The sequence below is a fragment of the Condylostylus longicornis genome, unplaced genomic scaffold, assembly GCF_029603195.1.
Source record: "Condylostylus longicornis isolate FDR11 unplaced genomic scaffold, ASM2960319v2 ptg000022l, whole genome shotgun sequence".
NCBI lineage: Eukaryota > Metazoa > Arthropoda > Insecta > Diptera > Dolichopodidae > Condylostylus > Condylostylus longicornis.
In genome coordinates, this window is record NW_026577991.1 from 6,021,028 (window position 1) to 6,165,206 (window position 144,179).

At 25.0% G+C, this 144,179-nt stretch overlaps 4 protein-coding genes across 11 annotated transcripts; 2 read left to right on the forward strand and 2 right to left on the reverse strand.

The window, feature by feature from the left end:
* The first annotated feature begins 255 nt into the window (after positions 1 to 255).
* LOC129606779 (collagen alpha-1(I) chain-like) lies at positions 256 to 58,743 on the forward strand. 3 transcript variants are annotated; one of them, XM_055517327.1, is made up of 9 exons: positions 536 to 597; positions 1,008 to 1,274; positions 53,429 to 53,549; positions 54,210 to 55,169; positions 55,228 to 55,509; positions 55,576 to 55,593; positions 55,688 to 55,726; positions 55,937 to 56,374; positions 56,441 to 58,743. In XM_055517327.1, exons 2-9 carry the CDS (start codon positions 1,248 to 1,250, stop codon positions 57,859 to 57,861), a joined length of 3,306 nt encoding a protein of 1,101 aa, XP_055373302.1. In that variant the 5' UTR covers positions 536 to 597; positions 1,008 to 1,247; the 3' UTR covers positions 57,862 to 58,743. The 3 variants fall into 3 exon arrangements, with proteins under 3 accessions (XP_055373301.1, XP_055373302.1, XP_055373300.1); XM_055517326.1 differs by lacking the exon at positions 536 to 597 and adding an exon at positions 256 to 325 and having other exon boundaries at positions 55,937 to 58,743; XM_055517325.1 differs by having other exon boundaries at positions 55,937 to 58,743.
* A 1,070-nt stretch (positions 58,744 to 59,813) lies between these two features.
* On the reverse strand, positions 59,814 to 78,875 carry LOC129606845 (sialin-like). The gene is made up of 8 exons (XM_055517432.1): positions 78,794 to 78,875; positions 61,949 to 62,137; positions 61,537 to 61,840; positions 61,346 to 61,459; positions 60,842 to 61,268; positions 60,506 to 60,782; positions 60,312 to 60,432; positions 59,814 to 60,247 (listed from the first exon to the last, which is right to left on the reverse strand). The coding sequence occupies exons 2-8, from the start codon at positions 62,005 to 62,007 to the stop codon at positions 60,041 to 60,043; spliced, it is 1,509 nt and encodes a 502-aa protein (XP_055373407.1). The 5' UTR covers positions 62,008 to 62,137; positions 78,794 to 78,875; the 3' UTR covers positions 59,814 to 60,040.
* Positions 63,344 to 79,699, reverse strand: LOC129606844 (sialin-like). 3 transcript variants are annotated; one of them, XM_055517428.1, is made up of 9 exons: positions 79,639 to 79,699; positions 78,794 to 78,875; positions 66,417 to 66,583; positions 65,766 to 66,069; positions 65,566 to 65,679; positions 65,014 to 65,440; positions 64,678 to 64,954; positions 64,483 to 64,603; positions 63,344 to 64,420 (listed from the first exon to the last, which is right to left on the reverse strand). In XM_055517428.1, exons 3-9 carry the CDS (start codon positions 66,473 to 66,475, stop codon positions 64,211 to 64,213), a joined length of 1,512 nt encoding a protein of 503 aa, XP_055373403.1. In that variant the 5' UTR covers positions 66,476 to 66,583; positions 78,794 to 78,875; positions 79,639 to 79,699; the 3' UTR covers positions 63,344 to 64,210. The 3 variants fall into 3 exon arrangements, with proteins under 3 accessions (XP_055373403.1, XP_055373404.1, XP_055373405.1); XM_055517429.1 differs by lacking the exon at positions 79,639 to 79,699 and adding an exon at positions 78,944 to 79,042; XM_055517430.1 differs by lacking the exons at positions 78,794 to 78,875; positions 79,639 to 79,699 and adding an exon at positions 66,964 to 67,243.
* Positions 79,700 to 101,047: 21,348 nt separating this feature from the next.
* LOC129606847 (prisilkin-39) lies at positions 101,048 to 109,641 on the forward strand. Of its 4 annotated transcripts, none has more exons than XM_055517437.1 (4): positions 101,048 to 101,462; positions 102,246 to 102,372; positions 105,835 to 106,269; positions 109,397 to 109,641. In XM_055517437.1, the coding sequence occupies exons 1-4, from the start codon at positions 101,436 to 101,438 to the stop codon at positions 109,420 to 109,422; spliced, it is 615 nt and encodes a 204-aa protein (XP_055373412.1). In that variant the 5' UTR covers positions 101,048 to 101,435; the 3' UTR covers positions 109,423 to 109,641. The 4 variants fall into 4 exon arrangements, with proteins under 4 accessions (XP_055373412.1, XP_055373410.1, XP_055373411.1 ...); XM_055517435.1 differs by lacking the exon at positions 109,397 to 109,641 and adding an exon at positions 106,321 to 106,734; XM_055517436.1 differs by lacking the exon at positions 109,397 to 109,641 and adding an exon at positions 106,336 to 106,734.
* The last annotated feature ends 34,538 nt before the right edge of the window (positions 109,642 to 144,179 follow it).

The window sequence follows — 144,179 nt, forward strand, 5'->3', positions numbered from 1 at the left end:
TACTTTTGCTTTTTTTTCGAAAAAAAAAGTTAAATATCACAAGTTATTTTAATTATCAAATAATAGTTAGTGAGATCTCAAACGTTGTAGATCTTCTTCTCAAAAAATAAAAATTCCGTCTTATAAAACGAAAAAGTAAAAAAAAAAGAATAAAAATTAAATAAAATAAATAAAATTATTTTTTTTATATTTGTGTGAATTTTTACAAAAAAAAAAAATTGAATTTAAGAATTTTTTGTATAAATTTGACATAGCATTTTTTGCTGAGTGCGTACACCGCACACCGCAGTATAGTGATTATTCAGATTATTCGCGTAAACAGCTAGTAAGACCGAAATGAATTTGAACGCGATTTTTCTTCAATTCGCTCAATAATTTTGTTTGTTGTTCAGTCTTTTCTTTTTGTTTTTGTACTTATTTTACGATATATAAATTCAATGATTTCATTTGAATCGTCTTCAGTCTATTAAGAACGGCCTAAGAAAACTGATGTTCATTAATTAAAAGGCAAAAAACGAAAAGAATTTTTTTCACATGATTATTTATTTTAATAAACACACACACACTCGATCATAATTGGATTTTTAAATAATTTTTGTATATTTTTTTAATTTATTTTAATTTTGTTTAAGAATTAAAAAAAAATTGTACCCACCGCAATAATTTTAAAATAAAAGAAAGACAATTGTTTTTTATATTTTAATTGTAAAAATTTGAAAAAAAAAAATTGTGATTTTGATCTTTTAAATATTTGAATTTTATAGTGAAAATAAAACTTATTAAAATTTTATAAATAATAATATAATAAATTAATATTATAATTAAAATAAAAAAAAAACACAAATAATCGAAATTAATTAATTTTTTAATGTTAAAATTGAAATTATAATTAAAATAATAAAATTTTTTATTAAATTTTATTATTAATTTTTCAAAATTAAATTATTAATTTTTTTACGATAATGATTAAAATTTATATTATATATATTATATATTTTTTTTTACAGTAAGTGAAATTACGATAAAAGATTTATAAAATAAATACAATTTTTTATTTAACAGTGTTGTCAATATTTTGATTGATATTTTAATTAGATTTTCGATATAAAATAGATTGTTTATTTTTTTTTTTTACAAAATTAATTTTATGGAATAATAAACTTGATAATATAAACATCATATTTAATTATATTAAATTTGAAATTAATCGAAAATAAAACAAATTTTAGAAAAATAAATTAGAAAAAATGAAGTATCGTATATTTTTCATAACGGTAAGTTTATAAAAAAATTTTTATATTTGTTATTTTTAAACTGTTATAAATATTATTTAATATATTAAAATTATGCAATATTATTATATAACATTTACAGTAATAATATTATTTTCTTTAATATATTTATGTAGCATTAAAAAATTTCTGAGAAATTATGAATGTAAATTTCAAAAAAAAAAATATTTCAAAATTTTTGAATATTTTTATTAATATTATAGGTATTTTATTATTTTACGGTTTATATACAATATAATATTATATATATTATTTTTTAATGATAAACACCTACATTTAGGTTTATATAATGTAAAAATATTACATGATTTTATGAATAATAATGATGCGCGTGGAAATTTTGTTATTATTTTTCGTATATATATGTATAAAAATTACAATTAAATATTTATATTCATATATACGAAACATGTTAGAAATAGGTGTAACTGTAAATTTATATACTATGCTAAAATATACATATCCAAATAGTTTAGTAATGGTAAAGATTAATGGTATGAAATGGAATCAAAATGGAATAAAATTTGTGAAACCAAAAAATATTATGCTTAAAAAATTTTATGCAATATTATTGTTTTCCATAATAAATGTTAAAATAAACAATAATATGAAAATATTATAAATAGTGAAACAATATTAGCTACATATTTTCTAGTTCACATTTTAAAATTTCAAAAAAAAAAAAAAATAGTTTTATACATACGCACAAAGTCAATTTTATGTACCAAGCAAATTGATAATGAATTTTTAAATTCACCTACTTTTAAAGTTATTTACAGTAGATTTTTTTTATAGATGTAAACACTGTAAATTTTGAAATATTAATAATGTGAGGAATTTGAGAGATTTTGTATTGTGTAAATTCCAAAAAACGTGAGAGTTTTTTCATCTTTCATTTAAAATTTAATTTAAATTTACTAGCTTGTACAAGTACGCCGTCTAAATGGGAATTAATTTGAAATTTCCGTGCATCAAGAACGGCAACTTCTTCATTTCCGTTATTTAGTGCAAAATTTATAAATAATTCTGTAATAATGGCAAATTTTAATTAATAGTTTATGCTTTGGTGAGGTTTAAATGTTTTTTATTGAAAAAGCATAAGAGTTCAATAAGAACACAAAACTCTGATTCGTAGTTTTTAAATGGTCACACTGGGTCGGGTAAATTTGTTTAGAACTAGAATTTGCCGAAAATGTGATTTTGGGTTTCTGAAAAATCTTCGAATAATTTATAGAATAGAAATACTTATTTAATTTGGATTTGAATTTCAACTAATGCCAATTAATTGAGAAAGATTTGAAAACTCAAATTTAGAGAGAATGAGAGAGTCAAATGGAAAATTTCGAATTTGAATTTTAAATTGAAATTTGAAGTTAAGCAGTTTTTTTTTCTCTGTGAGGAAAAAGTAATTTCTAATAGTTTACGCAGTTCGAATTATTGAAGTTTTATTGTATAAGCATTTGAAATTTATGATTTTTGTTGAAAAATTTTTGTAAAATTTATAATTTAAAATTTAAATTTTAGATAAATAAGACTTGTTGTTTTTTGAATTTGTATATAACATTATGATTTTTTATATAACATTATGATTTATATATGAGTAGTTTATAATTTGGTAATAAACTTTATAAGTTGTAGGGTAACAAATGATTTTAAGCTCATTTCAAAATATTTAAAGAAAAAAAAAAGCAAATAAGATTTTACCGGCTTTTTGTGTGAATTCGTATTTTCTGTATGAATATGAATAATTTATGTGTTAAGGTTAGTAGGATTTTTTATAGAAATAAATTTTATGATAATTTGAATTACATTTAATTTGATTTGAAATCTGGATTATTCACTCAGTAGATTTTCATGTGAATTACAAGATATTTGAATTTTTAAATGAAAAAATTGAGATTTGGTAGGATTTTCTTTGGTTAAGTTTTGATAGGGTCTTCTTTGTAATAAAATGTTGCTGTTATTGCTGTTACGGCTCAATAGCACAAAGTTTAAAATTATTTAATTTCTGAATGAAATTCGGTTACATTCACCACGTCAGTACAACATCATTGAAATTAATTGCGTCATTATTGCCGCATCAAAAATTTCGACGGTGCCAAAAACCTCTTTTGGAATCATTTTGCATATCACACATTAAGCACAAGTTTTTCTCGTTCTATCACAGATAAATTCGGCAAATATTTTCATTTCGCTCATCCTCTTCAGATCAGACCATATATTAAGAGACAATGTTCAGTGAGTAAACTGTTACAAATAATTTGAAGTCTCAACAACCTAAAATGAATTTAAAAAGGGATGAATTAAATTTTATTGTTATAGATACATTATTGATATAGACTTGATATAGAATACAAAAATTCATTTTTAAATACTAAAAATAATTTGAGAACGAAAATGTCATCTATTTAAGAAAGGAATACAATTAAGATTCGTATTACATTTAAATATAATGATCAAGATTCTTTATTCTTAGAAATTAATTTTTTTAAAAAAAGGATGTTAAATTCCTTAATGTTAAATGAATTTGCAATTGTCTACTTGACCTTTCTACAGTCGTAAAGAAAGAGTTTATAAATTTTATTAAATTTATTTAAATATTTAGACTTGCTGACCACATACGTATATACAAAGTGGCTTACACACTTTCAAGGCGAGAATAAACTATAAGAATAACTTCATCGTTATTCATCATAAAATTGTTATAATTTTTTATATAGAAAATATTCAAGTAACGTATTTGCGTTTAGTAAATAATTTTAAAATAGTGATACATAATTACTTATGTATATTTATTTTATTTACTTTATTTATTTAAATAATATACGAAATTTTTTCGTGTTAAAATACACACAAAATCTATAAGTTAAGTAGCAATACACTTATACTATAAGAAGTGCAAATAATATGTTCGAAATTCACAATAGCCTATACAATTTATAATATATTTGTTTTTAATTAGTAAGATAATTTGAGAAATTCGAAATTTTGTTTTTTACTCCATGTGATTTCAAAAAAAATTTAAAACAACTGAAAGTGTTAATAGAATTAAGAAACCTTTTTTTTTCGGTATGTTAGTTAAAATTTGGGTAACCCCAAAAAAATTTTTGTCAATGTCATTGAAAATATCAATTGAGTTATTTATTTAGCACAGTTTTTATTTTTGCAGCGTTTCTTTTTAGTTTGTAAATATAACACTAGTAATTGCAATCAATACAAAATTAACGCTTTATTGTGTTCACATAAAAAATTACGCGAAAGAATTTATTATAGTTTTTTAATTGTAGGCAACACTGTTTTGCGTTCCATTTACGTGTTCAAACTAATCGCATGAGTAGTAACAATTGAACACAACTGCACTATTTCGAACAAATGCGTAGATGTTCTATGCTGTTATGCTATTTTTTTCCGATAAATGGAGGTGGCATTTCTATAATTTACAATAGTGTGTTTTCGGCGTTATTTGGCATATGAACAAAAAATAAATAAATTATATGAAAAAAAATGGTTAAATTAAGTTTATGTTTTACTCGGTTTAATGCGAAAGACCCTTCCGTTTACAAACTTAGCATATACGCCCATGAGTAGTTTAAACACGCAAATGGAACGCAAATACTAAGAACAGTTTTCTTTTTCTTTTAAAATTAAATTTTAAATTTGCTAGGCTTTCGGGAATTATTCGTAGTTCCTTGTATCCTAGAAAGCTTAAATTTTCTTATTCTTTTTAATCTATTAAATGAAATTCCTCTTCATAATTAAATATAAGTATTCAAAGCAAAATCATTTCAATACACCCAAGAAGAAAGAAAAAGTCACAAAAAAATAAAGGTTGCCGTTGACACCTTCTTTTTTTTAATCTTAAAATTAAAAAGCAAACAAAAAAAACAAAGAAAAAGTTTTAATAATTTCACATCAGATGTCACCACATCTTAATTTTTTTTTATGCATATTAATTTTTCATTGATATTTAATTACCGAAAAGAAAAATGAAATATAAAAGAATAATAATAATAAAAAAATCTATAAAAGGTCATATTAAAAATTTTTGGGGCCACAACAAAAAAAAAAAAGGTTCAAAAACCGTATTTTTTACAAAATATCAAATACCGTTATTATAGATTATTTTCTATTGATTTATTTTTATATACTGTCTCGCTACTATTCAGACGACAGTAGCATTAAAGTTTATTTTCATAACAATAAAAATTAATATGGCATTTTGTGCTATTATATACCGACTTAATATCATTGATTGTGATAGTGGACATTGCAAGGAATACCCTTTTATTTTTTTTTTGAATGGATTAAAGAAAATATTTTTATATAAAATTGAAAAGAATAGGAGAAGGTTTATTTATTTTTGAAAATTATTTGTTATTTATTATATAATTTGGTTAAGGTTATTTGTATAAGAAATGTAATTATGTTTATTAAGAGGTCCTTGAACTAAAGCTTAAGGTTTTAATAATTATATGTTTAAATATAATAAATATTTTCTTATTGTAATTAGTTTTTCTTTAATCTACATGTTACAACTGATATCGTTTTGGAAATTGTAAAGAAAGAATGTTATCTATTATTTTCTTAGGCTTTAAAGTAAGTGCAAAAAATCGAAGAAAATATGGCACAATTATAATGAAAACTGGACCCTATATTACACCAACCACTTAACTTCTTTTGAATCAATAAAAATATCAAATTCAAAAAATCAAAAAAACCGAAGTAAAAATTAAAATCGTTTGTGCCCAAATCCTGTCGACAATGAATAACAGTATCGATAATGCCGTGATCGTGATCACTGTTAGGAATCATTGGCCGGTACAGACTTGTGCAGCTAGATTGGATATCTCTTTACATCACTCGTTCAAGAAGCCATGGTGAAAAGGGAAGGAAATAAATTCTAAAAGATAAACTCGACAGTTTCTTTCATTTTTGTTAGAAAATTTGCCGATAATTTTATTTTTTTCTTTCTGACACCAGGAACTCAGGTATACAAACGTTTCAAAAATATCAATAGGCAAAAACATCACAATTCTGAATCACTTTATGTTATAATGTATTATATACAAGTACATTACACATTAACCCTGACGTTCGTTTCATTAACAATCTTAACTGCTATTTAATGCCATTAGAAGTCAATAAAATGATACATACATCTACGAATACTTGTATATGTAGCGGATTTTCAATGAAAAATTAATTTTATTTGATTCTCTAAAATGATATGAAAGGCACGTTTCCCTTTAATTTCTTTGTGATACAACGGAATAAAATCATATAAATATTTATAGATAATCATTATTGTGAATGATATTCACAAAAAATTGTGATATACTTATACAGTAAACGCATTTAAATGTTATACTAATTTCTAAATTATCGTATACACACTATTGTATAAAATTATCACAATAATTTTGATATTTACAAAATTGATATACGAATAAAATGGAAAATTCACGCACGTGAAAGAACTTACAAGGTTTCATTTCTAAAAAAAACCCAAAAAGAGAAGAAGAAATTCAGATAAGATTCTGGCTGATGACTGTGAAAAGTGATAATGTATTGTTAAGTGTATTAAGAAAAGGCATAGTCTGAGACCTATACCCAGTATACAACAATGTACCTAATAATATCGTCTTTTTTTTTGGTCTGATTTCCCAGGTTTAAAAGAAATATTCATTTTCTTTTTGAAAACCAAAATCGTTTCTTTTTTTTTTTCTTCTGTGTTGGTATAAAAGAATTTATTTTGTTATTTAGTAAATTAGTTCGAAATATTAAGAATGGTGCTCATATAAAATTTTATTCTTATAGAAAAAAAAAACAAAAATAGCTACTTCAAAACGTGCTTGAGAGATAAAGAAGGCGAAAAGAAAAGAATTTTATCCTTTGATTGAATTAAAAAAAATTTCTTGTATTTGGAGAAAATTTTTTATAATCATTTTATAAAAACCTTGTAGTGTCATTATTGAAATTTAATTTTGATTATCGGGTTTATTAGATTTTTGGAGTAGTTTTTGAAGATGATTTTGTATAATTATTGTGAATTGTGTTTATTTGTACTGTTGGCATTCATGTTTAAATATGGTACCAATAATGGAAACTATCATTGAAATTAAAATGGAAATCAAATTTTAAATTAAATGAAAATGTTTTAAGTGTAGGTGTACAAACTCCAATCACAATTGCTAACAAATCGAAAATTTTCAAATTGAAAAATTCAAATTTTTAATATTGTGAGAATTTTTCTTTGTATAATATGAAAGTCATTTAAGGTGTAGAGATTACCTTGCCATTATACAGGACGGTCAGGTTCTAATATAAACGTGCTGCAGTGGTGATTCCTTGGAGCTTTTGTGAAAAAAAATCGTATATAGGTTGTGGAAGGGGTGATCGGAAATCGGACGTTTAGGGGTAGTTAAAACCTTCCATGGGTTTAAAAAAAAAAATCGGATTGGAAAAAATCTGTCTGACGAATATCCATTCCACCTTCGAAGCTGTTACAATGAATTGTTCAAAAGCATTTATTCTTATCGTTTTCGAGTTATATTTGTTCAAACATATAATTAAATGGGTTAAAAATCGGAAATTTTTTCAAAACAAAATTAATTATCTCAAAAATGTCCGCTATTTTTTTTTTCTCGATGCGTTACATCCATTCTACAACTTTTGTCATACATAATTTTCGTGCACATTTTATCGGGTAAAGTGTTAATTAGTTATGAAAATAATTTTTTCGATACCTGTAAAAAAGATAAACTATACTAAAGAAAAATCCGAGACTCAAACCTTTATTTGTATTGCTTTTATTGATCGCCTTTCCTTTAAGCTTCTTCCTCTTGAAAAGTTGTTGATATAGGAAAATTTTGTTTCCATCCTGTCATTATCTAATCAAATAGGATCTTGTTGTTCATTATCCTTTAAAATATGTTGAAAATTCCTTACGTTTATAGATGTTTGTATTATAGAATCCGCATATGTCTATAACTTATATAATTTGGTATATAATCCAAACATTTCCTCTATAATCTTATAAACAAGTTCTTAATTTTAAATAAAAAAAAAAATTTAAGGTAAAATAAAGAAAATTACCCAAAAATATATTCCGTTCATGTGGAAAAAATCTAGTAAATAACAAAATTAAATGAATGAAAAAGAAAATTTCTTTTTGTCTTTTATCTTTGGAAAACTTCAAATACGTAGAAAACTTTAATATTTCTGGTTCATTATATTTCCTTGCTTCTCATTTATTAGGTTGTTCCTTTACAATTTCTATATTCACCATGTGTTCCTTATCATAATTTGATAATTCAAAGAATATATTGTATATTGGGTACACATAATATCCTTAATTCGTTTATTGATCAAAATTCGAAGAAAGGGGGAGTGGGGAGGGGTTTCTTTTAATAATTTTTTTTGTTTAAATAAAGAAATATTTTTTAACATGAAATTTAGAATTTTTGTTTCTAAATCTCTTTACTCTGCGTAAGCATAAATTTTCTTAAAAATTTTATTAAAATGTAAATAAAATAAATGACAATGATATTATGATAAAAATTTTATTTTAATTTTTTTTTTCCATTTTCTCGACATAAACGAGAAAATTTAAAAATATATCGTATAAGAACGTAAACAACAAAATTTAGAAATTGAACGCGTAAAAGGACTAAGATTTACGCTGAAATGACATTAAAATTGCCGATGTCTCTGTTTCTAGGCCCTTATTGTTGTTGTAACTCAAAAATAGGTTTGATTTAAAAACTTCAATATTATTTAAATTTAATATTTAGCGCAGTTTTCAATATTAACGGGATATTCTTACAACGATAAAATCTAACATTTTATGTAAATAGTGGTTTGACATAAGATTATATCTGACAGCAAATAATAAAAATTATTCTATATTCTCATCAAACTGTCAAATTTTTCAAAAATAAGATAAAGACAATTTGTGAGAATTTTGTGAGAGCAGTAATCAGCTGATTTTCATTTTGACTGTAACTTTATTAGAAAAAGTAGAAAAATTATTAAATTTCTATTCTATTTTAAATTTTGAGACCTGTCAGAAAATCAGACTGAAATATGAAAACAATTTCTGACTTTGTCGTAATTTTAACCTAAGATTTTGTCATAATTATATAATTATCTACATTGGAAATTATTAAAGAATTTTAATATCGAGCAAATTAATCAAATATTGTAAAAAAAATATACGCAATAAAAATTTCTCATTTCCTATTAAAAATTTTCATTTAACTAGAAAATATTTGTTGATATTTCACAAATTTTTTCAATATTCCATTATGAGTTCATAGTGAAAAATTCAATAGAAAAATTAAATTTTATTCAATAAAAATATTTAATATCGTATATATAAAATTTTAATAAGATTTTTTAAAATGAAATTTTTGGGTTATTAATAAAAAGTGAACAAAATTAAACGGGAAGAATTAATTCTGGAATTTTCATTATTAAAATCTAAATTTAAATCAAAAAAATTATACGAAAATTTTAAGAAATAAATGGAACCGAAGACTTTGAATATGGAATAATTACAGGGTATGTCCTTAAAATAGGTATAGTAATCGTGAATTTGTTTCTGGTGGAATTTAATTAAAAAAATCGAATCACCATCATCCAAACACTGAACCAATTTATGAATAGGGATAACATGGATTAGTGAAAACTATTAGTAACTAATTTTATTTTATTTTACGATATGAGAACTAAAACATCAAAAAGTGGGTTAATTTTAATACCGTAAATTTAATTTTAAATTTTCCCACTATAAATTTTAACTAGCTTAATGATTGTACGGCCAGTATAAGAGCGAAGTTAAGTTTTCTGAATGGAAATAGAAAGGAGATTGTTTTTTTTTTTTTTTTTGTAGGGAAAGTTGTTCTTCATAAAATTTTGAAAAAAAAAAAACAAAAAATAAATCATGTTCCACAAATCAAATAAATTGAAAATATTTTTTTAGACTTTGCTTTTTTGTACTCACTCTTTTTATACCCTTACGAACATATTTACGAAGAATATTATAAATTTGTCACCACAATTTGCCATTTATAACACTGAAAAATAATGGCCTACGATATAAACGCAAGTGTATATTTTAGATCAGTGCCAAATTCTAAGTCGAATTAATTATAGCCGTTCCTCCGTCCGTCCCAGCGATAACTCAAAAACTATATGAAGATAATAACTAAGTTAATTAAATTTTTACAAATAATTTGTTATAGGAAATTACAGAACTCTATTTGAACTGTATGTGATTGTGGAAGTAGTTCGGGTTGGTGCCATGTATAGCTTAAAAAGTTATTTGAACGAATTTGGTAATATGGCAACTATTTTCGGTAAAAACTTTTGAGATTGTTGAATTTTTTTGATAGAAGCAGTGAAACAATCATCACAACTTAAATACCTTAAAATCATTCATTTATAGGGGCGGGTATCACAGAGTTGACACAGTCAACTCTACCTATTCTCATTTTTTATTTATTATTCTCGTTATTTACAATGCAAAGTATACAAAAAATTTTGCTAGTAATTTTAGAGATGAGAACCATTTTTTTTTTAAATTCGATTTTGTATAGGTACTTGAAAATTAGAAAATTTGCTATTCGATAAAATTGATTGAAAAATTATAAAATTTTCAAAATTTTCAAGGTTAAGTTCAGATTTATTTTTTGCTTTTTACTCAATTCTGTTTTTTAATATTCGCATATTTTTGCATAATAAATTTTTTTTTCCCACCAACCCGCTGCAGAGTTGTTATAAAAATCACGTACCATTTTTTTTAACTTTTTTACATTGCAAATTTTTTTTCTTTCTATTTTCTTAAGTTCATATAGCGTAAAATTACATTTATCCTTTACCTGGGTAATAAATAAAATTTGAAAAAATAAATAAAAAGTTGTTATTTTTCTTGAAAGGTAAATTTAAAAAAAAAAAAAGAAGAAAGGAAATTGTATTCATATTGTTTTCTCTTTTGTTTTTTGTTGCTCTGTGTAGAAGAAGTTGCAAAGGATGTTTATGAAGGATAATTCTATATGATTTATAATGAAAATGGCATTCAAAAGAAAAACCTTTGACATCTATGATGATTGTTTTGGCAATTTTTTTGTTTTTTTTTTGATTAAATAGGTGACATAAGTACAAATATTGGGGAAAATAAAGTTCTATATAAGGTTGAATATTGCTGATATCCAGAAAATCACTAGGAATATAAAAAGCATTTATTAAGATTTATTATGTGATCTTTCAAAAAAAAATTTAAAGGAATGGAAAAAGAAATAAATTTTTAATTTTTGTAGCTTAAATTTTCCTTAAAATCTATTGTGAAAGGCGGAAAGAGGGGCATTCTAGTTAAAATAGAAATTATAACACTAGTTGTCAAATGACCTGTCATATTGCACTCAAATTTTGACATTTAAGATCAAACAATTTCTGCAAGACGTCATATTTCAATTTCGGAAAATTTAACATTGTAAAATTTTCCAAATTTATTTTGAATTTTTTCTGAGCCGCTGAATACCAATTTTTATTGTAAAAGCCATTTATTATTGTCTATGAAACCGTTACTGCCTGCGGCACAATGACCGCAACTATCGAAAAACTGTAATCAAAATTTGACGTTTAGTTGATTTCGTGAAATGGGTTGTGTTTGTGTTTATTGCCCTTTAAAGTTGTATAATGTGACTCCTCTTAATTATTTTCTTTGACATTACGTGATGTCATTCATTTGTGGTAACAAAATATCATGTTACGCCTAAAAAAAAAGCAAAATTTGCGTATGTATTAGAGTATGAGATTTAGTTGAAAGCATTCTGCAAATCAGGAAATCAATAAGGGTACGGACTACTTTTTAATACCGTTATTTCATAATTAAACAAAAAATTTCAATGAATTTTTAATTTTTATGTGTAGAGGACATAAGTGTGTGGCCTGTGACCTTTTCAAGATTTGGAAATTTTGTGAAAATTTTGCATTTTTTGTGAAAATTTTCGTTTTTAACTTTTTATTTATTTAAATTTTTATTAATTTTGTTCTTGGTTTCCTTAGGGAATTAATTCAGTCTACAAAAATTTCGTTTTAAATTAAACAAAAAATTATTTTCATGGTCTTTTTCTTTATGAAACATTTTAAAAGTTCTTTGGTTTTAAGAATGTTTATTTCTGTGAAATAATTTATTTATTCTTATAGCGGAGTCACCTACTTTATCAAAACAGGTGACTCCACTATTATTCTTAGTGGAGTCACCTGTTTCGGTTTAATAGTAACATAAAAATTGTTGCAGAGCTTCTGCCTCCTTCGTGAAAAAAATCACAAAAGCCAAAATACTACTAAAAATTAAAAATTTTATAAGTTAATAAAATAAGAAAAAGATTAAAAAGTGATTAGTGTAAAAGGGCCTGGCTCCGTATGCATTAATTAATCAATAGCTGAATACTATGCGAATCAACATATCAAATCTAATTTTTAACAAGGCTTGTATCGTGATGTGGTGTTGGATCATTGGTGCGTAATATGAATAAATGATGATGCGACATATTTCACATTTTCCACAATTCACACAGAATTTTCGTGTGTATGTATATAGTTATAGCACTATATACTTATCATAGTTGATATCAACTATTTTAACCTAGACCTATAATTGCTTATTTTATGGATGAACACAAATTTTAACAGCTTTATTGAGTCATTAATGTGACAAATGATAATAAAATACTGAGACAGCAGAATTAAGAGTCTTCTTTAGTAAAACAAACCAAAGTTTATCTTTCTCTTACATATAGACAATAGAAAATAAACAATAGAAGAATTTTTTAATATACAATAAAAATTTTAAAATTTTACATAACAATCAATACGATTTTTTACTATACCTATGTATGTATAGCTATATGTAGATTTCTTTACTACTCATTTGAATATTCAATTTTATTCGTACAGATTTAGAACAATCTGGCAATTATTTATTAGAGGTTTAATACATTATGATTTACAAGTTCGTTGTCGTATAAAATACCGCATGATATTGAAAAAAAAAATTAAAGAATGAACAATAGAAAAAAAAATTTTCATAATCCGGATTAAAAGTAAAATATGTATGTTTGCTGTTAAAATTTATAATTTTTTAAGTCATTTCGAAGTTATTGGTTTTTAATAAAAGAAAAAAAAATATCTATCAAAAACGTTTGTAATTTCAAAGTTTTCCAAAACAATTTGAGAGAAAAATAAATATTTTTAGAGCAATAAATTAAAAGCAACTAAGACTTACCGTTGTTGGGCTAAAGTCCCAAGCATGAGAGACAAACATTAAAGCAGGATTGGAAAATTTCTTAAAAATCTGTTATACGCAAATCTATATGTTGAATTTTCTCTTTTAGTTCAGAATTAGGAGCATCAAATTTGGATAAATTTATAAAATATCATATTTTAAAGCACAGCCCCATGGAAACCAGTCACATAATTTTAATTTTCTGAAAAATTTCAGGATGCTGGTTCAAATTCTGAATTGAAAAACCAACTCTACCTCATTCGGCAGGGGACTTCCCAGCTTTCATTGAACCGGTGCTATTCAAATAATTACAAAAATTTTTTGGATACTCATATAGGACTCACTTCAAATTATGAAACATTTGAGCCCAATATACGGGTATAAACTTTATTTGTTGTTGTATAAGTTTATTAATCGTATAAACATTCGGACATTAAATCATCGTTTATGCGGCAATCTTCAAAAAAATGTCAAATTTCGGTTTATTTTGTGTTTAATTATAATTATTTCATTGCTATTTTACTTTTATTCCAGTGATGATTAAATATTTGTATAGATTAATAGTGTTGTCGCGTCTTTATTTAATATTTTACTCCACTATCATAAATTAAGCTTGAATATCTGAAAATTTGGTATATTTTGTAATTATTTACATTAAAAATTCAAGTGAATTTATTTTCTTTCAAAATTTTCTTTAGCTTGTTTCTTCTAAATTATATTAAAGAACAATTGCGCCATTAAGTATGCAATTTTTTTCTTTGGTGTATACTGTGAAAAGTTTTATTGTTAAGATTGCTAACTTTTTCTGTCAAGTATTTTTGTTAGTTAATTACCTCTTATAAATTAAAATAAATAATAAATAATCTAAATAAATTTTATTAATTCAATTCAACTTCGGGTAATAATGAATGTAAAGTACATCATAATAGGATAGGTGCATTTTACTTTTCATTTCCTGAAAATGAAAGAGAAGTAATTATTGTACCTATCTAAACCACTCCTATTTGAATAAAACCATTATTTTTATTTCTTTCTTTAAGATATCAACAATAAAATTTATATAGTATATAACAATCAACTGTTATATTAAGTGGTATAACACTTATGTATATAGTATAATGATTATGATAAATTCTTGTTAATGATGTTTTTGCACCATATGGTATCTATATAAATAATTGAAAATTCGAATCGTTTACGGAAAAATATCAAAGTTATAATTTTTTATTATTATTATTTTGAGGTTATAAAATTCCTTTATTTTGATAAATTAAGATGAATTTGACGTTAGTTGAATTTTAATTGCATAATAGTGCTATATAAAAGTAACTTTACTCGAATACCTTTGAATTAAATGATTAAGAAAATTAAAGAATTTAAAGGTTTTAATCATTTTGTATTGAATTTAATCACAAAATTTTTATGAAATATCTTACTAACAATGACAAAGAAATATTGTTAGCGTCGCCATTATTAATTCACACCATTCACACCATTAAACGCAATACTAAAATCGCAAATATGCAGCGCTACCTCATAAATATTCTGAAATACATAAAAAATTAAGACTGTATAATAATAAATTTTTGGAATGATTAAAGTACGTGGCGAGATTTTTCGATTAAAATTTTCTAATTTCAATCCTAGTATTCCACATCTGCGTTCATTGTTCGATTCTTATGGCTATATTTTATGACATTTTAATTCATCATCAATTTAGTATATTAATTTGCTGCAAGATGGCAATACCGTATTATAAACAACAAATTTTTAATTATCATAATTTATAATTTACATTTAATTTTTCATATATTTAAAGATTATTTTGTTTTAAATTGAATTAATTTTGATTAAATTTTCTTGTCACCTAATTGGTACATTTGTATAATATTGTTTTTTTTTTTCTAATTAATATTAATTATTTTAATTATATAAAAATACAATATTTTTAAGAATTTAACTAGACCCTAATTATTTGCAAATATTTATACTTGTAACCAAAATTATGTATGATAATAAAAACTACATATGTGGTCATTAAAATTTAACAAATCTCATGATATACAATGGTATATATACATTATTTTTAGTTTTAATTAAATATTTGTATATACGTAAGTATATAAAAATTTCAAGGTTCAAATATTATAAAAAAAAAAACCAAATTTATCTATACTTACCTATTCTGTTTTTCAAAGTTATACCTTAATTTTTAAATTGATATGGTGGATACTTATCAAGTTCAAAGTGTTTAACAAACAATGTTCCTCTTTACAACTGAATATAAGAGTATATAATATTTAAACTGATATATACAATGTATAACATTTATGCACTATTTTAGATGCTAATTGAATACAATCAAATTTACAAATTTAAATTCACAATAGTATATATATTGCAAACTAGTAACTATAAATTATGCACGGTCGAAGTCATATAGATTATAATAAAATTATGTAGATTTATTTAATTTTTTTTTATATTATTTAGCAAAAAAAAAATAAAACTAGAAAAAAAAAATTAGATTTATTTATTTAGAATTTAAAAAAAAAATGTGTACAGAACATTCACAATAGCATAATTTGTATAACATACACCTTACATAACACAAAATTATTCATGACGAGAATTTTATAGAGTTGTTAAAATTGTTATGCAAGTAAATAAATATTGAGTGATGTGATATGAAAATTTTCAATTTTTTAATGATTTAATTTTATTGATGATGATAAATTCGATTGTTTTCATTAAATTGCTGCATTTATTTTACAGTAAAAATATGACAGTGCAAGCTACTCCAAAATAGTTTTCAGATTCTGTTATATTGAAACAGGAAATTCTGTTATACTGGAGTACAAACTTCTGGTCTGTAAATTTAAATAATGATGCTTTAATGTTTCATATAATTATAATAGTTTGAAGCCATCTATCGGAATAAATAACGTACATGTGTAAAATATTCTTCTTCTTTTGAGTAGGCTGGTTGCTGGTATAGTTTTGAGTGTTACTGCTGTACCTTTAGTACTGTGTTACATGCCCTTAAATGTTTTATATGCCTTATAAGTAAATATTTGTTTATTAGTATTTTAAATTTCAAAATCGAATTCCGCAATACAAATTTCTGTGAATGGAGTCTGTGAATGTGAATGTGTTCAAACTTTAAAGCATCTCCACAAAAGCGTATAACACTTAATAGAATAAGTAAAACGTATTGCAAAATCATTAATACTGACCGCAAAATCGAAATATTTAATTTAAGTCGATTTCATTGTACACTACTGTATGATATGGTTCTAACATGAGCGTACAATTTTATGCTAATTAAAAATATAAGGGAAAAATTTTGCACTCTCGTCTAGTCGCCTCTCGTATATAAATAGCAATTATTTTCTCTGTTATAGCCGTACTCGCTCTCATAACCTTAGTTTTTTTTTTATTTCACTTGTGATATGAAAAGTTTACGTATGTGGTTTTGTGAGAGAGGAAGTCTTGTGTGATGCTTTGATTTTATTATTTTGTATATTTGTATTTTTTTTTGTGACATTTTTATTTACATTTGAAATCTTTATGTAAATTTCTTTATTCAAAACTATTTATTATGTAAATATTAAAAATAAATGAAAAAAAAAATTTTATATATTTTTGCAAAAAATTTAAAAAACAAAATAAAAGTTTTTGAAAGTTTGTTTTTTGTATCTAAATTGATTTTTTTTTTTGAAGGAAATTATTGACAATAAATATTGTTATTAATGGAATCGATATTAAATTTGAGTTTAAATTTAATTTATAAAATATTTTTATATTTGTGCGTTGGTGGATTTAAATTATAATATGTACAGTCATTGCTATTGAACCATGGGTTCTCATGTACCATGAAATATTATCATTTTGTATCATATTATCAAATTGTTGTGAATGTGTATGTGCTGTGTTTAATTAACAAAAATTATTGAGAATTTTGTATTTTTATGTAATATTTTTGAGAAAAGGTGCTAAAAGATAATTTAATTCATTCTTTGTGAAAAACCAAATATGCAATGAGGGAGGATAATTAAATAGACAATAAAAAGAGAGAGAAAGATCTGCTTCTAAAAATCTCTGGATAAAATCTAAAAAAGATCAGGATAAAATATTTCCTTATATATAATAATGTTTTTGAAAGTATGTATGTATCTCGTACACCAAATATTAACCCCATATTAAGGTCAAATTAAAGCTTGAAATATTAGCTCTTTCGTATTGAATCTATAGTATCTTAGAACATAATTTTCTATATATACAAAAGCTAAAATAATACAAATTAATTTTTTGGCTGTTGTCAAATATGATATTTGATACTATTTTGTATATCTCCATCTTTCTCAGAAATTAGTTGCCCGCATAGTGGGTAATTACTCTCACTTGAAAAAAATTGTAAATAGTTTTATCGAGTAATTACTTTTTTTTCGAATATGTGCTCTTTTTAGGGTTGCTCTTTTCGGGTAATTTCTCTTTTCGGGTAATTACTCTGCTATTGGGTAATTACGCTTCAGCGTAGAATCTATTGGTTGACGTTCCAGACAGATATTTAGGAATATTGCAAGAAGAAAATATTTATTAGATATTATTGTTATGCACAAGTTAAAGCTTAATTATTAATAAAATGACTGATATCATTTGAACCAGGAAATTTCGATAATATTTTTATTATAAATAAATAAAAAATGATTTTGTCTAATAAGAATCTTGTTAGATCCGTTTAACCAATTAAAGTAAAACAAACAAACAATACTGTTGTGTATCGTAAATTTTTTTTTTTTCAATACCTAACTATTCTTTTTCATTTCTAAATTTTTCATTAGCACTTTTCTATATATTACTCAGAAAATTTAATTGTACACACGTATATATAAATATTTTCTATATACTTTATAGAATAAATGATTTTTTTTTTATATTTTTCACACTTTACTGTAATAAATGATGCAATAATTTTTTAATTAACAATTTTATTTAAAATACAATAGAGTTGTTTAGTGTTTGTATATTGCACATAATTTTTATAAATTAAAATTTTTCTTTATTATTATTTATTAAATAATATTTTATGACTAATTTATTTATTTATATATAAATTCTTATTAATTTATTAATAAATTCTATTATTAAGTTATTTAATTAATTTTTATTTTTTTCTTATTTACAGGTAAGTGAACCTTATAAATCGTGATTTTAGAGAATGACAATTGAAAATTTAATGAGGGGTAAAAACGTGATCACTGTGGTGAATTTTTATAGTATGGTATGAGAATAACATTAAAATTGTAAAAAAAATTTAGAATAATTTTATAATAGAATTAATTTCTAGATTTTTTTGTAATGAAGCTTTTCGTTTTAGTGAAATTTGTATAGTCAAAATGAAGAACAATTAATATTTGAATAAAATTTGACAATATTATAATAAAAGTCCAGACACGCTTATCTGGACATTTCAACACCTTTCATATTTTTCCCACATGTGATTTTTCTAATCAAGTAGGAAACGTATAAGTGATACGAATACGGATCAATGAACGAAAAATTCTGCCTGAAAGGGTGTACATATGAGTGTGTTCGAATCTATGTATAGGTTAAAATTTGGCTCGTCTCTTCTTTTTCTGAGTTTTTAAGAATTAATTATGTAGTAGAATGTAATGCAATTGATTTGTTAACATTTTTGGAAAATTTCAAGAAGATAAGTTAAAATTAACAATTCCAAATTAATTAATTAAATATTTTCAAAATAAACTAACTAATTAAACCAAAAATCTTTAAAATACTTACATCATTTTTCTTTCATAATTTCATAGACTGTCATTTTTGAAGTATAACTAATTGAGTATGACAATATATGCTCATGTTGTAAAAAATATCGATTTATTTATTTATTAACAATATTCGTTGAGGCAATTAAAATATGCAATTACAAAATATTTAAAATTATTTATTTATAAATTTTGTTCATCTCAAATTATAATTTTAAATATATATAACGATATAAAAAAGACGAAATAAACAAATTTTGCAAGATTGCATTGAAAAATAAAAATTAAACAAACGTAAACTTGTCAAAAATAATGTAACCATCATCTAATTCGATGCATCGAATATTTTTTGTGAAATTCATTTATCTATTCATTTGTTTTTTGTTAAATTCACTTTTAAATCGATAATAATCATTTGTCAAAAATGTATCTAAATTCTTAAAATAATTATTAATGATTACAAAACAAAACAATAAATGAATACATAAACTGATATTTATTCGAACGGAAATTTTTGATAATTATAATTTTTGATAAAAATTTTGATAATTATTTTGAAATAAATGCATTAAAACATAGAGAGGACAGAGAGAGAGTAGCCAAAAAAAAAACGAAATTATTATGAAGGTGCGCTGTGACTTTGACAACAACTATTTGCCTAAATTTATGGAAGAAATGATATTTTGTAATTCTTTTTTAATGAATTTAATTAAGAAAACAAAAATATAATAAAATAGACATAAACATTTTACTCTCGAAAATTTTAATTTTTACTATAAACAAAATGTTATGAAGTCTTACGCACTTATTTGAATAGTATGTCCAAATGCAACGCAAGTACATTTTATGTTATAATGTAGCTATATAGGTACATAAAAGTAATCATATTTAATATTTTTTTGTAACTGTAGTTGAAGGTGATAATTGGCTAACATTATATTTTGAAAATAATTTTTATGACATTAAATAATTATGTTTGCATATATTTTTGCGTAATTACTTAAATAATTTTTAATCAATATTATTCACATTATAGTTATTAAATGTTATTTATTACTAACACTGAACTTCAAAATTTTAAAAAATAGCAAAAAATAAAATTAAAAAATCATTTATTTGCAGTTTATTTTTTTCTAAGATAAATTCACCTTGTATTTAATACTTAATTATTTTTTAATTAAATTAAATTATTATAGTTATTATTAATTGATAATTGATTAATTATTTGCCATATAGTTGATTATAAAATAAATTTGATAAATTTGTAATTTTTGTTTATACGGCTTGTTTAATTATTATGATGTGCAAAGCTAATAAAAAATAATTATTAAAAAAAAATAATTATTAGTATTTAATAAGAAAATTTAATACTTATTGAAGAAATTACCATTTGAAAATAATTTTGATTATTTGTAAGATTTTGTACTTGTCGTTACTGTAACTTTTATTGTAGGTGTACTTATTTTCGAATATTTACTGTAAATGTCATGAAAATTATGGTATCGAAGATATCAAATTTCTTTAATCGAAAATGTCATTTGCAATTTTAATATTTAAAAAGTAAAGCGTAATGTTTAAAAATGTATCTTGTGTAGTATATGTACTATAAATTTTTACAATTTGTAAAACAATATTATTTTTACTTGATCATATGTATTTGTAAACGCCGCCTCCGATTAAATTTCTTTAATTTCAAGATCTATTCAATCGATTCTATTAAGTATATTAGGTATTAAAGGTTTGTGTCCAACATATTTGTTTAATTAAAATCGAAAATTAACCCTGCAAACTAACCCTGGTATATTTAAACATCAGTACATATCACAATTTTTTCTTTTAGTTAAGATAAGTCTATCTTCATATTTTATAAAAAACTATTAAGTTTATTAGCAAAATGTGCAAATTAAAATTTATTTGATGATTCTTTTCTTCCCCAAAAATTTATTCATATACAACTGATTATATAAATTTAATATTGCATAATTATTTGAAACATTAATAGAACATTTTAAATTAACAAAAAAAATATAATGATTGTTTTGAATATTTAAAATTTTAATATGCTCATCTTTCTGTGTAAACATAATGATTTAAATATGTAGGCGTTTTAAATTACCTTAATTTGAATTTACATATGTTATTTTTACACCTTAAAAAAAATATCTTCAAATTCAGAATAATATTAAATTTTTTTTTAAAAACAAATAGAAATAAAATGGCAAAATATATTGCTTAAAAAATGTCAAATTGAAATTTTTTTTTTTGATTATCTGTTATTAATGTTATTATGAGGGTTAATATTTGCGTAAAATGTTAAGAATTTAAATATGCTTGTATCTATTTAATAATTCTGTACTCCATGTAGTGTATATGTTATGCTTTTTTAATAATATTATTCAATTTTGCATATTTTATTATTTTAAGATTTTAGCAATGATTTTGAGAAAAAAATCATATTTTTTACTACAATAAATTAATGGCTGTCAGTTTTTCTAAGGCGAAGTAATAGAAATAATTTGACATATTATGTAAAAGTGCGTGTGTAAATAAGCAAATGCATGTGTATAATGTGTTTAATAAAAAATTTTGTCACATCTCAGTCTCATGAATAGGGAATTTTTTTGAATTTTTAGAATTAGAAAATTTCAAATGTACATATATATTTATTTAGTATGGTTGTGCTTTTAATTAATAATGAAATTTACAATTAACTTGTAACCGGATATTAATTACTTTGTTTTGAATAATTGAATTTTTATCATTACATACGTTATGATAAGTTCGATACAATTATTTTCAATTTAAACTTTAAACAAATTTTTCGATTCATAATTTTTAAATCAAAACATTTCGATACATATTTAAATCAATTTGATTGTTTGAGTTAAATAGTCAGCGCTCTCTATGTGTAAATTTTGGAAATTATTTGTTTAAATTTGTTATTTTTGCAATGAAAAACAGAAATTTTTTGTAGTGGTGATCATATAACCAACTTGTTGAAATGAAGATGTCAATATAAGACGTACTTGAATTATATTACCTTTCTTTAACAGAACATATTTACAACTTAATTAGGGTATTATACACTATTGATAAAAATGATTTATATTAAAAAATGATTTGCAATTTTCAATGTCCTTAACTTTCGATTTATTATTATTATTTTCCGATAAAATGCACAAGTATAGTTGTAGCTATATATACAAAATATACCATCAGTGCAATCTTCTCATAATTATCAACTAAAATTAAATTTATAATTTTGATAATTTTCTTGTATAATATCAAAATATTTTGAATATTTTGCAAATATAATTACATAAATCTAGGTCACATTAATTACATTATTCTTATTGCTATATTGTGTGTATAGTGTTATCGTATATGTGTTGTGAATTTATTTTTAAATGAAGATTTCATGTTTGCATTTTCAATATCTCAAAGTAAATATTAATATTGGCGTATATCTACATGCACATCGGAAATGGCACATGCACATACACTCCACAATTCTATAAAAGTCTGAAATTAAAGCAATTTTTTTTTTCGAATACAATAAAATTGATAATAAAAACAAAATTTATTAGTTATTAATGAAAAAATATTATTACTTTTTATAAAAATAATTGGAAATTGCTGGTACCTGTGCATTTAATTTCAATAACATTAACATTAACAGGTATAAATGTATTTCATATATATATTATGTATACTAATAAACGTTTAAAAGTCAAAGTTACCGCTGACGGCGGCACAAATATTATTTTAATAACTTTCATAACAGCATATTATGTATGTATAACATGCCGTTCGATATTTATGGCATACAGCACATTGTATCGAAGTTTTCTTTTAACATTTTAATTCGATTTTTTTTTTTTAAAATTGAAATGATCAATAAACTTTTCTTGGAGATTAAAAACAAAAATGTAAATGTCACCAAACAAAATAATAATTTGGGATGTGTAGCCGGCGTTTTGAATTTTATGTAATTTATTAAAAGTTGTAATGGTGTTTTTTTTAATGAAATTAAAAAAACCTCTTTGCATGTAATACATTGGAATGCAGAACTTGGATAAAAATTCAATAATCGGTAATAGTATGAATTACTGTTATAGAGATAATTATACTGTATGAGATAAATGTGCAGAATATTAGGATTCATTTGATTCTTGGTTGTAGAATTCCGACATTTTCTCGAAGAGATCCAAATTTGACGGCGGAAGTATGTATAAGACGTGATCATCAAAAGACCGTTACGGTATTATCTCTTAATATTTCAATCGAACACATGCTATATAATTGAGTTGTGTTCTTATGAGTATAAGAATTTTGACAATCAAATATTTCAATGAAACATCAGCGAAATATGCAATTTTGTGTTATTAAAATTCATGGATCTGGTAACCTCACAGTCAAGTATTATTATTAATTCATATGCATATTCATATTAAGTGTGTCGATTCATGTTGATACAAAGTGTAAAGCCCTACATATACAATATTGTTTGTCCAATACATTTTGCTCTTAAAAACTGAATTTACAAATTAAAATATAAATTAACATTAACATAAAAATTTTTTTCTTATTTTTTGAAGATGAGCAAGATACGGAACAAACAAAACAAAAAAAATTGTATAAAAATAAAAGAGAGACCGTTAAGACCAACAACTGTTATACTTATGTAAATTGAAAGTATAATGAAAAAATATAAATTTCGGTAGCTTTAATAAAAAAAAAATGATTTTCATTGAAAATTTCCGAATGATTTTGAATTCGTTTTTTAATATTTATATTATCACCATTAAATATTATAAAATACTTAAGTGATTAATTTTTTTATTATCCTAATTATATAAGATTATATTATACAAGACAAGTTATATAATCGCTTAAAAATTTATTTTAATAATTAATAATAATTCTGATTTAGTTATTTTTGAAACAAGATTTATTCACGACGTTAAAAATAAGAACAAGGAACAAAATAAAATATGAATATGCGAGTATATGAGAAACCAGTTCCTATCTTTTATGTAAATTCATATTATATACATACAATATAATTATAATAATCAATAATTATATAATTGACCTTAAATATATTTCGAATTTTTATAATATTAAATATTGTAAAAGATAATTACGATAAAATTACCTATAATTTTATAAAATCTAAAAATAAGATTTCAGGGAAGTTTTTTTTTGGTTTTGTTTTTGAGGTTAAAAATTGATTTTGAGGTTAAATAAACATTTTATTTTTTTGTTTTTTTTTTTTTGTTGTGTGTGAAGTAAAGGGAAATTATGTACTTTATTGGAAAATAGTCAAACTGGTAAAATTCAGAATAATTGTGTGAATACTGGGTGGATTGATTTAATTTAGATTGATATAATTTCACCCAAGTACTTGTTCTACAAGATCTAATTAATCCTGTGATTTGCCCTTCATGATTGTATGTAATCTTCACTTAGATTATACATAGAGTAAAAACTTTCAAATATTTTTGCCGCTATACTATACTATCACTCTTTGACAGCTGACATTCAATGCTTATAAAAATTAAGTATCGGTATTTGCCAATTCCAATATTTACAAACAGATTCACACATCTTCATTAATAGAGTTGATTCGATTATAATATATTTCTTTTGTTCTTAATATTATTTTTAAATTAGTCCAGTTATTGCAATTAACATATTAAAATAGTTGTTGACACTGCATATGTATGTATGGGAAATACACCCAGTGCATATGTTTTTAAATTAAATAATATTCCGTTTTTATTTAATTTTAATGTTATACTTTGTATTTGTAAAACATTCAAACAATTAAATTCTTTACAAATTAATTATTAATAGGACATTTTATAGGACAAAATATAATGTGTATGATATTGCAATTATAATAAAATTATGAGTTCGAAATAAAAGATAATAGGAAAGAATTAATTAAGTAAATAAGTAATTAAATCGTATATATACAAACATATATGGTACATTTATTTGAAATTAAAATATAACAAATAATATTAAAAATTTAATCGATACGAGCGGAACCATTTAAAAAAAGAAATAAATGAAAAACACATTAAAATTTAATGATTTTCGTTGTTATTGATAAAAGCGAGTCGTTGATCATTACATATTGACAATTTTTATTATAAATAATTAAATAATATTATTGAGAAATCTTTAATTTTAAAATAGTTAACAATTTCAATCAACAGGTGGCTTAAATTTTTATCACTCAATATAAAAGGAGTTTTGAGTGACAGAGGAAATTTTTCAGGAGTGATTTTAATGTCAAAAATATTTAAATGACATATTTCGCAAAAATATTGAGATTTTAAATTTAGTGTTTTTAAATAACATGAATTTCTTCTAAGTGTTACTAGTATATGGTGTTATTTTACTTAAGAAAGCTGCCCCAGTAACAATATCATTTAATCATAATCTTTAATTCTTCATTTTCAAAACAGAATCAGACTAGAATTCAAGTATATCATTGAATATTTTCTTAGTTTTCTTTGGAATAGCAAAAACAACATTGCACATAGTAAATAAAAAAATATTTGCTGTCATATTTACTAAAAATACAAACATACAAATAATGTGTATTTACAAAAATTTCCTGCTGACATCCAGGAAGGCGGCATTTTATTGTACTATTTCCCTGTCTTACACGTAATATTTTTAAATAATAGTTGAAAATTAAATAAAATATATTCGAATAATGAATTGACAATAAGATAAATTTGAAATTTTCTAACTATTTCTTTTTTTTTTTGAATTATAACTTTGTATATTTTATTTTTTTTTTGCAATATTTACCACACCCCATTTATTTTCAATTATTTTTGAAATTTTATTGTGGTGCTCATTATAACGAAAATTTTTCACATTTCAATGTACATTATAAAAATTATTCACTATGTTATAATCCACTAATTAACTGTTAAATAACACTTTTAATTTATTACATAAAAAAATTTGCTAATACCACAATTAGGCATCATCAGTTTTCTTTTTTTTTTTTACCCCAAATGAGTCTAATTTTGTATAAAAAATTAATTTTTTTTTTGTTGTGTTAACCAAAATGTAAAACCTAAAAGAGCATATCATAAATTGAAGTAAACACTATTTTTTCTGTGTTTTAATGGTGAGTTGCTCTTCAAATATGAAGTTGCTTTTGGTTTTTTTTTCAACAATATTTTATTTCACAGATATTTTATAGTTTATTTTTTATTATTCATACTTTAAACAAATTTAGAATAAATTTCATGTTTAATAGAAGAAAAAAAGTCATGTGCCAAAAACTATTACAACCCACGCCTTGTAAATAAAGCACAATACAAATAGGGAAAAAAAAGAGTTGAATAAAAAAAAAGAGTTGAAAAAAAAAGTAGAAATGGAAAGTAAAGAAAGATGATGACATTAGAAAAATGGAATTTTAAAGTATGGTGAGAAAAAATTATTTTGCATATTTGAAAAGTGAAAAAAAAATAGAGTAACCTTGAGTTCCAAAATGTAATCGATTTCAATTCAGCTAAGACATGAAAAAATTCTTAATCAGTATTCATTATCCAAATTTCTTGGTAGCTTGTTTTTTTTTGCATTAATTTTTCTTTTTTTTGTCAATGCCGCTACATCATCTCATCATTTATACACGGTTTTATAAAATCTGTTGTCTATCCTCTTTTCCATTATAATTGTCAAATCCGGAACAGCTCTATGTATAATTTCAGTTAATAAACAATTTAAATTTAATATTGAGTTTTATGCAACAAAAAATATTATAAGAACATAAAATTTTAGAATTTTCTCATTGCATTTGACTTCTTAAATCCTAGTTCATCTGATTGCTCTATAGTCTATATTAAATTAATTTCAAATAAGTGTTGCCGTTAAGTACGTAAATATACGTAAGTGAGTTATAATTATGCACTAAGAAAAATTTTATTGTAATTTTATTAAATTTTCTTTTTTAATAATAATTTTTTTTTCATTTTAATTAAATTCATGATGATTTAATATTTATTTTAAAATCAAATTTTATTGATAAATAATTTTCTTAATAGAAATTTACTAGTTACTTTATATGGAATTTTTGGTAGATCATTTTTTCTTTTTTGATTAGATTATTAGATTATTATATTTTTAATAAAATGGTAATTAAATAATAAAATTTATTTAAAAAAAAAAAACCTTATGAAAATAAATTTTTCCTTTTATCTTTTAAGTAATACACCTGTTTTTTTTTTCTATTAATATTTTATTATTTTTTTGAAGTTATTAATTTATATATGGTGTTGATTAAATTTATTGATGATTTGGAAAAAAAAAACACAAAATTGAAAAAAAAAACTGAAATATTTCCATAAATATCTGAAAAATATTAATAATATTCTTTCACTTAATTTGAAAATTTGTTAATTTTGAAGGTGAACTTCTTCATTTGTTTCAAGAAAAATTAGCAAAATAGAAGAAAAAAGAGTCATTATGGTGATAAATTGTACATTTTTAGATTTTATATTTTTTTTTGATGAAAAAATTCTAGTTTTTCTTTTGTTCAAATTTTATTTTTATTTTAAAAGAAATTTAATTTTTTTTTATTGATTATTATATTAGAAAATAAATTTGTTAATTCAATTTTAATTTATATTATAAAATTTTCAATTAAAACATAATAAATTATATTTTTCATACAATACAATAAGATAAAATTTGACAGTAATTAGTTGTTTGGTGAGAATTTTAAATGCAAAATGTTTAAATACTCTTATACCCGGAAGTATTTTCGAATAATAATTTTGAATTTTATAAAGAACTTTCGGTATTATGCAATTGATTAAAATGAAAAATGCAAACAAATTTTTCATTTAATTTTAGTGAGAAACAGGAAATCATGCAAAAAAATTCTAATAGTAGCTGTCATTAAATTGACATTCACGAATAACTTAAAGAATGATAATGTCAAAAAAATTAATCTTTTTTCAAATTATTCTCTTTAATTTAAATAAATTTGGAATGCAATTAATTTACCAATTATGTCAAATAATTTTAATTAACCTTTACATTAAATAAAAAAATTTTTAATTTGAACAAAACTAAATGTTATTTATGACATTATTTGATGTTTGCAATCAAAAGCAATCAATCAATATTTTTGTTGTAAAATATATAGCCAAAAACTGCGGGATTTTAATAATGTAAAAAATATAATCAATCTATAATTATTAGAAATTTATTATGAAAGTTAATGAAAAAAAAAGTACATTTAATAAAAAGTTGCATACTTTTTCTTGTATGTTTTAATTTTTGTTATTATTATTAAATTAAAGATTTCATAAGACAATTGAAATTTAAATCGGAGAAAAAAAAGTTAATGCATAATAAATGTTTGTAATATTTTAATTAACCCTTGACACAATTGAGTTTTTTTGTTTATTTTGTTTTAAGGGAATTTTGATAAAAAAATAAAACCAAAAACAAAATTTTCTAATTTGATTTTAAAAAAATCGTAAATTATTTGACAGAAAATTGACGCTGACAGCAGTTTCATATACTCATCATAACACCTGGTTTCAAAATTTGCTGTAATATAGGAATTAACGCTCAATTTGGAAATAATTGGTACTAATAAGTTAAATTGTGTGCCTATTACTACAATTTCGTAGTCGGGATAAACCGGGACAACTGACGCAATCCATCAAACACAAAAAACACGTTTACGTAGATTTATAACGACATCTTGCGGAGAGAATCAAGATTTGTTTGACAAATTTAAATCAAATCATAATTTTACATATAATATTCATTTCTGACTAATGACAATTATAAATAAATCTCTTTGAGTTTGTAAAAATATTTTTAAATTTTTAATTTCTGGCACACTTTCTTTAATGTCTTAACAAATATGCCGTTTTTCTTAAATTTTTATCTAATTGGTATTACAATATTATTTAAGATTAACATTGAATTGCAAGTCATATACATTTAACGGTTACTTTAACGGTAAATAAAATTTGGTAAAACAAATTATTTATAATAACTAAGAAAGAGACAATAATTTTTACGCGCTCTCTTATTTGGCGTTTAATTATAAGGTACCAACAATAATGACCAAAAAAAGAAAAAGATTAAATAAAATTAACGAATGAAAGTATAAGGAAAACCGCGTAAAATTGAATGATAGAAAATTAATCAATTAAAATTATCAATATAAAAATTATAAGGTGCACATAAAGTACAACAACAAAACCAAAAAAAAAAATATGTGAAAAAAAACTTGATTACTTAATAACGTAAACAAAAACTTAAAAAAAATCCACATCAACAAAATCAGTTGTTCATTAGAGCACATTTTTCACTTTGACAACTAAATAAACATGAAAAAAATTAGCATTATAGGGCTGTGGTAGTTGTAATGCCTATGAAGTACTAATAAGACTCATTTGTTGATCTTAAACGTAAAAGTGTTGAAGTTCAAACCCTTTTTTTCTACGAGTAATCTTAATTTACCATGGTATATCGTAAATTTTTGATGGAATGTAATATCAATTTGGTGAAGAATCCAATTTGTATTTGCTCAAGTGAGTATTTATTTTCATTGCTTCAAAAACTTCATGAGTAATTGAATACTTTAGCTTATTATTTATTCTTCTGTATTTTTTTTAGAAACGTGCTATAAATTGAAGATTTATATCTATATAGATAAAATAAGAAAAATATATGTTAAAGTAATAAAAATACGATATGTTTTTTTTAATCTTGTAATTTTATATTGTATAATTTGTAAGTGTTTAAAAAATTAACCATAGTTATTTAATGTGGTAACAATTTTCATTATTAAATGTTACGTTTTTTTTATGTATGGTAACTTTTATGTGCGGGTTTTAATGTCATTAGTAACATTTGTTTTTTTTTTATTTTTAACACTGACTTTGTATTGAAATTGATTGATTGAATTATGAGTTTTTTTACAGATATTTTGAACTTTCTGAAATTATGTTATGAGTAGGTACAGTTACAAATGATGTTAACATTATATGTAGATATATAATGTGGTTAAATGTTTAATGGTAAATTCAGGAATTTGAAGATTGAATAGATATTTTATGATAAAACATAACCTTATTTTAAATTTCAAATAGCTTTTGGCATTTGCTACTTTCTTAATTATATTTACGATATGAATTCATAGTCCTGGAAACCTTACATTTTTGACAATGCTGGGTCAGGAGTATTTTACAATATCGAATCAAAAACTAATCTATATGAGCTCAAATATTGATTTGACATTTATTACAATTTATTACGCGCTATACAATTCTGCAATTGCACATGATAACAAATTTGTAATAATTTTGTTTTCAATTAATTTCAATGACACTGTTTCAATAATCGATTAAGAATATTAAAAAATTTTAATTAAATATTAATGTAAAGAATACACTAAAATTTTATTATTAAGTTAATTTAAACTTTACATCTAGTTTTTTAATTTTATTCTATATTTTTTAAAATTTAATCATAATAAATTTTAATAGCATAACTAAATTATTTTTGTTTTTTTAATACTTAATGGAATTCATAAATTATTAATTATGATATAAAATTTTAATTAATTGACTAATTTACTAGACAAATACAGAAAAGACTTTAATTTATTTATAGAAAAACAAGAATGTAGAAATGATAGAAGTGATTGTACATGAGATAAGCTACCTATACTAAATAAATCACTTAACATAAATAAAATATTATGAATTAAAAATAGAATAGTGTCATGTTTTATTCTAAAATTTGCCATTAGTATATTTTTTTTATTTTAACATTTTAATTAAAATTTGCAAATTCTTTGAAATGATGCGTAAAGCTAAACGTTTTGTTTTAAAATTAATTGTGATAATTTTTTTGCTGGTACGTCACAATTCACTTGCGGTAATATTATAAGTATGACATATGTTAATGTGCATGTGAGGCGGGGCTCATTTCACTGCTTTTTACAATAATACAGTGCTTATAGAGACAGTTTTAAGTCCTCATTCAAGTCCTCATTTTCTAAAAAGTTAGTTAGTATCAGTCTCTTCGATTGTGTATATATGATGAATTGAGTGCATTACGAGCATTACGTATCATATGTTAACAAAATTTCTAACCAGATGTCATATTGAAAAATCAAAATTTAATAAATTATGTCAAAATTATATATGTCAAAGAATGTACTGTGTTTAAAACAAAAATCGATAAAATTTGTCAAAATTTAAATTTAAAGTTTCTTCTGTTTGAATGTAATCAAAATGTAAAAGGGAGCAAATATCTATCGAAATTTTGGTAAAATTTTATTTTCTAAAAATCTATACTAGCCAGTCTTCACTTGTAGTCACCAGATTTATGTTTTTAAAATGACACAAATTATAGTTATATCTAACTGTTACAAGTAATAAGTGATTAGCTAAGAAACGATTAGAAGAATTATGTCTAAAGCTGCCTACAAAATGATTTTTATATTTAAAGGCAATTTAATTTTAAAACAAAATTACTAATTATATTTAACAATGGCCGTGCATTAAATTATGAATGTATTCATAAATTCCAGATTTATATGCAGAATATTTTATTTTACTAACACATAATTTTAAATTAAATTTTATTATAAAGAATATTTTCTTCTACATTTTTCATTTAGTTTTTTAAAATTAAATTATAAAATCTGATAATAAATGTTTTTAAGTATTTAAGTTGTAAAAATGTCTCTAATAATATTCAAAAACTTTAAAATTTCAACAAAATAAAAAAAAAAAGCAAAAACAGAAAATAATTAGCAATAAATCATAAAATTAGCAAATCCGTAAAATATAATCGAATGAATCACTTAAAAAACAAAAAGATTTATAAACATAATATGCTACCAAGGTATCATCAATGTTACCTACACATACCTATACCTACCTACACCTACATACAAATGTATACATCCAATGTATATCAGCAAAGTATGTAGTAGCAGACGCATAAAAATAATACTAAAAACGCCTCTCACATTTTTCAGTCTCATTTTTTTTTGCTTAATTTCTTGTTCTTTTTGGTTTTTTTCTAAATCGATTTACTAATACCCAAATAGGATATTTATGCTGATGATGTTTTAAAAATTTAAACATATTTTTTGATTTCATTATTATTATTGTTTTTAAATTATTAAAGTGAATGGAAATTGAAGAAGAAGCTCTTTTTTTGTGTATGAATATAAGTCGACAAACATTTTCAATAAGAACTCTTTTTAAACATTCAGCTATGCAATAATCGATATTTTAAAATTAAAGCTAATAATTAATCTAAAAATAAAATGACCATCAATTATTATTAATCTGAAATATTATCGTAAAGATAATCAAGTCTTAACGTCATATTAAAAATTTAATCGCTTTGCATACTTGTTTAATTTTAATTTTATATGAGTATAATTATAATTTTGACATATCGATTTTATGGAAGATTTCTGAAAATTATACAATCGATAGTAAATATCGATTAATTACTCAAATGCTATCCACCGCTGTGAAAATTGTATTATCTCACAAAATACAATTTTAAAAATTTTAAAACTATTGAAAATTTAAAATCTTTATTTATGGATCAACTGAAGCCAAAAGGAGGCGGAGAAATTCTGTTTAGTAAATATTGTATTGGAAGCAGAACTACACACTTACAATTTCTGAAACACAAAATTATTTTCTGAGTTTTACAGATTTTTGGCAGTATTTACTTTTTCGGTATGGTTGATCCAATTAAGAGTACAACTAATTCTAATTTTTTCTTAATATGTCATTATTAATGCTAATTTTAAAGGAGCATTAAAAGAAAACATAAAAAGTTTTATAGAAAATCGAAAATAATCGATTTTTTAAATAATTAAAAATGAACTCACTTCTCTAATTAACAACATGGTGATAGTAAACTCATTATCTAATCTACTATAAAATTATGTCTACTATTAGAATTAAATGTAAAATTGAATTTAATTAAGCAATAAATGAATATGTTTTACGGTTCATGTATTTTAAGGTGTTTAAACTTTTTAATTAAAAGCATCAATGTTGCCATATTATGCTAACTATTTATCATTATTTAAGAACATTACATGTGTATGTCGAAAATTAATACTCTTAAATTTTTTCGAAAATATACTTTCGAATTTTCGAAATTTCATATGCTATATTAATTATATATTAATGAAATAATTTAAATTGTCAACAATTATTTCTATTAGTTTTGACTTCACTTTCTGTTAATTTGACACTTTTATATGAAAATATGCATGCTTTTGTGGTATTTTATTAGTAATTAAAATTTACTAATAGTAAATTTTAACCCTATTTGGGTCAATTTTCAAATAAGAATATTTTTGTATATTTCTTTAAATATTTGAAAAATTTTTCATTAGAAATACCCCTAATGTACTTAAAATTGTTAAACATGTATAGGTAATTGTTATATAATATATAGGTTGTAGAATAGTAATTGTAAAATTTCATTCATTCTAATAGGTTTATAATTTTGCCATATATATGTACATAAATTGTGCCCAGTAGTACATTTACCTCAGATAAGAAGAGAATTTTTTATAGTATAGAAATTATATAGAATTTATTTTTAAATTAAAAATATAAGAATTTTAGTTATTTTAGTTTATAAATTAAGAAGCTTTGATGTCTACTACATTATTTCTTATTTAATTCTTTACAATACAACTAAACATAAACACATACATGCATATACATACATATTATATAAGTATGTAGTATTTTTAAATTATTCAATAAAAATTTTATATGAAGTCCTTGAAAGGAGAAATTATTATATAAAAAATGAAATAAAGGTCAATTGCTTAGTATCAATTTAATTTTTTAATTGGAAGATATAGTCTTCCATTAGGTACTAAAAAAAAAATTCTAATACCGCACATAATTATTTTTTTTTGAAAAAAATTAAAATTTTAACAAAATTAATATACATACAAGTATAATTATTGTGGCATGTTCACACACTTTTGAATTAATATGTTCATTCTGCCTCTATAAGTCTGTAAATAAGCATAATATGCAGTTCACTTGCGTGTCTTATATAAGATTGTATGTGTACATAATTATTTAAGTGGAAAGAAACTATATATTTATATATGTACATAATTAAGTTATTATATTCTTAAAACAAATTAATTTCGAGATATCGGAATTATAAAAGGATTAATAACCTTTATTTTTACAATCTCTAATGACAATTAATAATCTTTTATTTCATGCTTATTAAAATTGATAATTATGATTAATTTGAGTTCAATAAATTAAAATTTTTCAACTCCAAATTGTAAATTCCAAGAATTCTAAATGAATTCATAATCTGAGTTTTGAACTTTTATTAAACCATAAATATTTTAAAGAACGAGACTAAAACTAATGAAGGAATTAATTACTTTTGCAAATCGTTACTAAATTCACAAATTTTATAAAATCAAAATATTTTGCATATAATATCCAATACACAATGTTAATTCTTTTGTGATAATTCACCAGAAAGTGATATTTACTTTCGAAATCGAAAAATTTTGTTAAAAATTAAAAGTTTTTGACTTTATCTCTTAATATTTATGACGCATTGTTTAAACGCGCTTAAAATAAGGCAGTATGTGTATACTTTTTAATTCAATCATGGCTTGCGTGGAATTGGAAATTAAAACTGAAGCGCGGTTACCGCACGACGATTTTGGGAAGTTTATTATAAAGTTTGGGAAGTAAATTATGAAAATCGCTTGCCGCATGCCAATTTAATTTACAACACTAAATTCATTTTAAAATTTCCTTTTAAATTTATTTCACCGTTGACAATTTGACGTTTCTCTTATATTTAAAGTGTTTCTTCCTGTTATGTTTCTTTTTATTTCTCACGTCATTTCTATAATATCATGTTATGTGTCATCTAAAATAATTTGTTGTGTCATCTATTACTAATTAAAAATTTTCTTTATCGAAATTTTTAAACATCGTTTTTGGTAGACAATTTTATTGAAAAAATTCAAAAATTTAAATTAATTTATAAATTTTATCGTTCAGGATATTAATTAAGTTTAATTTCCTAATAATTTTCTTATCAACATCTTAAAAATCTATTATAATAATGAAAGTAGTCTCCGTAAGCGTTTATGTACATATTAATGAAAGCGAACTAAAAAAAGAAAAAAAAAAACAAATTTACTACATAATTTCTCATAAACGGAAATTATTCCATCATCAGACATTTTTATAAGCTCTCTTTTTTTTTTGCTGATATTTTCATATCTCCTTTTATGAATCAATGATGAGCCATACTTACACATACCTTTGGTCATTTTTAACGAATACTAAAATGAAAAGAAAATAAATTTATTTTTATTGTTTACCATTATAATTTTTCGGTCATTATTTTTTTGGGAAAGATTTATTATTCATGTCAATATAGTAAAAATATTTCTCAAAAAAAAAAAATTTTTATAATACTAAAATATGTGAAGGAATTGATCTTTATAGTTCAGTATCCAAAAAATCTGAGGTGACCTCAGCAAATAATCGACCGCATTGCTAAAATGTTGCATAAAATTATGAAAATTTCCCCAAGTTGATCAAACCGTTTCATTCTGAAAGTAAACTCAGATAATAAATTTTGTTGCAAATCAGTTCAGCCGGCTTGACAAACATACAAACAGAAATCTTTCAAAAAATGGTTTATTTACGCTTTCCCTGCTGAAGTGCGTTTACATCGGAAATTCGACATGTGAAATTTGATGCCGTCACATCACCTCTCTTATTATATGCGATGCAGTCGATAAAAATCTTATGAAATTTTTATGTATGGACAAGAAAATCTCTCTACATAATAAAAAAATGTTTAAGAATATAAAATTTCTTTAATTCTGATTTATTAGCCAAAATATTGTAATAATAAATGAGATTTAGTTATCATCGTTAAAAAAATATGCCTACCTTTTTTATCTACCTTTAAATGTATGTAAAATATTTGACGACAGGCATATTTTCATACGACACATAAATTTTTAAAATTTAATTCACCACAATAAAAAAAAAATGTTTATGACTCAATGACTATACACATGAGACGGAAGGGAGAAATAAATGAGACAAAAACATATGAGACTAGAGGGAAATAATAAAGAAATTATTCATTTTTTCATCACAATTCCGAAAAAAAATAAAACGAGAAAGAAAAAAACGAGATGAAAAAGACATGAAATATGGATCAACTAACCTAACCTATACCACTGACATAATTTTGATTATTCCATAAAATATACTTATGGTGATTTATTTACCAAATTGGAATTCTTTTTAGTGTAAGTACATTAAAAAATTATTAAAAATTTTAAAATATAAAATTTTTGTTTATTTTTATTGTTCCTTTCTTTTGGTTTTGTAATAAATAAACGTGCTTAAATGCTTACATATTTTTTGCATTTTAAATCTTAATTAGCCCAAAACAGTAGTGAACAAAAAATTGCATGTATACAATCCAGAGCGTCATTTGAACACAATTTTTAAAGGTCATGGATTCCAATAAGTACACATTGGTGCTAGCGTCATTAATGAATTTTTTTTTGTATTTTACACATAAATTGCATTTGCGAAAACTAGTTGAAACTAAAAAATGACTGATTTTAATGTAGAAAAGGAAAACAGGTATTCTAACTAACATTTTGAAGAGAAATCTTATACTTAAATAAAAGAGGCGTTTACATTCAATGAAAATTGCAATTATTTAAAAAAAAAAAAGTTAAAAAATTAAGGGAAATAAATAGAGTTAAGAAATGAACAGGTTACAAGAAATGAATGGAAATAAAAAATTTTGATGTTGTCAAATTACTGAAGGATGTATGCGAATTAAATTATTTAAATGAATATAGTCAAATATAAGTAAATTGCATTGAATTGCAATTTTTAATTCTCTTTTATTAATTTTACTGTTTGTTGAACATTAGCTGTTTTTCATTTTTTCAAATTTTTGTTCAAGTTTTTTAATTAAATAATCCAAAAATATAAAAAATTTTAATATAAATATCAAAAATAGCTGTTAATGCTTATTCAATGAATGCAAATTATTCAGTTTTGTTCGTTTACCTACAAATATTTTCGATTGTATCTCGAAAATTCAACAATAAAAGTGTTACAACTTTCCTATACCGGAATCACTTAAAAGATTATTAATCGAAATTTTTAATGTTAATTAAATGCAAAATATAAAATTTAAATAACAATAGAAATTTATTTAGAAAAACAAAACAAAAAATATTTTCATTTCCTTTACTTTGTTAAAAAAAAAACAAATAAAAATGTCATGCAATAATTTTTATGTCATAAAGTGTGAAAAACGTTGACGTTGTTCCAATTTTTTTTTGTTTTTTTCCAATATAATTCGAAATGGGGTAACACGTTGTCTACCATGAAAGTGCCGTTCGTTGTTTTGTAATAATTTTTTTGTTGTTATTAATATTGTTTTTTTTTTTAAACGTTTTGTCCTTTATGTTACCACCGGCTTCCTTTAATAATAATTTTATGAGTTTTAAAGACCATCGGGTATTGTTTTTGTTTTTTGCCATCTTAAAATGTTACTAATATTTAATGATCCTTATGAGATTTAATGGATTTTTTGATTTTCTCAAATTATGCATATGCGAAATATGTTAATTTGTTAATATTACTTGTGTTTCGTTTTATGGTATGGAATATTTGAGAGTAGTTGGGGATATTTTGCAAGTGGAATCTTGTTTTGTATAAATGAAAATCTTATTGAATTGGACTCAAAAGCTAATCTTATAAATTTAAATATTAAGACATTTGACATTTGTTATCAATATAATTAATGTATATGTATGTTTTTCCAAAAGTATTAATACAAAGCCATCTGTAGGAAAAAATATGTACAATTAAACTCCTCTCAACTTAATTTATGAAACGTTGATCACAGTTTGTGTAGCTGTGTAATCATGCATGTAGATTAGCGCTGCTTTAGTTAACAATGTTACACACTTGATTGAGGTGATTTAGGAGTATATAACTCCTAAAATTCAAGAGTACAATATTCTGTAAAATGGAACACAAACATTGTTCACCTCAATTTCTTTCACGGGTATTTGATGATTGGAAATCGTTGTTTGTTACTTTTCAATTGAATTTTATTTTTGTTGTTTTCTTGTTGATTGGGTGGATAGAGTGGTAAGTAAATTTTTTTTTCATCTGGTCGCGCTTTATTTGTTTTGTTTTTCTTTTAGCATTCTTTTTTCATTATTGTGGTTGGTTTGGTATTTAAAAGTCGCGTCATAAAATTGAGAAAAGAAAAAAAAATCGAAAGAAGAGGATGAAAAGAAAAGGAAAACAAAAAAAAAGAAATACCATGTAAAAATTGTTAAAAAAAAGATAAGAAGAGAGAGAAAAAAAAAGTGAGCAAAAAAATACAAATTAAATCAAAAAAATTTAAAAGTATAAAAATTCAATAGAAATCAAAAGTTGTCTGACGACCTTGAAACCATGCGTACATTATTAAAGCTACATAAAAAAAATGTAGTGTAGTGAAGTTATATAGAATAGGATGGAAGATTGGAAGCTGATGAAGCATTAGTAAGTAGCAGACCATTGACAGATATGTGAGAGGGAATGAGAGAAAAGAAAGAAATGTGGAATATAAAAAGAAGAGCAATAAGTAAGGAAAAAAATATGCAAATTTTTTTATTTTGCGGTAATCAAATAAATATGTTGGTTAAAAGGTTTAAAACGGTAATTATGTAGCTATATGTATACATTTTGTATTTAGAGAATCGATATGCATACGTACAGTATAATAAAAAAATCGATAGGAATAAGTGTTTCCAATTTGATCATAGGTATTGATGACACTTTGAAGTAGAAATAGATTTATTAAATGTATATACATATTTACATATACGTATGTACTTATAATATGTACTAATGTACTTATGTATGTACTTATAATATGTACGTATAATATGTACCTAAATATTTTGTTTCAGATGACATTTGCATGGTAATTTGCTTACATAAATGCTGTAATATGAATTGACAAATATAGCAAGGAGTTGACATTTTGTGTTCCAAATAAATATAAAAAGTACGCCAAACTACCCGCTCTCTTTTGTTAAGTTAATCCAATTATAAAGTTTTGTATATACATCCGACGATTATGAGTTTAGACTGTTACATGTTATATACTTTGTGACCCTTACGTTATACGTTATGCTCGTAGTTACGTTGGAGTGTTATTTGCATAAATCAATTAGGAGCAAATAGAATATGGAATAAATATTTGATTATAAATTAAAAACTTCAACAATTTTGAAATATGTAGATTTGAAAAATGATAAAGAGAGCAGAGCAGGACCGAAATATAATCTAAAACTATGAATATAAAGAATGAGTAATCGGATAGTCCGAATAAAATTTCTTAAATAATTTATTAAAATATTTGAATAAAATCAGTAATTTGTTGCCTATACATATATTTTAGGTGTGGAAGTTTTAAATAGGGTATCTAAAAAACAAAAAAGAGGAAAACAAAAACAAAAAGGGAATGCTTTTAAATTTAATCATGGACTTTGTTTAAGCGTAAAAACTGGGTTTTTTTTTTCTACTTTGGTTTTTCTTTTTTTCGAAAATCTCGATGATCAAGCAATTAATTTCGACTTTAATCAAATTAACAATAAATTTATGTAAATTAAAAAGAAGTAGGTTGTTGTTCATAATAAGTGGTGTAATTTATTTTTGGAGCAAAAAAAAAAAAAGGATAATGACTAATTTTTAATGTTTGGGTAACATGAAAAAAGGATATAATAATTATAAAAGCAGAGGGTTTCAATGAAGGTGATAATAAAGAGATTGTTGAAATACAAAAAAAAATTATAGGTACCTACTACAATTAAATTGTGTTGATCTACTTTTGGTTTTTGTTTTAGCAGTGAAAATTTATGTAATTATAAGGCTTAGTAAACGCCATTTTTGCATACTGAAATCATAAAAATAAAAAAAAAAGAAGAAAATTACAGTGGATTTTTTTTAAATTTTTAAAATTGGTTTCACTTTTTGCTTTAAATTTGAAAGGAGAACTTTAAAATTTGTAATTAAATTCAGATTTGATTGTATAGCAAATTTATTACTATGTATTTAATTATTAAGGTCACAAGAGACTGTGCATTATGTATGTATGTATATATGACAGAAAAAACCTTGGATTCCGAATTTAGTATTTGTTGAATTGGTGATTTAAATGCAAGAATTTATAATTTCATAGTTACTGTTTGCATATATAACGACAAAATTTACTAAACCGAAATTAGTGAAAGAAGTTTGTGTAAACAACGGTTGAAATCAAACTTGGCCTGACAGCAAATACCAGAAATTATTCTGTTCTTTAAGAATTACTAGTTACTAGAAATTATTCTGTTATTTAATAATTTACTGTCAGGTTATTTAAAGGTAAAATTTGCGACATTTAAATTTTTGCGGAAGTTTTGAGCAGTCATCTGCAGATTTTTATTTTGGTTATTATTTTCGTAGCAAGTTTGAAATAATATCAGTCTGATGTCTAAACAGTCATCAAACTTTATTGTAGACTTAATTTTAGATTTGGTCTGATATGTGTAAACAGTGCCTTAAGTTTTAAAATCAGAATTTTAAAGAATTTTGAATTCATTTTAAAAATCAAATTATTCGGTACCCATTTTCTCCTCACTTGCAGTGTACTTGTACCTCAAATATATATAAGAAATGAAGAATATTTTATTGAAATTAATAATAATTTTATTCAAAAAGTTTTCAATAAAAATTTTGATTTAAGTTGGTTTAGTATGAAATTTTAAAATTGATTTTGAAAATATTACATAATTTCGGAAGATATTAAAAAATATTTTATGTTGAAATTATTTTGAAAATATTTTTTTTTTTACATAAATTAATTGATAATTTATGTTCATATGTAGATATTTTGTTATTAAAATTAAATTGTTAAAATTAAATTCAAAATTCTGGTTCTAATTTGATTTTATCTACATATGTACATATAATCTTCTTCATTTATTTATTTATTTGACTTTGAAATTAAAAATTTTGTACAAATTGCTTCATTTATAGAACAGGTTACTAAAATTTTATATACAAATTTTTTAATTTAATTCATTGAAAATTTAATTGGTTTATTCACTTTTTATTATATTTTAGGGAAATACAAATTTTTTAAATAATTCCTGAAAATAATGGCAAAATTTGAAATGATGGAAGTGGAATTACTTTTAAATAATATATTCAATAATGTTTCATGATAATTGCTAGCTATTAATGTTCAGAATGGTTTTCATGGTTTGATTTATACGAATTACCAAAAGATTATCGATTTCAATATTAAAATTTACAATATTTTTAGTTCGAAATTGATTGAAGATGTATACGTTACACTCCATTTTTCGCAATTCTTTCAAAATGACGATATCATGTACTGTTCAAGAAATAATTGTTTGCATTCTGTTGAAGGACTTATAATACTGTCAACGTAGTGCTAAGAATATTGTGTGTCTAGGAGTTCTAATGACACCGATTCATGCAAATGAAATATTTGTGGACCAGGAAGGATTAGTTATTCGCATTTATTCTGGTAGATGAATTCGCTTCTCTAAAAGAAAAACCAAATTTCAAGCCTTTGATTTTTAAATAATAGGTTAGATTGTTACTTATGCATAACAGAATTTTCAAGCAAAACCACCATTCTATTTGCCATTCTTTTCGCCCAACTAATCTTTATTTTCAATTCGTAGTTGTATTCAATTTTGCAGTTTGTGCTGGTGTTCCATTTAGTTGAGAATATACCATTAAAAAAAATCATAAATTTTCTGTTTTTCCTTATTAAACTTTCAAAACTATTGGTAGAACCTTTAAATATGTATATATTTGGTAGAGATTTTAAGTGGGTGCTAAAATTTTCAAAATTTATAAAATTTAACTAAGCGAATTGTTTCAATTTTAATTGATTTAATGATACAAAATCAAATATTTTTAAAAGTATATGTACAGAATATATAAAACAATCAATTCTATTGAAATTAACCTTATTAAAAGGATTTACAACCCACATCTTTTTTTTTTAAATGAATATTAAATTTTCATTTTATCCAACTATAAATTATTTCTAACTGTACATATATTTTCGTACTTACTTACTTAATATGCATATGTAGATGTTACCGACTCATGCATAAAATTACCATTTTAAATTTCAGTAGTCCAAAAATTTATATTCATGATATGCAAAACTATTTTAATAATTACACATCCATGGCAAATTATTAATGAAAACAAAAACCGTAATAATAAGAAAAAAAGAAAATTTATTTTCAATAATTTTATTTAATTGGTGCGTTTAAACTTGTGATTCATAAATATATACAGCAATTTTTTTTTTTTTTTTGGTTTTAATAGATTGAAACAAATGAAATAAAATATAGCAACAAAAACATAAGTTTTGTACGTGACAATTATTGAAAATAAATTTTTTCTATTTAGTATTTTAAACTTGATTTTGTTACCACACCACACAATATGTGTGCAATTACGCTTGAAAAATTGACAATTGGTTTAAGTCAAAATTCGCTGAAAGAAGAAAATTGCAGTTACGGTTCTCACTTTCCTGTCATTTTGATTATGGTTCTCATGTTGGTGTCAATGAAGTAACGGTTTTCATTTTAGTGTCAATACAGTTAACCGTTGTTGTTTTTAGTGTCACGGCTCAATATTTTAATTTTGCTATATTTTCATTGGATTCTATTATAGTCGTGTAATTGAATTATTGGCTTACAGGTACTATACGTGACAGAGGTTATTTTTGGCCGATAACTAAAATGTCATATTTCTTCTCCGAAATTAATTCACACTTTAAATTTTCTTATTATAAGAATCGGATTTTCATTGAGAAAATTAAGATAAATTGTGAATTAGTAAAATAGAAAAAATTTGAAAATGACAAATGTAATTTTTGACAAATTATTGGTATGTCATATTTGATGTCCGGATTTCGTTATTATCTACAAAACTCTTGATTAATTAAGAATATTTCATAAAGGTAAATAGTAGATTCGATTGGTTTTTGGAAACCTGTGTATAGAATAGTCAAATTAATTTACAAATTTTCCGATACTATTCCAGATTCCACTCAGATTAATTTAACAAAATGTAATTTTTATTAAATTCCTTAAATATTAAAAGCTTCAATATTGAAAATTTTAATTTTTTGATTTAATTGATTTTTTTTAATAAATTTCTGTACGAAATAATTATTTCAGTAATCAGTTGTTTTTTTTTTTTTATGTTACATAACAAATTGTTAGAGCATCTTTTTTTAAATTTTTAATATCATATGTCACTATACCATACTAAATTTATAGTTCAAGGTGGTTTTCTATACAATAATATTAATGTATATATAGATATTTTAATTTTTAATTGATTGAAAATTAATTGTATTAGAATAGCAAATCATTTTATAATTTTGGTTTTTTTTTTGGGGTTTTTTGACAAAAAATTTTGGAAGTTGATCTCTTAGTTAAAATTAATGATTTGGTTTTTATTTTTTTTTTCTGGTCTAATACGCCCTTCGTAATTAAATCGATCGTATTATAATAACGGTTTTAAAAATATCATAATTATATTATACATGCAAGTAAGAAGAGAAACATAATATAATAATTGAGTTGTTGAAAAAAATGTCACGATAAATTAATTTATAAAAATTCCAATTTTTTGAATACCTTAAGTATGGTTGAACGCACCTATCTATAATCGATTATGTAAATGTATACAATATTCATAAAATCGATTAAATACAAAGTAATAGAAAATATATATTTTTTTAATAAATGCAAGAATTCTCATTTCTAAAATAATAATTTTGTCACACAATAGATATTATAAAGGATTCCATTCACTTTTTGTTTAAAGAAAAATAATTAATAAAGCGGATCTAAGCATTTTTGAAAAATTAGATTTTGAATTTTTAACTTCATTTTAAGCTTTTAAATTTTTTTAATTTTTGTCATTTTATACACAAATTAGTTAAATTTCTGGTTTTATTCAAAGAATACTTCTCTAATACGAAATTTGTTAACAAATTATTCACATTGTTTTACAAATAATTAAATTACTTGTTGCAAGGTACTTCAACAAAAACCATAATGTATTGAGAGAGGATCATAAAACAGATCGTGGAAAAAAAAATTGCTTTTTGATTGAAATCTTGTGATTTTTATTAAATTTTCGCTTAGTTAAAGTTATTTATGAAAATTTATTTTATTAATCTTTCCTTGTCCGTCTCCTTCTCTCTCACTTCCACTACAAGAAATAATTAACATTTTTTCTTGATTTAAGATTAAAATTGAGTGATTAAGAAAAAAAGTGGTAATCTGAACAAAAGCCAAGCCTATAAATGGTTTAAAACAATACCTTTGTTTTAAATTTTTTTCTTAATTTTTTTTTTTAAATTCATGAAGTCATAAATTATGAAGGGATAAATTGTTGTTTAATTTGGGTTTATGTTATTTGTTATGTGTTGTGTTATGTATATATTGTGGTTTAACAGGTGAATTATGATTTTCGGGTAGGTAGATTAAGTTTTGTTTAATAAGTTAATTAAATTGAATTTTTTTTTTTATGATAACAACTTTTATGGGTTTTAGGAATACATAATATTCGATTTATAGTAGAATTTATCTACTTTTTGGAGTTAAATTTATTTAATAAATTATTTTAAAGAACTTGTTTTAAAGAGTATATTTGATTCACTAAAATGTTAGAGGTGTTTTTTTTTTATTTTGATTCAGTATAAAAACCTTTTTTCTTTTCTAGTAAATACCATAAAACGCATTCGTAAATTCTACTGTCCTATTAAGAAAAACATCATTATAGTTTGATTGAAGATTTTAAAAATTCACTCAATAAAGTCCGCAGTTTCTCTAAATTAAGTCGCAATGACAAACTAGAATATTTAATTTTTGAATTCTATGATATAGATTAAGGTGGTTCTCTTTTAATTTAATATTTTTTACATAAATACTTTTAATTTAATTTTTTTAGTTTATTATGCATACATATATGAACCTAGCCTACTATTGAATAATAAATCTTATCATTTAATTAATTTAAACGCCGATTTTAGTAGAATAATATTTTGAATTTAATATCATCACTTAACAGTTTATGCATGCAATAAATAATTCCTTGAATTCTAAATTAATTCTAAGAAAATTTTTAAAATAAGTTTAATATGCATTAAGTTCGGTAATGAAGTTATCAATTTTTAATATTTTATTTTTTAAAATACATACATATGTAAGTAGATTTACATTATAATAATCGATTACAATTTAGTTATCAATCCTTTGTGAATCGATTTATTTCGATACTATTAAACTGCAATAATTTTATGACATATTTTTAAACTGATCGGTAAAATATATTAATTTTATGTCTGCAGAAATTTAAATTGAATTTTGTATTGAAATTGAATTTAAAGAACTATCAGTTTGATTTCTCTCTAAGGAGTACCTATGTTCCGAATTTTTACGTTTTTCGTATAAATATGATGATAGTAAGATTAAAAAAAAACAGATACATATATTATTTCAAATGAAATTTGATTAGAAATAAGCCAGAAATTGCAATATTAATAAATTTATTTAGTTCCCTTCTCATTATGCCATCTATAATCGCGTGTTTCCATTTAATGCACTCATGCGATATAATAAGCAAACACACATTCTTTGGCCTCCTATATAATAATCTTAATTTAATATTATAATGAATTAATGAAAATCTTGAAAGAAGAAAATATGATTGACATTTTATTTTGATAGGTAATTATTGATAAAACAGAATGAATGCTAAACAAACATATAAAAAAAAAAAATCATAATGATTTGGAATGCTGATTGACAACAAAAAAAAAACTGTTAATTTTTCTCTTATATTTTAGGTTAAGTTTATAAGATGTCAAATGCATGAATATTTTATTTTTTTTCAATACAAATATATAAAATTAACTAATCAAAATTCATAAATCACAAAAAATGTAAAAAAATAGAAAAGAGTTTTTCGAATTGCATTCTAGTTGGGTGTCAAATCTGTTAAATTATAACACTTATATGCATTGGTAAAGTTTTCATTATAATGTTATACGATGCGGTAATAGAATTACTAATTTTATAACTAGTTTTCTTTAAACATTTTTTTTAAAAAAGAGATAAAAAAACAAAATGTGTTTGTGACACAATAATTTAATTATATGAAAATGAATTGATGTGCAGGCGTACCGGATACACTGAACTTTGAGAATATTATGTCAGTGTATGTATGTAAAAATGTTATACTGTAAGTTATATGTGCATATATGAAGTTTTAATATGAAGAAAATATTTTTACTATCTTATGGTCCATATTTATTTCACTTTATAATGTTAAAAATAAATAACTTTTAAAAGCTCTTGTTTTTGTTGTATCAATCTATATAGAGAGTTTTTTACACTGATTAGGAAATAATGTTATTTAGATTTGGATTTATGAACTTAAATAATATGCATTTATGGGAAAATTTTGTATATAAATAAAAATGAAATTTGATGATTTTACATGATGGTATATAAAACAAAAACACACCATAATTTGATAAGGGATTTTATAGTGTAAGATGAGGTATTGAAACTGGTTTGTGTGAACAATAGAAATTTCAGATGACATTAGTTTAATTAAGCTTTCTTTTTATTTTCCCAAAAATTAACTGAGAATAATTGTTACACTCGTATCGTATTTCAAGAACCAATCTGTCAAAAATAATGAATTTCAGTTGTTGAAGAAAACTTTAACCACGATATAATATAGAGTATTGGGAGCTTATGAATTCTCAATACACTCAGCTTTAGAAAGACTATGAAAAAAATTTACATTTTGCAGAAATTTGTTAATAAAAGCAAGTAAATTACGAGATACTGTAACATGAGAAAGAAAAAACCTCCACTATCCAAATGTCAATTAAATGCCAGTTGCGGAGATGCTTTTCGATGCCATCTCTATTTGAGGAGAAATCAAAATATCTGACATAATTCTCTTTTTGTTAATTTATATTTAATGCTGCGTGACTGTTTTGTTCCAACGAAACTTAATATTTGTTGATTATTGGAGTTATTGGAGTAGTATGCCTCCAGTTGATTCTAGACCTTTTTAACTTTGGATTATTTTTTCTCCCTTAATTTCTCTTTCCTATTGTTGTGAAACCTTAAATAAATACTTAAAATAATTTAATTATTCAAATTGCATTTAAGCTAGGTACTTATTTTTACAAATTAATTTTCGTAAATTCTTTGTTGGAGGACTTAGACTATATTTAAAACAACTTCCTCTTTCTGCATTTCGTTTTTCGGTGTACATATCTTCAAATATATCATTTGTATATCCTCATTTGATGGTTGATGTTTGTTTGATTTTCAAAAGATTTTTATTTTAGAAAGTAATTCTTCTTATAATAATTCCACAAGTAGTCACGCATTATCTAGCTTACAGCATTTTCTTTGTTCAAATACTTTTAATTTCAATTCTTTATTAGAAGTTTAAATTAACTAAATTAACCTTGTAAAGTGACATATGTATGTATGTACATATCATATTTATAAATATTTCAGTAAATTATTATAATTGTTATATAAAAAAAAAATTAAAATAATAAAGTTAAACAAGTTATTAAAACAAACCGTAATAACTGGTTTAAGTTCAAAAAGAAAAAAACCTCTGAAAAACTTTTATACAAACCTCTACTTATTTTATTTTCATTAATTACAATTATGTCCGCTATAAAATGTCAGTGGTGCTCACAATATTCAATTCAAAAATATCTACAATAAAAGATTCACAATATAGTTATTATCAAATTATAGGTTATAAATTTACAATTCTATTAATCGAGAAAAGAAAAATAAATAAATTAATTAAAATTTTCAAATATACCACAAAAATATAATCACGTTTAAATATATATATGCATACATATGAATGTAGATGGCACTTAATTTTGAAAAAATAACTTTAAGGTTCTTAAAACTCAATAGATTTCGTTTTTCTTTTTTACTTATTTCCGTAATTTTGAGTTCGTAATGGTTATAATAACCCTCATCATTAGATTTAAGAAGAAAAATATAAAATATAATTAATGAATTTTTAATAATATTTTATAGCTTACAACACCTTTATTACAATATTTCCGATATAGGTACATAGATGTAATATAGAAACGCACACTTACTTGATCACTTACACAAACATTGTGAGTTAAAAAAATTGAAATTTCTATTTATTTAATGTGTGTGTTTGATAATTATTTGGTAGGGTATTATAAATTTAGATTTTAGTTTTGAATTTCCTCGAATGTAGATAATTTAAATAAATATTTCATATTGAATGCGCTATTAATTATAAGGCAGAAATGAGGAATGCAGTCTAATTTTCCCTTGAACATAACCTGGGCATTAAGTAAGATACACTAAGTTTTACTACAACATTGAATGAATCAGTGAAAATATGAATTTGTAATAAAATAAAAAATTGTCAAATTTGACTTAAACAGTTATTGCTTCTAACAACACAATTAATATAGTACATAAAAATAAATTCACAATAGATTGAATTATGAAAAATTCTTAATTACATTTTCTCTAGATGACTGGAAATCAATTTCATACATGTTTGTATTTTTATGTGTGGTTGCGTTTTTTTATCAGTATGCACATGAGCCCACCAACATGCGTCGCTCGATTAAACTTGTGCTTTATATTAATTATCTTGACATTGTAATTTATCAAAAAAGAAAGAAAAACAAACGTTTTTTTTGTTGATTTTAATTTTTGCTTTTGAATTTTTAATTTAAAAAAGAAAACAAATAGAATTAGCCAGACAATAAAATAACTAATTTAACTTTGATTTTTTTTTTTGAAATTTTTTACCTTTAAAAATCAAAAATTCACATTGATTTCTTGAACGTCAGACAAATATGACATTAGTATAAAAATGCGACTTTGGCAAAAGCAACCAAAGAAATGAGAATTTTAATACTGTCATACGTTTTTGTTTTGTTTTGCATTTGATATACAAAAAAATAAAAAACAAAAATAGCAATCGTAAAATAATTTTTCGCAACATTTGCCATAAAAACATTTGACATCTTTTATCTATACTTAGTATTGTCATTTTTTTTCTTATTATTTTATAAATAAAAATTTATAGTTTTTCAAAAAAAAAAATTCAAATGTATATAAAAAGAAGAATAATAATATTTTAAATAGTAAAAAAGAAATAAAAATAACACTTAGTGTTTCCCACACCTTAACCTTGTTAAATTAATATTACTAAAGAAAAAAAAATTTACAAAAAAATACTTTTGCATAGAAAATCTATTGACTTATTGATATGTCAAAAAAAAAGAGAAAAAACAGCACAAAAAATAAACAGTTAAGTATCGTGGAAGTGAAGACTTTTTTAAGGAGAGTAACAATCTTAGAACTTAAATATTTTTGCCGTAAAGTGACTACATTACAAGCGAAATTTAAATTAGTTACAAAAACAATACTCATACACAAATATAATGAAATTATTTTAAGATCTATAATAATAAAATCATGAAAACAAAAGTCACAAAAAATTAAAACAATTTATTTACCGTAAGCTTTTAAGGTTATATTCGGTTTGCAGTAATTGGAATATAATATTGCTGCTTAAAACTTTATAATTATACTTATTGTGAATGGTATAAAATTTTGACAGTGAGAATTTTTATGACAATGGTGGAGAAAACACTTTATGATTTTGTTTCTTTATTTCTAATTTTTGATACATAAACTTCTAAAACTGAATATATGCAAAGATATGATACCCCTCAGCAAATTGGTAAATATGGTTTGCTTTGTGGAAGAATATACTTAATTAAGAAATGAGAATTATCAATAAATTGTAAAAGAGAAGAGCGGTATTTTTTGTTCAATAGTAAATTATTATTTGCTCTATTGTGAATGAGAAAAGGCATATGATTTTAGATGTTTGTTTTTGCACGTAAGTTTTAAATATTGCAGGACGACATGTATACATGTACAGTATTATTGCGTGTAGCGAAAGTATTGATAACACACTTAAGTTTTTCTATTCTATACTAGTTCCTTATTACTAACGTGATCAACTTTTAATTCCGTATTATTAAAATAATTTTTGCATGGTAACATGTACGTTTAGGCACTATACTTTCAAGATTATAAATTTCTTTTTTAGTAGCGAGTGAATTTAAAAACTTTTTGTTTATTTTATAATTGTTATGCTAAATTAGTGATCGTATACAAATTTGATTTAGAAATATTTATTTTTAAATATCTGCCCAAAACCATTATATAAATTATAGTGTATAATGATTAAACGAAAAATTATACAAGAGAAAAAAAAAATTAAAACAAAACAAAAATATTTGATTTTCAAATTTTTCATCTCTATAGAATATTGATTAGTATAACAGTGTTTTCAAAAATCAGGCAATAAATTCTACTTTCACATGAAGACTTTAAAAAATGAATTATAGGATGAAGTACAATAATAACGTTAATATACTTATTCAATTAAAGCAAATAAAAAACTGCTTTTCTTATATATATATACATATACCACTTTGTATAACACTCTTATCACTTTCGTTTAAATAAAAGTGAGGTGTTGTTGCTCAAATTTGACCCGACAAATGCCAATGAACAATATGAAATGGACAGTGTAATAATGTCAAATTATTGATATTTTCTATAGATTCTTGATTAATAAGTTTTAATTTCAGTATAACAGAATTGATTTAAAGAAAAGAACACACACTATTTTACATTGTACAATTGATCAAAGTTTGAGGAGTTGTATTTTAATAAAATTGTTTTACTATTATTTTAAGAAAGAAGATTCAATTACATTGTTATACTGTTTAAAAGACTGTATAACATTTGTGTGTATATAAAGAAACTTTGAAAAGCAATAAAGTCATTTTAAATAATAATAATAATAAAAGTTCTTTAAGAAAATCGCTATGTCATTGATGATGTTCATAATATGACACTAAATGAATTTCAAGTATCTACTCGTACCATTCTACTTTTGGTAATTTAAAATTGTGTGTGTATATGGTAAATAAGAATTCTTTGTAGTTCCATTTTAGATTATAAAACTATGTGTAGAAAGAATTGAGTATGTACCGTTTATTTTGTTTGTTTTCTCTCTTTTGTATAAAATTTTATCTTATTAGAATAAATATTATGTATAATAATTGTTAAGAAAATTTTAATAGGATATCTTTGTACTTATACTTTTGGTTCTTTAGCATTTTAAGCTTTAATATAAGAGTTATTATGCTATTTTAATAATATAATAATAATTCATATTATACACATACATATGTACATATTTCAAACACTTTTTTAAAAAGAATTTAAACTAGGAACAGAAAAAAATACTTTGACCTTTGTATTATTATACTATTTAGTACAGTGACATTTTATCCGCGATTTTAGTTTTTGTATTTTGATATAAAGACATCGCATGAATTTTCGCTTTAATAAAACGAAATAACAAAAATATTTAAATTCTAATTAAGTTATGCGTTTCGATTTTTTTTTTTGTTTTTTACAAATTTTTATTAAAAATTTCAATTTTATTTCCGTGATTTGCAAAAATTATTCAGTTATACATTAATATTGTTAGATTAAAATATGCAGTGAGCGTTAAACATCCAAAGAATATGTCAAAAACAAATTCGCTTTTATCAAGTTTATGATTACCTATGTCATATGTATTTCAAATACAAACACATAACATACACGCAAATAGACAGCATAGATATTGAAAAGAAAAATGATAAAAACATAATTCTCATAGCCTTCAGCAAAAAATTTAAATAAAAAAAAAAAGGTTGGTTTTCTATCAGACAAAATGCTGATAATAAAAAATTCGAGAATAAATTAAATTTTATATAATATTTTATGATATGAAAAATATTTGGAAAAGTGAAAGTATATTGCAATGGTAAAATAATTATGTTTGAATTTCTGTCGCATGTACATTGTGTATACTGATGAATATAATATAATAAAATATGATAAATGTCAATAAAACTGTGTCAAACAGAAATGATGGTCACACTTATTTTTAATTTTTAAAATAACTGTTTTAAATTGTTCTGTATTTTTGTTGTTTTATTTTTAATTAACGAAAAAAATTAAATACTGTTTCTGTATTTTTTGAGTACAGTTTTATGAGTATGTCAAACCTAATTAATTTTTACTTGCAAAAGTTTGGATGAATATTAAGAGTTTTGAAAGAATATTAATTTGAAAATCCTGGTATCCGTGCCAAATTCAAGTTATGAGAATTTTGCAAGAGAATTTGGTGCATCAAATCCAATAATATTTTGTTGATACGTTAGAAAAATAATTGCATTACACTGCATGTCAACATTTTAATTGTATTTTGTGAGAAACAATATTTATTCGATACTTCAAAAAACATATTTTTATAATGACAAGCGCGTGACAAATTAATTTAAAAAGAAAAACTCACTTATAATTTTTGTATTTTTTATGATTTTTTCCAAAAACAACATTGTTCTGTTGCCACTGTTTTATTCTTACGACTAAATTTATTGCCACTGAACATTTCATACCATATTAAGCTAAACAAAAATTTAAGCGAAATAAAAAGAATATAATAAAATTGTCCTGCTGTGTAGACAAACCTTGTCTTAATTAAACTACTATAATCAATTAATTTGTACCATAGACATAAATAATAAATAGTTGGTATTATTAAACAAACAAACGAAAAAGAAAATTTCGAAAATTTTTTAAACTATTCAATAATCCCTCTGATATATTTTATTAATTTTTAATTTTATAATTTTTTAAATTGCAGACGATTCTGTCAATACTGAATGTTCCATCACTGATTGCATTAGACGTTAATAATCATGAGTTATTATATCGGATTAATGATGTAAACCAACAACAATATCATGCTTCAAATTTTCGAACAAGTAAGTATTACAAAATTTTTTATTGTGTTTAAGTGATTTAGTCTTTTCTTTTTTTATTTTTATTTTTTTAGATAGATTAAAATAATTTTTTTATCCAAAATCTTAATAGAAGTCGTTTGTTTTTATTCGTTTACCATAAAATGATAGGTTAGGTTAAAGACTGATTAAATGTTAAAAAGATTTTTCAATTATTGACAAGTATGACGTGCACAGTTCATAAATCTTAGATTGTGTGTCATATTTTAACCTTGCAGTTATGATTGTAATTAATTAGATATGAATGCTTCTTGAATTAAATGATAAAAATAAATGAGAATTAAATAGAAAAAAATTTTCTAGATTCAAAAATTTAAATTTAATGCATAATTCACTTTAAATAATTTATTGAGGGCTAAAGAAACATCAAATATTCTTTATGTAACAATCTAGCTAAAACGTAATTTTTATCGATTCCATATCGATACTTTGAATTGAGGTGGTGCCGTTTTATGTTAAAATACTTTTAGGCGGGACAAAACGTTAACTTATACTTTCATTACTTTAAAACTTTCTTTTATTCCATACATAATCTATTGTTAGTGTTATATCGCGTTTCTTAATTCTATGTTAATTCTATGGTACCATACCATTTAAATTATCAATTTTTGATTGTCATTACAGGCGAATACCGTTATGGTTATGATATTGGTGAAACTGGAAATTTTCATCATGAAACCCGTGGTCCAGACGGTGTTACATACGGTTGTCATGGTCATATTGATCCAAATAATAAATTAGTTGTAACACATTATGTAGCAGATTCACATGGTTTTCGAACAATAACATCACAACAACCAGTTGAAGTTTTCCCACCATCTGGTGATACATCATTGCAAACACTTGAAGAAAGGGCACAGCAACGTGGCGAGCTTAGAGAATGGAAAGATTTAACAGAAACTTACTTTCCAATTGGATGTGGTAATTATGAAGGTGGCGTTCGACCAGATATACCTGTAATTAAAACTGCAAGCGGTGGATTTGAAAATCAATTTAATGTCGGACCAGTAAGTGGTTCAGGTCAATTAATTGTTGGCGGAGCTTTTAAACCTGGAAGCGGCTCAGGTACCGGTCAAAGAATATCTGGTGGTTTCGGTGGAAGTATCTCGGGTGGAGGTGGAGGCGGAGGTGGCAAATTCAATGCACATGGTTCAAGTAATTTAGGTGGTGCGAATGGACCTGATGGACCAAATGGACCCGGTGGGCCTAATGGACCTGGTGGACCAAATGGACCAGGTGGACCGAATGGGCCAAGCGGACCGAATGGACCTGGAGGCCCTCCTGGTCCTAGAGGACCTGGAGGTCCTGTTGGGCATGGTTTAGGCTCTCCAACTAACGCCGTAGGAAATCGAGTAAGACCAGGAAGTGGAGATGGAGCCGGAGGTGGAGATAGAGGTGGAAAATATCAGCCCGGAAGTGGAGGTGGAGTTGGTGCAGGTGGAGCCTATAAACCAGGTTCAGGAGGTGGTGTAGGAGGTGGTGGAAGATATGTTCCTGGATCAGGCGGAGGAGTTGGAGGTGGTGCAGGTAGTGGTCCTTATAGAACTGGATCTAGAGGTGGCAGCGGATATAACGGAGATAATGGTATAAGAATTCCATACTTAAGGATTGCGATTTAAAAAACCTATTTTTATTATTGCAGGTGGCCAATATGTACCCGATAATGCAGGAAATTATGTCCATATTGATAATCCTTACGATCACACAGAAGGACCAGATGGAGCCAATGGCCCTGGAGCGGATCCTTATGCTCACGTAGGTGGACCAGGGGGCCCTAGTGGCGGTTATGGAGGAGGTGGTGGATTTGGAGGTGTCGGCTCGGGAGGTGGTTTCGGACCAGGAGGACCAGGAGGCCCAGGTGGACCAGGAGGTCCTGGAGGACCAGGAGGACCTCCCGGACCTCCAGGACCAGGGGGACCTAAAGGTTTGATAACGATTTTAATTTTTTGTTTTTATGAAACATAAAAATGTTTTTTTTTTCAAATATTAGGCCCAGGAGGCCCGCCAGGTATAATATTGAACAAGAAAAATATATTAAAAATTATAAGACATAATTCGGTAAGGTTAGGATTTTAAATATAATTAATATATTTTTTTACTAGGACCACCAGGCCCGCCAGGACCGCCAGGAAATTTCCCAGGTATAGAAAATTATGTTATATTATATTTATTCATTTTTTCAGAAAAAAAATAACCTATTTCTTTTCATATTTTCATTGTAAATATATTAACACATTACATGAATTTTAACACATTCATCATTATGTAACAATTTTATTCATTGTATAAACAACATCCAGAAAATCAAGTAAGTTTCGAAATTCCTAAACCATTTCCATGTATTTATGAAGGATTTCCACCGAGTGTCCCGAGTCCTGGAACACCAGGCAATAGGGGACCACCAGGACCTCAATCACCAGGAACGCCCGGAAATAGAGGTCCACCAGGGCCACCAGCCCCAGGAACACCAGGAAACAGAGGACCACCATCATTAGGACAACCAGGAAAACCTGGAACACCAGGATCTGGTTCCCCTGGAACACCTGGATTAGGTGCACCTGGTGCACCGGGTAGTGGCGGAAGACCAGCACCAGGGGCTCCGGGTGCGCCTGGAGCACCAGGAGCTCCAGGTACGCCTGGAACACCAGGATCTCCAGGAAATCCTCCCATTTACGGAAGTAATTTAAATCCACCAATATTCCCCGAAACCTTATCAAACCGACAAACAGAAGGCTATTTGCCGCCATATCCTTCTAAAAACTCCTATCCAGACAGACCAGACCAATTAGGTATTCCATCCCCTGGTTATTATCCTATTCCTGAACCACCTTTTAATTCTAATCTTCCTAAGCCAGGTACACCAGGCACAACAATAGGTATACAACCGTCTAATAATAATAATCGTCCCAATTATCCTTCACCAATATCATCATTATCTTCACCATCAGAAGTTAGCCAATCTCATAATATTCCAAGTAATTGTAAAGATTCAAATCAATGCAATTATGGTCCACAAATTTCATCACAGCAACATCAACAAAGTTCCCGTCCAAATCCAGGAATTTCAATTAATGTCGAGCATCAGTCAACTGGGCCAACTTTCAAACCTGTATCAATTGGTTCTACTTCAGCAACTATACCAACCGGTGGCAACTCTGGTATTAATGTCGACTTATCACATAAAAATCCAAATTTAAACCCGGATTCCGAAAGCAATATAAATATTCCATCTTTAAGTCAAACAAGTGCTAGTCAATTTCCTAATACACAAATCAATATTAATGGAAAACCTCAACAACCGACACTAAAACCACAACCAGTTACAATACCGCAACCATTACCAAAACCGCAACCTACTCCAAGACCACAACCTACTCCAAGACCACAACCTACTCCAAGACCACAAACACCTCAGCAGACTCAACAACAAACTTCTACCGGCGTTAATATTGGTCTAACACCATCTCAAAAACCATCATTCCCTGCTCCACAAGTACCATCAATCCCTACATCCCAAATTCATACCCAAATTCCTAATAATTGTCCTTGTGCACATCAGCAAGCATCATCTCCTGCATTTTCTTCTTCAACAACCGATTTTAGTGCAGGTAGTGGAATTTTCAATTCTGGCGGTAGTATAAATGGAGGTAATTTAAATTTTAATGGCCAAATTTTAGGACAAAGTATATTTTCAACAATGTTACCATCAAATAATCAACAAATACCAGTATTTCCACCAAAAGATGGCCATCAAGCAAGTTATTCAGTCAATAATTTACCACCAGGTGCTGTTATTGCTTTTATGCCAGTCATATTCTTCCCTTATAGTTCAGATTGTAATATTAATGGTACAAACAATGCTGAACAACCACAAGCAACAGCACAATTTTCATCAGAATATTTACAAAAATTGAATTTATTACCAGTTATACCAGCACCTGGAGTTCCAGTTAAACAAAGTGGTTCAAGACAATGTCAATGTCCATGTCCATGTAGTCAATTCGAAGGAAAAACTTTTATTAATGGTGCTGAATCTAGTTATGATTTATTACCAGATTCAAATCGTAGACCAAGAAGTCCTGAAGAGGAAAATACGAATAATGATAGTAATAGCAGCATTAGTGATAACTCTTCCGAGGAAGTAAAAGTAAATAAAAGTGAAAATGAAAAGAAAATAAATGATGAGGAAGATAAAATCGAAGTTACAACTGAAAAAATTGAAAGTATTGAAAAATTATCAGAAGTTATAGGATTAACAACAGAAAAACCAGAATAGTTTTTAATATAAAGAAAATGAATGATATTTGAAAAAATATTATTTTGATTTATTTATAAATGTAATGTAGTTTTATGTTTAATATTATTTAAAATTAAATTTTGATTTACATTCTTTTTTTACCTTTAAAACAGGCTCCAATTTTTGAATGTCTAATAATGTATGTAGGCAAAAATTATTAAAGAATATTAGGTTTGTTCAATAGTTCTACTGTGGTATTTGTTTTAAAAACATTTGATGATTAATTGTCATTTATTGTAACCGTTAAAAAGTATTGCCATTTATTTACAAAATTTATAATTAAAGAATGTAATTCAATTTTAAAAATAAATAATTAATTTCTTCCTCATTTTTTTCTACTAATCATTTTGCATATAAAATTAGAAATTAACTCATAGTTTATTTATTATACGACATGGAAAATAGATATTTTACATTACAAAAAAAAAAAACGATAAACTTTGACATTAAATAATTGTGATTGAATTCATCTCGTATACGTTATTTTATGTAAAAAAAAAAAAAATTAAAAAAATTAAAAAAAAAAGAGAAGAAACTTTTGTAAGAAATTGATTGAAATTAATTTTTAGGCTAAAATGGCAGGAACAAAATAGAATCAAAAGAAATCATTGCATTTTTTTTTTGAGAAAGTGTGTAGACACTATTATGAATTCATTAAATTAATTTGAGGTTATATGATGCTTGAAGCACTACAATAAATACATGATAAAAGTACAACACAAAAACTACAAATCGTAACGTTTGATTTGTTCTAATACTCACCAAAATTTTGCTAATTTAGTATTTGCCTGCATGCATGACAAATACTTATTTGAGCGATTAATGACACAAAGCTTATTTATTTAATATTTCAAATGTCATTTAACCTCAATTTATGTTATAAAATAATTTGATTATTTTTTTTATAGTTATTAGAAATAAATTTTTTTTTTGAAAGAAAATCTTTATTTGTTTTTTATATTTAAATTTAAAAAAAAAAATTTTTTTTCATTTCAAATTTCAAATATTTCAAAAAAATTAAAAAATATTTTCTTTTGTGATCTTTAATTTAAATTGAAATTAAAATTGTCAATAAAAAAAAAAAATGTTATAAATAAGAAAGAGAAAAATATATTTGTAATAAAAAGAGAAAAATAAATATTTTCAAGAAAACATTTATGAAAATTAATTAAAATACTTTTTATTTTGTATATGCTTGCGTTTTGAAAGGTGTTTGATTTTTGGAAGTTCTGCAAGATCAATATTTCATTAAAGCCGTAAAATTAAGCAAAAGCTAAAACCGACAGTTTCAGTCAAACTTAGAAAATGATATTCCAATAAAATCACTAAATCTTACGAACATCCTGACGCCCAATAAAATAAGGAGCAGTAAGCCTCATTTCGATACATTACTTTACATGTTAATAATTATTGGAGAAATTTATAGGATTAAATTACAACAAATTAAAAAAAAAATAAATCTTTTAATTGAAAATAACAATAAGAATCATTCCTGTATATTTTCTTGAATAGATAATTCTGTCTTGTTCCTGGATTGATTACCAAACTAATTTGCATAAATAATTTCAATAGTACCTGAATTTGAGCTGGGCAAATAAGCCTGCTACTCTTTCACATCAAAGCTCTTTAAAATTGACGTTGACGATTACTGATGTAGAAAATTTTATAACTTACTTATGTTTTGTGCCAATCTGAATTTGTGTAGCCTAAACTTATGCAATTATATTTAATAATTTTTTCAAAAAAAATCGTAATAATTTTTTAGAAAGACTAAAAGTATGCAATTAAATTTACAAAGTTTTCAAAATGAAACATAATTTTTCGTTAAAATGTTTATTAAAATATTGGTTAGTACTAACGTACACTTTAAGCCATAATGCAATATCTGGTAAAAGGATAACAGGACAAAAAACAATTTAATTTTAATTGAATTATCTCTCATATTTTATTGAATTATAATACTTTAATAAGGCAAGTTGCTCCAAAAATATTTACATAATATTCTCATTCTATAAACTCTATGGAAAGCAATACATTATGTAAAATGGAAACAAATACAATTTACTAATTATCACAAATATTTGAAACAGAATATAATTTTAATCATAGAAAACATAATAGTCAAAAGTATAGATTTTTTTTTTTTCAATATAATTGACTATTCTCTCAATTCTATTGCAGTATTATCATAGCCTCTTTTAATTCCAATCGATTTCAATCCATTAGTTTGTTTTTCCAATGAAATTTGTTCAGGTGTTTTAGCCCATTCTTGTAATTCTCCTGATGCCCAGCACCAATAAATTATTGCACCAACAATGTAAACAGAAGCTGATATATAAAATACAATTTTCCATTCTTCTGCATTCTATTAATTGAAAAAGAAAATAAAAATTAATACTATTTATATTAAAAAAATTTTTAAAATTTACTTGATTTTGAACAATGTAACCAGTTATTAAAGGGCTAATAATTCCAGGAATCGTTCCAAATGTATTTGTTATTCCCATTATAATACTAGCATACTGTGGAGCTACATCTAAATGATTCACACTATTAAAAGAAATAAACAAATTTTTGAATTAATTTGCAATTTTCTTGTCTCATTTATTGTATAAATACTTACGCAAAGCCAGACCAAGCAAATGCACCAAGTCCTACAGCTATCGTTATACATAATACAGTCCATACTGGATCTAATAAATATGCGGCTAACGTCATAAATACTGTTTGAGCTAAAAATGCTCCACAATTAAAATATTTTCTAACTTGTGTTGTTGTCAAATATCCTTTAATTTGAGTCCAATCAGCTAAATATCCAGAGATTCCAAGTAGAATTCCCATTGTTAAATATGGTACAGCAGATAAAAATCCCGTTTTATCCAAATTGAAATTAAGAGTATCTGTAAGTATTTAACAATTTTTTAGATTCACCCTATAGGTAGTAGTAAAACTTAATTACCTTTTAAAAATGATGGTAATTGTGTTAACATTGTGTAAAATCCCCAATTTTCAGAAAAATGTGATGCTACAATTGCCCAAACAGCAGTTGATGTAAATAATGATTTCCATGGTGGTTGTAATTTTTCAGAATTTTTATTTCCTATTGTTGTTCTTATATATTCAACTTCATCTTTAGGACAATATTTGTCCAATTCTGGACTGGATTTAACAACAATTTCCCAAATAATAAACCATACACATCCGATTGCACCGAAAACATAAAAAAGACTTTCCCATCCATATCGTGCTGCTAAAAGACCAGATGATGGCATAGCAATTACAGTACCAGCATAATTTCCAGCAAATGCAATTGATGCCATACGTGAACGTTCTAATGGTGGTGCCCATCTAGCCCATACAGCATGTATACAAGGAAATGTTACACCCTAAAATGGAGTAAGATAAATTAATAAACATAAAAGAGCAACTTACTAAGTGTTTCGAATAAAAAGTATAAAGTTACTTCAAAAATGCCTTCAATTATTCTAACAGCTAATAACATTTCTAAACTATGTTTTGCTGCCAATGGTGTTAATAAAGTAAGAATCGCTGTTGTTCCGATACCCACTCCATAAATCTAAAGCCCAATAAAAATATTTTCAAAATTATTAATTTTTTGTTTGTAAAAGATCAATTTCTAAATTTATATCTTACGTGATTTCCACCGAATCTTGTTGCAAGAACTCCACCCAAGAATTGTGTTAAAATGTAACCGTAAAAAAATGAACTTAGAATTATTCCTTTATCTTTTGAGTCCCATTCGAAATCTTGTTTATAACGTTCTATACCATTTTCATCGATGTATGAACGATTCTCTGTCATTGCGACAATGGCAACACTTAAATTAACACGTAATGAATAAACATTGAAAAATCCAAAAAATGCTAACAATACGACAATATAACGTTTCTTTCGCCAAAATCTCCATGTCAACGGTTCAGCTTCTTCAATTTTTTCTCTACAATTAAAAATAAAAATATTGAACGACAGAAGTGTTAATTTGCCGGCATAATGGTGTAATTTATTTGAACTAAACGGAAATCTGCTTTAATAGACTTTCACTTACATTTCCTCATTGTTTTCCAAGTGGTGTCCATTCTCTTTTCCAGCTTCTACAATAGTCATTACCGTGCGATGTTAATCAACAACTGTTTTTAATTCTTTATGTGTGTTGCACGTCAGTGCGCTTATCACTTCGACTATAGTCAACACTTTCAATAAGAATGTGGAGTGCTTTACTTCCTTTTCTCATATGCTGTAAAATTATAAAATAATTGTGAATTAATTAATTTTATTATACAAATTAAATTACTGATTAATTTTAAATTTTTAAATATTTAAATATATTGAGATATTATTAAATTTTTATATTTTAATTATCATTTAATATTATGATAATATTTACAGAGATTTAATTGTCGGACATTATGTGAATTGTAATTTAAAGATTTATTTTAGGGAAGGAATAGAATGAAAAGATTAAAAACGTAAAAAAAGTAAACAATTAAGTATAATAATTTTTTTACATTCGACTTTTTTTGAATAAGGCAACACTATTATATTTGTCAATTTTAAACAAATAACTGACATTTATTGTTCAATTTGTATTTTATTTATTAGACATAAATCATATGACATTTCTGTTAAACTTTCAAATAATACCAAACATGAATATCAAATCAATTGTCCTTCACAAAAAAATATGTCAATTTTCCATTATATGTCAAATGACAATATTTATTTGTTTACGGTGAATTCGAAAATTTAGTAATTGTAATTTGTAAGTATATGTAGAAAGTGTGTTATGTCAAAATTTTAATAATTTAATTTTTAATTTATTACATTAAGTATGTATTTAATAAAATTATTTTATAATTTATTATGCGGCAAAAAATAAGGAAAACAGAATTGTTAGTGTATAAGTGCTAAGGCAATTCATTCAAAATTTATTAGCAGCTGATGTGCATGACAGGTGATCTGCATAAATTTGATTTTTACCCTACTATTATGAACAGTTCTGTTTAATTTTATTTAGTGTAAAATATAGAAGTACATATATTATTATTTTTATAATGGGTCTCAATCCAGTATCGTTCATAAGTGAAGCTTCTTGTCATTCCATTTATGTAAATTACCAAAGTCAAACTGTATAAAATTCTTAAATTCATCAATCGAACAGAATTTAGAAAAAGGATTTTATTTTTTGTAATTAAGCGTTATAACAATTTATTATTTGATTACATTTAAATTTTACCATAAATTAATTTTATTTCGGCGCCCTATAATTGAATTCAGCTTTATTTAACCTTTAAATTGATTTTATTAAATTATTATAATTATGGAAATATTTACTTATGATTTAGCTGTGAATTGGATTAAATATTCAATATTTAATATCTCATTAACAAAAAGTAAATAAGTGCAAATTGTAGGTATAACAATGAGTTTGACATATTGTTTAATAAATGACGTAAGATTAAAAGTTTCAATGGTAAAGTTTGCATGCTTCTGTTGAATTTTTTTTAAAGTCTTACTTATTTCTAAACAAATTTAAGTTTTAACAAATTATATAAACATTTTTTTTAAGATAAGCGTAATTTTATTGTTTTATGTTTTAATATTTCAGAATTAAAGCCTTCGTGGTTATTATTTTTAGATAGATGTCGCTGTGTGTTTAATTAGTTGTGTTTAGTTTTGATTAGTGATTGAATAAAACTAATAGAAACTGCTGCTAAATGTTTGTGCATCGTAATTGTTTTGATTTTAATGATATTTAGAAATCTGGTTTTCAAGTTGGTATGTTAAGCTCTTCTGTTAAATTTTTCATGGATGTAGTGCTTGTTACCTGTATGTGTGCTTTCTGTCATAATTTTTGATTTTGTGGCCAATTTATTATTTTTAATTTACATTTATTTTTAATTTGCTCATTAATATAAAATCTTAAAACTATTAAAAACAAAAATGTACATTTTCTTATAATCAAACACTTGTAAACAAATTGTAAAAAAGGAAATAAAAATTTCTTTTAATTTATTTTGAATAGCTAATTATAATATAAATTGAATGTTAAAATTAAGTACTCTAAGTTATAATATAAATAATTAACGGAGTTTTAAGTAGTCGATATTAAGGCTAATAAAGGTAATCCATATAGAGATCACATGAAATCCATTTATTAGCATATCTTTGCCTATCTTGCATTGTCTGTATATATTTACATTTACTGTAACTAATTATTGTTTTCTAATATGTTTAATATCACATATTTAGAATAAGATTTATTATTTATTCTACAATTAAATATATTTTTTTTTATAAATCTATTAAACTATTCTCTTAATTCTATTGCATTATTATCATAACCCCTCCTTTGTTCAGGATTAGAATTTGTACCATTCATTTTCTTTTCATATGCGATTTGTTCGGGTTTTTTAGCCCATTCTTGTAATTCACCTCTTGCAAAGAACCAATAAATTATTGTACCAATAATATATACAGAAGCTGATATGTAAAATACTATTTTCCATTCCTCAGCTGACTAAAATTAAAAAAAAAAATGTAAGTTAAAAGTATATAATTATTTTTAAAACAATAACTTACTTGATTTTGGACAATATATCCGGTTATTAAAGGACTAATGATTCCAGGAATAGTTCCAAATGTATTTGAAATTCCCATTAAAATACTAGCATATTGTGGTGCAATGTCTAAATGATTTACACTATAATGAAATTGAATTTTAAATAGAATAGAATTTTACATTTTGATTTGTTTTAATATGTAATAAGAACTTACGCAAAACCAGACCAAGCAAATGCACCAAGTCCTACAGCTATCGTTATACATAATACAGTCCATACTGGATCTAATAAATATGCTGCTAATGTCATAAATACTGTTTGAGCTAAAAATGCTGCACAATTAAAATATTTTCTAACTTGTGTTGTTGTCAAATATCCTTTAATTTGAGTCCAATCAGCTAAATATCCAGAAACTCCAAGAAGAAGTCCCATTGTTAAATATGGTACAGCAGATAAAAATCCTGTTTTATCCAAATTGAAATTAAGAGTATCTGTAAATGTTAGAAAATTTGTTAGAGAAATTTTATAGATAGCAGTAGAATTTAATTACCTTTTAAGAATGATGGTAATTGTGTTAACATTGTATAAAAGCCCCAAAGTTCAGCGAATTGAGCTACAACAATTGCCCATACAGCAGGTGAAGTAAATATTGCTTTCCATGGTGGTATTATTTTTTCATTATCTTTATTTCCAGTTGTTTTTCTTATATATTCAGCTTCTTCTTTAGGACAATATTTATCTAGTTCTGGACTAGATTTAACAACAATTTCCCAAAGTATAAACCATACACAACCAATTGCACCAAAAACATAAAAAAGACTTTCCCAACCATAACGTGTTGCTAAAAGACCTGATGCAGGTAAGGCAACTACTGTACCAGCATAATTACCAGCAAATGCTATTGATGCCATACGTGAACGTTCTAATGGTGGTGCCCATCTAGCCCATACAGCATGTATACAAGGAAAAGTTACACCCTAAAATAAAAAACAAAAATTTAATTGGGTTGTCAACATTTCATAGAAAATATTTATATTTGAAAACACAGGATAAATTAATAGAAAGAAAAAGTTCCTTTGTACTTTAAAAATATAGTGCTTACTTCAAAAATTCCTTCTATTATCCTTACGGCTATTAACATTTCTACGCTATGTTTTGCTGCTAATGGTGTTAGTAGAGTAAGAATTGATGTGGTTCCAATACCTACTCCATAAATCTAAAACACATTAAAATGTTTTTTTTTTAAATTATTTTAGATTGTATTTCAAAAATTTCTGATTGTTCTAAATTTATGATTCTTACATGATTACCACCAATTTTTGTTGCAAGAAATCCACCCAAAAATTGTGTTAAAATGTAACCGTAAAAAAATGAACTCAATATTAAACCTTTTTCTTTTGAATTCCAATTAAAATCTTGTGTCCAATGTTCTGTACCGTTTTCATCAATGTGTGAACGATTTTCTGTCATTGCGACAATGGCAACACTTAAATTAACACGTAATGAATAAACATTGAAAAATCCAAAAAATGCTAACAATACGACAATATAACGTTTCTTTCGCCAAAATCTCCATGATAACGGTTCGGCTTCTTCAATTTTTTCCCTAAAATTAGAAGAAACAAATTATACATATGAGTTAGTATAAAATTTCTTAATTTGAGAATAATTTTTTGATGATATTAAAGCTTGCAGAATGTAGTGACATGTAAAAATGAACAAGAAATTTTAATTCCAATATGGATGTATGTATATTTTTATGTGTATAGAATTTATATGTATTCCAATTTGTCAACATAGGAAAAATGCTGATTTCTTTCAACAGCAGTTGTCGTGGAGTGTGATCGATAGTGGTTAATAATTGTGAATTTGCTTAGAAGAAAATAATGTATACTTGTCAAAATTTGACATGCTCGTACAAGCTGCAAGTGTAAAGAATAAAAATTAACTTACATTTGCCAAATGTTCTCCGCATGATGTCCGTTTTCTTTTCCATTTTCAAGAAAAGTCATAACAGCGATGTGCTAATCACTAACTTTGTTTACTTTTTTTTATTTTTTTTATTTTTGTACTTGCCGTGCGTATCACTTCTTCTGAATACTACGATGGTCTAATTCGTTCTAACAAAATAAGATATTGACTGCTTAAACTTCGCATTTCATTACTTGTAAAATTTTAATTATATATTTCTTAATTAATTTATTTAATTATATAGAATTTTCAATTAATTTGATGTTGAGCTATTAAATTTTTTTCCTTTTCTTTCGTAAAAATTAAGAGACTCCAAAAATATGCGACTTACACATATCATAGCAAATCAGTAAAGGTGTCAGAAGTTTTGTTGTCAAATATTTTTATCGTAAGCACTAATTTTCATAAAAGTTCTTAATTTAATTACCATTTCAATTTACATATATATCTTATGTATATTTAGATATATAGACAATTTTATGTATTAATTTGAATTACGATATAAAGTTTGGCACTTGTATCAACTTACATATTTCTATTTCGAATCTGTGAAATGTATTTCAATAATTAATTAAAGCTATATACTGCAAAATTCGTATTTAACCGAAAAGTTTTATTTACTTCTAGTGTCTCCAGCATAAACAGGTTGTCATTGTTGCAATACACATATACGTACATACACAAATCGCTTAAAACCAGAAAATGCTTAATTTTAAAATTCCCAAGTCTTTATAATTAAATAAATTCATTATGTGTTATTGTTTACAGCAAACGAATTTTTTTCTCTCTCTTTTTTCGGCGCTAAAAATATTTCACTTTATGTTACGCTTGAATTATTTTAAAATATTTTTGTGACAAAAATATTAGGTAATAATTAATAATAATTAATTTTGTAGTTTAAAAACAAAAACTCGCAAAATCGAAAAATCATACTTTAAATAAATTAGAATCAAGCTTAAGCTATATAATGTTTGAGCAAATTATGGAATTTTACCGTTATATCCGCAATTTCGGAAATGAAGTTTTGACAGAATATTGCAAAATTATAAAGAAATCAAATTTGAACTATTTCTTGTTGAATGTTATATGTTAATTAAAAGATTTCATTTAAAGTTTAGGTTTAAAAATTATTTTATTTTTTTTTTACATTTTTAAGTTCGAAATTTAGTATGGAGAATTTTAATTTGAAGTATAAAATAAAATGTGATTTAGCCGGTTTTTGCTTTTAGTCGCACAATTTCAGCTTAATCATGTACTAGCATTAATAAGCACGTTGAAAATTTTAACAGAATTTTAGTTGTTAATTTTTGAAAAATTTTCAAAATAAATTTACAAGTATTTTTAATTAGGAGCTTCAAATACATATTGGAACAGAGTGATTAAAAATTTAATTCTAGATAATATATACGTACAGTAATACCCGTTTAGCAGCTTTCCGCTTAACTGCGTTTTCTATTTAAGTACGTCAACTTTTTAGAACCTTTATTTTCTCCATTACATTCAACGTCAAAAAAAGCGTTTTATTGCGTTTCTAATAACTGCGCAAATCGTTTAAGTGCATTAATTTTTTAGGACATTTTTCTCAATTTGTTCAAAAATTAATCACTTTGCTGCCTCAGACACAAACCAAAAAAATACATTTTTGAAGTTTTTGAAAAATTAATGGTTTTTGTCTAATGGCAAATAAAATTCAACAATAATTAAGTCATTTAAACTTTTTTTTTGCGGGTGGTTACCTATATAAAAAACCGGAGAAAATTCTTTGAATTTATATGGGTAAAATTTTAAAACTTTACCCTTGTGGGTAAAATTAAATTATTGAAAATCCACTTAGTTGTTTTGATTTGTGCAGTTAAACGGCTTCGGTTAAAGCCTCTACTCGGATAAGTGCTTATAAAAATTGGATTTGTTTAGACGCACTTAAGCGTGAATTTACGTATTTAATAAATTGATTGTCACGAATTACCATTTGACTTTTAAAAAGTCTGATGAAAATTGAGTAATTTCTATTACATGATGTCAGGCAGTCTGATATTAAACGGTGTTTACATACGCGGCTTTCATTAAATTTTTCAGGCTCAGATTAAATTTTAGATTTTGCCGTATATGTAAAGTTATATCTCAAAAAATTAACAAAAAATAAAGTGAAAAACCAAAAAAGTATAAAAATTATTATAAATATTTTCAAAATTACGAGTTCTCGACACATAATAGTGTTATTATTGCACTAAAACTTCAACTTAATAATTTTTTTACATATTATTTTTTGATCCAATTGCTTTCATAACAATTTATTCTCTGTTTTATATTGAGCCCCAATATAACTTCTAATAACCGTTTATATTTCAATTAATTTGTTTTTACAACCCAATATATTATTTGGGATTAATATTAATAAAAAATCAGCATTCAAATTGTAGATTAACATTCATTTTCTTAATATACATATAGGTATGTTTTTTTTAAAATAACTTTATCATAATTTACCTTGATTATTTTTTAAAAAATGATAATAAAGTGTTAAAATTGACATTTAGTTGTGTATATTATGGTTGTAAAATGGCAATAAAATAATTTCGTAATAATAATTATTAAAAAACAAATACGTAATAATTAAGATATTGTTCTTCAGTAAGTTGCTTTTTATATTATTATGTGAATAGTAAGTATAATTGTAGAAATATTCATAAATAGGCTTGCAAATGTATATATTTATGAATTTAAAAGCTTATTTAAGAACAACATGTAGTCATTTTCAAGTTTTATTTAACAAAACAATTTTAAAAATTTATAGAATTGCAGTAATTTTATAAGATATCTTAAAATACTCAAAATATATGTGTAAAAAATTGGATTCTGCTTAACATTCAAGTATCCAGCAGAGAAATAATCACTTTATAATTTTTCTATAAAGTTGTATATAAGTGTTATACAAACTATAATCCACTGTTTTATTTATCCAGCAAATAATCATTGTAAAAGAATATAATATCAAAGCAAAATCTCTTATACGTGCATATGGAATGAAATTTGTTATCTTATATTGTATTGCATTTATTTTATTATTAAATAATTGCAGTTATTTGAATTTAAGGAATATGTATTAAAACTGTTATATATTTTAAATTTAATCACAAATTATATGAAAAACTTTAAAAAATATATGTAAGAGTCTTATGTAAACAACTTATTTTAAGTTGGACGTCAAAAAATGTCACGTCATATAATTAAAATTTTAAAATAAAATATCAACTGCGTTTATTAAAATGAATGATAACTGAATGTCAAATAGAACTAGCTGCATAGAGAACATGTCGTCGTACATTTCATTAGTGCGAAAAATTTAATTATCAAAGTTTAACAGCGCCATTATTTTAAATGAAATTTTAATTTTTTTTTGCGTTATACATGTAACACGAACCCATAACACAAAGCGTGTCATAGAGCAAACTAGAAAAACATACTCTCTGCTTACTCTCTTTCTCTTTTGTTTACTTTTTGCAATTTTTGTACATATAATGATTTTTTAACAGGGCAAAAACAAGTTGTTGACTTAGTCCACAATCATCGTAAATTCATTTCAAATTGCTTGTAGCAGTACTACCAGCTCTTAAACATCGTAAAAATTCTTAATTCTAATAATCAATTATAGCTGACTTCAATATTTGAACTAACTGTACATCATATTTCATACAATATTTACCTGCATGTACACCTATGTATGGATATGTATTATTAATTCGAATATTGTATGTTGGTCATAAACTTCAAGTTTATCAACACGATTTCTGTACACATGTACTGCTATAATTAACCGTAAAAATTGTAAAAACATACATACATACATACAAACGTATAATTAATTTTTATGAATGAACAATAACATGTGAACATACCTATGTACTTTTACATCTATAAAATCTAATTATTGCTATTTCTAAGCTTTACTAATAAGATAAGATGTAAAAAGAAAGAAAATTAAATAAAAATTTAAATTATATGAAAAAATCTAAAAAAAAAAAAAATCATGACAAATTAAATTGTCATTGAAATTTGACAAGAATTACCATACATTATGAATATTGAAAACGTCATGTTGAAAATATAAGGACAATCTTCAAACTGGCAATTTGTTTTTGTTTTTATTTAGATAGTTGTGAGTTAATGGTAGTTGGCACATATTAATTAAATAATAAATAATAAGCAAGTTCAGTTTTAGAAGTTGCAAATTAAGATGACGAAGAATAGAAGTTGATAATTTCATGCATAGCTATTGCAACAACTAAAAACGATCGAATATAAATTAATTGGTTTCTTAAATTATACATGCGTATGGGATTTCATTTGAACAGGCAGAACTATAGTAAGAAAAAAAAATGGTGTTGTATTCAGCGTGTATGTATTAGAGCACTTGTTGCAAAGTATTAAATTTTCGAGGACCAGTATACATACATATTTAGATTAAATTCATACGGGTGGAAAACAACGAACAACCGGAATTCTACATCCTAAGAAAAATCATATGGTAGTAGACATTTACCCAACATAATAATAAAGATCCATTGCAAAACAAAGTTGGCAGCCTTAATTTCAATAATGCAAATTAAAACCTGATTCTTAATCAATAGTGCGCATCAAACAACAAATGAATCGCCATTTCTTTTTCAGCATGAGATGATCTGAATAATTGATCTGTTAGCTTTCAGAAGTTACTTTCTATTAATTTTTAGATATTCTATCATTTTCCGCCTAAATGGGTTGAAATAAAGAGTTTAAAGCAACATTACTGCAATTCCGACTTCTAGCTATAGTGCATAATAACTTGATAGGTTACAGAGAATTTCAAGAATTTATATGGAGATTACGCTAACTCATAATTTTTAAAGATTTTCAAAATAAATTCAAATTATTTTTTGATTATAGGTAAGTCGAATTTTTCAATCTAGATCTACTTATTCAAAACTTTTTCTTAAATCTACCCCAATTTAGAAAAGTATTTTGAAGATGAAAATTTATAGTGTATCTATTTAAACTCAGAAGATTCATTCATTTCACCACAATAGGATTTTTTTTTTATAATATTACATAAAAAATTCAATATTATATTTTTTCAGAACTCGTGTTTAGTAATTCCCCGGAAATAAAACAAAAACAACAAGAAAAAAAAATTCTATTCATGCGTTTTTCACATTTAGTCAGAAAAAAAGCACGTTGACTTAAAAATTCTAAATGGTTTTTTAAGTAGGTATATTTTATATGAATATGATTTGTATTAAATGTTCGCTGTATATCAGAATATGTTCATATGCATAAATACAATTAATGTCCATTATTGTTCACACATCATTTGGAAGCTTTTTTTTTTATATATTTTAGGAAAAACAAAATGTTTTTCAATGTCAATGCCAAGTAAATATTTTAAACTAAAGTAGTCAATGGAATGTAATCATGTTATTTTCTATATACATATACATATTATATTTTTATTAAAATCTACACCTTGAATTAAAATTTTCAAGTAAAATGCATATTAAATTTAATGCAATATTACACAATTTGCATCGAGTATATTCATATGCAAGAATTACATATTAAAATTAATATGTCAATACGGTTTTTGGATGTACATTTACTAGAATTCTACAATGCCATGTTCTACAAGCTATAAATTTATAGAAAAAAAAATATTATTTAATTAATTATTTTTTATAGAATTAATTGTTTAATTAAAATATAAATTTATATTAATGTTAATTAAAATAAGGAAATACTTTAAATATAGAGAAAAAGAACGTAATAAATTTTGAAAAAACTTGGCTGTCTGGAAATTCAAATTCATCAAATATTATTAAAATAATACGGAATGACATTTAAGAGAAATTTTTTAAAATGTAAAGATTACTTAGTGTTGTTAATTCATTAACGGATTATTAAATTATTGTTTTGTATTACTTATTTAATTATTGCTTTATTTATTCTTAAAACATAGAATTTTAATAAAATATTGTATAAAAGATTGTTTTAAATGGTATTGTTAAATAATATTTTAATTATTTTGCAGATAATGACTGTCATCCTGAGCAATCCAAAAAAAAAACATCCAAAAACTGTACTAAAACTTCATAATCATAGAAATAGGAAAGAATTAAATCAAAGTGATGAACCGAGAACCAGAAAATTAAACTTGAGTGAAAAGTGCTAACATAGAAATTTTTCATATAAGGAGAATATTAATAAGAACAATTTTCAATGTTATATTTTACAATGTTCACCAAGAACCCATTATACACTTATTAAGATAAAATGATGCACAAGCTAAAAATGGAGGAAAAAAATTTTCGGGTAGTTAAGGTTTTAAACTGAATAATTGCATAATATGTATGAAATTGAAACTTTTAATAGAACACTATAATAATAATTATATTTTGACTTCTTAGTAGTCTTCAAATGAAAATTCCAGTTTAGTTGCAATACATTTTAATGAATTAGCACACCATGCTTTAGATTACCTAATGAGTTATAAAACTTAAATGGGGAAAACTTGCGGAAATTTCAAGCTCCTGGTAAATGTAAAATAGTTGGATCTAGTTGAATCAAATCACAGATTATATAAACTGCTAACATGTTTTTTGTGCATGAAGGAACGAAAGTAAAACATTCATATACGTATTAAATAAAATAAGCACAAATGAATTAGATTTAAGAAACGAAATTACATATTTAAAAACTTAAGAAAAATTGTGATAATCACAGAATATCCTGTTATACAATAGTTGTCAAGTTTACATTAACTTTTAAGTAGACGCCTGTAATTTCACTTTTAATTTTAATAACGCGAACCATATTGCAATTTCTTTTTATTTCAGAACAATTATTAACCAAATCGTAAATTATTTGCCTATTTAATAATTTGCTACTTTAATTAGTTAACAATTTAAGTATATACAGGTATAAAAGTATTATAATATTATTAAAGAAGACATCCAGGTCAAAAATATTCCTCGGGCTGTTAATTTTATTATACTAATTTTTATAGTTATATTTAAAAATTGTTTTAAAATATATAATTTAAAAAAAATATATAATTTAGTAGGATTCAAGGCAATAAAACTCTTTGATAATATTATATATATCGTCATAACATCATTTTTAAAAGGTTAATATTCTACTAAAGATTTTTTTTTGTAATAAAAGTAAACCTTTCTATTTTTTTTTTCGTGTTCGTTTAAGCAATTCATAATATCCAAATAAAATTAATTTTAAGTGACTGTAATTTGAATATTTACCAATTTTAATATTATAATCATTATACTAAATAGTATAATTACATGTACATATATTAAGAAAATTATTTTTAACAGTATATAATAAAAAAAATTAAATGGAAAAATAAAATTGAAATTCAAATGTAAATTTAAAAAATAAAAACAGCAATAAACAAAAAAAAAATTTCATTGCTGTTAAATTAACTAGAAAATTAAGTGAAGACTGTTATAAAATAAGAAAAAAAAAATAATCAAAATATAATTGGAATATTAACTAAGGTTATTAATTAAATTAATTCAATTTAACAGAAATTTAAACAAAAAAACAATATTGTTAAATAAAATGTAATTGAATAGTATGTAGTTATAACATTTGAAAAATTTACATGAGTATATGAATGTGAATTTCTGAAATAACTCTTGAATTTTGCACAAGAAAAAAAAAATCAAATTTCTATTTAATTAATGATTAAAATACCATTAATCAAATGAAAATATTAATGAGTAAAATACCGAGTAAATATTATGCTGAGCGTCTGATTGAGTGCATATACTTGAAAAGACTTACCGATAAGAAAACTTATGGTGAAACAAAGAAAATTATAAATTATAGAGAAGATCAAAAGAAAAACAATTAATTACAATTTTCCTCCAATTAAAATTATAATAAATTAAAATATTTGTAATTTTCTATAGTTTTTTTTGTTTTTAAAGAAACAAAATGTAAGTAATTAACTGCAATATTATTTTTATAGATTTAATTAAAGAATTCATGTTATTCATAGTAGATTAAATTATAAAATTATGGTGTATTAGTTCTTTTTGCGGTTTAATAGCGAAAAATTTTATTTCTGAATACTTAGTACTTAATAAGATAAAAATTGCATATTACTTTCACCATCATATTAGAAAAAAAACATGAAAACAACACGGCTTATGACATTAAAAAATTAATAGATTGAAAATTTGGTTTATTCTTCCAATTTTATATTTAAAGATGATTAAATGTGTGGGATGCATTTTTTATATTATATTGAATGATTTATAATAGTGTTTGTAAAAGCATTGGTCATACATGCTTCAATAGTATAGCGTGATAAATAATTAAAAAATGGTATAGTTTTGCACCTGGTACAATTCTACCTACAAAACATTTAAAAAATATTTTCTATATATTATGTACAGTAAATATTCTGATTGCAAGTAATACTAATTGGTAAATAAATTCTCTCACATTTTCATATAATCCAAATTCATAATTCGGGCTTATTATTGTTTAACTTAACTTTAACGAAATCATTGTGAAGATGTAGAATACTTAGTGAACAAAATTATTAGAAAACTTAAATGGAGAAACCTTTGCAACTTACATTAACATGAGGGAAGTGTAAAACCCAAACACATTTACATGGGTGAAGTGTTAAAAACTAAAGATATTAGTTGTTTGAATTGTCGAATGTTGTTTATAATTTGATTACTTATAAGTTTATATTGAAGTAATTATGAATTTTGTTGTATTGTTGAAATTTATTACCAGTATATTATAACACTACCATGTTTGTATAATAAATATCACAGTAATAATAATTATAAAATATTAAATTCTTGGAGGATTTCTTATCATTTCTAGATCTTTATATTTTCTTTAACTCTTAAATCATTTTATTGTTGTCATAATATATTGGGTTGTCACATGATTTTAAAATTTCAAATACAATAAAATTATACAATTGGTTTTGATTTACGATCTGTTGAATGCTTGGCCAGTTGTTTGTTGTCTCACATTATGTATACCTAATTATACCTTGTTTTTAAGGATTTTACTGCGGTTTTTTAGAGGTTGTTTATTATTTAAAACACGTTTAGTGCAAAAAATAAAATCAAAGAAAATAAAATTTTTTTTTTGGGAATTTTTAGTAAATATTAAAAGTAACTACATACAACAAAAAATTTTTTCACCTTGAGATTTGATCTTAATACATTTAATTACTTGTCATATAAAATTATTTTATTGTTATTTAAAAGTGTTTTTAATATTCATTTGTTTTTGTCGTAATAAGAATTGTTTTCTATTGTAAAACAAAGTGCTTCTTCAGAGGCTTAAATATTTTGGTTTAAAAAATTAAGGAAATTTTTAAGAAACTATATATTTAAATTAAAATAAAAACAATCATGCTAAGAATAATTAATATTATATTTTTTTTTTTGTAAAAAATTATTTTGCGACTATAAAAATATTTTCGGTAAAAAATAAAGAGTCAAATAATGTAAAATTATATTATGCAAATGACGTCTATAATGTCATTAATCATGTAATAAACTATAGTACTTATACAAAGTAGATATAAAATTTTGTGGTCAAAATATTAATGAAGATGGGGCCAAAATAATAATAAAATAAAAAAAAAATTTATGATTTATTTGAAAATTTAAGCTTGACTTTATCATCTTTGACAAGTGACAAATGTTTTAATGTAAATTTTTATTTTTTGTTTCAATAATAAACTTTAAAAATATTGAATATGTCAAAATATTATGACAAATTTTACACATTATGTATGTATGTTGCATATAGTATAAATTATTTATTAGATTTCTGTTATAAGCTATATTATATAAAATCTTATTGAATTTCCTTTAAGCATTTTTAAAATTATTTTTGTGAAAATAAGAAAAAGTAACATAAAAACACGTTTGAAAATCATTAAAAATAAAGTATAATGCTCCAGGATTTTTTAAAAATTTTATAAAATATTGTAGTTACTCATATTTTAATGATGAATTTCATATATTTTGTGATTTGCTATAGTCAAATTGTATGTGCCTTTCAATAGGTATTAAATATACATGTACAAACAGTAAATTTAGGTAGTAAATAATTTGAGAGAAACTGAGAATTTATAATTTTTTAAGTTTGATATATTTTTTTCATTATAAATTTTGTATGACAATTATTTGACATGACATTATAAAAATCGTTTATTTAATACTTTTGATATACCTACATGATATTTAAAACTAAAATCTACTTTATACATAGTACTTATAATTAGTATTAAACATAGTACTTATAAAGAAAATTTAATTTGGGTGACAACAGCGTATAATGACGAATTTTTTAAAAAAAAAACTTAGGGACATTGTAATTAGTATTTTTATACGGAAAATAATAGTGTACCAAAGTCAAGTTCAATGAATATGTGAACATTCAATTAAAATGTCTGTTATTTATTGCAAATCTCTTTCCAAATTACATTTTAATAATATATTGGTACAAAGTCGTCATTCCTACATATTATATTATTAATATTGGAGATGAAATGCCAAAATTTTTTATTTAATAAAAATTTCTGCTATACGTAATATATGTACGTATAACTGAAAAATATTAATTAAAAATAGATTTTAGAGGAATCGTAAATTTCAAATTAATTAAAACGTTTACTAAAATTTTATTAAAATTACATTTGCCGACATTTTATATAACAATTTTGATTTTGCGTCGCATATTAATCTGTCATTATTTACATTACTTAATTAATATTAAACATAGACGGATAAATATAGATACATTTTTGACACAGATGTACACACATAGTACACACAAAATTTAATTGTTAAATTTATATTCTGACAATACTTAAAACTAATATTAATAAAATTTTGTTTTAAATACAAACTAATTACCAAAAAAAAAATTTATTAAGTAAACTTGATAATAAAATAATTTTGTTTAATGAGAAAGAAAGAGAAATGCAAATATCATTAATTGAAAAAGGTTGTTTTTTTCTCGTCTGTTTATTTCTAATTATAACCAAAATCTAACGTGTCGATCTCAGAATACCTGATTAAGTAACTATAGCAAAAATTCAATCACAAAAAAAAAACAACACAAAAAACGTAATTGAAGGAAAAAAATATGGCTTTATAATACCGGTTATATTTTTAGTCAAAAAAAAAAAATCTTTGGTACAAAAACAAAAATGTTAACCACATTATTAAGAAAGCGACAGGTAAATTTAAATAAATTTGTTCATAAAACATTATCGTGTATTTATTATTTATGTAGGTATATTTATGCATATATTAGTATTATTGAATATCAGTGACAACGCGGTACCGATATACTAGTTGATGTTTTATGAAAACTTTGAAATTTCGGCAATTATGGGTATGTTCACCCATTTATGATGTAGGAGATTATTTATAATTCAGATATGCACTGGAAGCTTTTAATTTAAACCTTGAAAGTCTTTTCACACACATTCTTCAGAAAGCTGCAAGTGTGTTTTACTTTCGTAGATTTTTAGTATACCCGAGTAATTCTTCAGTTTTCAACATTTTTCTAATTTATATTATTTTTACAGTAGTTATAAAAAAATTCCAATTCAAAAGCACAATAATTATAATTTTCGATCACAAGTTTTTTTTTGCAGATTTTGCAGTTTAGACAGTGTTTTATATTAGGACTTAAATTAAAACTGAATTATGGAAAATCTCCGTACTTATAGTAATTCTTAAGGTAGACGATTATATTTCTGAGGTTATTGTTTAAAAATTAAAATTAATGAAATATACTGAAAATATTACTGACGCCCAAACGAAAGATATTTTTTGTTAGTAAAGCAACCTATAGCGAAATAATTGAATTGGTCCTTGAAACTAACCAAATAAAAAAAAATCGAAAATATAACAATTTGATATCGAAAATATAACAATTTATCTTTCATTTGATTCTAGAAATATAAAAATTTTTCTGAATTTTTTTCGTGTTTGAGCGAATATTAATTGTGAAGCTTCGACTCTGACTAACAAAACTATGCAAATTATTTATTATTATAGTGTACAAACATGCATAATTTCTGTTTGAATAATTCAAAATGGTTATAAATAAAATATTTTTTTAAAATATGCACTACATGTATAACAATATCGCATTGAACAAATAATAATAATAATAAAATAACTGTACAAGTGTAACAAAAGAACAAAAAAATATAATAAAAAAATTTATTTTTATTATAAATTTTTTCTTGTGTTCACTGTGTGGTTTTTATGTGTTTCTTATTTTTTTTGTCACTACTCTTTACAAACCTTTTATAACACAATATTGTTATTGTTGATGGTGGGAAGGGTGTGTGTTGGATATTTTTACAAACCTCCTTGTATACTTCTGCTGTTAAAAAATAGAATAAAAGAAAAATAAAATAAATTGAAAACAAAATCTCACTGATCTATATTAACTTTTTCTTTTTATTTTTTTAAATTAAAAATTTTTATTTTCCGGATTATTTATTTATTTATTCTCTCTATTTACTCTTTTGCTCTCGATTTTTAATTCGCGTTCAATATGCGCTTACGTTGTTTTAAATTTTATTTATTGTGTTTAATGTTTAAAACAACTTTCGATTCTGAACTTGTTTTTTTTCATCTCTTTTTCTTAAATACTTTAATATTTTCTTTAAACTTTTGATTTTTATTAATAATTATTATGATTTTAAATATTTTATACTATTATCATTTAATAATTAACATGAAAATCCCGGAAAAATTAAACAAGGTAGAATTAAAGGGATTAAAAGTAAAATTTAAAAATCTGAAGAGAAGTGTGGCACAAAAATGTGTCAAAATTTTAGTGGCATTAAGTGTGAATGTCATAAATTTTATTATTAAATGTAATTAGAATTTAATAAAACTAAATTTTAATGTATTTCCTATTAAAAAAAAAAAAACTTAAAATTTTTTTACTATTTTGGACTTTACTTAGATTAGATTTGAATATTTTTTTTTGGAATTATTTAAAGTTCTTCATTTATTGATTTATGGTTTTATCAAATTAATCAATAATTAATTTTTTTTTTTTACAATTTCTTTATTACTACTCTTAAATTCATTGGAATTTTTTATGATAAAAAAAAAATAATCTTAAAAATCACTACTTGCTTTTTTCTGCGACGATTATGATTTTTATCCGCGTTTTACAAAAAAAAATATTTTTGCAGTTGTTAACGGTAACTACTGAAAAACGCAACTGATCGTTAATGCCTATTAAATAAGTTAATTTAAAGAAATTTTTACGAATATGGGAATGTATTTATACATATGGTATGCGTGTGTATGTATGTGTGAACTGAACAAATGAAATATAGAAGCTATAGCTAAAGAAAAAGAAAGAAAAAACAAATATAGAAAAAAAAATTTGCGATATTTTATTTGAGCTGAACGTGTAAAACGTATACGCTACGGTTATTCAAAAGCAAATTTAAGCTGTGAATAAAGATTGTGGAAGAAATAAGTGAGCTTTTTTGATTTGGGGAAAAAAGTTAATGATCTTCGATAGTGATAAGAAAAAATTTTTTGAGGAAAATCAAGTAATTTAAAATTTAAATAATTAAATTTTAAATAATTTTTGACTTAGAAGCTTTTCATAGTCGGATAACACATAAAATAAAATTATTTACAAAAATATTATGTTAATGTAAATTTAGGGAGAGAAAATGTGTTAAATAACATTTAAGTACATTTGGAATTTTTTATGTCAAATACAAATATTTCTGATGAGTTTAAAAAAAACGGTTCAAATATTTTCGTTTTTTGAGTTGCTAAACCGTACATTCCATGTAAAAGCATTCCATTTTAAAAATTGAAAGTGTCTAATTCTTAAAATTCATTAACATATTAGAAATTTGAAAATTTTAGTATAAAAAAGTTCTAAGTAAATTTTGGTATGCGAAATATTTAAATAATTTAAATTTTTTTAATAATTTTTAAATTTTTTATCCAAAAAATTTTCATTTTATCTGCATTATATAATTACCATTTTTTATTTAAATGGTATTAATTCAATATTAATAGTTGATAGTAGGTCAGAACTTTTAACATTCTCTTTAATTTTTTGATAAGCCATTTTATCGTAACAAGTCCTGATTAATTCAATATATGTTTTGTTTTCTCTTTCAAGTTTTTGCTTTTCGATTTTTAAAATTTGACATTGATTTTCGCAATGTGCCGTTCGATAAGTGAAATATTTAAGTTTTTCAATTTGATCTAAAATTTTCTACAAGTATTTAAGATAAAATTAGTATCATTAGTATTAGTAAAATTTAACTTTTTTAATGAAAAAGTATACCTGGGTATCATTGTAATTAATTACTTTTGAAATTGGTACATCCCTGTCTGTTGTTATTGGAAATGCTAATTCAGTATTGAAAATATTTTCATCAACTAATAATGGTGAAATTTTTTCCTTTTCTGTTTGATATTTACGACAAGTAAATGCGAGCCCAATGAAATGTTTACCATATTCAGTATATTTTTTTAAATTCTATTAAATAAAATATGTTTGTGAGTATAAATTTTAATTACTATATCGAATGCTGGGCAAATATTATAAGGTACCTCAATAATATTGTAACATTCTGTTGCTAAAAAATTTATATTACGGTCACTTATTTCACTAAAATTTTGAATTTTTCTCCTAAGATTTAAATATTTTAATTGTTTTGAATGTCGTTCTTCCTTTAATTTCATTTCTTTCTGTTGATATTGCAGAGTGGTTTTTGTTAATTTCTTCTGCAGTTTAAACACAGTTTTCAAACCGTTATCAGCAATTTGTCTACTTTTTTTTAAATCACTTTCATATTGGTTTTTCTTGGTTAGGGCAAACGTTATTTCTTCCTTTATCTTTGCATTAATTGTGTTTTCTTCTAAATCCAAAAATATTTTTTCTAATTGTTGAAATAAAATATTCATTTTTTCAATTGCCATATCACGTATTTTACATTGTTTTAATTTATTTTCATTTGTAATGTCTTCTTTCTTAAGTCTGTGTTGTTCTTCAGCATTTTTAATAGAAAATTCAGATATTAAATTGTCGGCGTGCATTAAATTTTCATAATATGTACGAAAATGTTCAATTGCTTTATTACGATTGTGATTTTCATCATAAAAATTCGAAATAATTTCAAAAGCTTCAATTTCATAGATGTTTTTAATTGTTTCAATCATATGCTTGCAAAAATCTAAAAGCAAGAGCAAAATGGTTAAGTATGAGTTTTTATTTTAAAATAATATTGTTATTTTTATTTTGATAAATTTGTAAATGAATACTTTCGGCTTGGTGATTACTATCTTGAAATTCGTAAATGTAGCGGGTTGTATTTATCGAAATTTCACCGTAAAGAAACAAAAATTAATCCAAACTAGAATTAGAAATGTCAAAGGTTTAATATTTGACATTCATTTTGTAAATAAAACTTAGAAGCCATCTGTCGAGATAAATGATAAAATAATTCCGGCTTAGTATACTCGTAATGCACGTTTACTGTTCCAATTGTCAGCAGTTAGAAGTGTTGTGCGGGAAACAGCCGTTATATGTCAACCGTTGTATAAGTTGTTTAATAATATTTTGGAGATTTTGAATTTCGATAACCGTTATTACATTTTGGGTAACAATAAAACTGCAAATTCTTGAACTTATTGACATATTAATAAATTATAGACGATATAATTTTTGACTTAATATTCCAAAATTATTTTATTTCGATTTCATTTTAAAATTTCGTTTTAAATTTCAAATTAATTTTATGTCAAAATTTTTTTTTTTAAACTTTCGAAGCGAAGGTTTTTCTTATTCAAATAACAAAATACACATTTTTAAAATTATTTATTTTTATGATTGTATTTAATGTAACATATAACAATACTTCAATTAGTACCGAATATTAAAGGAAAACCAATCAGAAACTTTATTGATTTCAATTGATTGAAAATGACTGAACAAAGTTATTATGAACCTAAACCTCATTTATCGCAAGGACACCAACCAAAGCATAAAAACAGGAAATCTAAAGAAATTGAAAGTACTTTGAATAAAGATTTAAAAGATTCATTGAACGAGTTTTTAGAAAATAAAATTAAATATTTATGTGATAAACTCCGAGTTATAACTGAAGAATTAATGCGAATATCTATGGATGAGTTAGAAAATGAACCTTTACAATGTGATAATGAAATTGGCAAAGAACAATATTCCGAATCAAATAATTTGCAATATTTGGAACAACAATTTAGATATCAAAATTCAGAGGCTCAAAAATTAAGAAATCAACAGTTTTTCAAAAATCAACTCGAACCTGCACCAAGAAGGGTCGCGAAAAAGGAATCTATTTCAAAAATACCAGAATTAAATAAAATTCCTGATCAACCGCTTTTGAACTTCTGTATTGCTACCAAAGAAGATGAAGTAAATTTCTTATGTACAGAATTGGGGATAACAAAAGATGAATTCACTAAATTACCGCGTCATGATTTAGCGAAAAGATTCATGCAAAAAGATTTTGGAACCTTTGAAGAATTTATGAAAAGATTTGCTGAAAGTTTAAATTTAAAACAGAATAAGAAATGCGAAGAGACCAATGAAAATGAAAAAGAAAAATTGAATTGTAAAAATGATATACCAACGCCCTCAGAGAACAATTCAACAACAAGAAATTCAAAATTGTTGAACATTTTACAAAAGAAAGAAAAAATTCCAATACCAAGTTCATATGATGATGATAGCAATCCCTATTTAACAAATTCAAATCCAATAATTCCAAAAAATTTAAATATGGAAAATTCGGAAATTCAACAAGAACAAATATTAGAATTTGCAGAAAAAAGTTCAATTACGTCCTCAATATCAAAATGTCAACAATCAAAATTGAATTTACTTTGTGAAAGACTTAACATTACTCTAGAAGATTTGGGAAATATGAGCGCTGAAGAATTTTTAAATCAAAAAATTTTTAATTTTGAAAAATTTGAAAAGCGTAAAACTGGTGGAGCTGGCGGCAGTGATGAATGTTGTGATATTAAAGCAGAAAATTTTTTAAATTTTTTGTTAAAAAATGTTTTTCCTACTTTAAATTCAAGTAGTAGTAGTAATAGTAGTTCTAGTGCGAATTTAGGATCAACTAGAAAGAATATTTCAAAAGAAAAAGATTCAAAGTGCTTTCGTAAACTCCGTAAGAATATGAATTGTTTGGAAAATTCTGATATATCACAATGTTATTTATTTTTACCAGGTCTAATTTTATCGAATAAAAAATGTTGTAAAATTGATTTAGAATGTGCAAAAAAAATTATAAAAGAAAATTTATCATAAAATATTTCTGCAATAATATGTTGTTTTTCTACTGTTGAATTACAATGTTTTCAATAAGATTTTCATCATAAATCCGAGAATTATGATTCTGAAATTACAGTACAAGATTTAAGACCTAAAAATGAGAATTTGAGAAACTAAAACGAATCATAAAGAAAAATAATCAAATTCAAAAAAATCAATATTAATTATGTATGTTTCGATTTGTTCGGTCTTGATTCCTGAAATTCTCGTAATTGCTATTCTCATAAAATTTAATAAATAATTTTTTGTCTAATTTTTAAACATAAAAATATTATACCTATTAAATAATCAATTAATGCACAATGCATTGAAAAAATCCTATTATGTTGTTCTTCAGCTATTCCGATATTTTCCAATAATCTTTGGATTCTATAATTTTTTTGATCTAATAGCCGTAAACATTGTTTATTCCAACCCTAAAATGGAAAAATTATAGAATTTTTAGGGATCACTTTTATTGCATTATTAATTGATCACCTCCAATTCCAATAGTAAATCTTTATTCTTAATATTTTTAATCATATTGTCCCATTCTTCTTTACCACGTTGTAATGATTTCTTTGTATATTGAATTTCTCTCTCCAAATGATCTCTTAATTGTTGTTTTTGCATTTCTATATCTTTTTGTAACGCAATCTCTCGTTTTTCAGCTACTGTTAATTTTATTTGTTTCTCATTTTTATTTATTATTTTGGTGTGTGATAATAACAGTTTTAGTTGTTGCGAATTAGAAGCATCAGCCATGTTGTAAAATTTTATTAAAAATAAATATTTTTCTGTATTTAATTTCTGATGTTTAGAATTGATAGTTTAATTTCATTAAAAAAATATTGAAAAATATTAAAATCAGAATGTCAAAGTTAAGTAAAAAATATTTGAAATTTGTTATTTCCTAATTTCCTATTTGACTCTCCTGAAAGTATGCAATTTTTTTTTTAATTAGAAATTTGATGGAATAAGAATTTGTTGTAGAAAATTTGATAAATTAATTCAACAATACAATATGTTGATGAATTAAATGGAAGTGAGTGATATTGCCTATCATACTATATGTATGAGCATGCAGTTAACAGAATTTTGTTTTAAATAAATTATTAATTAAAATTGCTGTCTAAGAGAAAATTTGAATTTTAAAATAGTCAATTTAAGCTTTATAGCTTATACAGCCAGTGTTCTATAAATATTGTGTATTCTTAAAATTAAATTGAGCTTAAATTGTACTTACTCCGGTTCATTAAATTCACAAAATTTCTTCTATTCTAATTTCTAACAGTTTCTATGATGAGAACTTTTTGTTTTTGAGTATTGTTACTGAGAACAGGAGTAAGTAAACAATTTTTTTTATAATCTTTCTGTGTCTCACAAAATATTTTCAATATTTTATTTAGCTAATTATAAAAATTTTATTTATTCAAAAATTTTAATAATGAAATTCTTAATTAAATTTAATGAATCGAAAAATTTAAATTTTACGTTTTCTGTCCGTCTATAATTAATTGAAATCAATAATTTTGTATAATATACATACTTCATTAATTTTAATTGATTTTGTCGAAATTTTATTTTTGATCGGTAAAATTTTGAAAAATTTTTAAAAATTGGAAATGGGCAGGTTTGTGATTTGTAAAAGAGATGAACTACAGTTTCAACATTGATTAACGAGCCTTTGTATTCTTAACAATACTGCAAAAACTCTAAAGACAACAGCTCAGATATACACTAGATTAATTTGTAGATAAAACGGTATATAGGTTAGGTTAGGTTAGGTCGCACGGCCCCCCGAAGGGTACACCTAAGCCACTAAGGCCCGTTGTGATGCCGCCGGATCCCACCTCTCTCCCTCACTAGAGCCAGCCCGTGTTTCTCAGAAGCCGGCCAAGGTCCCTAGCATTTACATTCGCTAGGTCCGTGGCCCGCTCAAAAAAGTGGGACCTAAGAAACCTCCGCATGGAGTTCGCCAACGCTGGACACGATCACAGCAGGTGGGTCACCGTTTCCTCCTCCGCCTCGTCACAGCAGCTCATAGAGAGATCGTTTGCGGGGCGGCCCATCCTCCTGGCATCCAGTTAAAACTCCTATCACCGCTCCAATATCCTCCCGTCGGAGAGATATTAGATCTCTTGTACTGTAAATATACTATTAAGTCTTTGTACAAATGTACAAAGACTTAATAGTATATTTTTGTACATACAGGAGTCACATCCATATAAATAGCATCATTCACTTAATGCATCATTAACACTAATGCTTCAGTGAAAATAAACTCCCATTTTCTGTGAGTGAGTATCCATAAATATTCACTTAATTGAAAATTTTCTAGAATTTTAAAATATTTTATAAATTCTCAAATATTATTAAATTAAAATTATTTTGAAAACATTCTCAATTCATTTCTCTATATAGAATCATTATATTACATACATACCTGTCCGATTTTCTTAATTTATTTCTAATGTTTTACAATTTTCGTATAAATAAATATTTATTTTGACATAAGTACATAAATATAATATCAGAAATTTCATTTAATGTACATATTTTGAGTAATAAAAGAGAAACCATAATCGAAATTTCATATCAATACATACATACGTACTTTTATATACATTCCACTCATATCATTCATAAACACTCATATCATTTACACATGTATGTATACACGCGCCTGTATAACATTGTTTTTTTGCACATTAATATTTAATCGTCCGTGCAGTAAAATGTTGTTATACATGCTTTTAAAATTTTGGTTTTTCTTATTCTTTTAATAAATTTTGTAATTTAGCTGAAAAAAACTTAGCTGAAAAATTATTTAATCTTCTCTCTTATGAACATTTAGATCAACAAATCTTTTTTAAAATTTATATATAGGTATATGTGTAATGTAATTTATTACGTTATTTTTTAAGGTAAGTTTAATTTAAGTTTTTACAAAGAAAATTTATTTATAAAGAAACAAATAAGTATTTTTTATTCTTTTACTTAAAAGTTTTGTTAAAAGAATAAAAAACCAACTCGTTGTTAATTGTAAATATGCCCGCATGTTAAAAACACCGGAAACATTGTTATAAATTTGCTTATTTGTGTGTATGAATAAATGTGTCAAACTTAATGTATATGTACAGGTACATGTAAAGTTAATATTAAGAGTTTGTTTTTTGAATCAACAGTAGTAATGTAAAAACCAGTAGCAATGTAAATGACGTCACAATAAAAGTGAAATATAAAAGAAAATTCTGTTATACGCTTGGTTTTTGTGCTTAATTTTACAATATTTTTGGATTTTAAAAGTTCAAATACATTAGTGTGAAAAGTGTTCGTGTATAGCAATAATTTTACAATTATTCTATATAAATTTAAATGCTGTTCACACTTTTTGTAATTGTTGCTGTTTTCTGCTGTCAATTATGATTCTTTTGAAATTTTCCTTTGAAAAATTGTAAATAAAAAATATTTTCATGAAAATTTAGCAGATTCAGGTAAAGTAAACTCTGGAGATCATTTTTTTTGAAAGTATGAGAGAATCGGTTTAAAATGATTGGTTTCTCTTCTCTCATATTTCCTAAAACTTTAAATTTCATCGGCGTTTTTAAGATACTCGTATTTGTCATTATGTGTGTAATTGTCAAACTGTAAATTTTAAAATAATTCTCGTTTTGCCATGTATGAAAAATTTGCATATGTCGCAGACGACTTCTTTAATATTCCGTAATTAAGTGCTAGGGAGAGCGCTAGCAGCCTAATAAGAATCATTATTTTAGACCAATAGGCTTTGTATACTTTACGAGTATTAAAAATCCCAGTTCTCTCTACAAAATAATATTGTAATCAAAATCTTTTTTAAAAAATTTTTGTATACGAAACATGCAATTGTACGGCAAACATTTAAAATGTAAAACATGAATGACCTTGAGAAAATTTTTTTACAGTGACAGTGAGAAAATTTATAACAAAAACAAATTTCTAGTGAGTGATCACTTTAATTTTCTAAAGAAAATATAGGGCACTAAAAGAAAGAAATGTAAATGAAGGTAAAAGAAAGAAAATAATTTATTTTTTTTATTTGTGTGTGGTTTTTTGTGACCTTTATTCCATTTTTTATTGGTTAAAATAATGACATAAGACGGAAAAAAGGTCGGTGTGTCGTGTTTACACCTTTTATTGTTTAAATTTTTATAACATTAATTGTATAGACTAAATAGACTGTTATTTATGTCCGAATTTGTGTTAAAGTCATCTGATTTACACGGTTTTTTGACAAATAAAATTTTATATTGCAACTTTCTATTAAAATTAAAGTTTTGCAGGTGAAATTTGAATTTTGAGATTTTTCGCCTCCCAAAGTATTTTAAAATTTTTTCAATTTTATTTTTAAAATATCTCAATAATCTTGATATTTATATTGCAAATTATAAATAATTTGGACACTATAATGTATAAAACATACAATAGAAGTGATGCTATTGCTTTCATCCCCCTTAAAGAAATATAACAGTTAAAACTACTACTGCAAAGTAGTTTGGTATAATTTGTAAATTGAAAACTGTTCTGTACGAAAATTCTGTTACACTGGATTAAAAACGAAATTATAGTTAAATATTGAAATATTGAAGCCATCTACCGGAGTGAATGTCAGTCACTATTTCAATTATTGGTTTCTATAGGCTGATGTAGTTTGTTATACATCTAAAATGCTATAAAACTCAAATATCTTAGGGACCATTGTATTTATTTTTTAGATAAGAGGATCTCGACGAATCACACTCCCATCCATTTATTAAGAATGATTTTCACTCTACAAATAGCGATTTTAAAGGCTATAATAATATAATGTAAGTATAATTTTAAATTTTATGCGGATACAAAATTTACAATCCTATAATTATTATTGCATGTGCACTATAAAATTAATTTATTATATTTTTACCGCACCCTATATTTTAATAATTTTTATGCTAAAATTATGTGAAAATTTAAGCTTTCCAATGATATATTGAATTCCGTCATTTTCAATTTGATTTGGTTTAAATTATTTTAGTTAAACAAAACGCCCTCAAAACACGACGAAATAAAAAGTTTACTAAATATTAAATATTGTAGTATAATTAATTTTTAATTGGGCACGCTCTCAATTCTGAATAATAGTTATTTTAAAATATAAGAAAAGCTTAAACAACTTAGAATTCATTTATCTAATTAGTTCATCTCATATATTTTTTTGTTATTTATGTAGGTACTTAAGTTTATTAAAAATAATTGTTAAATGTGCCAAGTGTTATATTTACGTTATGTCATTTTTTATACCTTATAAATGCAGTTTTTTAAGATTATTTGACAGTGTAATTAAAATGAATGCGAATTATGATATATGAGTCAAAAATTTATGGTTTGATTTCGATTTGTAAAGCGACTGCAAAAAAATTTCCGGCAATGAAATAGATTTTACGGAGCCTAATTATGTTTGCATTACTATGAGATAACTATCGGCTGTAAATGAGAACTTAAATCTCATAATTTGATATTCGATTTGAATTACCTTGCTTTCTTAATTTTTGCTCTGAATGCTGCAAATATGAAACCATGTCTGTTTGGAGCACAGCTTTTTCTGTCAGGACAGAAAATTTGTCTGTTTAGAACGCAATTTTTTTTATTAAAATTCGCTAAAATACTGAAATTCTTTTGTCAAGTCCCCAAATATAATAATAAGAAAATCCGTCTGTGTGGAACATAAATTGTAATTAGAAAATTTATTCGTATGTTCCTTAAAATTAAAACTATTTCAAAGAAACCACAAATATTGTAATATCTTTAAAGCAAAGAAAATTTCATCAACATTGTGTAAAAGGTTTGTTTCAAGAAATTTCAATACAGATTCCGTTTTTGATATCCAATTAAAAAAAATTCTTTAGTTAAATAATATCTGGTATGAATTTCATAAGGTTCTACTTCAACTATATTATATGATTTTTCCAAAAGTATTTTCTCTCCAAACACGTGCACTTCACAAAAAATTTCCTTTCGTAATATTAATTTCGGAAAATTTTTGTGGGTCAGAAAAAAATTATTTACTCTTTAATATTTTGTTCTTATAGTCCTTAGTTTATTGTTATTGTGTTATTAAAATTTTTGTTTTGCAAGGACACTACAAGGAATAATTCCTTGTATGAAATGACAATACTGTTAATGACATTTTCTTATTTTCATTTCCCTTTTATAATCCAATTATATTGATATTTTATTAAACTTGAAAAGATTTTGAGAAGATCAGAAAACAAAATTGAAAATGGGAATGGAATTAGTTTTTTTTTTGTTGTATACGTTTCCTGAATTGTTTTTGCAAAAAAAAAAAAACAAAATGTAATTTTTATTTTTTTGGTCAAAAAATTCTAATTGTGTACAAAACATTGTTGAATTTAAATAAGGATTCTTGCAAATCCTTCAACAAAATGAGAAAAATATTCGTAAATTTTTTGTAATTTTTCGTAAAATGGTGGTCGTTAGCAAATTTTGTGTAGAAGAATAAGAACTAGTTTATAAATGAGTGAATTGTTGGTGATTTCTTGAAATAAAATGGGAACATTCCCACTTGAGGAGCTAGAAAGTGATTTGCCGTAATATTTTGCAAATTGGCATGAGATGGATCATCCCAATTGGAAAAATTGGACTTGTGATAGCAAAAGACCTTGTTAACGGAAATCTGTGAGGGAATTTTATTCTTACCGAATTAATCGGTAAAGCATTTTACCGAACTATAACTGAATTAGTACACTTATATACTTTGTAATCTATTTGGAATATTCATTGGTACACATTAATTGCCTCGACATGACTACATATTTTGAAAATTCATTAGTTTCCTACTCTATTGAATTATTCTACAAAATTTCAAATTAATTGTTACCAACTATACTTACTTTATCACTTCCAAGTAATGCTAAATGTAATTAGTTGTTTTAATTATCAAACTGTAAAGCTTTATGCATTAGTCTTTCATTAATATTATAACTGATGTGTTTTTCTCACACAATAATTTTGTAACTCTATTGAGAAACCAATCAGACACTTTCTAGGAGTTAGTTACTTACTGCGCACTACATTCAAATTTAAATACAGTAGAAGTTTTAAATTTATTGAATTTTTTTATCCAATTTTTGTTTAAATTTTTCAGGATCTAACATAGACCAATAGTTTCAACGATATTTTTCAATAGACATCTAAAATTTTCATCTCTTATTTTTTTGTTTTTGGAAAAATTTAGTTTACTTGTATTCTTCGAAGGATTTTATCAACTTATTGATAATCTTCTTATTTTCTATATAAAAAATTATTATTGTGGTTTTATTTTGTTGTGTTCTTTTTTCTCTTGAATTTTATTCCTGGCTATTTTTTTTTATAGAATGTGTATATGAAAACACACAAAACCAAAGATATGAAAGGATCAATATTGCTTTAAGGAAAACAAAATTTTATTACTTTAAGAATATTTCAATATTTGTTGCTTTTTTTTGTAGAAGAAATTCTGGCGTTGAGTATAGCATTCAAAAAAGAGAGTATTAAATATCCTTATTGATTTATTGGAAATCTTAGATGGCATTTAATTGGAAAGAGACAACAATTTTACAAAATTTTGGAAAAATCTAATTCTAGTTTATTTTATAGTAAAAAATTAGAAAAAATAGTTTTGAAAAGAATAGAACAGGAGTTGAAGGAGAAAGAGCTGTTAGGGCAATCTTTCTTTCCCCCAATTTAAAGCATCTTCTCTCCTTTTCAGTTTATAGCATTTCAAAAATTCAAAATGACAATATTGAAATTTTACTGCTCACATTTGAAAACTTTCAACTATATAGAAAGTTTTGTCATTTCAGCAAATTGACGACTTATTACTGCTATCCTGCTATCACAGTAAATAGCAGGCAATTACTAAAATTTTATCAAATTTTCCTTTCGCTGATTAATTAGAAGTAATTTGTCTCTTTAGCACGACAACTCCCGAAGAATTTTTTTCTCATTTAAAATAACCTTTCTTTTTTACTCTCACTCTCACGGTATATTCCTGTAATTTGGCTAAACTTCAATTTCCGAATACCCCCTCCTACGGCAAATTAAATTAAATTTTCTATATATTTTATTGTAAAAATAAATTTAATTGTTTAAAAATTTAGGCCTTAAAACCGTGTTCGACCTGTCAAAATGGCCTTATTTCTAATTGAAGTTGCTTTGCCCTTTCAAGTGACCGCGATCATCTTAATTAAAATAAATGAACCACAGTCGGAAATAAGGTCACATTCTAGTGAAAATTCTTTAAAAATTAACTTCGTCTAGAATATTTTTATTTCATTCAAAGTTTTTTAGGCGTATTCAAATAATGTTTTTGTTAATGAGCGGCTCGGTTGTAGTTGAAAGGATACTACCAATCCATTGAAGGTCATACTTCATATTTTTATGTTTACTTAAAAAAGGAAGCAATTTTATGGGGTTGAATTAGAGTGAATAGCCTCTCCATATTATCGATAGCAGAGCAATTTCATTTATTTTCAATATATTACAAGGATGTGCCAATAACTCATTGTTTATAACAGACAATACACATGTAGTAAGTATAATGATTGTGTAATAAAACATTTTGGTAAATTTCATAAATTTTCAAAGATACACGATAATAATTTTAGGCTTTAGAAATTATTAAAATAACAAAAAATGTACAAAATAAAAAATTTATTATCAAAAAGGATGTTCGCTAAGAAATGAGAAAAAAAACAATTTCTGATTTTATGAATTTTTTCTTTGTCTTCATTCATTTTGTATAAGAAGAAGAAGAAGGATTAAATACGTTTAAGTGAATTCAAAAGATAACGGTGTATTTGAGGAATACTTTTATTTTCGTTACCCTCCTTCTCTTTTTTCTCTCTTTTTATTGCCATGTACACGATTATGATTTAAAAGTTTGAGTTCATAAGCCTCACCAAATATTTACTTTTAATATTATTGTGTATGTTTACTCATTTTCATTTAATATTATTAGAATTAAAAATTTGTTAAAGGTAAAAGCAGATATTTACAGTTTTAAAAATTTTCCAGAAAATTAACAATAATTTTTGACATATTTCTTGCGGGATGTCAAAAATCAATCAAAAATTTTGTTAAAATAGAAATGAATGTCAAAATAGGAGCCTTGGCGTTACATTTAATTTCGGGGATTTTGTATGCAACTACATCCTCTTTGTTGATCGTGAATATACAGATGGAGTTGGTAGCGTCTACTCCCCGTAATTGACAGCAGTATTTGTATGCTAAAATTGAATTTTTTATAAGTGCAATACTGCAAAACGGAATATTGCCATAACATGACATAATAAATATGCAATATAATTTTAATTATTCTATAACATTATACCAGTTCATAAGTTTTAACTGCGTTTGTCATACTAAATTGGCGATACTCGTATTTCGAAAAATTTGCCATGTCTATGAAGAAAATTAGGTTAGCAGCGTTTGTTTATGAACATATAGCGCAGTTTTCGCGGTATACTATGAATTTATGAAAAGACCCTACATTTTTAACAGCTTAAACCAGATTTCATATATTTTGGACATGAACCGTCTTTGTTTTTCACAAAAGACATGTGAATTTTCCATTATTTTAATTTTATATTTTCTTAAAAAAAAAAAAACAATATTTTTATTATGAGGAAAAGAGGCGGAAAATTGTGCGAAACGTTTTGGAAAATTTTAAAGATTTTCAAGAAAAAAAAAAGAATTTTGTTTTTATTTTTTTGTTGCCATTAACTTTACCATTCTCATTTAGAAACATAATGGAGTCATAATAGAAAATTTATGTTTTATGTTCATTGTAAAAGAAATGAAAAATAAAAATTTTTCACGATAAGAAAGGTGCTATACACATAGAATTCTATCGCGATTTCGCGTTTCCCTCGTCGTTATCGTTTAAAAATTATGAGAAAATTTTTAAATAAAAATAGAAAATTTTTTAAATATAACATAAAACAATAAAATAAAAGTTTACAAACATTTTAAATTAAATATCTAATTATGTTAGATTTTTTGTTTATTTTTTCTTTGTAAAGTACATAGATATTGAATAAAAGTCTAGACTGTAGACTAAATTTAGTAATAATGGCTAATTTTTGTTATTAAATTATTATGAAAAGTAATCATAATATTAAAAAGCAAATTTTATTAAGAAAAAAGAAATTATAAGGTAGTAGAAAAAAAATTTATATAGAATTTGAAATTAAAAGATTGTTAAGAAAATGCCATCAACATTTTTTTTATTCAACATACAATAAGGTCTAAAATATGGATGAAAAATTGAAATGGAAGTTAAATTATTCAATTAAGGCTACGAGTATTTGGGTAAAAATTATTTAATTAATTTTATTTGTTCAATTGATTCTTTCACTGAGAAAAACTTGTTCTTTTATATAATTTTTAAGTTACCCTACTGTTGATGTGATTATATGTGTGCGAATTAATCTTAAGATTCGAAAAAATTACTACTTCTGCTTGTTGCTCCACTCTTCAATTCTCTAACGTAAAAGTTATGGAAATTATTGCATTTTATTTTGAATAACTAGCCTTTCTTATTCACCTTGAATTAGCTCCCCATATTTGGGATTTGCTGCTGGTATATCAGATGTGCCGATGTATAAGCTATATTTTCTGGACTGATTATTGATCAATAAATTGTATCGTTATTAGAAATTATAGAAAGCTATATTGTCTTGGCCGTTGTGTGTCCAGTAGGATATTCATTTAATTTGTATATACTCGTATACATAATCACTATCATTTTTTCGTGCAGTTTTTTCTCTTCCTCTTGTACCTTATCAAGAGTCGAACCGTTCAGACGAATAAATACGCATTCTTTATTATTGTGTTTGCGATGAAAGTCTCCTCTAATTTTTCTTTTTCTTATGGGAGTAATCAGTATTGTATAGACATTAGAGTTTAAATTAAGCACTTTAGGTTTCACCGATTGATTCGCGATGAATTTTTTGGTTTCAGTTTTCTTCCTGAAAACACTGAAAATGCAATTCTGTCGCTATTCTTAGTTATCAATTCAACTAAAAAAAGTAAAATTTCATTATTTTCTATTTTATAAGTAACAATAGTATGAATTTGCAATTTGTTGATTTTATTTGAAATTTTATGAAATATCAGTTTGGTAATATTTTCTACTTCTTCCTTATCTACTATAGCCCAGACGACATTAACACACTGTCTCCAAATTCTCAATTCTCGACATCACAAATTCCATAAATAAAAATAGGTTATCGATTTATATTTATGACGTTGTTCTGTACATCTCATTTCTAAACTCGAAGTACTTATCTTTCATTCAAAGATTAATTAATTTATGGTATTCTCTCACATTGCTCGTCACATTTTTATTATACGCGTATATTTACAAAAAGAATTTTAGTACCTAAAATTTACTTACCGCTCATAGTTCATCATATAAATGCGACAAAATTATAATGAACTCTTTAAGAATTTTAATGATTTTTAAGCGTTTTAAATTGAAATTCTTAAAAAAAAAATTTCATTATCATAATCATAACGAATTTATCCAGAAATCTTTTTACAATAACAAAAAAAACATAACCTTGATAGCATTTTATTCCTAAAATTATGTAATTTTCTTTTACACATTTTATTGTTATACACGTACTGTCAAATACTTATAAGTTATATACTTGTCGTTTACCTCATGTATAATGGGTTTTATCTGTTTACTATGCTTATTATTTTATAGTTAATTTTTATAATAGACGCGGTAATAAAATCACATGAAATTTTTTATTTATATTTTTTTTTATATACACAATTTTTGAATTGAGTATTTCCATTGTTAAAAAATTTAATTTTTTTTTTGTTTTGTTTTTGATTTGTGACTAAGTGGTGAAAAAACAAATTGACATTTGAAATGATTTAAGTCTGTTTACTATATTTTTACTATGAATGTCATTGTAACATTGTAATTAAAATAAAAGTGCCGCAACGACCCCTATCCTAAACTATACTCGTAATTGAAATGACAGATTTGTTGAAAATTTATTTAATCTGTGCAAAATTATTATCGTAAGTATTTTAAGTGCTATAAAACTTTGCTAATTAAAATTTCTGTTGAAATGTGATATATTTTGTTTTGAAAGAATCAACACTAACCGGAAAATATGAAATCTTTTTTAATTAAATTTAGAAGAACGTTAGGCAGAATTTAGTTTAGATAACATACGTGTTGGTTGCTTTATTCCCGTTAAGGAAATGATAAATGATGCTTTAGGCAAATTTAATTCTACAATTTTCGAAAACAATTGTGAAATTCTAGATATATTAGCCGTCGTTAAGCAGAAGTGTTGAGTTATTAAAAGTTTGTTCTGAATATGGCAAAATATTTAGAAAAGTCAGAAGATAGTTAAAAATAAAAGTATTTTTTTCTATATATTTCAATTTGGTTGGTTGGCTGACATGGCCGGTGCACCACACCCCAATTAGCACAAATGTGCCGTTTATCTACCATTACCACGTGAGGTCAGGCCGCTATTGGGTGTAGATACAATTGCAGCCTATCCAAGCCATCCGGTTCCTTTGAGAAATCTCAAACAGCCACGTCGCGTTTACTATGCCCCAAGTAAATAGTCTGGTCGCGCCCAGAGCCGGGCTCTAACATTGTTTTCAAGTTAGCAAATTATTTCTAAAAAGTTAACAAATAAACTTTTTAAGTATGGCACTCCATACCGACTATATTATCACCGGAACCCCATATGAATGTGTGTACTGACCTTCTAATGCTGCAAAAATAATCCTGGGGCTCAATATTCTTTAGAGTTTTGCCCACTTAACCCTATTAAATATCATGTGTTCCAAATTTTTAATTCATCTACAACCATCTGAATCCAGAATTGTTTCTGTTTTCATTCTAGCAACCCAAATTTAAAGTTAAGCATATATTTAGTACATTCTTATATTTGGAACGAATGTGTGTTATAAAATATAATGTTATCTGATATGGTAATTATAATTATAAAAACTATAAAGCAAAATTTTATGAATTTTGATTTAAGTCTTAGTGTAGCTTCAGTGAGCACCAATTCAATTGTTTCACATATATTATGCTTTTTTCACTTTACATACTAAGTATTAAGTAACATATGTACGCACATATATTAAGTAGAATAACAAGAAAATGAAAATTTAATAATAATAATTACCATATTATAAGATAATTGTACATTTTGTTGAAAAAATTTTTATTATTCTTGGTAAATAGAAAATTATTCTAAATATTTAAAAATTATGTTCTTGTTTAACGCACAATTACATTTGAAATGAAATAATATGGAAATTTTATTTATGATATTAAACTACTTATACTTAACTATTTCTGGAATAAATACACTTCGTGTGTTAGAACACTTGTAGGTGAATTCTTTAGTATAAGGTCATTGTTATAGTGATTGCTCAATGGTTTAATAATTTAATATTTGTTAATTGAAAAGTAATTTTGTGTTTCCACCTAATGGTTCCCAACTGGTATTCATTTCCTCCATGGTATTTTTTTCTGTTAAATTCGATTATTCAGACTCGCAGATCCTTCACCATGTGAGTTTGCCAGCCGAGAGACCTCTTTCTTCTCTTGTTAAATGCTGTTCATTTTTTCAGGAAGTGAATCAAGATCTTCTCTGGATCCTTGTAAAGTCTGTTATAAGTACTCTTGCGCTTTAATCGCAGGGGTAATCGAGGGACATTTCATGGTACTATTTACATATGTACAGTAAAAAATGTTTTCAAGTTATTTAAATAAATTTTAAAACATTTGCACTGTATTTATTGTTGAGCAAATTTCTATCTTAATTGAGATAAGTTTTTTTAAGTTTACATGATTAGCTAGTTAATTTAACAGTATACATCGCTATTGAATAAATTACACCGCTATTGATTAAAAAATTTTGTATTTCATATAAATTAATTTACTTATTGCGCAAATATAATTTAGAGTTGTTACTGTAAATCATATTGAGTTGATCTCATGACAAATAACATGAATCATGCCATTTGCTGTGAGATCAACTATGAAGGTGGTGCATAATGCTACTGAATAGTAGAAAATTACACTGCCTCTTCTGTATAATTATTATGTACATTTTAATTAATAGTATATACATCATAGTGATAGCGCGATTGTAGTTTACATTTCAATATTATTTCTCAACAAAATAGATCTCGTCACCCCATCAATATTTTCTTACTCTAATTATAATTTTAACAAAGTGTTGAATCATTTTCGAAAAAAAAAAAACACATTTTATTTAGAAACCAATATTTAAAAATCAAATATTATATAATATGCAAACATTATACAATATTTTTATGTATATATAGATAGTGTGTGGACTTTCATTTTCACTAATGTAAATATTTATTCTTTAATTTTTTTTTTTTTTCGAAAACCTATAATTATATGATATGTTAATTGTTATACACACACTTGCTGGTTGTATATAGTTCAGAAATGAAGCCCTAACCTTAAAATTATTATTTTTTTATTTTGTTTTCATTTTGTTTTTATGCTAGCCACAAATTTAATTGTATATAAATACTGTTAATATTAAATACAATAAAAGTAAATATGTAAATATTTAAAGCCAAAAAAAAAAAAATACAACAATAACAATTTAATAGTGGAGCAGCAATAAACATCACAACAACTTTGCATATAGATTAAGAAAATGAAAATTTGTCTAAGACTACAACCAATATTAAGTGTTTATGCTTAACTAAAACAATAATAATATGAAAAATGATAATAAATTGTCATCCGGCATTACTAATCATTTCAGAATCATAAATAAATATTAAAAAAAAATTTAAACAAAGTGCTTATGTACGTATGTATAAAATAAAAGTTTAACAATGAAAAGTACTTTAACATCTTAATCTATAATTTAAAATATAAAACATCTAATGGGAGACCGTAGATCACCTAATAAGAGAAAAAATACGGACTGCGAGGTGGTTTGTTTGAAATTATAGCTCTATTTCGATTACGACTCAAGTTTTTTTCTACTGAATTCAATCTGAACAAACGTTGAATTTGACTTCGGGCTATCAACTCTGATACTTCGACTCCGACTTTGATGTGCTAATCCAATTTTAAGATTTTTAATTTAGAATATAAAAAGCATAATGGAAGGCCGTTGCTTGTTTTATAGTAAAATTCGAACACTGCTGCTGTTGAATAAGTAAGTTGACTTAGACAAGTTGCTTTTAATAGTGAGCTGTGACTCCACTCCGACTCTTTGACTCTGACTCCATGACTCCGACTCCTTAACTCCGACTCTAGCTCTGCGTAATTGGCTCTGATCCGAGCTTTTCGTTTTTGACTCCGACTCTTGATTCCGACTCCGACTCTGACTCGCAACTCCGATACTTAATATTCTACTCCGCTCTTGAATCTTCGATTCCTACTCTGAATTTTCAGTTTCTACTCGATTCTTTTATTTCAAATTTAACTGCTTGACTGAGTTTTCAACTCTAACATTCAACATTTACAATAAGACTCTAGTTCATCGACTTTTACTCTGGCTCTACCCTTTGGATTTTCAATTCCATCCCCCAGCTAAAACTGCTTTTTTACTTTGGCTCCAAATCTTTTTTACCGATTTCTGCTACTTGACTTCGATTTCCTGATTTTCCGTCTCTAACTTCTCCTATTTGGCCGCTGTATTCCTATTCCCAATTCGACTTTACGCTTGCATGGCTCCAATCTATATTTGTATTCCAATAACACAAATTTCATGCCAATAAAATTGTTGCTAACGTTAAAAATGCAAGAGGGAGAAGGAAAACAAAACATTTTTATTTATTTTTCACAACATTCAGTTAATCTATGTGTAAGGTAGGTCAAACCTTAAGGAAAATACAAAAAATAAAAAGAGTAACAAAAAATCAATAACTCACCTGGAACACCTTTATCATAAAAAATGTACACATAAATAATTAAAACATAAGTGTAAATAGATAAAACGCTCTTTAGACCGCTTTGTAATTATTTTTTGTTTTTCTTTCAATTTTTCTCATTTATATTTTGAGGTTTGTAGAAAAACGTTTGGAAAAATACGAGTATATAAGGTAATCATAATTTTACTATGGGGGTTATTTTAAGCTTTTAAAGTTTAATAAAGTTTGTGTGATGGTTATGAAGTTATGAATGAAATCATTTCTAGTGTTATTTAAAAAAAAATATAAGAAAAATGTTATTGTTGTGTTGGTTATCTAAAATGTTAAATAAAATGTTTAAACACACTAAAATGACAATATAAGATTCCCTCTATTTTTTGTTCTTTTTTTTTATGAATTTATTATATGCGAGAAAAATTTGAATGCCCTGTGAAAATTCAATTTGTAGTTGTAACTACTCTTTATAAGATTTACATTTTAACAGTATTGAATTTTGTTGAACGTATTGTTAGACGCGCTGGAGACATCATAGTCCGGAAAACTCTAAATAATGCTGAGCGTCGGCTTCAAAATTTTTACTTTATGAGCTTTGATTAAATTTTTAAACATTGAACATACGAGATTACCGTACTTATCCCGAAGCAGTATGAGAGAATGGATTCAAAAAAAAAACTTAACTTAATACATTGTGCCTTGTCCTTGTTCTTTCTTAACGTATTGAGTTTCATTCTGAAAGGCTTTCTGAAAATCACACTTTGTATATTCTCACTTAAGAATGGAACACTCATTTTATAACACAATTTAAAATTATTTCATAAGAATATTAAAGTTTTCAGTTTTGCTTTTTCCTTCCTTTATTTTTTAAGCTTACAACTTCACAGTGCTCTAACACTGTGTATATTTGTACAAAGAAGCAACCTTTTTGTTATTTTTATTGTTTTTGAAAATTTTGCTATATAGTGTTTGACTTAATTTTGTAATAAAAGTAGAGGGAAGACGTGCAATTTTTTTTTTATTCATTTTCTATAGAGAATTTAAATGTCCCATTGTGTATTTTACAATGTTGTTAGTTAAAAATTTATATATTATAAGTATTTTAGAAAAGGTATGTATAGTTAGAAAATCTTGGCACATATATAAATATAAAAAACAAAGTAACTATGGGAAATAAATTTATTTAGAGTTTAGTTATTGTTTAAAGTGGTTGGCTTAATTCTATTTTAGTGCAAAAAAAAAAAAATAAATATACGAAAAGAATTAAAAGCCCGACGCGAAATCAAAAACTTGAGAAATTTTTAAGAAAATTTAGTGAAATTTTAAGAAAACGAAAAATATTTTTTTATAAATTAATATTTTAAATTTAATTTTACGAGTGAAAATTGCCAAAAATATTATTTGCCATTTTATTTTAGTAATAAAGTGTTTGTGTCTTTGCTTACAGAAAGGATAATAAAATTAAATAAATAAGGATTAAAGGAGCTAATTAAATAATAATTGAATAAGAATTTAAATATTTTTAATATTAATTAAAAAAAGTGGATATTTGAGTTACTTAAATAATAAAAAAAAAACAACAAATTGAAGATGGATAAATTTTTAACAGTATTAATGGTTTGTGTCTTTGCTTAAAATTTATAATAATTATTTAAAACAATTAATTTTCTTAACATTATTTTTGTAAAACGAATTTAATTAATTGAATTTAATTGATATTTTAATTTTAAAATTAGCTATGGAATTTATTTTATAAATTTTTTATTTTATGGAAATGAATTATGTGAGGCACATAATACGAAAAACATGCTTGTAACTCGAAATTCTGAAAGAACGCGTGATATTTACTCTGAAATTTTCTGAACTGATTTGAACTAGTTAGAACTATTGTGTTTGTTCCACAAAACTCCCATAATTTTTAACTTATTTTCTGCTTCGAACAATATATAGAGTGATTCAAATTGTGGAAGATGTACAAAAAATTTGAGGATTTGTGTGAGAGCATTTATTAATGCATTAGGAGAATTGAGTAGATGAGATATAATAAAATGACTCTCAGTCCCAGAGTGTTCAATTGATTTACAAGTTTTATAACAATAACAATTTAAGAACTTTTATTTAATTTTACAAAAATAGTGTTAAGAAATAGTGTATTCCTTTCCCGTTATTTAAATTAATTAAATTATACAATCATATTTTTTTAGTGAAAATTAAATATTTTCATGTTTTAAGTTTTTCTTTTATAAATTTTTTTTTAATTCAATTGGCATCAATTCTTCTTATTCTTTTTCAACTTATTTTAAAGCACGTGGGTAAAAATTTTTGTCAATATACTTATATTTTTATTTATTTTTATTTTTTTTACTTTCTATTATTTCTTATACATCTACATTTATTTAGTCATTTCTACTCTATATTGGATTGACATCAGCTGCTGTTACAACAGTTAAAAGAGATGATACACAACAGTTGCCATTAACGAGATCTTCAACTTCAACTGATTTAGAAACAGCAGAATCTGGAAAATGTAAGAAAAAAACACAACTTATAAAAAACAAAATTAACAATAATAAATAAGAAAAACACACACAAAATAAAAGAAACAAATAAATTTTTAATAATTTCCTTGAAAATAACAAAACAAAACATAATAATGAAAAAGAGAAAATCATAAAATAAGTGAGAAATAAATTGGCTAAAAAGAAGAGAGAAAGGTAAGAAGAAGGAAAAAAAAGTGAAAGAGAAAACAATAATCGGATTATGGAATAAGTTTTAAATGTGTCATTCTGGTTCTATTGTTTAGAAATCGAGCGGGAGAAAAGACTGGACTTTCTTTACAAAAACCCATGCAACAATTTTATAATCTCAAAAATTATATTTCATTTAAAATTTAGTATTTACTCTTATGAACAGATAGGTTTAGAACAAAGTGGACAAATAGTTTAGATGCTGCCTCAGGTGGTGTATTTTTAATTTAAATTTTAATTTGCGTTTATGAGCAGATTTTTGAATGAAATTTTTAATATTTCTAAATAATTAATATTTAGTGCTGGGTCTGTGTCACTTTCCATGCATATTGTGTCTAAAACTTGAATGGATTCAAAATAATTTCACGAAATTTTTACAGAGATCGTGTAATTGAATGTAAAAACTTCATCTATTTTACATTTTATCTAATTTTATTTGGAATTTTAATTTTATTTTAAAAAAATTTTAAAATTATTTATTATAGCTTTTGAAAATTGAATGATCAATTTTTATTTCATAATTCGCATGTCTAGAAAAAGGTTTTAAAATATGAGTTTTTAAATTACACGTGATTTAAAATTATTTCTATTTCATGTAAAAATTATGACACATGTTATTTTTGACATAACCACGAGTTCATAATTACACTTAACATGCTTTTTCCGCTTCATAACCCTTTAAATTTATTTACATGTGCGAACGAGTAAAGATAAAAATAAAAAAATTTTAATAATATTCAAAGTTCAAAATATTATAAAATTTTAAGAAAGTCCTTTACCTTAACTCTATTTAAACACCTGTATTATTCTTACATTATATTTTTCGTTTGAAAAAATTCTCTTAAATGTTCAAAATTTAAAAAAAAATTTCTTGAAATTTTCCTTCTGTATTCAAAGAATTTGTTTTGTTTTTATTTTTTCTCAGCCACCTAGATTTTGTTTATGAGAAGTAAGAAATGCGAATTCCTACGCAAATTTAAAAAAAATGTTTGATATTTTGAACGTGTTGAATGTTCGTATATCTTCCTAACTTAATAGAAATAAAGAATTTTTTGAAAGTGAAGGGGCTATGAAATTCAATTTTTCCTGTTTGTTTTCTTGTTGCTTAATTTCAAATTCGTGACTTCAAAATCCAAAAATTTTTGATTTAAATTTTACTTGAATGATAAATTATTTGTTGGGTTATTGAATTTCCTAATGTGGCTTCAATTAATCAAAAGCTATAATAGAAAAATTAATTTCAATTTATTTAGTTTCGTTTTAAATGAAAATCTAAAAACGGAATAACAAAATCGTGCTTGAGCATTCGTTCTTATTGTCCTCATACCTAATTTTAAAGTCTCACATTCATTTGAAAAGAATTTTTAAAGACAAAATATTGTTTCTTTTATAAATTTGACACATTGCCGGATAGTTTGACTTCTTCTGGTTGTCAGTGTTCTTTTGGTTGTCAATATTGAAAATTATTAAATTTTTTTAATTCAAATTTAGAAATTATTAATTTCTAAATTTGAATTAAATTAAATTAAAATTTAAAAGGAATACCAACCAGTTCATAAAATTTTACTATGTTTGGAGATTTTGCACAAAAATCCAAGATCAGAGCGAGGGAAAAGTTCTTGAAAATTGCGATTTGTTCCTTGAATATTAGAAGTTTTTCATTTTGTATTTCACTTAAATATGGTAAATTTCTTGTTAAATACAATATAAAGCAGGTTTAGGTTGTGTTAATAACAATTTATTATTGTGTGTGTTTAATTATTTTCCAATGAATTTCATTTCAGTTTCGGTTGAGCTACAGTTCCACAGAAAATTTTCACCTTAAAGCATATACGATTAATAGTTTCTAAAAAAACTTAAAGGATTTTTCTATTTTTTTTTTCTATAAAAAATTTTCTATTTTTTTATATTTTTCCATTTTATAGTGTTAGAAAATTGCCCTTCATATGGGATAGTGAATCAAAATTCTGTGGTAAAAGAGATTTTCTCTTATAAGGAATTGTTGATTTATTGAAGAAACAAATCTTAAATTTTTATACAAAAAAAAAATATTTTTTTTTTCATAAGGCAGCTAGCTAGTTGTCATTCTGTTGGAAAATATAATTTTTGTTTTGATTATTCGAAAATTAATATGAAATATTTTTGAAAAGATTTTCAACCTAAAAAAAAACACACATGTTTCATATTTTGTTGGGAGTTGTCAAGAGTATGGGGGATTCTAAAGAAGAAAATTTTGATACTGGTAATATTAAGAATGTGGCTAAATAAAGTGCCCATATTTAATCAATGTAGAAATCATGGATTATCGATATTTCATACAGTTCGTATAGGTGCAGAGAAATTTCGTATAAGTGTAGAGAAAATTAGAAAAGCCGATAGATACTTGGGCATAGCGGTTTTTTATAATGTAGTTCTGAAAATATTGATGCGAAGAAAATCAATTAAATTATACAAGTTGGGACCCAATGCGTAAATTTCGATGTGTCAAACATTAAAGAAAAAAATTACCCATTCCTAGAGAGAAGAGATAAAATATTAAGCGGGTTCAAAGTATGATTTGAAAATTTTTTCGAAAGTTGTAAAGTTATGTGAGTGAAATTTAAGAATCTCGCCAACTTTTTCGGAAAAGGGTTTCCAAATTATTATTCTTTATATCCAATTTGACCATTTATGTGATCACCATCTTACATAAGTAATTTAATAATAATTCCTTGAAAACAAAATTAATATTACATTCATTTTTCGGAAACTAATGAATTAACTTTGTATTATAAGAGATTGCCTTAAGAATACATAAGCATATCTTTAGTATGAAGAGACAATTTGGATGTGAGATAATTAAAAAGCAAAATAACATATGTTATTGTAAACTTTAGTTGTTGTTTTGAAAGCGTTCCTTCAAAAGAAGGAAAGAAAATCATGTAGGATTCAAATTCGCTCGCTTTTAATTTAAGTACAAAATTCTAGTATCTTATTTGATTTTCTCGTTTATGGCCCTAAAGGTTTAACGAAAGAATTCCTTGGAAAATAATAAATATAATAAAGATGACAACATTCTAAATATCAACAATGTAAACCAAGTTGCTTCTCACTTATACAACACTATTTACAAAACTACTTCCAATTCACTTATAAGATGCCCTCTGTTTTAATTTTAATTGCTATTAATAATAAATTTAATTAATAAAAATCTATTTTATAATTTAATTTATTTTGGGGGAAAAAAAACAAAAAATACATAGTACTAGATTTTGGTGGTTTATTAAATCGAAATCCATATGGTAGTTATCAAGGTTATTCTGGTTATAATCCTTACGGTGGTGTAGGCTACAATAATTATAATAGTGGACGTTTTGGTTATGGTGGTTATAGCAGTGGTACATATCCAAATACTGGTGGATATTCAACAGGTTTTGTACCATCAACTTACTATGGTAGCACTGGTTATTATGGTGGTCAACAAAATCCTGGATATTATGGTAGTGGTGTTGGATATCAAGGTGGTTATAATGGTGGATATGGTGGAGTAGGTGGCTATGGTAGCAGTGGATATGGTGGTAGTTATGGTACTGGATATGGTAATGCAGGATATCCAGGTTATGGAGGATATGGTACAACAAATATATTAGGTGGACAATATAGTGGTTATGGCAATTCAGGATATGGTGGATATGGAGGTAATGGTGGTTTAAAATCATATTTAGGTTATGATTCTGGTAATTATTTAGGTCATCGTAATTTAGGATATGGTTATTATTCGGATAGTGATCGTTATGGTTTTAGAAATTCATATATACCAACATCACCATCATTACATGTTTCAGGTTATAGGGGATATGATTAAGAATATTTTCGATATAAGTTTTGTATGTGTATATGTAATTTTTTTTTTTGTACATAAATGAAAAGTTGTAAGAGAAAAAAATAATTATAATTTGTAACTAATTAATTAATTAATTAAATTCATATTTGAATAAAAATAAAAATAAAGAATAATAACAAAAATATTTTTTGAAATAACAATAATTTTTTTGTAAATATAAAAAAAATGTTTTGTGCTGTTTATTTTTGTTTATTCTAGGAAATTTTAATTTTACAAATTTTATTAATTATAATTTACATTAATAATTATGTATGTGTGCTTTATTATTAATAATTGCCTATTAAAAAATTATTTTCAAAAATGTGTTCTGTATATTTTGTACATTTATAAATTACTTGTAAATTGTTAAAATTAATGTACATAAATTTTATATTTTATTACAAGGTATGTATGTATATGTATTAAAATGAAAAATATATAATTATGTTACGTGTTTTCGTTTAAATAGCTTTATAAGGTTAGGTCATTATTAAATTTGAATTTTCATTTAAAACTTCATAATTAAAATCTATAACTATAAAATTATGTCATTTCTCAAGTATCACTGATAATTTATTAGACGAATGATTGAAGATAAATGAATTATGAGATTTGGTTAATTAAACTTAATCAAATGCATTGTTATTTAATCAAATACCGTGTTACTTAAATGATAACTTGCTATCGAAGCAAACACCCATTATTGAATCAACTCGACTAAGAGCTTGGCAATTCAAAGTATAGTTTGTAAAAAATGTCCGTTTTTGCCTAGAGTAGCACATTTGTGCACATTTACTTACATTGATTTTTAGGTTGTTACTTGAGCACCAGCCGTAGAAGCGGTTAAGATCATTCTGAAGACACAACGCATCATTTGTAGAGCTTATTTTTTTAAAAATTTTCATGTCATCAGCATATATTAATAACTCACTGTGTGTTAGCATCGAAACAACATCATTAATTGAAATTATCAACAGCAATGGACCTAAGTGACTACCCTGGGGTACACTAGAATTAGACGAAACAGGCGAGGAAATTGCTGAACGAAAGAGGATTCTGTAAGTTCTGCCAGAGAGATAGGACTTTAGCCATGCTAAGAAGTTGTCAGGGAATCTTAAGAGTTTCAATTTTAAAATAATAATTTCATGTGGTAGTATGTCAAAGGCTTTGCTAAAGTCTGTGTAAATCATGTCCGTCTGATACTCATTTTCCATATTATTATTGGAGAAAACTGTCGTGGCTTCCACTAGATTAGTCACCGTGGATTTCTTTTTCAAGAAGCCATGCTGACGCGCACTAATGAATGGAATACAATGAAAATAAATATTGTCATATACCATCAACTCAAAAACCTTAGGAATAGCCGACAGTTTGGCTATATAGCTTGACACGTCATTTTTATTGTTTTTCTTATGGATCCTAATGAAAGCTTCCTTCCACACGGACGGGAAAATACCCGAAGAATAAGACTTATTAAAAATTAAGGTTAAGATGGGCGCCAGAGAAGAGCAGCACCTGCTTAAAATAATCTCAGGAACTTCATCTGGTCCAGGAGAAGGACTAGAACCCAAATAAGAAAGATATTTTTCAACCGCTAAAGAGTTCGTTAATCAAATACCTTGCTAACTCTGGAAGGAGCGGATGAGGAAGAGAGCCGGAAAATTGTAAAAAAATGAAGGAAAGATTGCCCCTATATAAAATTAATAAAAATTAAGCTTTCCGTGAAAGTGAATGCTGTTCTCCCAGTGAATTGTTTTACAGTGGTTTTTAACACATAAATTTGTGGTCAAGAAAAAAAACCTCCTAAGTCGATTTTTGTAATTTTTGAGTTTATTTTAAATTCGAATTCTCCACGACTTAATCTTTACTTTGTGAAAATTTGAGCTACCTCACTTAATTTATTCAAAAGTTGAGAGGAAAAATGTAAAATATTACAATTTTTATTAAAAAAATGAAATTTTTATATTTAAATTTAATATACTTTATTGTTTATAGTCAATTAAATCAATTATTATTAGAATATCAGGTATAGTAGTTATTTATGAGGGGAAAATAATTATTTCAAGAATAAAATTAATTAAATATACACTATTGAATAATTGATCTCTTAAAATATAATAAATATCAGATTATTTTTATAATCACTTCAAATTTATAGTTATACATTACACCTTTCTCCTCAAATTAGAAATGTAGATGGAACAAATATAATTCTTATTTTTAGAATATTTTATATTTAATATATAACCGCAATTTTCATTATTAATTCTAGTTTTATTGATTTCAATTAATGTTGTGGTATAACCTACATTACATATAAAGTCAACCGCAAATAATTATAAATTTAAAATATTAATATTATAAAATTTCGAGACGAGACAATAAAATCAATAAACCTTTAAATCATTATTATTAAAGACGCGTGTATAAAAATAAATTTTAATAATATCGTAAAAATATAAATATACGATAATATTGTATCAATGTATTACAAGTATAACCTTGATTTCATTCTATATAGACATTGTACTTTACTGCCACGATAATGAAATTTTATTTAATATTTTGATTATAATGTGATAATTATTATCATAATATTATTATAATATTGTCACATTTGCAATTTTATGCTTTTATTATATGGTATATAAGAGTAAGTAAATAATTAACCTTGACAGAGATATATGCATATAATAATAATCATAATCAAATAACAAAAATTTATTGTTGTAATTGTTGCTTTCAAAAATTTTTAATGTTTACAGTGTGTTAAGAAAATTCATGGAAAATTTTGTTATACGTACTGTTCGTATATATTTTATCATTTAAATATTAATAAGCGTTCATTTTTATTATAATAATAATAATATTGTAATTATGAGAATTTTTTTAATTATTTTAATTTATCATTTTATTTTTTTCTGCATTGTTTAATTTTTTAGCTTATTATCCGATCAGATATTATTAAAAATATGAGCAAATGAATGAAAAGTAATAGCAAGTAAACATTTTAATGGTCGCCAAAATTATGCTGCCAAAATTAAAATTATTATTATAAAAAAGCATGAATGAAGATGATGGACATTTCGTGTTTTAATTTTAATTCTTTTTTTTTTTGTAATTTATTACGGAAATATAAATTTTTTGTCTGTTTTATAATAGGAAAATGCGAAAAATTAAATGTTTAAAAAATAAAATATTTAAAAAAAAAAATTAAATTGAGTTTTTAATAGTTCTAATACCCAGGGCTTTAATCTCAGTGCCCAAAATTTTAATATAATTTTAATATTACCATGGGCCTTATTCTAATTGTCGAAGTAGAATGACAAATGTCGTTACGGCTTGAATTTGATATTCTGAGTGGCGATTGCAGTGACACTTGTCGGAGAGTAGCGAAAAAATGTGTTTTAGCCATATTTCAGTTATTGTTCGTATGCAAAGTGAAGCAACGTTTTTGTTGAAAAGTATTTATCAAGTGACAAGAAAGCTGGATAAGAAATAATCAATTTTATAATGTTATACATGCATTTATCCATATATGCCTAATCAAATTTTTCGATTAATTCTCTTAATTGCGTCGCTCACAACTGGAATAAAATATTTCAAACGATGTGACAATGACAACGGCAAATGTTTTATAAGCGATGCGACAATCAGAATAAGGCATGCTTATCAGATTACAGTATTTGCTTTAAAACATCATTCTTTTTCATCAAATTCATTTTAATGCAGGTTGATTTAATTTATAATTTGAGTAAAATATTTTACAACAAACGATCTGATAAGTAAGAGTAAATAATTTTTTGTAAAATAAATAAAATATTAGGCTGTAGTTTGAATTTCTATTAATTTGAACTCATCCATGGGATCAATTTAATGCTTTTCTCTAAATTACGAGAATTCTGTATTATGAGTGGATAGCTTCAATTGTTGTGGGAATTACTCGGAGTTGTGGTACAGATATGCATCTACAGTAAACAACGATTAAGAGCTGAGGTAAGTAAATAAGTAAGTTGAGTGATTTTATAAGTAAATTTTTTTTAAATCGAAAGAAAAATTTTTTTCTTTAATTTGTTTTAAAGGTACGATATTGCAAAATGTGTAAAACTTGAACTTTAACTCTGTGGTTAAAATATGGTAATAAAAATTCAAGATTGTTGTGGTTTTAAAAAATAATTTTTTTTATTACTTAAATACAATAAAGGTTAAGGAAATTATTAAATAATTTGATTAAATCTCATTTAATCTGATCTTATACGTAATAAATATTAAAAAGTTTAAGGTTAAGTTAAAATGGTGAGTGCGTTATGAATTTAAGTTTAAATTCAAAATTTTAAATGTTTGTGCCTTGTGATAAAAATTTTATTCTACAGATAAGTTTATAAGGCAGCTTTTGTGCAACTGGTTCATGTGCAGATGAGTCGGGCTATTTAAAAGGGCGAAACCACCTTAAGCTATATTGTAACAAAATTAGCCGATTTTTCAATATATGTACGTTATATGTGTGGAGCGAACCCTAAATTAACGCAATCGTTCAGTTTCAAACAATGCTATCATGCAGGCCGACATCCTATCAAAAACTGGATTGTTAGTTTGTTTTATGTATTATGTTTGTTTGTCAAATTTGACGCAGCTGATGGCTTAAAATTTACACCAAAATTTTTTTTATTATATGAAGGGCTATGGTTAAATTACACTTAATGACTGAAATTTTTTGTAATCTCGTCTGTTCTTTTCATTTAATTTATTAGTATTGTTTGAAATTTATTTGCAACGCATAAGATTTATACCACTTTTTCCACTGTGTGATCAATTAAAAAAAAAAACTTAATGCAGTTAATTCTGTAATCAACTTTCGCTTAATGTCTTCAGCACAAACACACCGATTGCACTCCAACTGATGTAGCTGATGCAATGTGGTGACTATTTATTAAATTTGGCGGAACAGTTGACTTCAGGGCATATAAAATGTCTTACCAGGACTGATAAAGTCCTCGAATCTCAAGAGAAATTAAAACAAGCGTAGGTTGCTTTTTAAATATTAATCAACACTGATCAGTATAAGATCACCTGAGATTATAATATTAACTGAGTGCCGCCTCATATGGCTTGCTAGACAAAAACAGAAAATAATACACACTTGTATTGGGTGTCACAAAGCCATTTGCATGGGATGTATAAAAGATTATGCATAAATTGTGTTAATGGAAAATCGTCCTCAAATTTAAATGTGCTGAGAATTTTCAACTTAAAATATTTTGACTAGGTTTTTGGAAATTTTGCCCATGTTTCAGGAAAATATAGATACCGTTCTACAAGCGAGAATAAAACTAAATAAAAAAGGTTTAAAACTTACCCCACCTTCGACAGAATGGGAAGAAAAATTCACCAGTCCTGAAACAAGGATCTTGGCTTTCCAATTTTTGATTTTAAGTAGGTATTTGAAATAAAAATCGATTATAATTTTTAAACAAATTTTTCTTTAAATTTAAAAATTAAGAATTTGTTTTCTTGTGTAATGTATACATATGTATATAGGGCTTAAAGCATGTATAACAATTTTGTATTTTTAAAGGCAAACATGAAAAAAAACAGCAAAAATCTAATAATAATTTTGAAAACACAAACAGTTGGAATTCTCATTATTATAAAAAAAAAATTTTCCTTTGCATATCCTTTAAAGATTTGTTTGTAAAGTACAAAGATTTTGATCCTTTAATATACACATATAATATGTACACATACTGAGCACATAAGTACATAAATAAATAAATTTGAGTATTATTTACAGGTAAACAAAGGTATGCATGTACTTCTACATCAGCAACAGCACAGACAACATTTTATATAACATGGAGAGCAAATGTTGAAAAGAAAGAAGGTATTTTGCCATACCAATGTCATTCCAAGGTAAAAGAGCATGTCAAATTAAAATGTCTCCCTTTTTTTTTTGAGCAGATCAAATTACTTTCATTAAAGATTAAAAGAACTTTCTTTTGGTTTTTCAGTAATTTAATAATACTTTAAAAGTTGTGTGATTTAAAAAATAAAAAATTTAATTTTTAAAGTGTTTTAATTTTGTAATGAAGGCAAAACATATTGAGGTGAGATGAAATTTTTGCAATTATTACTACTTGTTAATTTAATATTTTAAAAATGGTATGTTTTCCAAAGAATTCAACTACATGAGAATTCAGACTGATATGCAATTTTTGTTTTGCAACTGTTTGATTGCTTTTTTGTGTGATCGTATGTAATGATGTTACTTTTGCCATTAAGGATACTGAAATCATTATCTATGCCGGTGGCATGAAAATTTTTAGGATCATTTGTTGCCGGGAATATACCATTAATCTGCAAGATAATTTGCTTTCCTTTTCGACTTGATGTAATCACAACAAATTACTTCTTAATATTAACAAATGTGCGGCTGTTAGTTACATTCGCAGATCAATTCATTTCATTGTGAATTATTTTATTAACGATGAACTAATAGAGAGAGTTGACATTATCAAGAGTCTCGGCGTTGTTTTTGATGGAAAATTAACTATTGGGGCTCATTTGTATTCAATATTCAATAAGGCCAACTCAGTGCTCACTGTTTTGAAAAGGTGGGGTAAGGAATTCAAGGAAAAAAAAAAGATGCGAAAGATGATTCGTATATTCTGAGATCTTTTTATGTGTCATTGATTCGTTCAGTCGTAATAGTAGAGAGTTGCAACATTTTACTCAGATATATGATATAAAATTTAGACATCAAACATTATTCATGTATTTTGTTGGATGGCGTTCGAACTCCACTCAAAAATGCTTGCACCTGGAAATTTTTATTAAATTTTAATCGAATCAAATAAAATTTGTGAATTTGCCTGATATCTGAACCCTGGGTGACTTTTTTAATAGATATACAAATGAAGTTGTATGCTCTTTATTATTATATTACTATTTTTTTTTTATAACAAGTAAGTTTGAAATAATTGTATGAAATGATTTTAGGTTGTCAGTGAAGACAGTTTCTTTAATAAATATAGTGTTAAGAATTGAAACTTTTAATCATGCATGTTTGATATCGGATGTCTTCAAACGAACATGTCTTTCAAACAAGTGTGATACCGAAAATTTGTTTAATAGCAGTTTCTTGTTTTCTTCTTATTTCGAAATTGCAATTATTTTTTTCTGCTACACAATAGATTCATCGTGTTTCAAAGAAATTTTTATGGTTTCCCGAATTTGAATTTCTTTTACTTGTAATCGTGAAATCAGCCCATTCACAAATGTTATAATGAAAATGAAGTTTTTAAATTTATAAGTTATTCATTCAATTGAACTTATAATTTACGTCGTGAGTGTGTCATAACTCAATGTTGATTTAACTTGAAAGACTAAGATTTTAACATTATTTTATTTAATCGGATTATATACAAAAAATGGAGTTGAAAAAGGGATTCATTTACAGCTTAAGAAGCATTGCACAAAACAAAAAATCAATAAGGTTTTTGGAAATTTTAAATTTGAATTGAAATTTTTTCGACATAAATTTTTTTCACAAAGAATTTAAATTTTTCCTTAAAAGAGTTTCTTATATTTTTGGAGAATTTTATTCTATATATTCCAAGTAATGAGCCTATTTAGAAATGTATGCATTGAGCCTATAGTATTTGCTTCATGCTTCTCATCCCCTCTCTTTACTACAAATAAATTTTTATTTTTATTGGAGAACAGTAAGAACTGTGTATGCTCTCAATGCCTACACATGTAAACAGACCCGATAAATTGAATTTATTGTTGATTTTATTCTTCTTATCTTTATTTATTGGAATAAATTCAATCTTTATTTTCATTCTCTTAACTACCTAAAGAACAAAAATTTTATTTGAATTTTGGTTTGTGTGTCCATTTAGAAATAATATCGGAAGAACAAATATCAAAATTGTGTCAAATAAAGACAAAACAAATACACGTGTCTCAATCTTTAATATACTCATAACGTGTTCTTGTACACCTTAGTTAGGGTTAAAGGGATTGGAAGATGTAATTTAATAGAAATTATGCTCACATTTTATGTGAAAACAATTAAAAATATGTAACAACAAGAACGGGAGCATATTAAGGGCGTTTAGTTCTAAAATTTTAATTTAATTTTATAATTTTTTAACAGGTTCTAATTCTCTATTGCAAAATTAAAATTATACTACTTGTTGTAATGAGTTGAGTTATGCAAAATCTATAATAAAGTAATTTGTATTTTCGTTACTAAAAATTTGCATATTTTTAGGCGAACACATTTTTGAGCATCGTTTTCAATATCAAGTTGATATAGTTCTTGTATTTATAAGTACATAATTTTTTTTGAAGAGTATTTTAATTAAGGACTTTTTAACAGTAAACTTGTTAAAATAAATATAAAAATTGTTGAAAATTAAAAAAAATAATTTGAATTTCATATTCAATTAAAGATTCCTTCAAGTTAGAGAAGTAAATTTCTTCACACAACCAAAAAATGTTTGGATATGATGAAGACACAAAAGGAATAAAGATGGAAGTATTTGGAAGTAGAAGCAAAAATCAAAAGAACTTATTTTAAAACTTCATTAAAGAATAAATTTCTTTGATTTTTGTAATTTTTTTTGAAAATTATGTTTTAATTTTAATTCTTAACTTAAGTAGCAAAACTTGTATAATTGCACGTTCTCATTATTTTGGGTTTTTTTTTAATAACTTTTATTTAAAATTGTTATGCTCATAATTGCGAAGAAAATTTTGATATTCTTAATCGTATTGTTCAGTTTTCCTTGTTATAATTTTAAAATTTCTGTTTTTTTTTTACAAAACAATTGCCGAGGTAGAAAGTTGTTCTTCTATTTTCATTGATTGCCTTTATTTTTTCTCAAATTTATATAATGTAAATTACTCAAAAGCTTTTCAAGCAAATATTTGAATATTGTAAAGTTCAATGACTTTCTATTTCCTGGGTGGTCGATTGTCGATCTATACCAATAAAGCTACGGAAATATGAAAAAATTATAAGTGATTATTATATCGATTTACACAGCATTTATAATATTATCCGTAGATTATTTTCTATCGATTACAAAATAAAAAAGAAGAACCAAGAGAACACATATGGGGCGATTTTAAATAAGTTGACGCCATCTTGCTGAGTAGCAAAGTAGTAGAAATAACATTATTTTATTTTGTCAATTTAATTGTCTTAGAAAGTAGGAAAAGAAACAAATTTTTTTTAAATAAAAATGATAAGTATGTGAGTTGAAGTTCTTGCAGCTCCAACCTTATCTTATTATTTTATTTTGTGGCATTATTCATTATATTATCTAAAATATTTGATGTTTTTACAGAAAATGTTAAAAAAATTTTCCATATATTCTCAAAATACTAAGGCAGTAAGAGTTTAAATTATTTATGTGTGAAATCTCTTTTCCATTTTTGTTAATCTTTACTATTATTTGAATAATTTTACTATAATCCTCCTACAAATATGCTATATAAATAATGTTTATTTTATAATTTTCAAATCGGAATTTTGTAATCCATCTTTATTGAGAGATTTTCATTCATTAATCTTATAAATTCACATCCTGCTTGATTTCGTTATACATAGTTGAAATTTTTGGAAATATTTTGAGATTTTACATAGAAGTTATGCTTTTCTTATTTAGAAACAGGTCCTTTACCTATAGTATTATATAGAAGAATGTAGGTAGAAAATAATCTTTGTTATATGTTTGATATTATGAAATTGAAGGTGAAACAAAACAAGAAAATTTTCTATCGATTTTTTCTTGCTATTTCAATTTCTTTTGGATTAATTTTATAAATACCATCAAAAACACGTTCTCCGTAAATATATTAAGTATAGGACTTGTGTTTCTATACAATAAATGACTATTGATTTTTGGACATTGCTATTCGTTTCGTTATCTCTGAAAGAAAAATTTGAAAGCAATATTAAATACAAAAATTTTATTTTAATTTTTTATTGTTTACTTACCGTGAAGTAGCAAAAATTGCATATTTATAGGCACATATATTAATTTTAATTTTATATTAAGTAAATATTAATTTAGTTTTTGTAATATCGTCTTGAAAATATTGTTTTTTCGTGCTTTTTACTTTGCTATCGTTTTCAATATTAAGAGAATTGTTATTGTTTCGAATGACTTTTATATTATATAAGCATAATTTGCTTTCTTTTTCTTAATGTTTGCAAGTATATTGGGTTTAATATTTTATCTTTTTAATGATATCGATTTTTATGTAGAGAAATCGATTTAAGAATGAGATTTGGAGGCAACAAAACTAAAATTTATTCATCTAAATAGAAAAATACAAAGAAAAATTAAATTTGAAATAATTTTTAGAATTAAAATCAAAATTAGGATCATGCTCGGGCGCCACAGCAAAAATTTATTGTATTTCATTTACGGGAGTTCTATTATTCCCAAAACTGCTTGGATTTGCAAATGGTCATAAAAATTTCATCTGGAAGTTTTAGAATCGGAATATGAGTGAAAATTCCTGCAACAAATTTCGAACCGATTCATCCTTAATGGTGTCAACTTGTATATAAATCGTGCTTCAGCTGGCGGTCTCTGATACACAGAGTTCTTTCCTCTGTTTATGAACGAATAGGTATAAAAATTCATGTTCTGTAAAACGTATCGTGATAATAATCAAACGTTACCAGTTCGGGTATGTTCAAAGCATTCTGGTGCGGTGTGAAATCTTTCAAATAACAGCTTAACGTTGTTTTTATCCAAAATTTGCGACAGTTGTCCATTTTTTATTTCTAAACTTTCCTAAATCTAAGAAAAATTCTAAATTTTTTTTTTAAATATATTAAAATTATGTAAATCTCATATTAATTCCTCATTCTCATTCAGCTCATTTAAAATTGGTTTCACATTACAATTCTTTCAAATATTGCTATTATTAACCCATATCAGGCATCAGGCATTCTTCTCGTCCTACTCATTGCATTTTATTTAAAAAAAAAAACTTTTATTTTCTACAAATATCCAAGTATACCAGTTCTCCTTCTAAAAATTCGGCAAACTTCTATAAATTTCTCAATTTTTCACCAAAATTGAGTTGAGGGTTCATTTTTTTTTTACTTTAATTAACCTTTCGGTTTTCTCATTTTATTTCAATTAAATTACTAAAAATATTAAAATAGAAGATTTAAAAATTCCACGCCTTAAAATTCACTTGAAATTTTCAAAAATTTTTAAAAATTATTGGCCTTTAATACCAAGTATAGAATTACCAATTCAATACCAAGTATAGAAAACAAAAGATGGTTGGAACAATATAGCGATTGCCTTTAGAAAATTTCTAATTAATTTTTAATGGGATGAAATTAGATGTCTGGAAAATTTCTTTAATTGGAAATTTTTTTTTTTTATTGTTCGCGGAACGGATGTTGTTTTTTATAATAAAGATTTTGTGAGTAAATAGCAGCATAGAGAAAAATTTTAATTATTCTAAAACGCAAACATTCTAATTTTTATTCTAATTAACAAAAGATTTAATTAAGTTAATGAAAACCAATAATTTCCTAAATTAATATAGTGGGGAAATTGCATTTAACAAAATTGTGTACATTGTACTTAATGCAATTATTTTTTAAGTAAATCGAGTCATTTTACAAGTTCGTGACCTTAAAATAGTAATTAATTTGTTTTTTAGATTTATTGAGAAATAATTTACTCACTGTACATAATAAAATTAAAATTTATAATTTTTCTTGTAAATATTATTATAGAGTTAAGAAGAAATGAAAATTTTTTGTTATAGTTTATTATTGTAAATACCCTACACACTAATTGTACGCGCAAAAACGGCTTGATGATCACGGGGTAGGGGAAAGAAATTGTGACGTGTTAAGCTGGCCACGTCAACCAATCAACCAACTAACCCTACAAACTAGTTAATATCCTATAATTTACACACTTTAAAATAGTTTACTGGCGACTGAACGTAGCAGTTTGGGTATGAAGAATAGGCTAGGCGATACTGCACTCTTAAACATTTCATTTCTTCTTCCCTTCTCCTTTTCTTATTGGATCATAAGATCACAAAACTTTGCTATAGCTCATTTAACCACCATTTAAATTTTGCTCATCACATATGGTAGGTGAGAAATCTTTTTTTAAAATTTTACTAAGGTAAGCAACATTGACTAGCATGGCAGCTTTAACATATGTAGGTTCAATTCAACACCATTTGCTGCTTTTGATAGATACTGATATTTTATCTGATTTACTCAGAGTTGGAAAGTAGTTGTTGTTTAATACGTTAGGGTCAGAACAATCGTCTGTACAATGCAATTTATTTGTTGTCTCGTTTTGACTGAGTCATACCTGTACGAATTCCGGTGACTATTAACTGATTAATCTTGTTTGTTTTTAGTAAGTCAATTATTCTGAAATAGTTTTATAAGTATTTTACTCGAAAGCAGATGAATTCAAACAATTGGGCTTTTCGATATTTCGATACGCTTTGTTCTCGCTATTTCATTGGAGTTTATTTCATGCCCCTTGAATCGAATTCTTAAAAATAAGCCGACTATAAATAATTTCGGATCACCTGTTTTATTTTCATACAATTATAAATAAACAATTTAAGAAATTATTTTAATTTTATATTGCTTCCTCTTTGGAAGTTTCCGAATTATGAAATAATGCAAAAATTTCATGTTTTAGTTTAGTTTATTTAAAATGAAGTAGTCAAAATATTGGGAATATTTCGAGAGAGAAATGGAAAAATACTTTAATGGAATTAATCGCTAAAATAAAATTTTTACAGCATTCAAAAAGTAAGTAATGTCGAAAACAAATTGCTATATAAAGCAGTAGAATATTAAATTTGCTTATTTTTTCCCTGTTATCTCATTTAAACCTAAAATAAACTTTAAAAAGTACATGACCATAATCCATTTAATTTTGGCATAAAACAGAATATAGAAATTTTTTAATCTATAAATTTTCTTAAAAATTAATTTAAGGTGAAAATTAAGGTGAAAAAACAAAAAATATAAAGAATAAATATACTGAACTTTTTTTTTTGTTTACTCAGACAAATACACAATAAAAGACTGTGGGCTATACTCTATCCAAAAAAAAAATAAAAAATTTCATGAAGAATAAATTGTATGATGTGGTCGGCTCATAACCGATTATCAAATATTTTTAATGTAGTCTTGCGCCATATTCCACCTTGTGAGAAAATAAACGTTCTAAGCCTTATTATAAAATTTAAATATTCGAAGATTACTCTCTCGCTCTACTTTTTGGGCCCATCCTCGGGCGCCAGTGAAAATATTTCAGCGAACTGCTGTTATCTGGAAGTTGGCTTTCACTTCGTTGATGTGAATTATAGGAAAACCTCAGAGATATTATCCGGAAGCGGAGAAAATTCTTACCTCAATTTTTGAATTTATCTTCGGGCGCCAGTGCAAATACGTATTGGAATTTAATTCCCAGTATTTGGTTGAGTATATGTAAACGGGTAATTCCTGTTAAATGAATGAGATTGTAGAATAAGAAAAAAGCATCAGTAGTTAATAAAAATAGTGAAAATTTTAATTCAGAATATTACCTTGCTTATCACAAACCATAAGGTGGCGATGTGAATGAAAAACGAATAGTTTGTTATTCGTATATCTATAAGTATTTACGACTCGTATTATTAAAGTTCCCATCTATATAAAGTGAAAATTATTATTGTAATTTAAATTGAGGTTTATACAAATTTTTAGTATCGGATTAAATATAAATTGGTTGGGACTGGGATGATGAAATGAATTGTTTTTAAAATTTTAACATTCTATATTAAAAATTTAACCTTAGTGAACTTTTGTAATGAAAAATATAATTTTTATAAAAAATTTAAATGGAGAAAAATTATTGCCCTATTGAAGCAAAATTCAAACAAGTTTTTATTAACAAAATTTAGGTATTGACCTTCCCACCCATCTATGCTGATATTGTTCCTGAAGACATACAAATTCATGTTGTTATTTTCAAAAGAGTATGTATGCCGCTAGTGAAACCTCGAAAAAGTAACAATAAAAATAATATTGAAAGTAAACAAAGTATCCTTTAAGGGAAAAATGTGGGTACAAAAGTTATAGGGAAGAAATTATGGAGTAGAAATTATGGGGATGTTTAAAATAATTAATATTGTGCGGGATGTTTGAAAATGTTTACATTGTCTGTACTGCAATAAAAGTAAAGTAAAATTTTGAGTGAAATTTTGTTAAATTAAAAAGGATCGTTTTCATTCCAATAAAAATAATTTTTTAATGATGTTGTAAATTACTTTTATATTTGGTAATTATTAATTTAAAAAATTTCGGATCTATACTCACATTTTGAAATTTATGTAATCGCATCTCAAAATTTTCGTATTAAAAATTGATTCTTTTGAATTTAATATTGTCTGTGAATAACCTTAATATTACATTATGTAAAGCAGGACACAATATAAATGGAAATTAGGTCATAGTAATTTAAAATTATACTAATGATACTTTTCAGTGACAACAGGATATTTTTAGAGGAACATGTTTAATTCATTAGAATTTGCAAAATTTGTATATTGAATTTTTTATGCTCTAATTCATAATAGTTTTACATAATTTATTCCGAATTTAATTTTAATTTTGTAATCTTGCAAGAGGATATTCTATGGTAGACTCGTCACCTAGTAAACTCAATGACGCAGGAAACCTAGTAAACTCAATGACGCAGGAAACAAACAACATTATCTGTTAAAATTTTTCTTCCATCATTCAATTGTTCCCTGACGAGCCATACCTTTTACTTGAATTTTTAAAGAATTGTAATCTATTATTGCTCTTGAATATGCTGTAAATGTTTTCATGCAAGAAGCACAGATCAGAGATATAGAGGCCGCCTCTATCAAAAATTTGTCCTTGAAATTTATTTATATTCATGTAATATGCAAGACGGACAGGGGACAATTGCCGAATAAAATCAAACCAAAGCTCTAGATCGTTTGATATTTTCAGAGAAATGCTACCAGTAAAATGAATACTTCCATACAAAGCACTATTGACAATTTAAAAAGAACGTTCACAACCTGTCGAATATAATGCTGTTCATCCACAATCTATATGGGCGCTCCAGTATTTTTGAAAGTGATATTATTGCTCTTAAAAATGCTGTAAATAATTATCCATGGGAGAAGTACAGATCGGAGTTATAGGAGCCGATTTTATCGAAAATTTGCCTTTAGAATTCATTTATAGTCATAGAATATACAAGACGGACAGGGAATAATTGCCGAACGAAATTAAACCAAAGAGGTATGGATCGTTTCATGTATCAAGAACAATATTATGACTAAACAGAATACTTCCAGACAATTGATAATTTAAGAAGAATCTTCAAAAGCAGTCAAATATAATGGTGTTCATATACAAATCAAAGAGGTCCTCAGTATTTTTGAAATTGATATTTCAATTAATTAAAGTGTAAAGCTTTAGATAAATTAACAAAATGATTTTAAATTTCCTGAAAAAATATACAAAGCTTAATTTTCATCTGTTAAGAATCAACCATATAGTTCCTTTTTTAAATTTAATTAAAGATAAGTCGTCATGATATATTCACCACTCTTATCTTAAGGAAAAACAAGGATACCTAACCAAATTGTTATGTTATTGTTGACTAAACAAGAAAAATAAAAATTCTAAATTTTTCTCATCTTTTTGCCTTTTATTGTGATTTATTGCTTTCATTGCTCAATATCCTTTCTTTTTTTTTTAAATTTACGAGTACATAAGACGAGACAAGGATCCAAGAAAGTTTCGTTCAATTTTCCAAAAAAAACAAAGAAGAAAAAATTAAAATTTTAATTAAAACATAAAAATTTCTTGTATTTCACGGATAAATATCAAGGTGTTATCTATAAAGGAAAGAATCCTTAATCAAAATGGAAAAGTGATTAAAAAAATATTTTTTTTTTTTGAAAGCGGAAGGAGGATCTTGGAGAGAAAGGAAAAAATAACATGTTGGTAAGGAAAACGATTTTCTCTACAATTTTTTTTTTGTTTTTAGAAAATTGAAGTGAAAATTGAAAATGAAATGAGCTTAAGAATAATCCTTGAAAATAAGATATATAAGGATATTTCTGCAGTAATTTATGATGAAAATAGACAATTGTTCTTAAAATAACAAAAAATGGCAAAAATTTAAAAAGGATATAGATCATTAAATTTAAAGCAGAAAATCGCTTTATCTGTTGCCATTGAAAATTGCATAAGGATTTAAAGGGTTAAGTGGGATTTTTAAAATGCTGCGAGGATAAAGAACGGAATTTTTATTTAATCGTGAAAGAAAACAAAATACAAAAAAAAAATTGTCTTTATTTTATTTCTTAACTTCCTGGCAATTAAAAGATTTTTTTTTTTTGGGAGCAAAAAACCTCTGCTAGAAGAAAAATTTTTCTCGTCCTTTTTAATGTCATTAATAATGTAATTGAAATTCGCGTGGCATTGCTTCTAAAATCATTAAAATTCATTCAAACATACCTGGAAATTTAAAAATGAATTCAAAAAGTAATGTTTGTTTTTAAGGACTTTTAATTGCGTTCAATTAAAATTCTAAATAAGTAGAATTTGTTTTTTAAATGTTATCAAAACTTCTACGTAATCCTACAGGGCAGAAAGGAGCTCAGGAGCTCAACACACATTACATATAATGTTTTTTAATTCAACATTCCATTCTACTCCCATTTATAGAACAATTTTCCTTGTTAAGACAAGGATACATTGCCCTGAACTGTGCATATCGTATTAAAAACCATAACCCTAAGCATCGTAAGTATTTTCATCTTATTTTAGGTTCAGTTATGGATTTCGTCGGTCCTAAAAGAACCAGACCAAATGACTAACTTTACTAAATTCGGCAGCAGACTCATAATGCAACTCCAATGTCTTTTCAAAATATTAAAGTCCGACTTTCAAATTCACATTGTTCGTCAGATCGAACAATCGTCAGATTTTGGTATTTTGTTGAATTATGTGTTAGAAAATTAAAAAAGCAGTAATGGCTTTAAAAACTGTTAAAAATAACTGTTTATAGCGAATTTCCTGTGGTCAGATTGTGTGCGTATGGCACAAGTGTTCGGAATACTTATATTTAACTGTTCAACTGTGGGGTTATAAAGTCAATTCGATATTTTCAGAAATTTTCTTCTAATAGTATTTTAAATGTAAGCTGAAGAAGGCATTTTTGGGTATTCAAAATTTCTTATAGTTTAATTTAATAGTCGTAATAGCGTCCATCAGTTGTATGATACACCGGATTTTGTGAAATTGAAAATCAATAATGTTCGGCATACAAGTACAGACGAATCGAAATAATTAATTCACCCTATGTACATATTATGTTATGGTAAGAGAAATTGTGTTCTATCCAATGAATAAAGGGTTATGCATGACTTTAGAAACGTGTAACAAATTTATTATGCATTCAGTAACAAAAAGCTTTCAAATTACCGGACACATGAAAGAACTGATACAAAGAAATCATAAGAACTACTTGAAAATTTTATTTTTCATTAGTTTCATTAAATTTTAAGTAATCCTTTCGTCACACAAAAAAAAAGGGACAACCAAAAAAAAGGGAAAAAATTACCAAATAAAAAAAGTGGAAGGATGAAAGTAAAAAGGAAAGCATTGGTTTAAAGTTGAGTTGTCCTTTCAGTTGTTTTTATTTTTTATTTTTTTTTTCAGTTAATTTATAAAGAATAAACATAGGATCCCTACTCAAAAACAAAATTGTTTTTCTTCCTTTTTTGGTTTTCTCTTTGATCTCATACTTTAGATCAGTTTTTTTGGTCATACTTATAGTCCTCTTCAATATTCCTTTTAATCAAAAATCAGAAAAAAAAATTAAGTTCCCGATGTTTTTTCAAAAAGTACTTGTTTTTCATTTCAGAAGAGATAAGAAACCAAAAAAAAAAACCGAAGATCTAAAAGAATTTAAATAAAGTTTAAAGACCAAATATAATACCCTTAAGAGTGTGTGTGTGGTTATTCTTGGATTATAAATGAAGATTATTTCCTTTTGTTAAAATTTAATTTGATTAATCTAATGCGGCCGAGATCATTCTTTCCTGGCTGGAAACCGTCTACGAATGCTGTATAGACTCAACCTAGGATTCAAAAACGAAGAATGCTTCTAAGGTGGTTTTCTTTCCAAAGACTGATGGCAAAATAAGTTTGGTAGTCTACTCTAAGCAATTGGATGTTGAATTCTCCTTTCGATTGCTGGATTGTCAAGTGTATTGTCTTTCAAGCAGAGTAAGTCGCGATTGGCAGCGTTATTATTTTCATAGACAGCCAGCATGCGATAAAGTCGTTAGAGTTTAAAACTTTCACGTTTAGTTCGGTTCTACCCTAAAAAATCACCTAAATTCTGAACGGATAAAACTGCTCCTGCAGACCACCTCCGCGCTAACTTGGTTTTTCCGTGCAGGAATTAAATACCTTCCATAAGGAAGTTGGTATTATGTTTCCCTTAAGGATTTCCCGGGTTTCGGCACCATAATTACCTCCGCGACTTTCCAAGTACAAGGAACATACCTTAAATCCATAGCTGCATTCATGATTTTCGTCAGATGTTCCAATGCCTCGTCTGGTAGCTCTCTCAGTACTTCCGCAGTAATAAGATCAAAACTTAGCGATTTTTTCAACTTCAGGTATCTTATCTCTTCCGCAACCTCTAATTGAGTAAGTGGAGCTATGCTGTCTGCTTCATTTGCGATAGATTCTACCAAACCCATATCTGAGGTTATTCCGTTTGGCGTGAATATGTTTTCCAAGTGATCAGCAAACAATTCGGCCTTCTCTATATTGCTCCTCGCCCAACTACTATTTGCTTTCATCAGTGGCGGAGCGTGCCTAATCGGTTTTTTTTGCTCCTTGCCGCCTTCCAAAGGAAGCGATCTAAATAAGCGCAAATTTTGTAAGTGTACTCTACGGGGAACCGCGTTAGCTTATCTATACTTAACTGATTGGCTCTTACTTATTATTGACTTATCCTCTGCTCTGCGGATCTCTTATAATTACCCCTTAGTTCTAAAATTAAATGAGCAGTTGATAACCGTATTGAAAAATTAACGTGCATTTCAATTTGGGAAACTGAATTCCAAATTTAAATTTAAATTCTAGGCGACTATTCCTTATTATATCAATAAATAAGTTATTAGTACTTAATGAAATTATTAAGAAAAAAACCCTTTGTAAACTGTTCAATTTCAATAAATTTACAAAATTGTCCGAAAATTTTAAGGTTTTCTTTTTTCAATCTAAATTTTAAATTGTGAATATTTTGCAGAACTTATGTTTTTTTTATTATAAACGTTCGCTTTACCTTTTCTTAAATTGATGAAGGTCTGTAATATTTTCAGAAAAAATTTCATCAAATTCAAGTCTTATTTTCTAAGTACTTTGAAAAAATTATAAAAAAGTGGTGATATTCAACAGGATATTTTTTTTTCTTCTCTTAAAAGTTATTTAAAAGTTAAAATAGGTTCAATTTTTATTGAGAATTAAATATGACGAAACGGAGGAAAAAGAATTATTAAGAAGTAAATGGACCCAAACGAAATGAAATGAATTTTTTTCTTATTTGGAAAATTTTAAGGATATTAATGTTTAAAATAAAATTTAAGTTCCGTAAAATATGCAATCACTCAAAAATGGAATATTTTTCTGTGGGTGTATGTTAAATTTTTTTTTATATTGAAATTTTTTATGTAGTTATTATTTTATTCCGGAAAAATTGATTTAAATATTTTTTTCACTGGATAACACCTTTGGAATTCCAAAAATTACGTTTGTGTGTCTGATAAATGGTTCGGAGACCAAATTTTAAACCAGATATTGACAATTGTTTTTAATTAGTTACCAGAATTTGTGGTCAATACTCAGTGGACGTGATCGTGTGTTCATTTCCATGTCGGAGTACCACTTACTTGACAAATGGAACAGCTTTACAATATTTAGGAACAGAATACGCACAATATTACGAAAGTGTAATGGGCTATTAAAATCGATCTTTTTTTTTATATTAAAACAAGACTTTTTCATAATTGTTATTGCAAAAATTTGTTCCAAATGACCTTCATCAAATAACTTATACTGAAATATTGAATTTGTTTCTACATATTCATCTAAAAGAAAATTTTAAATAATCCATTAAAGTACTCCCATTACTATGATTTATAATTTTATAACAATTATTTTCAGATTTATTTGAATATCTCTGGCACGCTTTATGAAAATAATGATTTCTTGTAGATAATATTGGGATCTTAAGTAACTGAACGTTTATGTTGATTTAGTATAAAATTCAAAATGAAAGTAATTTCTTGACAAGAATCCAAGGAAACCACGATTTATATCTTAAATATACAACAATGTTTTATGAAATAGGTTGGATAAAAATCTTCTATATTCATATATACATAAGCTTATGTATTTATTAATAAACATATTGTATACGTAAATTAATAACTCAGGACATTATTGTGTATAAAGATTATTTTGTTTGATTATTAAATAAAAATATGCTTAAAAAGCGGATTCAATAGAAACCTGTTAGTTTTTAAGATAATGTAAAAATGCTAATAATATAAGGATAATATAAGGATAAAAATTGACATATCGTACAAAATATAAAGTGATGTGCAAAATATAAGTGGACCTTAAATATTACATTTTTGAATGATAAGCCGGTGATGATGAAAATTTAAATGGGAATTTTTATGCAAAATATGAGTTGGGTATTTAATTTTAGTATTTTATAAAATTAAAATTTAGAATTTCCTTTTTTTTTGTAAATAAAGAATAGCTATTTATGCTCGTACTCCGTCTAGATTATTATATTTTGAATATTGCAGCAATACTAGCAAATTCGAGGTAATTCTTAATGAAATTTGAATTTATTTAGTTGAATTTTTAAGAAAAACGCTTATACAACAGTACACTAAATTCTACAACAGTACAAGCTATTTAAAAAAAAATTGCATACTTTTAGGGAACAATATTTTCAGCTTAATTTAATCTGATACAAGAATATGTGTACCATTTATCATGGCAATTATTTTCAATTTAACGAACTAAAATTTGTATATTTAGATTTTCATAAGTTTAATTATAGCCATTGTTATAGCCATCAAAATATAATTAATAAGAATGATGGGTTGAAGATTCCTTGGTTAATTTTTTGTTTTTACGGATTACGGATCTGGCAAAAGGAAATACCAGTAAAAATATCACAATGAGCTTTGATGACCAATGTGTACCAATGTTATACGCGTCTGTGTACAATGCGTACTGGCCAATGTGTACTGCGTTGGCCTAACCTAATCTCTATTATGAATAAATTCTGTTATTCGACGTAATTTCTCATTTTTTATGGACTTTATATTTTTTATTTAAAAAACAGATTCATTTTCATAATAATTCAGTTAACATTTGTTTCTTTATTTATCTTTTCATCATTTGTTTTCCAAGCACTTAATAAAAATTCTATTTTGTATCATAAAATTATAATTTATAATAATTTTAATAAATTGCAGACTTGTAGGCGCTTTATTTAAAATATTTCCAACTTTTATTTCCGTCTAAACACATTTTTTTGTTATGAAAGAAGAAAAGGGGAAAAATAATGGGAGTAAAAAAGATAATTAAAGGTTCTTTCAATAAGTGCAAATTTATTTTGTATATAAAGTGATGAAAATTTCATGTAAGAGACGATAGAAACGTGATATTTTAAGAAAATAATAATGAGAGATGACAGAAGAAAATATTGAAATTTTTTATTGTGAATTAATTCAATGTAATATAATTTAATTAAAATATTGAGTAAAGTGAATGAAACTTGTTCTAATATAAAATTATCATAAAAGAAAATTTATTAAATTGTATACCACTCTATATTCTATTTTTAGGATGAATGCTATTAAATTATGTAAAACTTAAAGGGCTCTTAAATTTTTTTTACAATTATTTTGAATTTAATGAGTTATTTCAAACAGACCAGGCTCTCCATAGGACCAGGCTCTTATTGTGTCATACCAGGCTCCTAGTAACAAACGTTTTTGTTCCTTTCGAATCGAACGTATAGCAAGACAAAAAATGGGATGTAAATCGGTGAAAAATTCGAATACTTGATTAAGCCCTTGAAATTTAAAATTTAAAACGTCTATACCTAACACATATACCCTAATGGGTAGTGGTGTATTTGTATACGTACCAAATGTGTTATACACCAATTAACATTAACATTTCATTTTTAAAATCACTTTCACTTACTTATACATTAGAAAATTTTATTTTTAAAAATTCTTTACACTTTAGTAGTATAAAATGTGTGTATGTATTTGTATACAAAATGCTTATATTTATTACATTGTATACCTACATATACATACCGCATTAGGAGTAGAACATTTTTGGTTTTACATTTTTGGGTAGAATTTTTTTCGGTTTCATTTACATTTTGTACTCAATTACAATTTCTGTGTAACATATTGGAATACAACTACAATTATACAAGAATGAGTAAAGCAACAGGTGTTATACTACTACAAAACTCAATATGTATATAAGTAATAGTTTCTTTTTTTGAGTTAAAATTCAAAAAGAAATTCAAGATGATAAAGATTTTGTTGTATTTTTTTGGTTATGTATTAGTTTGTGTGAGATGATGAAAAGATGTAAAAGGCTTTCTTTGTTAATATTTTTGTAAGATCTTTAAGGATTTTATTTATAATAACTGCACTGCATGTATTATAATCCTTTACTGAAACTTATATACTTATTCAGAGGGAAAAAAATATGAAAAGGAAAAATGAAGAAAAACGTACTGCGGAATAAAAAGGAACTACATATATCGCTTCTTAAGTAAATCCTTCAATGGTATTTACAAAAATGGGAAGAGTAAATTAAAATAAATCATGTGCTTAAATACCTGAACTTCTTTTATCATTTCAAATGTTTAAACATCATTTGTTTTAACCCAATTAGAGTACAAAGGCCCAAAATTGCGTTGACCTGATACCGCATTTAGAGAACAGAGTTTAGATACACTAGTTTGTTTTCTGAAATAATGCTATATTTAAAGTATGTATGGTTTATTATTCTCTCAATATTTTAATGTTATGTCGTGTTATTGCATATATTTAGGAGGTTAATAGGAATTTAAAGAAATATTAAAGCATTTACAACAATAATACCGTTATTTCTTCGTAAATAATACCGTTAGTTAATAGGTTTTATAGAAATTCTAAAAATCTTTTATATTTTTGGAAAAGTAATTTATTGAAAATTAAAATTTCCCTTGTTTTAATGGCCGATAATTCAATTAGTTGATTAGCATTTTCAAAATCGTAGAAAGTTGAGGTTTCCTACTCAGGCTCCTAGATTAAGTAAGAAATCATTGAAGGCATTTTTGAAGTTATTTCTAGTCTTCTTAATATTTGAAGTGAGATTTGTTTATGCCATTATTAACAATGACGTAATAAATCTCTCTCTTTGTACGTTGGCGGAATTTGGAAAGCGGCTGTGGTTTCGGGCATGCTAAGCCCTATTTTAAGCGTAAAATTTTTAGTTTTTTCGAATTTTGATGAATTTGGGAAAGCTTCCAAACTAATCGTGATTAAAGGCAAAAGTTTTATCTCTAATTCAATTTTTTAATGAAATTTCAACTGGTTAAAAAGCACTCAAAATAATTTTATATAAAAAAAATTTTATTGACCTCTTGACTCACGTTAATTTTTTAAATCAACTTTCAATTTTTATTATTTTTGTAAACATTGTCGAGTTTTTCAACTTCTCTTTTAAAAATTTATAACCTTTAAATTGTTTATTTTTTAATAAATTAAATTTTTAAATTTTTATTTTATTGAAAATTCATTTTTATTAAAATGTGATTATATTGCCAAGAAATATTTTTGATTTGAAAACACTCTTGAGGGTTTCTCTTTTTTTTCGTACTAACTTTTAAAATTTAAAAGAAAGTCAAGGCAATTTTTTGAAAAAGAACCATTAGTAATTGGTATGATTAAGTTTTAAATCAGAATCCTTTCTTTTTCAAGGATTTTTTAATTCAAGGCATCAAGTTTATCTAATTTGATATTTTAAAAAAGTTTTTATATCTTAATCATATCAGAAAATGAATTTAGAGTCACCGTCTTAATATAGGTATAAAATTTTTCCAAAAAATTGCTTTGCTAGTATGAGGTAGCTTTTTTTGTATTTTTTGGAGTACAATAGCATTATGTTATAGAATAACGTATTCTAGTTGGTAAGTTGACATGGTGAGTTAGCTTAATGCAGTCTCCTGAAGGGTATATGTTTCAGTTAGAATGAGCTTACTGTGATGACAAGTGGCATACAGTCTTCAAATCATTAAAAATTTTTATAAGAAGGACAAAAAGCACTGTTTAAAAATTTATGTAACAGGCTCGTATATCAAATTTTCGAAAATTATTGTATGTTTTTCCGAAAAAAGGGAAATTTAAATTGATTTTTTTCAAGTTATTTTCGGTTCTTTAATTTATATACCTTTGAGTTGTCCAAATCAAACAAGAGTTTGCCGGATAATTATTGAAATACAAGGAATTCAAATATTTATCTTGGATTTATGGTCACTTCTGATTATGGTCACCGAACTAATTTCAATTCACAGTTTTCATTTCAATAGCCAGCTCTCAAAACTCTATTACTAACATAAGTTGTACAATATATATGGTACAAATATTTTCTATAATAGCCTTTTTTTTTGTTTTTTGTTTTCCTTTTTCACTCCTAGGAGGAGTATAGGCGTAGTGAATGATATCATGCCCTAATTTCATAGCGTCAAAGAGTTTACTAGGTAGGTGATTTAATTTTTTGTCGACTACGTGATGGCAACACTGAAACTTTTTAAAAACATAACAGAAATAATTATTGTTTGCTTTGAATTTCAACACAGACACTTTCATTTATTTATTCGTATACATAATACAGATATCAGTTTGTGTGTGCAGACAAGGTCTACAATATAAAAAAAATCTGATGTGGTCAGCACATAACCGACCGCAATGTGTATTGTCTAGTTAAGTGAAAGTGTTACAGAATATTATAAAAATGTCTGTTAAAAACTTCTTTCCAATTTTTAGGACATTGGTAAGCTTATAGTTAACATACCTAGAAAAATGTAAATTTGGCTCTTAGTAGAGTTTCGCTTTGTGCTACCCAAATTCCCTGAAATGCTCGCCAGTTAGTTAGTTAGAAATGCTCGCCGGTAACAACCAGAACTCAGATATCAAATTTCAAGAAACTCCATCAATTCGTTCCGTAGATATGGTGAAAAATGTAAAATCGGCCCGCAGATCAGTTTTCGAGCCCTGATCTTTCCAAAAAATTTACATCTTCATTGTTTTAATACAAGGAATTCAAATATTAAATTTCAATGAAATCGGTTGATTATTTCTCTTTATATACACAAAAGTGTATGTTTGGCCCGTAGTAAACCTCCAATTGCCGATGCCTGATTTGTTCCAAAAGCTAGGAATTTTCACGGACGCTCAAACAAAGCTCATATATGAAATTTCAAGTAAATCGGTTGAATATTTTCTTCAAAATGGTGAAAAAGGTAAAATCGGCCCGCAAATCAGTTTTCGAGCCCTGATCTTTCCAAAAAATTTATATGTTCATAGTTTTCATATGAGGAATTTATATATTAAATTTCAATGAAATCGGTTGATTATTTCTCTTTATATACACAAAAATGTATATTTGGCCCGTAGTAAACGTCCAGTTGCTGGCGCCTGATTTCTTCCAAAAGTTAGGAGGTTTCATCGCCGGTAGAGCAAAACTTATATATGAAATTTCAAGTAAATCGGTTGAATATGTTCTTCAATATGCTCAAAAATGTAAAACAGGCCCGCTAAAAAGTGCAGTTCCCGAGACCTGATATATACCAAAAGTTGATCGATCCGTGCCATGGTGGAAATAAACTTGCATATAAAATTTCATCAAAATCGGTTCAGCCGAACTTGAGATACACGCGTGCACACACAGACCGACAGACGGACAGACCGACAGACCGACAGACCGACAGACCGACAGACCGACAGGTTGCTAAAAATAGTTTATTTACACTTCCCTACTATGGAGAAGTACGTTCCCACCGAAAACTCGATATGCAAAATTTGTTGCCATCACATAACCTACCTATTGTTTACACAATACGGTCGGTAATAAAGTATGAAAGAAAATTGATATTTTGTTTTGCCTTCTTCTTCTATAAAAAGTAAGTTTGTAATTCTAAAAACATGAAGAATTAAAACGAGAAAAAAAACCACAGCAAAAGAGAAAAAAATTTGAGTGGTTTTCAGTTTTTTTTTGTTTTTGTTTTTATTCTTTTTGCTCTCTTAATATAAAAGTATAATTTTTGTAGGCCGGAAGACCATGTTTACATGTATAAATTTTCAAATTTTCTACTCAAAATAAAAAATAAAAATGCAAAATTTCATTAAAAAAAAAAATAAAAAGAAAGAAAACCCAAAATCAAAATTTTTCAAGTTTCTTTTTCACTTTCATTTTCTACACACAATTTTTAATTCATTTACACTTTATTCATTCATAATTTTACAAACTTAACCATACAAAAATAAATCCATGTGTAGAGAAAAGAAGAAAGCCGTACAACAGTACGTACAACAGAAGAAAAGAAGCAAAGAATAATTTTGCCTCTTGTTGTGTAGACATTTTTTTCTTTCTCTATTTTATTGTTCAGTTGCTCCTTATTTTTTAGCCTAAAATTCTTTGTTAATTCTTTTTCTCTCCGTCTTCTCTCTCTTTAATTTTCTTATTTATTTCACATATTATTACAAAATGCCTAAAAATTCTAAATACAAACAAAGCAAAGATTCAAGACTGATAATATGAAAAACATTTTGATTTTAATTTCAGTTGAGTCTTAAACATCGGAGTAAACGGTCACAGAGGAAAGAAAAACTAAAGACAAATTGCCTATGTTACAAATATAGAGAGAAAAAAATTGTCCGTTATTTTTCAAATAATAACAAAAAAAAAAAATAATTACTGTTATTATAAAATCTTTTACATATTTTTTCCCTTTTATTCATTTATAATTGTTGAACACAAGTGGAAATAAGTGAAAAAATCGAGAAATTGTGAAATATAAAAAAAATAAATCGAACGAATGAATGTGATATTGGAATTTTTTTAAAAATTTTAGTGAATTTTAAAATTGTTATGGATTTTTTAAATACATTGAATTTTCAGTGTTATTGGATATAACGGTAAAATGTAAAGGACTACTAGTTTTTTTTTCTATAATTATCATAAGTGCGTCATTATAATTTTTTCGTAAAATTATGGATTATAAATGGAATAGAAATCTAAAATAATAAAATTATTTTTTAAAAATATTTTTAAATATAATTTAAATGGCAGAATTTAATTTTTACGGAATTTAATTATACAAAATATGTAGGATGATATTAAAGAGATTAGAGTTGAGAAGAATTATTTTCGTTATAGCTACAACACATTAAATTAAATTTTAAAGTTTCCTGTAATGTATTTTAGTTTGTTATAAAAATAACTTGTAATAAATAGTTATAACTTTTATTATATAACTATAATAATGAGGACGTATTCATAATATTAATAAGGGAATATTGAAATTTTCTTTAATATTGTACGATAATATTAAAAGCATGGAAGATGGTTACAATTAGAACAGATTGGTGATAGGATTTTGAATAGTTGTTAATTGAGGTTGTAATATTTTAATTATTAAGGTATTTATTTTAATTACAATATACAAGGGATCGAAAATTTTTTCCAGCTCAGACAGTTTTCCGGGATTTGTGAGTTAAATAATAATTATGTATTTTTGTTGAATGGTTAAGTTTCTAAACGTCCTACAAAACCAATTAAATTACGATTATACGTGCACACTCCTTAAATTGATGAGTATATAACATATTACGTAATAGCCGCTAAAATATAATAATGGAACATTCAGTAATGATATTTATGACAGAAATTTTAAAATTTCCGGCATTGCTATAAGTTACAAATATATGAAAAATTACAAAATTTATAAATATTTCCTTCAGGTGTGGCTTTTTACAAATTTTTCATTTAAATAGCAGATTTGGAATTTCTGTGGCAATTACAAGTTTTTATCTTTGACAGTGTCCATCTCTGAGGCGTTTTACTGTATTACCTATAAAGTGTTGAAAATAACTAATTTTTTTCATTAAATAAGGGAATTTGAATGAAAAACTATAGTCTATATAGCTAGTCTACCTAGCGGCAAGCGTTTGAAGAAAATAATTCAAATTACCTAATATTAAATGATCAGTTTTCTTTTAATAAATTGTATGACAGTTGAAATTGTTTTCAATAATTCAATATTTGATAATTTGATTTGGTAACTTCATTATTGCGGTAATGCGGTCATCTTTATTTTTGTTTAGAAATTTATACAACTTTTCAAAAATTTCAACAAAATTTTCGTAAACATTTTTTATAATTGTTCAATTTAGTTAATATTATTTTTTTTATATTTTGTTTATTTTCAATTTCAACATGTGTGTGAGCCCAATTTTTTCGGCATCGTAAACTCCAATAATCAAACTACAATCCAACGCAGAGAAATCAAATGTGTTATAATCCAACACAGAGAATAGGTCAACACCTGGATTTTAAACTGAATTGACTTAAACGTTTTCTCTTAGTGTTACCAGATATTAGTACAATATCAAATTCGTTTTATAAGTCCAATATTCTGTAAAGTGTATATGGTGTAGGTGTTATTGATAAATTTCAATTAAGTATTAAAAAACAACAAAATTTGTCAACAAAATCTAATTAAAAGATTAATTCATTAGTTTATATTTGACTTTCATACAATAATGTTATTGAACTCTTTAATTAAGGTGTCTAATTAAACATTTTATTTTATAGTACCATCATGAGTTGTTCTACTTATTTTATTAAAAAATTTTTCATTAAATATTTAATTTGCATATTATTTAAATTTTGGAAGTTAATTAGTATGATGACGATAACAATAATTGATGGCAGAAGTTTTTTTTTCAAATAAATATTAATTATTACAGTTGATAGAGATTTGTCGTCACAACACTTGCAATGTTTTAAAAGTAAACGATCTTAATACAAACAATTCTATTTATTTGTTATTGTTTTGCTATTTATTTGTTTCTCGAATTATTTTTAGATAAAATTAAAATTTTTAATGTGAAATAAGTCAGTAGTTTAGTTTGTAATTGAACGTACGTTTTGCATAATCAATGGCACAAAATAAAGTCAAAAAGCTATTGGTAAGGAAATTACGGGAATATGTAGTAGCCCATTTTAGTTGAATCAGTTTGGATGTCATTTCAAGATTTATACGATCTAATAGAATACGATCTAGTCTTGTTTTGAATGGAAAATCCAATTATTTTTGTATACTTTACTTAAGTTTCTTAATTCATTTAATTTGGTTGACTCATTTAGAGACAATCATATGTAATAAGAATGCTTGTTGAGGTTGAACCGCAAATTTTACCTCTATCAGATGCCCTACAGCCTTTTTTTTTTGGTTACCTGTCCAACATCTGAACTTAACACTATTATAAGAATTAATCAGATAGAAGGGGATTTTTTAGGACATTCCCCAATATTATTACAAAATCGGCCTTCTTCTTTAATTCTCTTGCGCGATTTTCAATTTACAGTCATTCTCCATAACATTTGTCCTCAGACATCCTCTTGTACTGTTATTTCTATTGATGCCTCGAGAAATCGAAAAATACATAAGAATATATCTTCTACTTTAAAATAATGCTTTATAATTCATAGCTTTGAACTTTTCAACTACAATGTGCAGGAGTTGATCACCGCACGTTTACGTCTAATGCAGAGTTTAAGGTTTATTTACTATCAATTTCGTCACCTGCTTGCGTCTTTGGTCTACTATTATCCAATTGCTTCCATTGCTGACTTTTCTATGCAATTAATAATTCTTTTTGTTTTTTTAAATTTCGAATTGGTGCGGAAAAGCAGAAAAATTGTATAATAAAATTATATTACAATTTCAAAATGTAATTTTCAACATTTTAATAAATTTAAAGCAATTCCTTAAAATTTATAAACATTTTAAATTATTTGGTGGTTATAAAATTATTATTGTTATATTATGATAAAAATTCATCATATAATTGTAATATTGTGTAATAATTTTATGATTCCTTGAATCATAAATTTTATGTAATTTTTCTATTTGGAACACAATATAGCCGTATTATAATGATGATGGCAACCGACTGTTTCTTCTGGATTTCTATGGTTATTTTTTATATGTACATTTGAATAAAATCTTTTATAATAATAAAATAAAATTATAAAAGTAAAAGGATATTTTAGTATAGATCAGAGAATTTGTTGTGTTAAAAGATCTTTGTTGAACACATTATAAATTTTATATAATTGCATAAAAGCAAAATCATACTGTTTTCTTTATGTTTGAAAATTAAATTTTTTTAATATCCATGGTAATAATTTTAAATATTTTGCTATGAAAATATTAAAATTCAATTTTTGTTTTTTTGTCTTGAACATAAAATTTAAAAATTTATTGAATTTGATTGAAAATTTCCTTGAAATTATTACTGTTTTTATAGATTCTTTTATTAAATTTTTAAAAGTAATGGAAATTTATTGTAATCGTTTAAATAGATTGCTTAGAAATACAAGTATAATTTACAAAAATTGAACTTACACGAGGTGAGGTATTAATCTATGGTATCAGGCTGGAAGTTACTAGGTTCCATTTAAAATTTTTTTGTAATATAAATAAGCTAAAGGATAGAGAAATAAAATATCGTATGATATGAGCCATTGAGTGGTTTACACGTGCATGCATTGAGCTTATGCTCAACTGTTCTTTTATATGTACCTCTCACACCCCCTCTATCATTAAAAGTAAAATTATTTTGTAGAAAAGAGGGTGTCAGATACGTGCATATGCTCAAAATCTGCGTATGTTCAACTCATGCAACTTTAAATAGGTCAAAAGTGCTCATTGATCAAATAATTTAAATATAATGTAAAAGAACATAATAACTGTGTAATTAAAAAATTATTATTCACTTATTATACTAAAATTTTTATTTTCTCTCAAAGCACAATGGGAAATTTTAAAGATTATGCAACGATAGCGAGAGTAAAACGAAACTGAATCATTATATATACATATGTACATATAATTCTTGCAATGATAAGTAACTGAGAGTACATCAAGTTGATCTTAAACATTATCACTATTGATATATTTAACTAAGTAATTTAAAAAAATTGCACTATCTCAAAAAATATCTGTTGCACGATGGCTCAAAACACCTTTATATTGTTTGCTCTAATGTTATATCGATATTGTTAGCATGCACGCTGTATGTACACCATTATAAAGTGCTCAATAATGAGAATTTTCTATTGTAAGTCGATGTATTTTATGAATTTACTAATACAACATCATAGTTGTGAAATTAATAAGTAATGTGCTTATTATACTAATAATTTTGACTTGATGGAAATTTCTTCAGGCAACTGCTTAGTCGTCCAAATTTGAGGACATTAGTGAGGGTTCTCTTTGGACACTGCCTCTCGAGAGTCCATCTGAAAAGGATGGGCAGGGTGGCGGATGAGGTCTGCCGTTTATGCCTGGAGGAGAACGAAACCATGGAGCTCTTACTGTGTGAGTGCGTGGCGGTTGCTCGCCTGCGGCTAAGGTGCTTCGGGGGGGGAGGGGCTTTGTGACCCCAGGGAGGATCTCGCAGCTTGATGTAGCTGCCACACTGCGGTTTGTCAGGGGCCTAGGAATAGAGCTAATGTAGGTGGAATGGGAATCACAAAAGATCCTCTGGGTCGAAGTGAGGGGGGCCTCGGTCTCCGTGGAGAAAAAGAAAAGAAAAAAGTCCATCTATAAATTATAATTGAATATCTTTAGTAGAAAATAAAAAAAAAAATTAGTAGGAAAATTAAAAGCACTCTGATTTAAGTATAAAATTTTTGCTTTGATTTTAACACTGTTATAATTTTATTTACAAATTTTTTATAAAATTCTAGAGATATTACCAGCATTTCATTTATCGCCCATACAGATGAAAGTTTGAACAAAACCGCTAAAAAATAAAGTAAAACAGACTGTTTATTGTAATCACATGTTATTTTACAAAGCATACCTATTACATGTAGCTGTATATGTAACGGTATATGTACATATATTTCTCTAAATATTATTGTAGCATATATGTACATGAATATATTTTAAATAAACATGTAATGTTAAATATTTAAATAAATAAAAAGTAAAACATAATAAAAAACGAAGAAATTATAATAAAAAAAAGAAAATAAAAGGTAAAAACACCCTGTAAACAAAACTACCTCAATTTGTAATAAAAATTACAATAACAAAAACCATAATAATAATTGGAGTAAAAAATAACAAGAAAAACAACAACAACAATACCATTAATCTCATTGTAATTATATTGTGTGCTCCCGATGGTATAAGTAAAATTCAATAATGCTGCCACAAATTTTTAATTATCTTTAATAAATTTTTAATCTACCTCATGGAATATGAAAATAGGCAATAACATTGTTGCCATATAATTAAAGATTTCTTTGTAAAAATAACATTGATTTTTTGTGGCTTAGTGAACATAACAGTAAAATTTTACATAACAGTAAAATTTTCAATAATTAAGAAAATAACAAAAAAAGTATACAAGAGAAATAGAAAAAAAAATTTTTAATTACAGTTTTGCTACCAAAAATAAATATTTAATAATAATAATGAAAAATTAATTAAAAAAAAAAAAGAAAAAATATTTTTAAAAATAGAAGAGAAAATTAAAAATTGTGTGTTTATTAAAAGAGATAAGAAAATATTAAATTTTTAATTTGCTGTTTTTTCAAATACCTTACTATAAACAAATTTTTAAATATTTAATAAGATTATTTTAGTTTACTATTAAACTTAAAATAATAATTAAAAAAGAAAAATATTTCTAAAAATTTTCAAAAAATTCATTGTTTAATCTGTGCAGTGCATGTGTTTCATATATTATCGTATGTATTATCGTATTCCTTCGGTTATTATCGTATGTTTAAAACTGTTATACAATCATAATACAATCATACACACAAATAATTACTGTTATGTATAGCAATTAACTGGTATTTTTTTTAAATAATCATATACGCTATATTTGTTTACTTTTTCTGAGTGTAGTATTAATGAATTTTTTTGGATAATATGTATTTTTGTACTAAAAGAAAATATAACATAATATTTATATTATTAATTAGTGTACTAAAGCGAAAATTTGATTTGGAATTAAAATAATTTGGGAATTCGATAAATGTTATTTGCAATTTTAATATTGAAAAAAAAAACAAGTAAAAGAGTTTAATTAATTTTGTGATTTTCAAATAAAATATTAAAATAAATAAGGCTATAAAAAATTTAGAGCAGATATTATAAATAAAATATAATGAAAAAAATTTAAAATTTGTTTGAAAATTAGTGCTAAAAAATTTTTTTGTACCAAAAAAAAGTACTAAAAAAGTACTAAATTAAAAAATAATTTAAGAAAAGTTTTGTAAAAGTAAATTACGTTTAATTTATATAAAAAAGAAATAATTGAGTAAATTAAAGAAATTCTACTGTCCATTGAACAATAAATTCAAATTTTTGACGAGTAACAATAAAGTAAATTTTGGAATACGTTCATATAATAACCTCAAATTTATTAGTACATATTTACAATAAATAAGTGTTATAATATGTAATCTTAAATTAACGTTTACAGATACAAAAAGTGTATGCAGCTATATATGAAAATTAACAAAATAAATAAGTGCTTTCTTCTATTCCAATAAATAACCAATATTTTATAATTGCATAATTTTAAATAACGTGTATAATTTTTAATTAAGGTTTCAATATCTTACGAGTGACAAATAGTGTAAAACGAAATTAAATAATCTGCTTTAAAATAAGTTATACTGCGCTTATAAGTGTTATACTGAAACAGCTATAATTTTTAAAACACATCTTTGTGAATTTTCAATATTAAAATAAAATATTATAATATTAAAATTAAAGTTAACAATTATAACTACCTCATATATATACAAAATTATTATACTAAATGTAATTATAAATTTTTATTGAGAATATATAACAGATATTCATTTTTAATAATTTATAACAGTGTATAACATTATAACAGAAAAACCTCTATAATATAATTCTATTAATATATTTTTTAGTGTATTATAATAATTATAAGAAAATAATATTACATAATATTTATATTTCAAATTAAATATAATAATAAGTAACAATTATATTTGAAATATAACAAAAAATATGAAATAAAAGTCAATTTAAACATAATAAATTAAATATTGTCTGAAGAAAATTTTTGAATATATTGTACAAAGAAGAAAAAATTACCAATAAATTAAAATTATTTTAGAACATTTTAAATCACAGAGTATGTTTCGATTTTAATAATTGTATACATATACTTACAATTTTTTTCTAAATATACAATTAAAATATCTTTATATAAAACTAAATAAAAAAAAGGCAATAAATCAAAAATTTTTCTATGTTTATTGTATTTACATTAAAAATTTAACAAAAATATCAAATTTACTGGAAAATTTTTTTAAGTGATTTTTAAAATACATACATACACAAATAAATTGCATATATGAACAAAAATAAAATGGATTATTTTTAAATAAAATACAAAATAAATAAAGACAACAACCAACAAAAACCTCATCATTAAACTTGGTAATATAAAAAAAAAAATACACAAAGAAAAAAATTTGTTTAAAAAATTAGTGAAGAAAATTTTTTTTCTTCTTGCGCTTCTTCTTGACTTTTATGTGATTGACCGGTATCACAAATCCATCTACTTATAAATTTGGACTAAGTATAAACACACTTTTATTGATTTATATAATTAGAATATTGATTTTTCAAAAAAAAAAAATATGCAAGAATAATAATCGGAATTAATTATATTACTTTATAATAGAAAAAAAATTGGATGTGGCAGCATATTATCGAAAGCAAAATTGATTTTCTGATTAGTGAAATTTGTTGAACAACCATTCGTCAACAGAAAATACATATAACAATGAACCTACAGAGAAATGAAAATTTTGTTCTTAGCAAAAATTTCATCAATATTTTCCCTAGATATGGTAAAAATCGGCGACTAGTAAAATCTCAGTTATTTAGCTCCGATATTCCCAAGTTTACTAGTTCAGTGCTTTAATATCCAGAATTGGAATGTTAAAATTCAACTAAATTAGTTATTAAACTTATTTAGTCTGTATATTTGGTTAAAAATATAGAGGTTGTCATCGGAATCCGTGACTTCGCCGAAGTAATTTCAGATACACCTAAATGTTTATCAAAATCGGTTCAGTCGAGATTGAGATACACGAGCAAAATCATAGACTAACAAAATATTAAACCGGTAAACAAGCGTTTCGCTAAAACTGTTTTTATTTACTACATCCCACTCATGGAAAAGTAAAACATTAACATGCGTTATTTGATACCATAACATAACCTCACTTATTGTATGCAGTGCGGTTGGTCAAAAATAACAGTAGCCGAATTTTAATTTAAAAATTTAGAATGAAAGTAAATAAATATTGTGTATCGAATTTTTTTGTAAAATTTTCCTCATAAATTTCAAAGCTATTCATACCCAGAAAAGTACCTACTAATATGCAGTATAAATAGACTTTTATTTTTCTTCTTTCCTCATGAGGTGTTAAGCAACAAAAAATCGAGTCGTTATATCGTCTTATCGCTAGAGTGTTATAGACATAAGAAATAATCGAATTTCGGGAATCACATTCAAAATTCACTTTTCCCTCTTTCACATGCTGCAAGATGAAGAAACATTTAAACACTCCTTTCCTTCGTCTCAAGAGTATTCCGTTACGTTGCAAAAAATTGAATTACAAATTGAAGTCGAACAACCAATCACATCTTTTCTTATACTCTTTAGGACGCAATAAGTGAACAACCCCCTAACATATTGTAAAGAAATACCACCTACAAATTACCTACCTTAAATTAATTTTATCAATCAAAAAATCTATTGTATAATTTACGATCAATAAATTTTGTTTTATTAGTCTTTAAAAAATTTTTTGTGTTCTTCATTCTTTTTCTTTTAAATATTTGGGATTCTTTCCGAAAAATTTCATTGTATTTCCAAAAGAAGACGAAAAAAAATGAAAAATTTTCTGGTTTTAACAATTTTAAAGATTTTTTTTTTGAAAAATCAATTAATTAGAAAATTTATTAATATTTTGTGTATATAATTACAAAAAACAAGAAGAAACTCAAAAAAAATTGAAAATTTAAAAATTAATTTGAAGTTTTCTTGATTCCAAAAAATCATCACAGAATCTTTGAATATTGAAAGAAGAAAAAAATAATTTTTCATTGTGATCATCAAAATGGAAAATCTTAAAATTAAAAATTATCTCTGGATAAAATCAAGAGAAAAAAACAAAAATATAAAAAATAAATTTTGAAAATTGAATTTTCATTTAAATGTAAATTTTCGGTAATAATAAAAGAAAAACAATAATAATAAGGAATACTTAAATACACTGAGAAAAAAAAAGCTAAAAAATACAAAAAAAAAGTGAATAAAGAGAATTTACTCTTACCGTTTTCCATTTACTTTAACTTTAAATTTTTCTTGTGATAAATTTTATTAAAATCTAATGATTTTTGCCGTGTTTCATCGAAGAAAATTTCTTATGCGATAAATTGAAGTAATCAGGAAATCAATTGGATTGAAATTTAATTTTTCATCATCCAGATATTAATTTATTTTCTTGTTGGTAAGTATTTTAAATTTTTTAATAATTTATTTAATAAAATTGTTAATTAATTCTTGATTTCATTTTTTTGGTCCAACTGGCTCTCAGTTCGCACATCTGTTGGTAAAACTTATACATTTAATTTAAAGCCGTAATTTTGTGTATACGTATCTCGTAGGTTTTTGTGAGAAACATGTTTTTCAAGAAGAAATATTTCGTCTCCCCTCCCAATCTTTATGAATCATATTGAGTAAGTTCTCAGAATTGCAAGTTTTCGACAAATTATTCATCCGAAAAATAAGCAATTTTTGAAATCAGACAAACATAGAAAACCGCGGCTTGATTCATCTACAGCGAAATGATATAGAAAAAACTTACTGGAACAAAATGGCAACGAAGTTTTGCCGTTATTTTTCAGCCATTTTTTTTTTTTTTAATTTTTAATATTTTTTTATCTTTGACGGTTAATGTTTAAAAACAACAATTTGAATTTTCAGTCGGCTATTCCTTGGAAACTGTATATGTTTAAGCTTTTCCAAATTTTAAATATATGAAAGCAAGTATGTAACGGTTAAATGGTTTACCGTTACTAAAATGCAATTATTGATTTCTTTTCGATCTAGTTTTTTCTCTTTTGGGAACTTATTGATTCACTCTCTTTGGAAGTATAGAGTTCTAGATAGTCTTTCCAT

What these genes read in the sequence shown, in the direction of transcription:
- LOC129606779 (XM_055517326.1), top strand. Translation starts at nt 1,248, where the DNA reads ATGAAGTATCGTATATTTTTCATAACG. An exon ending in ATCGTATATTTTTCATAACG is followed by an intron (nt 1,275 to 53,428) that starts GTAAGTTTATAA and finishes TTTAAATTGCAG; the next exon opens with ACGATTCTGTCAATACTGAA. An exon ending in TGCTTCAAATTTTCGAACAA is followed by an intron (nt 53,550 to 54,209) that starts GTAAGTATTACA and finishes TTGTCATTACAG; the next exon opens with GCGAATACCGTTATGGTTAT.
- LOC129606845 (XM_055517432.1), bottom strand. Translation starts at nt 62,007, where the DNA reads ATGACTATTGTAGAAGCTGGAAAAGAGAATGGACACCACTTGGAAAAC. An exon ending in TTTGCTTGGTCTGGCTTTGC is followed by an intron (nt 60,433 to 60,505) that starts GTAAGTATTTAT and finishes TTCTTTTAATAG; the next exon opens with TGTGAATCATTTAGATGTAG. An exon ending in GTTACATTGTTCAAAATCAA is followed by an intron (nt 60,248 to 60,311) that starts GTAAATTTTAAA and finishes TTCAATTAATAG; the next exon opens with AATGCAGAAGAATGGAAAAT.
- LOC129606844 (XM_055517428.1), bottom strand. Translation starts at nt 66,475, where the DNA reads ATGACTTTTCTTGAAAATGGAAAAGAAAACGGACATCATGCGGAGAAC. An exon ending in CAAAAATTGGTGGTAATCAT is followed by an intron (nt 65,680 to 65,765) that starts GTAAGAATCATA and finishes AATGTGTTTTAG; the next exon opens with ATTTATGGAGTAGGTATTGG. An exon ending in TTTGCTTGGTCTGGTTTTGC is followed by an intron (nt 64,604 to 64,677) that starts GTAAGTTCTTAT and finishes ATTTCATTATAG; the next exon opens with TGTAAATCATTTAGACATTG.
- LOC129606847 (XM_055517434.1), top strand. Translation starts at nt 101,436, where the DNA reads ATGGATAAATTTTTAACAGTATTAATG. An exon ending in AATTTTTAACAGTATTAATG is followed by an intron (nt 101,463 to 102,245) that starts GTTTGTGTCTTT and finishes ACATTTATTTAG; the next exon opens with TCATTTCTACTCTATATTGG. An exon ending in AACAGCAGAATCTGGAAAAT is followed by an intron (nt 102,373 to 105,834) that starts GTAAGAAAAAAA and finishes AAAAATACATAG; the next exon opens with TACTAGATTTTGGTGGTTTA.